At 43.8% G+C, this 144,179-nt stretch overlaps 2 protein-coding genes, 11 non-coding genes and 10 pseudogenes across 13 annotated transcripts; 3 read left to right on the top strand and 20 right to left on the bottom strand.

Moving 5' to 3' along the window:
• Positions 1-11,548: 11,548 nt before the first annotated feature.
• On the bottom strand, positions 11,549-11,630 carry trnal-aag (transfer RNA leucine (anticodon AAG)). Its single transcript has one exon. It is a non-coding gene; the product is annotated as a tRNA-Leu (tRNA).
• A 26,684-nt stretch (positions 11,631-38,314) lies between these two features.
• Positions 38,315-38,433, bottom strand: LOC148671478 (5S ribosomal RNA; annotated as a pseudogene).
• Positions 38,434-38,970: 537 nt separating this feature from the next.
• LOC148671477 (5S ribosomal RNA) lies at positions 38,971-39,089 on the bottom strand (annotated as a pseudogene).
• Positions 39,090-39,545: 456 nt separating this feature from the next.
• LOC148671476 (5S ribosomal RNA) lies at positions 39,546-39,664 on the bottom strand. Its single transcript, XR_015937955.1, has one exon. It is a non-coding gene; the product is annotated as a 5S ribosomal RNA (ribosomal RNA).
• A 452-nt stretch (positions 39,665-40,116) lies between these two features.
• LOC148671475 (5S ribosomal RNA) lies at positions 40,117-40,235 on the bottom strand. The gene has a single exon (XR_015938409.1). It is a non-coding gene; the product is annotated as a 5S ribosomal RNA (ribosomal RNA).
• Positions 40,236-40,691: 456 nt separating this feature from the next.
• On the bottom strand, positions 40,692-40,810 carry LOC148671474 (5S ribosomal RNA). The gene has a single exon (XR_015938124.1). It is a non-coding gene; the product is annotated as a 5S ribosomal RNA (ribosomal RNA).
• Positions 40,811-41,266: 456 nt separating this feature from the next.
• On the bottom strand, positions 41,267-41,385 carry LOC148671473 (5S ribosomal RNA; annotated as a pseudogene).
• A 456-nt stretch (positions 41,386-41,841) lies between these two features.
• Positions 41,842-41,950, bottom strand: LOC148671472 (5S ribosomal RNA; annotated as a pseudogene).
• Positions 41,951-42,406: 456 nt separating this feature from the next.
• LOC148671471 (5S ribosomal RNA) lies at positions 42,407-42,525 on the bottom strand (annotated as a pseudogene).
• Positions 42,526-42,981: 456 nt separating this feature from the next.
• On the bottom strand, positions 42,982-43,100 carry LOC148671470 (5S ribosomal RNA). Its single transcript, XR_015938341.1, has one exon. It is a non-coding gene; the product is annotated as a 5S ribosomal RNA (ribosomal RNA).
• A 537-nt stretch (positions 43,101-43,637) lies between these two features.
• On the bottom strand, positions 43,638-43,756 carry LOC148671469 (5S ribosomal RNA). The gene has a single exon (XR_015937954.1). It is a non-coding gene; the product is annotated as a 5S ribosomal RNA (ribosomal RNA).
• A 456-nt stretch (positions 43,757-44,212) lies between these two features.
• Positions 44,213-44,331, bottom strand: LOC148671468 (5S ribosomal RNA). Its single transcript, XR_015937953.1, has one exon. It is a non-coding gene; the product is annotated as a 5S ribosomal RNA (ribosomal RNA).
• Positions 44,332-44,787: 456 nt separating this feature from the next.
• On the bottom strand, positions 44,788-44,906 carry LOC148671467 (5S ribosomal RNA; annotated as a pseudogene).
• A 456-nt stretch (positions 44,907-45,362) lies between these two features.
• Positions 45,363-45,481, bottom strand: LOC148671466 (5S ribosomal RNA; annotated as a pseudogene).
• Positions 45,482-45,937: 456 nt separating this feature from the next.
• LOC148671465 (5S ribosomal RNA) lies at positions 45,938-46,056 on the bottom strand. The gene has a single exon (XR_015938532.1). It is a non-coding gene; the product is annotated as a 5S ribosomal RNA (ribosomal RNA).
• A 456-nt stretch (positions 46,057-46,512) lies between these two features.
• Positions 46,513-46,621, bottom strand: LOC148671464 (5S ribosomal RNA; annotated as a pseudogene).
• Positions 46,622-51,064: 4,443 nt separating this feature from the next.
• trnal-aag (transfer RNA leucine (anticodon AAG)) lies at positions 51,065-51,146 on the top strand. The gene has a single exon. It is a non-coding gene; the product is annotated as a tRNA-Leu (tRNA).
• Positions 51,147-56,775: 5,629 nt separating this feature from the next.
• Positions 56,776-61,080, bottom strand: LOC148671462 (uncharacterized). The gene has a single exon (XM_088631769.1). It carries the CDS (start codon positions 61,000-61,002, stop codon positions 59,335-59,337), a length of 1,668 nt encoding a protein of 555 aa, XP_088487895.1. The 5' UTR covers positions 61,003-61,080; the 3' UTR covers positions 56,776-59,334.
• Positions 61,081-76,232: 15,152 nt separating this feature from the next.
• Positions 76,233-76,305, bottom strand: trnak-uuu (transfer RNA lysine (anticodon UUU)). The gene has a single exon. It is a non-coding gene; the product is annotated as a tRNA-Lys (tRNA).
• Positions 76,306-89,715: 13,410 nt separating this feature from the next.
• LOC148671460 (U1 spliceosomal RNA) lies at positions 89,716-89,856 on the top strand (annotated as a pseudogene).
• A 622-nt stretch (positions 89,857-90,478) lies between these two features.
• On the bottom strand, positions 90,479-90,597 carry LOC148671459 (5S ribosomal RNA; annotated as a pseudogene).
• Positions 90,598-109,381: 18,784 nt separating this feature from the next.
• trnah-gug (transfer RNA histidin (anticodon GUG)) lies at positions 109,382-109,453 on the bottom strand. The gene has a single exon. It is a non-coding gene; the product is annotated as a tRNA-His (tRNA).
• An 18,893-nt stretch (positions 109,454-128,346) lies between these two features.
• Positions 128,347-132,376, top strand: LOC148671457 (T-cell surface glycoprotein CD1b3-like). The gene is made up of 3 exons (XM_088631051.1): positions 128,347-128,569; positions 129,892-130,182; positions 131,483-132,376. The coding sequence occupies exons 1-3, from the start codon at positions 128,347-128,349 to the stop codon at positions 131,524-131,526; spliced, it is 558 nt and encodes a 185-aa protein (XP_088487177.1). The 3' UTR covers positions 131,527-132,376.
• The last annotated feature ends 11,803 nt before the right edge of the window (positions 132,377-144,179 follow it).

Genomic DNA, 144,179 nt, shown 5'->3' with positions numbered 1-144,179 from the left:
GTCTGAGTGTCTGCTGCAAATAGTGCGACAAGCCATTTCTCTCCAATATTTTCTGGTGCGGTTATTTATTGCATACAAAATATTATTCTCATTAAGAATATTTTACCTGCAAAGTCACAGTGAAACTGCTACGGCAAATGAACTTTTTATGAGTGGAAAACATTCAGAAGACTTAATGGCTCCAGGGGAGGCTTGAACTTATAACCTCAGCATGACTCCACTGTGCGCAGCTATATAAGTAACACAGACTGACTGATTGTACCACTAGACCTGTGTAAGGCAGGCTTTTACACAGATTGTAAAACTGGCACAAATGTAGGGTGAAACATGGGGTTTTGGATGTGGATACATCTCCACATGGGGGAAAGGGATAGTAAAATATCAAGGAAAATATAAGAGAAGAAAATGAAATATATGTGCTCACTGCAAAGTAGGATGAGGTGGTTAGACAAGCAAAACAGCTTTGCAAATAATGTGAAGCGACATTGTTTTGTGTTTATCTGCTCACGAATTTCGCTTCATGTGCCTTAAGCTGTGCAATTTGTATGGTTGTTGAATGAGATTGGTTTCTTCAAAAGCCCAGTCAATTGCCAGTGGAGAGCTTGCCATGCACACCTTCATGAAGACTCCTTTAATTGTCAAGGTGCCTCCTTTGCATAGAATAGTAGCACCAACACTAAGAGAAAGGATGAGAAGTGTCTTTTATCAAGCTATTGCAGTGTTTGTTTGACTGAGGATCCTTGTGTGCTGAACTGGCCTCTGGAGAAGTGTAGTGCAGTAAAAGAGAAGGTTTGTGTCACTCAAGACTGTCACAGAACAGAACAATACAATTACAATCTTTTATGAGAGTAAATATTACTGGTGAAACACAGTTTTTATAATGGTGAAAACAGGAGCACCTTCTCTACATTTTTGACTGAAATATTTAAACGATAAGAAATACTATCACTATGCAATTCATTAATGCAATTTAGCTCCTCTAAATGTTCTAGTCTGGTGAAGCAATGCATAGAATTAGGTGACAATATCGGAATTAATTCAAAAGCACAAGATAAAGTTTCAGCAACAAAAATGTGCTCGAAAATATTTTACAAGAAAGAAACCTTACATTCACCTTAAACAACATTCACCCTCTACGTTAGCAGAGAACAGTAGGACAGATAGTGTCACTGGACACTGCGTCACAGAGGCCGATCTCTTCTCCCTCATTATGCAGGCTTACCCACTCATGATGAACTGTCCTCCAGTCATAGTCAGCTGCCATCAACGACTCAGACTTCAGACTCAGTTCATGTACATATTATACCTTAATTGTACCTGCCACTGCATTACAATAATTTGATCAAAACAACTGCTAAACAAACAATTATCAAATATTTCTTTCCTTCTTTTAGCAGATAAAAAAGAAGTATTTATTCCTTTCCTCTCCTACCAGTCTTTGCAAGCCACCCAGTTTTCTCTGAGCCAGTGTGAGGTATGAGGCAGTCAAGGCTAACGCAGCCGAGCACTCTAAAGAGGTGGATTAAAGCTCCAGACTCTTTGGGGACATAAGTTGGAATCCCACTGCTGCCAAATATCTCCAACTATCTCTGTGTTAAGAAGCACTTAATTTTTTGTTGTTACATCCCTTGATTTAAACCAATTTCATACCAATACATTTAAATAACCACACTGTTCTTACGGCATTGCTTTGTCTGGCAAAAAAATAACATGACACCTCCTTTAAAACACACATTTTCTATGGAGGGAAAAGGAGAACTCGTGCCATTCAAGCGTGATGTCATTTTCTCACGCTCATTTTTAGATGCTTGTGATCGAATCTATGATCCTTATGAGTGCGCTCACCCTCCATAAAGGTACCACAGATATAATGTGCCACGTTTTCAGAGAATTGCTTTAAATACAGGTCAGAAGAAGGCGACAAAATGTCCGCTAGGCAGTTCAGCGATGTCAACGGTGTTCTCTGTTGTTTAGGTGTAGAGTGCCAGCCGTTACAACCAGGAACCACACAGTTTCAGGCATCAAAAAGACTTCCCCAAAACCCTGATCCTCTTCTTACTCCGATGATGGCATTCAGACATTTCCTGCAACAAAGCCATGATATGGTCTTCAACAACACACGTGAAAAGCTTGTTCCCTACCCCTGCAATCCTTCTCAAAGAAGGACCAAGTGTGCTCAGTGTTAAATGCACTGTTCATTATTAATAATAATAATAAACTTTACTTTATATAGCACCTTTAAAGGTGGCTTCTCAAAGCACTTTGCAGAATGAGAACAATACAATGAAAAAATACACAAGATAAGCAGGATGAGAATACACAGTTAAAGGAGACAGTAGATGGTGGTACTAAATACAGTAGGAGCAAAGGGGTAAAGAATAGTTAATTAAAGGCTCTTCTAAAGAAGGAGGCTCTGAGTCTGGATTTGAAGGAGTTTAGACAAGGTGACTCTCTGATATCCTTAGGGATAGAGATCCAGAGGTTGGGGGAATAACCGGAGAAGGCCCTGTCACCCATAGAGTGTAGACAGGCTTGGGGAACAGATAGGAGACCAGAATTAGAAGAGCCAAGCTTGCGAGGTGGGGAGTAGGGCAATAAGAGCTCAGACAGGTACTGAAATGCCAAGCCATGGAGAGGCTCATAGGTGAGCATGAGGATTTTGAAGTCGACATGAAACTTGACAGGAAACCAGTGCAAGGACTACAGGATAGGAATAATGTGATGACTGACCAGGTCCAGTGCTAATTTCTGTCTTGCGGCCGCTGGTTCATTTTCGACTGTCGACTCAGAAGAAGTCCTCTATTTGACTTGATCAACACCAATCCCTAGAGGATTTCGAAAGGCTGAATCAAAATAACATGTGACTCTGGGGGGACTCCAACCCACAACCTTTGAATGACTTCATTCTATTAACATCTAGAAGTCCAACACGCCCTCCATTGCGCCACAGAGCCAACACTTGTGCTAAAACGTAAAACACCTGCTGAAAGCTGTAACACATGCATATCCTTTCATCCTTATATTGAGCTCCATAAATATTGGCAGTGATTGGCCTGCTGTTTATGAATAGATACCACTGGGATTCACACCCAGGATCTCTTGTTTTTTAGTCAGGCACACTAACCAGCTAAGCCATGGCACCAAACATGCAAAATGTTATCTACAGCTTCAAACATCTGTGAGAAACAGGCAGCTTTGCAGTGTTACACCTGCTGGCTCAAAAGGTTAACCTTTTCAAAGATGAAGATCGGGAGAGGATTTCTTTGTCAATTCAATCAAACGTTTCAGAAATGCTGAAAGATTGGTGTGATTCATGCGCAGCGCGGGTTCTCGTTTGCTTACAAATAGAATTAATTTCTTACTCCAATCTACTCAACTTCAATTTTTGCTAATCATTTTGTTTAATTGCTTCCTACTGTATACTGTGCTGATTACTGCACTGTTCAATTTACCAGTTGATTTTCATTTCTTGTTTTGTAAGACAAAGAGGCTGTTCAAAATGTTACCTCACACTTCAGCCACTCTTTTATTTCCAAAGGCGCAGAGAGAGATACTACAACAGGTAACACCCCGTGAGAAATATCATGAGCATCTGTAAAACCTCTCTACCTGCCCACTCCCCACACCGACGTGTGTGAGGAGGGTTTTAAAGGGACATTTTGAAGTGTAGAAACATTTTATCGTTCCGTAATTTTCTGTGCAGTTTGTTCCCCTTCAACTCTGCCCAACAACAGAGGTAGTGTTTAATATGACAAGAGTAAAGGCACACTGCACATCTGCAAAAGACCACATCCGAGTTTAGTTACAGCAACATCAGAGATTGAAAGGTACAGTAGGTAGTTTTAGATCACTTATTTATTCAAGTTTCAAGCAACCCTGAATACCTTCTCAAGAAAAATTTGAGAATCCCAGCTAAATCCAGTACGATAGCTGCACTGATCTACAGTATACAGTTAGAACACTGTTTGTGCGTTAAAAGAAGACACACAGCTCAGGGCATTTCTAAAACAGGAATTACACATTTCGGAATGCACCCTCCTTTATAAATTAAATAAAAGGTCTGAAGTCTGCTCCAAAGAAGAACTATATTCAGAGCTGCCAAAGAAGTTGAGATTTCACCAAGTGACAGGAAATATCTCAGAAAACAAAGGTACAGTCGTTTCCATGTCGGATAAGAGCTAAAGCCCAGCGTTCTTTGATCGAGTAATGTGAGGAAGGAATGTGCTGTAGAAGGTAGTGTGGCTGAGCGGTCTAAGGTGCTGGATTTTAAGCTCCAGTCTTTTCGGAGGCATGGGTTCAAATTCCGCTGCTGCCAGGTTCTTCTATGTTAAGACCTTGCTTCCGATGAGAATTTAATCAGTTAAGAATTTATTCGACAGTCTGTCGAGAGATTGAGATATCTTTCAAGATAGTCTTTGTCAGCTCAACATCAAGGCAGAAAAAAGCTTTAATTTGTCTTCTCAACAGAAATGCTCATTGACTCTTTCAGCTTCATGCGGGGAACAACTTTTCAGTCAGTGCGAATCGTAGTGTGCTGTCAATTCCATTTAATATTGCTTTTGGCTTGCATTCAGCTTTTGTCAGTGAAACTCGAATGTTCTGCTTTTTCACACCGAATTGTCAGCAGGAGTACAGTTTATGAAATTTTTGCACACAGCGCTCCATCAGAAATACTTTGTCCAAGTTTAGAAGAAATTGTGTGATTCTCTGCATGCGTTCACAACGCCTACCTCAACAACAACACCATTCAATGGGAAATTGATTCTGCTTCTTGCTGTGTTTCCTGTGGTTGCGGTAGTTATAAAGTTGAACGCTCTTCCACCTTCTGCTATAGTATTCACTGGGTCGGCTTCATCAATTGGCTCACAAAGGTCAACTGTGATTCGGCTCCGGAAAAAATCAGCAGCAGTGTCGTTATTTTGTCAGTGGGTATGGCTGTCTTTTAAAACATGAAAAACACGCGTTTGTGGATTTCTCCAAATAGCAACGGCAAGTTTTAAACCTGCGATAAACATTCTTCCAGTTGAATAGTTTTCCTTCAAGGAAAAGGCAGCACAACAGGGAGAGTCAATATTTAAAGACTTCAGCATCTGTATTGGATTGCTTGTATGCGGACATCGCTCAGAATCCCTAATATTATTCTCCCGAATTCAGTTGTGCAGTGCTTTAGTGGTTTCAGAGTTTCTTTTATCGACACTGCTGTAGTAGAGAAGTGACATAATCACAAACGCAACCATTTGTGCTGGCTGTTTCACTATTAAGCTTTTTTAACTATCACATGATTTTAACTAATTTAACGTCATCTTCAGGAAGGCAAGAGAGCGCTGCGCACTGAGCTGAAAGCTGTGTGAGCTCCTAACTGGGTGTCCTGTGCTGTTACATGCGCTCTCATGTAGATTATCTACCTGCAGCCCAGTGACAATAACACCTTGAACTTGTTTCGCATTTGAAAGAAAATGCTAAAGAGCCTGAAAAGATTGAACATTTAAAATATCCATGGCACAAATTGAAAAATTGAAGGACAATACATCAACTGTTTTGGGCGTTCACAAAAGCCTCAGAAACACAGCTACCCAAACAGGTACTTAAAACCTGGACCTCCATATTGAAAGTCTGATGCTTTACCGACTAAGATAAAGACACGACCTGCTAAGCGCTCTTCATAGTTCATAGTTTCTAAAATATTTTTCTTACTTTCTTACTATTGATAGACGATGTATTTAATTTGATAAAAATAACGATTACAAACATTTTAAAATAAGCTGTTTATATGCATGCTCTAATGAAGAAAAAGTTAAGTGTCTTGTGATGTATGTGCACATTTCTCAAAAATTAAAAGACATCATCTGAACTGATTTTTTCTACTTTAAATGCTTTCCTACTCTTGAAATATTTCAGTTAAAACTTTTATTTTGAAGTACTTTCCATTGATATTAACACTAGTCCTGATGAATGATCGCTGGGATTTAGAACCAGGACCTCCTGTTAACTAGACAGGTGCTTTAACTTACTAAGCCACGGCACCAGCAGAAGGCTCCTCTTTTACAGCCATTTGGACACACCGCTCTGAGACATCTGCGTTCAGTAAGTGCTGAGTCTGCTGGCTGAGCAAGTTGCCTCCTTTACACACAATAGCAGACCCGACACTAAGAGAAACAAAGAGAAATGGCTTTTATTGGGCACTTTTCATGTCCAATGTGCTTGACATATCCTAAGGGCGACAGAGTTCTTTTACGACACTACCTTTTCTTTTTTTCTTCTTTCTGTTCTCTTTGATAAAAAAGAGATCACGTAAGGGAAAAACGTCTTTTTTTTCATGGAGAAAACGTGCACCAGTGTTTAGAAGAAGTGATTAAACATGATACGTGACCCAATACAACTACAAGAGAGAAGTAGAGTGAAAGATTTGATCATTTCACGGCGTTGTGAAACAGTCTTTTCTTTTAATTCTAAATCAATCAGAATTTCAGAGCGACACATAAACCCTTTGTCTGTTTTAAAGAGATGATATTTTAAAACTGATAAGAATTTAGAAAACACATGTTTCTCACTTAGAATTTCATTTTAGATGGGGTGATGTATTAAGCCTGTTAAACAAAAGTGGTGTGAAACTTCTTAACTTCCATTCTCGGATGAAACTCTCTTTAAAGTCAGACGTGATGTTTCCCAGATGTGCAGAGTGACTTTATTGTTTTCAAGAGTATTCACTGCATGAGCTCCTCACCGCATGTCCTGCACTGCTCTGTTATTTCATTAAGATTATCTATGTGGTGTACAGATAGAACTCAACTGCATGGTGAGAATTCCAGGTTCAGCACCAGCAGAACCTGAAAGATTATTGCCTGACCTCGACATGATTTGAACACAAAACCTTCTGATTGGGAGTCAGACGTGGTACCGTTGCACCACAAGGTCACAAACTGCACTCCTTTTAATTCCCCAAAGAAGAAAAATCTTGCATCCCTAAAAAGATTTTTTTTAATGTATATTCTCTCCTGTGAATAGTGCCGCTCTTCCGAAGAGAGTCCTTTCTTCCCAGACCACAGACTATACTTCCTGCACAGCACTCACACAGAGAGTAGATACACCATCTCCACTAATGTCCTCATGAAATTCACATCTTTACCTCTTCCAGGAGGAGCACAATTAACAGAGAATCATCTCTCCATTAAGCAAATAACACAAAACACTGTTTACCTGTCAAGACAGAAAACCAAGCTGCTCCAGGTGAGACTTAAACTCACAACCTCGGCATGACTCCATTGATTATGTCAGTTTACATGGCATGAACCAAGAAGTTAAGGTGGTGTTTTTGATAACAGATCCAGGGACACTGTTTGTTCTTCTTTTCAACTTGATGAAAATAGATGGAAATTCACCAAGTTTATCATTTTCAATGTTTGGTGTATGGATGTATGGAGGACATCGGAGGTAAGTGATACTGATCAGGTTCTGCTGCTGCTGCTGTCGAACCCGCAACCTGCAGCCCTCACCATACTGTCCAAGGCTGCGGACCTTATATGTCCATCCCTTCTCGTCAAAACTTGTGTTTTCACAGGGTTCCCTTCAGAAATCACAGAATGGAATGAAATAAACCTGCAAATCTCAGCCACTCTTGGTTCTTTTCCTTGAATCTCCAGAAATTCATCGAGTGTATCAATTTCACTGAGACCGAGAAGTGTAAAGGTCTACTTGAGTCTTTGTGGCTCAGCTGTTAACTGAAGGGGTGGTGGTTTGAGCCCTCCCAGGGTCTCTGTAAGCCTTTTAATGAACACACCCTTCTCACTTCATTTCCCCAAGACCGGTCCTGTACCACAATCAAATACAGAGTCCACGGGGGGCAATAGGTTAGCAAATATTGCTCACTGTGTATATAATGAAGAAGCAGAGGTAAATTTCTCATCTGAATGTGGCAGAGCCTAACGCAGCTCATAACAACAGCTGGGGTTTGATCCCTGCACGGGCTATTAGTTGAAAGGCCATTATAAATTATGTATAAGAGATTTATCCAGCTGGCTTTTATGTTTCACAATAAATTGAGATCTTGAAACCAAAATCATTAGAAATATGGAAAACAACCATGGTACATCGAGAAGGAAAGCTGTTTTACACTGACGTTACTCCTTTCATTTTAATCCACATTGTGAGGACAACTGCGCCCTATCAAGGGAAAATGTTGCACAAAAGTTGGAAAGCACACTCTGAATCCATCCATATATTTGATTTCTGCGATCCGTTCAAGGCAGCTTGGCGCCTCACAAGCAAAGCAGTTCAGGGAAGAAACGTAGTTTCGTGAACTACTGGTGCATTCAGCACACCATTTGTTTTCACTTGTCAGGATGTCTGAGTGGTCCTGACCAGGTCTAGTGCAAGTGTTCAGATTACTCCTATCCTGGAGTCCTTGCACTGGCTACTGGTCAAATTCCGTGTAGACTTTAAAATCCTCATGCTCACCTATAAGGCTCTGTATGGCTGGGCACCTCAGTACCTGTCTGAGCTTTTATCACCCTACTCCCCACCTCACAACCTTCGCTCTTCTAATTCTGTTCTCCTTACTGTCCCCCAACCACGTCTACATTGTATGGGTGACAGGGTCTTCTCCTGTTATGTCCCCAAGCTCTGGAACTCTCTCCCCAAGGATATCAGTGAGTCACCTTCTCTAAACTCCTTCAAATCCAGACTCAAAACCCTCTTCTTCAGAAAAGCTTTTACTTAACTGGTTCCATTCTTCACCCCTCTGCTTTTCTTAGTACCACCTTCCACTGTTTCCTCTATATATTCTAATTGTGTTTTATCTTGTGTATTCTTCTTATTTATTGTTGTTGTCATCCTGTAAAGCGCTTTGAGAAGCCACCTTTAAAGGCGCTATATAAAATAAAGTTATTTATTATTATTATTATTATTATTATATAACAAGCTCAACCCCTGCCAACGATTCGGTGTGAAGAAGCAGAACATTCAAGTTTCACAGACAGAAGCAGCACGCAAGCACAACCAACATTAAATGGAGGGAATTAAAACTGAGTTTCTCGAGAGACTGTGAAAAAGCAATTAATTCCCTTTCATTTGAAGTCAGTTGAAAACAACAAAACTACATACAATACAAACAAGAGCACATATACCATATCAATAACATCGGCAGGGGCACATGCTATAATATAATTACACTCTATGAAAAAGGATTACACAAGGTAAATAAAGATAAGGTTCGCACAGCTTGTTCTTACATTTCGAAAGAGTCCGTAAATACCCCTTTACGTCTATTTTGAACTGTTCAAATGTAGGACCCTTCCCAGACCATTTCACTTTATCTCAAATTCCTAAACGAGAATGCATCTCCTGTTTTAGAACTATTTTGGGAGGTGTGGCTTATACAACGCACCCACAGTATTCTAATCGTGGACTGCAGATCTGTGAATTCAAGGGATCCAGCAATCGTACTGGATTTCACTGGGATTCTGAAATGTCTCTTGCAAAGGTATTCGGGTTTGCTTGAACCTTTAAAAAAAAGTGATCTGAAACTACCCAGCTTACAATCTCTGAGGTAGTTGTCACTAAACTCGGACGTGATGTGGCACACATGTGCCGTGTGCCTTTACTTTTGTAAAAAACTGGTATCGGGAAAAGTTTCTTAATATTTCTTTTGATTAGCATGCAAGAAAATGTGATCATTACCTATGGAATTTCCCGCCAGCGTGGAGCTTGAATTCACAACCTTGAGATTCAGTGTTCAAGAGTCACAGAAGAGGTCGGCCTGGTCTTCAGTTTGCCAACGATAAGCTCCGGCAGTGCTCCTCTGTAAAGCAGATTGTTTGGATCGGTTATGTGGGACGGCACTTCGATACTAAGATGGTTTGCAGCACACGCATGGTTTCCCCCCTTCACGCAAAAAACATAGACGAAGGAAGCTCTCTTGTCTTGGGCTGCTGACTCCCGGATTTAAAGCGCTCTGGGTGCCAGCTAAGTCTCTAACAAGCACACTATAAAGACAGGAATTACACTTTGCTCACGTCACGCATGGAATGGCGAGGCTACTTGTTCCAATATTATCTAGTCACACCTCATATGGTGCTGATTCCTGGTTTTCATTTAAGAAAGAGCACTGCAAACACCGTAAACAGTGCAAAACGTGTGATGAAAGAAGTCTTTTCCCCCCTTTGTCTAAAGCAGAACACAGCGCAGTCATGCCGAGGGTTGTGAGATCAAGATTTCAGTGGAGCACTGTCGTCTGCGTCTTTAGCTACATGAGTTGGACATCCTCTTGTACACGGAAAGCAGATTGAGATCCTCTGACATGAAAAGTGCCAGATAAAAGCCATTTCACATCCTTTCTCTTAGTGGTGGAGCTATCGCATGTCAATGAGGCAACTTGCAAGGCGAGCAGGCTCGGTGCACACCGAACGCAGATGTCTCAGAGCAGTTGAGACATGTCCAAGTGGCTGTCAAAGGACGGCACTTTGCCGCCGCCGTGGCTTAGTTGACTAAAGCGCCAGTCTAGTAAACAGGAGATCCTGGGTCCGATTCCCAGCGGTGCCGTTCTTCCTGTCTTACTGTACAGAATTTATCCTTACGGGCAAATCCCATGCCTTTTAATTCAGGTGAATGCAAGTGTTCGTTTCCTTTCTGGAACAACATGTTTTGAAAGAAATCTATACAGCTTTCGAAAGATGAAACACAAATCTTGCTTATCAGTGAAGAAGAGGTACTCCCAGCAGGCCAGCTAATACCAGCAGTATTTTTTTTTCACCCTAACCCAGAGAATGGAGAAAAGCGAGGCGCCTGTGGCTCTGCAGTGTAATCAGTTCGCAAGTTCGGCGGTTAGCTGAAAGAGTGGTAAATGCAGCTCGCCCCAGCCCGTCCTTATTCTTTTAAAGAGGATAAAAAATTAACTTTGCCGCCATTACTACCAGCTTTAAAAGACTGCCATGGGCACGGAAAAAACACACTACAGATGACTTTTCTGGAACCGAAGCAGAGATTCCTTTACGAACCAACTGATAAAGCTCAGCCAGTGAATACTGTTAACAGAATGTGAAAGCACGATCAACTTTGTAACTGCAACCACAGGAAAAACAGCAAGAAGCAGGCTCCATTCCCCATTTAAATCTGTCGTGCGAGGCATGCTTCTTGAACGCATGAAGTAAATCCCACGATCGCTTTTGAACTTGGACAAAGTACTTCCAAAGGAGCGCTATGCGCAAAGATTTAACAAGCTCAACCCCCGCCAACGATTCGGTGTGAAGAAGCAGAACATTCAAGTTTCACAGACAGAAGCGGCACGCCAGCACAGCCAACATTAAAACGGAGGGCACACTACGATTTGCATTGACACAAAAGTGATCTGGGCAGACGTCGTTCCCTGCATAACGCAAAAAGTGGGAAAGCGCTTTTGGGTTAAGAGGACGCAAGAAGGTTTTTGTTTTGTGCCTTGATGTCAAGCTGAGGAAGTATCTTTAAACACTTTGCTTAGTTTCTTGAGAGACTGCCAAAAAGCAGTTCCCTCCCTTTCGTCTGAAGTCAGCTGAAAGGGGGACACAACAGAAGCACCTGGCAGCAGTGGGATTCGAACCCACGCCCCCAAAGAGACTAAAGCCTTAATCCAGCGCCTTAGACTGCTCGGCCACGCTACCCGCTGTGTGCTGTCTCTTTGTCTCATTACTTGCTCGGAGGAGGTCGGGTGGGTTTTGCTCTTGTTGCCCAACTTAGTGGCGTTATGACCGTGGAACCGACTGCACCTGCTTTTTCTGAGATGCTTCCCCTCTCATGGCGAGATCTCGACTTCTTTAACACCTCTGGATAAAGATCTTCTGTGGAGCAGGTTTCAGACCTCTGCGTACAGCACCCTTGATGTCATTTTATTTTTACAGCAGCCGCATCCGGAAAGTTGTGTCTTTTACGTTTTATTTGAACAACAAAACTACACACAGATGCAGCCATTCAAAATGCGCGGTAAAAACCCGCGGTACAGTAACCTACCCACAAGCCACCGCAGGGCACCGCGGTAAGTGGTTGGCTGGCCAAAATGACTGACAGGGGCACTCGTGGTGCATTGGTTGGTAGTGCAAAGATTTAATCATTTAATGTCTTTACTGTGCACATTTTAATCCACTTAGTTTTGAATATTTATATGGAATTTTACCACTAAAGGGAAATTTTAGTAGCTGAGCATAAAAAGAAGAGGAGCATAACGCATCTGAAGGTCATAAACGATATTAATTTAGGAACATAAACATTACTGTATGTATGTAAACTGTACTGTGTATGGCTGGTCTTGGTAGTTTAAAGAAAAAATACACACTTCCATTTCTCCCTAAACATTTTAAGCATGAAAGTTTTATGAAACGGTACCCAAATATGCGATTGCTGTATAGAATGAATTTTAATTTAAAAAAATTATTTAACACGAACATTAAGCTGTTTACATCTTCCGCCTGAGAACAGTCACCCGTTGCTACCCAATGCAGAAACACAGCCACTAAATAGCAAAGAGAGGACATTAGCTACCCAATATGATAAAGAAATAAATGATTATTTTGTTTATTTCTTTTGCACATTTATTTGAACATTTCCATCGATTGTACAAGCACTTGGAAACTGTCCAATCCCTAGTTCATCAGGCATTTTACCGGTCTGGCGCCAGTCTGTGTCTTCCAGGATATAATGCCAGTGAACTCTTGTTTTTATGTCCACTATAACAGACAATCTCCTTTGCTTTTAACCGAGCGTTTAATAATTTCCTAAAATGAAAATGATTTACTTTATTTCCCTCACGGGATCAATAAAAGTATCTATCATCTGTCTAAACTATGGGACAGAATTCTGGGGTCTCCCCATACCAGAGATTATGGTAGGGCTTCAGAATGGTGATTGGCTGACACCATCTGACACCCCTCTGATTGGAGAAAAAAGACGTGCTGGTTTGCTATACATACTGTACCAGGAAGAGGATTTCTTTCTATTCAAAACGTGTATTTTAAAAGTTTAAGAAGTAAAAACCTTACAGCGTACACAGATTTCTAAACTGATCAGGATCGTTATCTTTGTCTTATGCATAATAATGTTCACCGCTCTGTCCAGCAAATTAATAATAAACTTTATTTTATATAGCGTTTTAAACGAATAAGTAATTAGATTGCTCATAAACCTAATCACTTGCTTTTTCTTTTTATTTAGGCTCAGATTTCAACTATAGATCGCATTATTAATAACCATAATAACAACCAACCAACAAAAACAACCATATAAACATAATGGTTCAGGTGGGTAGCTGCGTCAGCATGCGTAGGCTGCAAAGGAACAAGTAATAGGTTTATTCCATGCTGAAAAAAAGAAGAAAGAGAACACAACGTTTCGGCCGTGGAGCCTTCTTCAGGTGTGAGAGAGACAGGGCAGTAGGCAAAGGTAAAGTAGCGGGAGAACAAAGGTTGGGAGGGAGGAGGAGTGAGAGGCGGGAGCAGGGGATAGAAAGAGAGGCCAATCAAGAGGTGTGAAGTCAGAATGGGTGCAGAGAGGTGTGAAATGAAACTTCCAATGAATGGAGAAAATTTAAAAGAACAGTAGTCTGTCGTTAAGGGAAGGGAGAAGGTGTGATCCTAGCTGCAGAATAATTTTAGTTTCGGTGGTCTTTCTGATGTATGAGTTTGGAAAACCGTCTTTGAGAACACAGACGGAGAGATTAGAGTGGTCGTGGCCGTCAGAGGTGAAATGAGCAACAATGGGCTTGGAGAGATCTTTAATCTTTACAGCCCTGACGTGTTCTCTGAAACGGTCTCCGAGTCTCCTTCCTGTTTCTCCAATGTAGATGGCTGGGCATTTACTGCAAGAGATACAGTAAATAAGGTTGCTGGAGGTACAAGATGCTGTCTGGGTGATCCGGAATTGTCCTGAGGGGCCTTGAATGAGTGTGGTGGTGGCTGTGTATTTGCAGGTGATACAGCGAGCTCTGTTGCAAGGGAAAGTGCCTGGTGTGGATGGTTGTTGAGGGCGGTCAAGGGAGCTGTGAACAAGGAGGTTACGCAGATTAGGTGGTCGGCGATATGAGATGATAGGGCGATCAGAAAAGAGGGCCCCAATGGAGGGATCATCCTGTAGGATGGAAAAGTTGTGGTTAATGGTCCTGGGGATAGGAAGTGTGTTAGGGTGGTAAGGAAGCACCAGAGGAATGCGGTTGTTACGGCGGGAGTTCCTGATCGGGTTGATGGTCCGGGGGGTGTTTTTGGCTCGGGCAAGGGCCCTGTCAATCACACTGCTGGGGTATCCTCTGTTGATGAAAAATGAGTACATTTCGAGGGCTTGGTTCTCGAAGTCGATGTCGTCGCTGCATAATCGTCGTAACCTAAGGAACTGTGAAAAAGGAAGAGAGTTTTTAGTGTGGTTGGGGTGAAATGAGCTGTACAGGAGGTAGCTGTGTGAATCCGTGGGTTTGTAATAAACTGAAGTGGACAGTCGGGGGTAGTTGATAGACAAGTGGATGTCTAGAAACGGAAGAGTAGTGGAAGATATGTTAATCGTATATTTGAGGGACGGGTGGAAGTTGGTGAAATGGTGCAGGAAGAACTCAAGCTGATCGTTGGAGCATGTGGCGGCACCGACGCAGTCATCAATATATCGTTTGTAGAGGTCAGGGACATAGCCAGTGTAGGAAGCGAAGAAGCGTTCTTCTACCCAGCCGACAAAAATGTTGGCATAGCTGGGTCCCATTCTGGTGCCCATGGCAACTCCACTGACCTGTTGGTAAAAAAGATTATTGAAAGAGAATGCGTTCAGTGTGAGGACCAATTCTGCAAGGCGTACCAGGGTGTGGGTGGGTGGATCAAGCACTGTGCGTTTGTCCAGCATGTGCTTGAGTGCTGTAAGGCCGTCATTATGGGGAATGACGGTGTACAGAGATGTGATGTCCATGGTAAAAATGTAGCATTCGGTACCCTGAAATTGGAAATCATTAAAAAGTTGGAGCGCGTGGTTGGTGTCTTTGATGTATGAGGGAAGATCTTCAAGCTGTGCTGGACAAACGCACAGTGCTTGATCCACCCACCCACACCCTGGTACGCCTTGCAGAATTGGTCCTCACACTGAACGCATTCTCTTTCAATAATCTTTTTTACCAACAGGTCAGTGGAGTTGCCATGGGCACCAGAATGGGACCCAGCTATGCCAACATTTTTGTCGGCTGGGTAGAAGAACGCTTCTTCGCTTCCTACACTGGCTATGTCCCTGACCTCTACAAACGATATATTGATGACTGCGTCGGTGCCGCCACATGCTCCAACGATCAGCTTGAGTTCTTCCTGCACCATTTCACCAACTTCCACCCGTCCCTCAAATATACGATTAACATATCTTCCACTACTCTTCCGTTTCTAGACATCCACTTGTCTATCAACTACCCCCGACTGTCCACTTCAGTTTATTACAAACCCACGGATTCACACAGCTACCTCCTGTACAGCTCATTTCACCCCAACCACACTAAAAACTCTCTTCCTTTTTCACAGTTCCTTAGGTTACGACGATTATGCAGCGACGACATCGACTTCGAGAACCAAGCCCTCGAAATGTACTCATTTTTCATCAACAGAGGATACCCCAGCAGTGTGATTGACAGGGCCCTTGCCCGAGCCAAAAACACCCCCCGGACCATCAACCCGATCAGGAACTCCCGCCGTAACAACCGCATTCCTCTGGTGCTTCCTTACCACCCTAACACACTTCCTATCCCCAGGACCATTAACCACAACTTTTCCATCCTACAGGATGATCCCTCCATTGGGGCCCTCTTTTCTGATCGCCCTATCATCTCATATCGCCGACCACCTAATCTGCGTAACCTCCTTGTTCACAGCTCCCTTGACCGCCCTCAACAACCATCCACACCAGGCACTTTCCCTTGCAACAGAGCTCGCTGTATCACCTGCAAATACACAGCCACCACCACACTCATTCAAGGCCCCTCAGGACAATTCCGGATCACCCAGACAGCATCTTGTACCTCCAGCAACCTTATTTACTGTATCTCTTGCAGTAAATGCCCAGCCATCTACATTGGAGAAACAGGAAGGAGACTCGGAGACCGTTTCAGAGAACACGTCAGGGCTGTAAAGATTAAAGATCTCTCCAAGCCCATTGTTTCTCATTTCACCTCTGACGGCCACGACCACTCTAATCTCTCCGTCTGTGTTCTCAAAGACGGTTTTCCAAACTCATACATCAGAAAGACCACCGAAACTAAAATTATTCTGCAGCTAGGATCACACCTTCTCCCTTCCCTTAACGACAGACTACTGTTCTTTTAAATTTTCTCCATTCATTGGAAGTTTCATTTCACACCTCTCTGCACCCATTCTGACTTCACACCTCTTGATTGGCCTCTCTTTCTATCCCCTGCTCCCGCCTCTCACTCCTCCTCCCTCCCAACCTTTGTTCTCCCGCTACTTTACCTTTGCCTACTGCCCTGTCTCTCTCACACCTGAAGAAGGCTCCACGGCCGAAACGTTGTGTTCTCTTTCTTCTTTTTTTCAGCATGGAATAAACCTATTACTTGTTCATATAAACATAATACCAACCAAAAACATAGATAACAACCACAATACAAAATCAAATAATCAAACCATTTTACTCTCGCAAAGTCCTCCAATTATCATAATCCCGCCCCTTATGCAAAACCAAACCTTCCTCCCATCCCAGTTTATCCTGTTTATCATAAACAAAATCCACCTCAATTTTCAACATAAAGCATTACACAAAATCAATACCTCAACACTCCATACTCAACAACGATAATTCACAAACAGCCAGAACATGTAACTACACATTCCCAACAGACCTAATTTCCATAGCCCTGCCCCTTATGCAAAACCAACATCCCTCCCTTGTTCTCTCTCTCCCCTGGCGGTTGTAATTGTTTTTATTTTCAAATAAATTTTAGCAAAGTCATGTATTTTAAAAATCTTAAGATTTTTATATTTATGTCTTTATTTAGTGGTTTCATTAGTGACAAAGGCTAAACTTTCTTGGAAAAATGTCTTTTATGTAAACCATGTTTGCTATTAATTCATTCAGGGCTAAAATATGTTCATTGTCTTCTAATGAAAGAAGGGTTCCTTTCGCCGTAGTCGGGAGCCTAGCCTTTAACTAGTAAGTACTGTACTTACTGGGTTTTTGAGGGGGGGGGGGGTGTCTTTTGCTGGAAATCTCGCCTCCTACTTTGAAAATACCCGTGAAACCGGTTCAATTCGTCACAGCCAGCACTCCTGCAGAGAGGGGGGTTGTACTTGCAGTGTATACAGTACACGCGTTATGCTCTTCGTTAATGTCTAAGCCGGAACATATCATTATATCTCATTTTGTATTTCTTAAAAAAAAATCGTTTTCCCAGCCTAACAGTATTGTTTTTAACCTGTAAAGCGCTTTGAGGAGCCACCTTTAAAGGCGCCATATACAATAAAGTTCATTATTATTACTATTGTAAATTTGCTGGACAGAGAGGTGAACATTATTACACAGAAGACAAAGATAGCGATTTACGTTGCATTGTGTATCGTGCTGCTTTAATACAGTTTTAAATAATTAAAAGTCTAAACAGTATCAGCTTTATTTATGGGTTTTAAATAAAGGTGATTTAAACGCGATTTAAATCAATATAAATGTTTATATTGTAACGCATAGGTGACTATTCATTGTTATTAAAATGACTTAAATTCGATCATGTTGTGATATTTAGAAATATACATTTGTTTGGTGCGAGTGAAGTTTTATTTAATCTCTGAGCCATACTGATTCTTCTGGAAGCCAGTTTCCGCCAGGGAGTAAAAAAAAAAAAACACACTATGGTATTCTCTCCAATGCAGTGCAGTTAAAAACATACCTCTGATGCTGCTCCTAAATGAATATCGTTTATGACCATCAGAAGCTTTATGCTCCTTTTCTTTTTTCCAGTGGATTGAACAGGGAGAGGCATTTCATGATGTACTTTTCACTGATGAAACAACAGTGGCTCTGGAACAGTTTTCAACCATGTCGTTTTATAAAAAGGGGAGATATGTACACGTTACTGAAGCTAAAAGTTTAGCCTTTGTCACTAATGTAACCACTAAATAAAGACATATAGAAATCCCTACGTTACAGACTGTATATGGCTGGTATTGGTAGTTTAAAGAAAAAATACACACCAGTATTCCACTTTCTCCCTAAACATTTTAAGCATCAGAGTCTTACATGTGGTTATTTCGGAAACGTTTGTACGTGCTCCTTCTGACCATGTTACTGTTTACTGTTACTGACCATATTAAGTTTAAGTGCCTGTGGGCACTTTTCCTGTCCGTGGGGGGTGGACCGTCTTTCATTAGAAGGTTAGTCTGTTCTACTCTAAGAATGTAGAGGGGGTGGAAAGTGCCCGCGGTCATTTAATTAGTATTAAAATTCGCACTGATTCCCTTGTGAAGATACGGACATAGGAATATTCGTGCGTGGTCAAAAAATGGCATAAAAACGACAAAGTGAAGGCTGTGAAAACATTCACAATGTACTTTATACACAAAGCAAATATACCCCCCCCCCCCTCTCTCAATTCAATTCAAGCTGCTTTATTAGCATGACAGATGGGTACAATCAGTGTTGGGTATTTACTTTGCTTTGAGATGCCACTTTTAAAGGTGATATATAAAATCAAGGCTTTAACTTGCTTTAACTCCGCAAGTCTGAGTTCTTGTGTCTGTCCTATCCGAACCCGAAAGTATTACAATATGTATCTTTATAGCAGGTGGTGTACAGCTTTTTAGTATAGATTACACTTTTCTAAAATGTATTTAAAAAATAAAAACGATTACAATCTAATCTTTCCACGTTTGATCCCAAAATAAATCTAAACGGGGAGAAAGCTATGCTGAAAGTTTATTAAGATACTTAGAAGACAAAGATATCAATTTATGTTGCATTTGTCTGATTGTGAATCAAAAAACACATATATTTAAACCTGCATTTGCGATTTAAATCAAAACGTTATTTAAATCAATATAAATGTTCATATTGTAACGCCTAGGTGACTATTCATTGTTATTAAAATGACTTAAATTCGATCATGTTGTGATATTTAGAAATATAAATTTGTTTGGTGCAAGTGAGGTTTTATTTAATCTCTGACTCAGTGATGGCCTGGCATGGTGAGGTGCGCTGGCAGCTATGTGGTGTTACGCAGTGGTGGCCTGACACGGTGAGGTGCCCTGGCAGCTGTATGATGCAGTGGTGGCCTGGCACGGTGAGGTGCGCTTGCAGCTATGTGACGCAGTGGTGGCCTGGCACGGTGAGGTGCGCTGGCAGCTGTGTGATGCAGTGGTGGTCGGGTATGTAGAGGTGCACTGGCAGCTGTGTGTTGTGACGCAGTGGTGGCCTGGCACGGTGAGGTGCGCTGGCATATAATGAATATATTCATGTGCATCCAACACACAGTTCAACGCTAGCAACTACACAAAATCTAAAATATGAGCTCTACTTGCCACTTACAATACCAACAGTACCAGCTAACTTTAGTAGTGACATTTTCATGGATTAACAATAAAATTTACAACATCAGACTTCAGACACAATTAAACAGGCCTCAAAAAAGTCTGGTACAAACATTTTCAGCATGGTGAAACATGGTGAACATTTCCACCACTGCGTCACACCACACAGCTGCCTCACCGTGCCAGGCCACCACTGCATCACCCAGCTGCCAGAGCACCTCACCGTGCCAGGCCACCACTGCATCACACAGCTGCCAGCGCACCTCACCGTGCCAGGCCACCACTGCGTCACACCACACAGCTGCCAGCGCACTTCACCGTGCCGGGCCACCACTGCGTCACACCACACAGCTGCCAGCGCACTTCACCGTGCCAGGCCACCACTGCGTCACACCACACAGCTGCCAGCGCACCTCACGGTGCCAGGCCACCACTGCATCACCCACCTGCCAGCGCACCTCACCGTGCCCGGCCACCACTGCATCACACAGCTGCCAGAGCACTTCACCGTGCCAGGCCATAACTGTGCCACACCACACAGCTGTCAGCGCACCTCACCGTGCCAGGCCACCACTGCATCACACAGCTGCCAGCGCACCTCACCGTGCCAGGCCACCACTGCGTCACATAGTTGCAAGCGCACCTCACCGTGCCAGGCCACCACTGCATCATACAGCTGCCAGGGCACCTCACCGTGTCAGGCCACCACTGCGTCACACATATTTCAGCGCCATATATTTCATGGATATTATGGAATATAATGGATGGATATCTTAGTTATCTTTCTAGTTCACAGGTTTGCATGCATAATTTAATTTTGAAAGCCACTGAGACATCAGGTACTACTGTTGTATTTATGAAAAAGAAACAAAACAAAAAACATACTAACAACTGTGCCATCCTACTCCTTAGTTAATACATTTTATTATTCATAAACAGTTAACATTGTTAGCAAAATATTTTGAATTATATTTAACCCTATTTTTTCTTTAGTTTTGTATTTAACTTATTATATGATAGTCAGACTTAATGTATATTTGAACAATGAAAATATATTTTTACAAGATTTTACATTAAGCACTTAAAATTAATATGGTTAATAATAGTAAACAGTAACATGCTGTAACAAGATCGGTTAAACTGCGAAGAAAATGCTTTCAGAGAAAATGTTTCAGGTGTGAAGAACATAGATCTCCAATGCAATTTCAACCAAACCTGTTCCCACACACCCTGCCCCCACTACCATTAGAATATACACAAAGCACTCAAATCTTTCGAGCTAATGATCAGGTGACCCGAGAGAGAGCGAGAGAAACACCAAGGGGTGCGGAACCAGGGAACTATTTACATGGAAAACGGGCGATCTCCCCAGACTGTCCGCCCGTTTCACTGTTACCTGGATACCTCTTTATTTAGAACTCACTAACACTGATTTTTAGTTTAGAAGGATTCAAGTAGGGTTTTAGATGAAAGGCAGCGACCTTAATCAAGCCCAAATCATAATTGAACCCATTCAGAGCCTACATTACATTTTAGCGTTTCATTCTGAGCAGAAGACCCTCACACCTGAAGAAGGGGGAGGTGTTTTTCGCTGGAAATCTCGCCTGCTTCTACTTTACAACCGGAGTGCTGGCTGTGACGAATTAAACCGGTATTACAGGTTTCAATCACAGACCATGTGACATGGGAGTCAGGAAACTAACACACAGCGCCACCGGATTTGATAACGCTATAAAAACGCTATAAAATAATGTGACTTGGCACAGAACAAGTTTACAGCACAGTACAATAATAAATGCTGACCATGACTTTAGAAGCATAAATTGCCTTACACTCAATTTAAACACAAGCTGTCTTTAGCCCTCTAAGCTGGTTCATACAGAAATGTAGAGATCCAGGCTCAGAACACACAGCTTCATTAGCGAATACATATGCAGGACAACTAGAGAAGACGTTTTACAGAGGATGGATTTTTAGAAACATCCCATCAGTGACATCACTGAAGTCAACTCCTAGGTACTGTAACTGTCGTGTGGATAGTTTCACAAGAATCAGACAAAGGTTTAAGCATCGCTTGTTCTAGAGAAAACTGCAAAAAAAAAAACAACAACCCATAATGTACTTCTTTGCGGCTCTGTTTGCCCAAATCATATATTCACAACGTGAAATCTAGAAAATAATATTACGTAACCAAAATCCGCAATATGGAAACAGAACCTGTGTAATTGTTGATAGATGATGTACTCGTAACATTTTTTCAAGACGAACTACAACATTTAAAAAATGACTTGTATGTACTTGATATCTCTAATCAATCCACAGGTCCCAGCACAAAACGAAACTAAAACGCATACCGTTTCGCGCTTCTTATTAGTTGCTCAAAAGTAATTTGACCGTATGAAATGCATAATATAAACCTAGAAACATATACGTGAGCAGTACTTAAGCACTGTAGTATCGGTGTTAAGACATACCTCTCAAATACTGTAAATCAAGTTAAAAATATCTCAAGACCGATTCTGGTCATAATGAAACCATGTTTCGTGTATGTTTTCTTTAAAGTACCGAGACCAGCCATATACTGTATGTTTATGTTTCAAAATTAATATCGTTTATGGCCTTCACACACGTTGCAGTATGCTCCTATTCTTTTTATGCTCAGCTACTAAGATTTCCCTTCAGTGGTAAAATTAGATATGAATATTCAATACTTAAACGGGCACAGTTAAGACATTAAATATACATATACATACTGTATACAGTACAGTTTGCATACGGTAATATGTTTATGTTCCTAAATCAATCTCTTTTATGAGCATGTGAAAGGCATGGTGAATCGATTCTCAAAAATTACTGTACTTTGCATGATTGGAAACAAATGCGTGATTGCGAAATGCTGTGGTGTTACTTTTACAAAGACGGTCAATGAAAAAAAGAATGTTGACCAGGGCAATACTTTGAGTTTACACTTACGGCTTGTCCAAGGTCATTCATTATTAATACTATTAGTAATATCTTCGTTAAAGACTTTGATGGCCACAGCTCAAACATGAGAGGTTGAGCTTTATTAGCTCCACCTTGCGGAAATTCCGGATACTATTATTTTGTTTGTCGTATTATAGGAGAATTTACGGTAACTCGCGGTATTTACCGGTAGCTTGCGGTAGACTGCGTACAGCGTACCGCAAAATAATGCGGTATCGCCCGCGCATTTTGAATGGCTGCATCTGTACAATACAAACAAGAGCACATATAACGTATCAAGAAAATCATCAGGGGCACATGCTATAATACAATTACACTTTATGAAAAACGATTATACAAGGTAAATAAAGATAAGGTCCGCACAGCTTGTTCTTACATTTCGAAAGAGTCCGTAAATACCCCTTTACGTCTATTTTGAACTGTTCAAACGTAGGACTCTTCCCAGACCATTTCACTTTATACCACATTCCTAAACGAGGATGCATCTCCTGTTTTAGAACTATTTTGGCCGTGTGGCTTATACAACACACCCACAGTATTCTAATGGTGGACTGCAGATCTGTGCTATAGTTCAGTCGAATTCGAAGGATCCAGCAATCGTACTGGATTTGACTGGGATTCTGAAATGTCTCTTGCAAAAGTATTCGGGTTTGCTTGAACCTTTGATAAAAAAAGTGATCTAATCTGAAACTACCCAGCTTACAATCTCTGAGGTAGTTGTCACTAAACTCGGACGTGATGTGGCACACATGTGCCGTGTGCCTTTACTTTTGTAAAAAACTGGTATCGGGAAAAGTTTCTTAATATTTCTTTTGATAAGCATGCAAGAAAATGTGATCATTACCTATGGAATTTCCCGCCAGCGTGGAGCTTGAATTCACAACCTTGAGATTCAGTGTTCAAGAGTCACAGAAGAGGTCGGCCTGGTCTTCAGTTTGCCAACGATAAGCTCCGGCAGTGCTCCTCTGTCAAGCAGATTGTTCGGATCGGTTATGTGGGACGGCACTTCGATACTAAGATGGTTTGCAGCACACGCATGGTTTCCCCCCTTCACGCAAAAAACATAGACGAAGGAAGTTCTCTTGTCTTGGGCTGCTGACTTCCGGATTTAAAGCGCTCTGGGTGCCAGCTAAGTCTCTAACAAGCACACTATAAAGACAGGAATTACACTTTGCTCACGTCACGCATGGAATGGCGAGGCTACTTGTTCCAATATTATCTAGTCACACCTCATATGGTGCCGATTCCTGGTTTTCATTTAAGAAAGAGCACTGCAAACACCGTAAACAGTGCAAAACGTGTGATGAAAGAAGTCTTTTCCCCCCTTTGTCTAAAGCAGAACACAGCGCAGTCATGCCGAGGGTTGTGAGATCAAGATTTCAGTGGAGCACTGTCGTCTACGTCTTTAGCTACATGAGTTGGACATCCTCTTGTACACGGAAAGCAGATTGAGATCCTCTGACATGAAAAGTGCCAGATAAAAGCCATTTCTCATCCTTTCTCTTAGTGGTGGAGCTATCGCATGTCAATGAGGCAACTTGCAAGGCGAGCAGGCTCGGTGCACACCGAACGCAGATGTCTCAGAGCAGTTGAGACGTGTCCAAGTGGCTGTCAAAGGACGGCACTTTGCCGGCGCCGTGGCTTAAGTTGGCTAAAGCGCCTGTCTAGTGAACAGGAGATCCTGGGTCCGATTCCCAGCGGTGCCTTTCTTCCTGTCTTACTGTACAGAATTTATCCTTACGGGCAAATCCCATCCCTTTTAATTCAGGTGAATGCAAGTGTTCGTTTCCTTTCTGGAACAACTTGTTTTGAAAGAAATCTATACAGCTTGCGAAAGATGAAACACAAATCTTGCTTATCAGTGAAGTGAATTGTACGAGAAACAGGAGGAATCTTTTCTCTCCTATGGAGCATGAGCTGAATCAGGAATGAGACATTTCGTGTGTTTGTGCATATGTCAACGCATGACCTACATCGTAAAACTAAAACTAAATTAAAAACTAACATTAAGTTTTCAGAGACATTCATTTATATACAAACAAGAGATAGACAAAGCAATAATTCTACATTAACTTGTCCTGCACTAATCAGACTAATTGAAATGGTCTGATTCAGAGCCTGTGCAGCTCGTGCTAATACAGCATTTTCCTTTGATTTCCTTTGAGGGTGGAGTTGTCTTTAAAAATTTAAATAAAAAGGAGTGACGTCAGTGTAAAACAGCTTTCCTTCTTGGGGAACAACGGTTGTGTTCCATATTTCTAATTATTTTGGTTTCAAGATAGCAATTTAGTATGTAACATAAAAGCCAACTGGATAAAGCTGTTACACGTCATTTACAATGGTCTTTCAACTAATAGCCCATGCAGGGATCAAACCCCAGCTGTTGGTACGAGTTGCGTAAGGCTCTGCAACATGCATATGAGAAACTAACCTCTGCTTCTTCATTATATACACAGTGATCTATACATGCGGGCTTACTGCCCCCTACGGGCTCTGTATTTGATTGCGGTACAAGACTGGCTGTGGAGAAATGAAGTGAAGAGGGTGTGTTCATTAAAAGGCTCATAGCATCCCTGGATGGTCTCAAACCACCACCCTTTTGGTTAACAACCGAGCCACAAAGACTCATGTACAGCTTAACACTTCTCGGTCTCGGTGTAAGTGATACACTCCGTAAAATTTCTGAAGAATCATTTGTTTTTAAAGGAAAATCGCCAACAGCGGCAGAGATCTATTGGAGTTTTTTCATTCTATACTGCAATTTCTGAAGGGTAACCTGTGAAAATACGAATTTTGACGAGAAGGGATGGACATATAAGGTCAGTAGGCTTGGGGAATTGGACCTTATGGTGAAGGCTGCGGGCTTGGCATCAGCAGAACCTGATCAATATCGGTTGACTCCGATATACTTTGACAACTTAACTTCTGGATTTAGAGACATTTACCTTAGTGTCGGTATAGTAAGATGTTTTGGTAACGAGGAAGGAGGGACAAAGCAAATTGGCAGAATGTGTGCTATTTTGTTGACTACAAGTCCTCACATGCCAGAGGGTCAATATTAAAAAAAACGTAACAGTATAATCTCTTGTACTTCACAATTTAATAGTGTCTGTTACATTGTGTCTCACACCTCAGTGTCAGAATTGTGAGACGAGTTTGTAATCAGGAGGGAGGGCCATAGCAATTCAGCAGAAATTGCATTCACCTTTTCCCAATGCATTCTCACATGCCATTTTCTCACATGCCATGCTCAGAGGGTCATATTTTTAAAATGGTATCATAAAATGTCCTGAAGTTCAGGATTTTGACAGTCTGTTGTATTGTGTCTCACACCTTGATGTCAGAAATATGAGACGATTTTAAAATCAGGAGGGAGGGCCCTAGCAATATAGCAAACATTGCATTTACCATTTGACAATGTATTCTCTCATGCCATGTTCAGAAGGTCGTATTTAAAAAACGGTACAGTAAAATGTCCTGAAGTTCAGGATTTTGATAGTCTTTTCCATTTTTACGTTTTGCCTTTGTCTTATTTACTCCTGGTATAACATGCCAGTTTGTTTTATTGTGAGTTGTGTTTCTGAAATGTGTTTCATACAAAAATGCAATTTGGACAGTCTCTACTTACATATTCCCCTTTACTGAGGAAATGTACAGTAATACATCCGGATAAGTATTTTTAAAAATGACTGTAGAGAGCCATCTACAGGCGAAAGACGACATAACATCACAGCAGCAGCATTTAAGATGGAACGAAAAACGCAAAGCAGCAGCTGGCGAATAAGAAGCCAACTTCAGCCTCGTTAATGCAATAGCATTAGGTGAGGTGTAAAAATATTTCTTGCTCTGAATCTTAACATTTTTATAGGAGGTGTTCTAGGACTTCTTGCCTCAGAAAAAAAAAACTGCCAGTACATCACTTATTTCTACTCCATCAATAGCAGCAGTGTTATCAGTACTGAGCCCTAAATGAAGGTCCTATCATCATATAAAAAGTCGAAAGTATCGACTGCATTCAACTGATAAAATGTATCTTCTATGAGAGTTATATCTTTATCCAAAATACATCGGAAACAAATTTGCACGTTTTTTGGGGGGGATCCTGAAGACTGAGACTCAAAACTTTTTTTTTCCTTCTTTCCAGGAGGAAGGATTATTCAGATGCAAACATTGTTCCAAAATCAATGTACTCTCCATTGATATTCAAATTCTCAAATTCTTCATCTGAACGTTGATATTGAAATATGATATCGTACAAATTGTGGTTTTCTTTTTAAAGCAAATTTTATGCTTTAAATTAAATAAATTGTATTTATTATGAATGTGCCGGAACAAACGTTGTTTATCTCGCGTTTATCTTAAAAATAATAAGTGTCATCTGGGGAGACAGGAGTGGTCCTCGGTGACCGCGATCCGGACTAAGTTAACAGGTGTGTAATTTAAAAAAAAACAAGTTAAAAATAAATGCTAAATGGGTTTAACATTCAGGAATGTAATTGGTCAGATGCTTACGATAAGTGATGCTGGTGTTTCGTGTGATTTAGCGAATTCAAAAAAATATTCATTTTAAAAACGGCAAGAGCTCCTATGGAAAAAAAAGTCCGCAAGTATCTTTGTTACAACAGCCGCGCCAGAACTATTCAGATACTGTGCATCAGAAAAGTACCTGAACTTGACTGGTTTATATTCAGTTATGTGCATTGGGAACGAAAGGGAGACTTAGATGGATTTTATTAGGGGTTTAGTAATCAGAAAATTTATTTTTACACGTTTATGCCTACGAGCAGAAATAACTTCCTGCTTTCAGCGCTTTTTTTGTTTCTGCTTGTAACCTCGAACAGAGAAACCCAGTACTGACTCACAGAAACACCCCGGAGTTTCTGTGTTTCTGGGATTTAAGAGGGATGTATGCAGCGGTGTTATGAGTCTGGAAGGAGGAGACGCGCATTCCGCACGGGGAGCGTAGAGCAATGAGCCGCACCTGCTGCGCGCTGAGTCCTGTCCTATATAACCGCTGAGCACGGACACACAGAGTCTCCAGCCAGTGTTGGAGATTTATGATTTCAATGTTTTTTTTTTCCTTTTGAGCAGAAGATGGATTTCTTCCTCTAGTTAAAGTTATTGGAGTTGTGGTTACTGTGCTAGACCGTCGGGAATAAAGATAAGAGTGCTTTCTTGATACTTCACAAGAGTATACATAATTCACGAGCTGTATTAAAAAAAATGAACTGGAAGAAAAGCAATAGGGCTGGAGTTTATAGACTGTGATGCAAATACGAGAGTAGGAGAGGAGGGGACTAGTTCAGGAGCACAACCGGCCCTCTCCTGCCCATTCTCCCACCAGGGTCTGTTGTAACCCAGTGTGAAATTCAGCTCCTTGCAGTTCAGCTTTTGATCACTCAGCTGCTTTGCCCTGGGAATATGGGGCAAATAATGGAGATACCAACCAGACTAGAGGGAGAGTTTTTATTCCCAAGGGATGACTTGTTTTACAACAGCAGACAACTTAAAGAAAAAAAAAACCTCTGTTCTGCTGCTCCAGGTTGGTTCCACTGGGAACAAGTGTGGCCAGGAGCACATGAACAGTAATTAGGGGTTGTTTCCACAAGGGGGGCTGGAGTAAGTTAGATGTCAAGGGCAATAAAACTCATTAGACCTAATTGACCAGTTAAAGTGAGTTGTTCTGCTTTCTGCACAGAAACCAGTGCTCTCTTCTCAATGTGTGGGTGAGTCTGTCAGTGATATAACAGCTAGGCAGGACTTCCAGTGTGGTCTATTTCATCACCTGTGACCCCATCTTCCAAAGACAACAGTCCAATCTAGCATAGAGTGTCCCGGACTGATAGTGACTGACAAATAGTGACCCCTTAATGGAGGAAACTTTAGCTTTTGTAGGTAATTATACCACTTGACAATGTTACAGGTGTTGGGGGGGGAACCCCTAGTGATCCCACAGTCTCACATAGACAATGGCCAGTCTACACAAACCTCCAGTCAACACAGCCCTGACCCCTGTTATGTCACCCAGGTCTACACTGTGAGACAATGATTATTTAGGAAAATTGTAAGGAATGCATTCCAAAGCAGTCAATGGAAGTATGGAATTAAAATAGTCAAGTCTTGATAAATAGAGTATATTATCTATTTATTATACCTTTACATTGTGACAAAAACAAATTTCAAGTCCATTATGAGCACACACAGCATATTAAAGATGGGTCTCTGCACTGTAAAGGAATCTCAGTAACTTTAGCTAATAAACCTGAAATGTCATTTCTTTTACTGCTTGTTCTTTAAGGTACTAACTCATTGACATTTTGTAGATTAAAATAAGACTATTCACAAAGAAAAAGCATTTATCACAAATGTATCATGCCAAATAAACTCTAGTAATCAAGAGCAATTAAGAAAAGGAAACAAAACCATCTTTTGAGGATGCCAGATAGAAATGTAAACACACACTCAAACGTGGGGCCAATCTTACCAGAAATCAATTAACCCACCAATGATCTTGGACTGATGTCTGAAAACCAGAGCAAACAGTACAATATTAAGGTACTAAAGCTATTAGTAGAACAGATCTAGCTTCTCAACATAATACTTATGTCTGAACTTCATTGAATAGTGACACTTCAATCTTTCATATTCAATATTTTTCACAAAATCAACAGCTGAGAACAGACCGCCATATACCTTTATCCAGTGGTTTTCAGAGCAGAGACATCCGTGTGGGCAAGAGTTCTTTCCCTGAGGTCCACTGCACGTCAGCTAGCCACGTTCTGGCTGGGTCGTGTGTACTCCTGGGAACGTCGCCTGTAATGAATATTGGGGACTTTGTACAAATTAATAACGTGAGCATATTAATATGATTTGTGTTGAACCCAAACATAGACAATCACTGTTAAAACTTGAATTCAACCTCCAGTGTCTGCTTTTGAAATGCTGATCATCACCCGTCTTCTGGCTTCTAGATGCACGTGTTAATGGATATTTCTTGTCTTCTTTTTTTTCCCCCCATATGCTCTTCTCTGTATCATTAAGTACTTCTGGGTCATTTCATGTACCTCGTGGCATCTTGGCTGGTGGTGAATGGCAGGCAGCTGCTCTAAAAATAACATGCCTTTTAATATGATGTTGAAGACAAAACCAAAACAATACAACTTTGTTTTGCACTTTACAATTTATCACAAGCTTGTCATATTTACAGTCATCAACTGATTTAGGCTGCTGTTCCTGTGAAAAATGTCCTTTGTTTAAGAAAGATTCAATTTAAAATCTTTAGGTTTTAATTATAAACCACTGGCAATATGGTGATCACTTTTACAACTTTTAAGAAGTTGCAAGATAGCTCTACAACTATGTTGTCCTTAACCTATTCAGAAACTACCACTAATATTGTAAGAAATTGTTCTCTAGACTCTAGATCTTGTGGGCTCTGTTCTCGATGAATTGGAAAGGTGTCGTTCATGAAGTCCAGTACTCTGTCGATCTCTCTCTTACCAAGAGACTACCCATCTAACGCTGCAGGAAACTCCAGTGCCTGGTTTGGGAATGCCGTGCTATTCAGATTCTGTCAATAAATTTCAAGAATGGTTCACCTTTTTGTTTACACTGTGGCATTTCTTTGCAGTAACAATTGAGTGGGATAGTTATCTGCCTTCTGTACTCTTCTGAAAATCATGTATCTTTTTAGCAGTCCCATATCCCTTCCTTATATCCTTGCTGATGAGAATAAGAAATGCTATTTTCAAGACATTAACACGAATATAATTTTTACATTAATTCCAAGGTACAAGAAAATGAATATCTTCAAAATATGCACTTTAATATACTTACTTAGTTTCTTTTTTGGAAATGGTCAGTGAACCAACCACTCCAGAGCTTGTCCTTCACCTTGAAATTATTTCCTGGAAATGCTGTAATCACAGAGGAGCTCTTCTCCCCTCAACAATGTCCCTTTTTGTCACAGACAGAATTATGACAGGCTGTTCGTTGATTATAAATGACTTTCTTACAGCCCTTACATTGTCTTTTCTCTTTGATGGATTTATCCATCTTCCGATTTGCCTCCTTATCCGGCAGGCTCAGTGTTTTTCACGAGCATCAATGCACAGTTTTTGTGACCTATTTTTAGTAATCTCTTGGCAACATTCTTACTGTTCTTCTTCTGAATACCCTTTAGGATACTTTGGAAGTTGATGAGGAGGTTAGCCAGGCTGGGATCCTCTACTTTCACACTGAGATCATTTAGGATGTAGCCCGGAAAATGGTTTATGTTCTTAATATAATTAGCAATGATTTGGTGAGACAGTCCAGTGGTCTTCATTTGGTTACAATAATTGTTGTTTTGGATAGGCCCTTTACAAAGTTTAAGGAAGATGCAGATGGATCCATAAAAACAGGAATCTGGAAACATTTTCTACCTGACAAATGTAGAGTCACTATGTTTATGGCTGAGATTTCACATGGGTGAATTTTAAGCTAAGGAGTAAAAACATGTGCTATGGAAATATCACTGCTCAATTTTAAATGCCTTTAAAAATAAATACCTCCTGAGAGCAATCTGCCACTCCAAGATCCTTGGTAAGGTCCTGTTTAAACCCAGCCAGGTGAGGAGCATCCAGGGAGTGCGTTCTGTCCAGTCCAGCCTGGGTCACCGTCTTCCTGAGAGCCTGCTGATGGCTTTTAAGAACTGGGGGGACAGTAGGAATACAAAATACACATTTAAACATTTTTACTTCTAAGACAAACTAGAATACAAGTATAAAACAAAAGATACATTTGGAAAAAATAGAAAGTTCTCCAGAACTCACATCTTCCCTTTCCTCTTCCACTTCAGTCTCTGGCATCCCTTCCTCCTGGACAGCAGCCTCTTGCTCAGGGCATCTGGACCACTGGTATATCATTTTAACATACCCTTACATAAAGGTAAAGGTTAGAAATGAAACAGAAGAAGCCTTATAAATTATAAATATCTTACCTTGCTGATGTGTCTTCAGGATTCCACATAAAACAGTCCATGGACTCCGCCAGTCTCACATTCTCACCACACATGAGCCCTATGCTCTTGCAATCCCCGACCTGCCCATTTCTCAGGTGATTCAACAAGTCCTTCCTGGCCTGGAGAAGGAACTTGCTGATCTCCTCTGCTGAGGCTCATTTCATACACACCCTCTTTAGGTGAAGAGGAAACTGGTCAAATGTCTTCAGGCAGGTCTTGCACACCAGAGGAATCCTCATGGGTCTCTTTTGAAAATAAATAACTTTTGTGTAAAGGAACAAGTCAAGACTGTTTCAGTTTCTTAACCGAGCCTTACTTTTCTCTCCAATAGCTTCACCATATTGTTTATTGTATTTTTATCAGAATTATACCTTGCTCTAAATTAATGACTTTATAAAACAACTTAACTCTTACTTGGTCTTGTTCGCAGTCTTTCCAGTAGAAGTCGTTGTAGAATTTAAAAACTGCTGTGATAATTTGATCTGCCCGAGTGTCCTTCCCTAACCCAGTATTGATAGCTTGTGTACTGTAGGGTCCAAAGGTGGTGTTCTGCAATTTCCTCCCATAATGTTTCTTTGATCAGTTGGAAGCAAGTGTGAAAGCTTCCTCCCAGTGGGGAAGCTCAAGATCCTCTAGTTGTATGACAGATTTTGCTCTTTGAGGATCTGCAGTGTGGTGTGAAGCCAATTTTTGGCATTGCTTACCAGCTTCAAATATGTGAGTTTGGGTGGCTTGGCAGGTTTTATGAGTTCCTCGGTCTTCCGTCGTAGGCTGGCGGGTGCTCGGTTCTCCCGTCCAATAAAACTGCTGTGTTTTGTAAATGGTGGACTGTTTGGATCATTTTGTAGATGATCCTGGTTCCTTGTTGGAAGGTATCCTGTCTGTTTGACATGTTTGTTGTGTAGGCAGTGTGGAGGGTGACCGTACGGTTGCGTGCGTTGTCAACTCTGGATTGATCCATACTTACCATTTAAATGCCTAAAGCTTCGTTGACACCGTTAGGTTTCCACTGTTAGGCAGCTTTACCTCTGTAGAATCTGTGGCTCCATAGGAAGACAATCTTGCCTTTCTCTGTGTCGCTATGTTTCTGCCTGGGTCTTCTTCAGGCATTGTTCTGGGACACTGTGTCCATGCTGGCCTGTTTCTATCCTGTTTTGTAAGGGGCAGTGTGTTGTAGTTCCTCCTAGGGGGCTAGTTTGTATCCTATGGTCTGTGTTCCTTCTGTACGTTTCTGTATGAGTAGGTGCAGTTTCAGTTGGTGAATGGGTTTCTGCTTTCCCTGGTGGGGATTATGCATGGACCATTAACATCTCAATAGGCAATCAGGGTCTTTTGTTTTCCTCCCTAGTAGGACTGTGCAAGCTGTGCGAGTTTCCATAGCTGATTGGTTTCAGTTATTCTTCTGTTTGTTGCGTGTTAGTATGGTGAAGAGTTCCAGTCCCTGTAGGATATGGCTAGTTAGGAGAGGGGAACAAAGCTCCTTCTCCCAGATTTTATCCGAGAGGGGACCATCTGGGAGAAGGAGAGCACTCTCCTTCCAACGACTAAAACCCTCCCGGTTTTTCTGATGTTCAGGTCTTGTGTAAAGATAGTATTAAGTCTTTTGATCCACTCCCTTTCCTTTTTCTTTCTTTCTATCTCTGTCCATTTGGGGTTGCTTTCCAGTCCCGTGGTTCCTGATGTACCTGGGTTCGGATGGAGTTACCCGTTCCCCCCACATAGGTCACCCCGCACTTTTTGCACTGGATGCTGTAGATGGCGTTATTGATGTTTTCTGAGAGTGCCCTTTGCAACTGGAGGATTTCTTTAGTTTCTTTGTTTTGGATCATTGTTTTCTGTTATGAAATGTTTGGCTCTTGGTGTATATGATCTGTTTTGTACAGGTTTTAGCTTGCTTTGGACTAATTAATGCTGAAGGTTTTTGTTTTTTTCTGTGTGCAGATATGATTTTGTGCTCCCTTAGTATGTTTGTGTTTTCTAATATCATGGTTTTTGGTTGGTTTTTATGCTGAGTTGAGAATATGATGTGTTGAGGGGTATTTTTCTGTCATCTGGAGTTTTTCTATTTAGAAATGTTTGTGCCACATTTTTGAGGAAACTTTGTGTGTATCTTCTCTGGCATAAAGCTGGGAAGAGTGTGTATTTGGCTTCCTCAAAGGCTTGTTGTTGTGTACAGATTTTGTGGAAGTGTAGGAGTTGTGATTTTACCAGTCTTTTTAAAGTATGTTTTGGGTGGAAGCTATCCTTGTGCAGTAAGCCGTGTGAATGTGTCTTTGAAAAATACCTTGATGTCCAGTTTGTCTGTGTTGTTGAAGGAAGAAACCTTGTATGTGGTGGTGTCTAGGAAGTCTATCAGGCTACCATGCTTGGTGTATTTGAGTTTAATGGACCTGTGGTGTGTGTTGAGGGTGTTAATGATTTCTTGTAAGGCTTGATATGTGCTGCCTATATGTTTATTTTTTATATCTTTGCCCTGGGATGGACTGGTGTCCTTTCCAGGGTGTAGCCTCCCATGTGTCTATTTCTTGCCACGTTTTAAAGTGGAGTTACAATCTTACTATTTTTACAGTTTTAAATTGACATTTACAAATGTATATTGAAGCAGCTACCCACCTGAACTAAACTATGTCAGCATGTGTAGTCTGCAAAGGAACAAGTAATAGGTTTATTCCATACTGAAAAGAGAAGAGAGAAAACTCAATATTTCGGCTGTGAAGCCTTCTTCAGGTGTGAGAAAGACAGGGCAGATTACAAAGATTAAATAGCACAGAAGAACAAAAGCTGGGAGAGGGGAGGAGGCAGGAGCAGCAGAGAGGCCACACAGGAAGTGCAAAATGGAGAGAGGTGAAGAAAGTCAAAACCTGCAAGAGAATAGAGAAGATTACATTAAAATAAGTCAGTCATTGAGAGATCCTGGCTATTTGAGGTGAAAAGAAAAACTATGGGCTTGGAGAAATCTTTAACCTTCCCAGCCCTAATATGTTCTCTGAAGCATTCTCCTAGTCTCCTTTCGGTTTCCCAAATGTAGATAGCTGGGCATTTTTTGCAAGAGATACAGTAAATGAGATACAGGATGTTGTCAGGGTTATCCGGAATTGTCCTGTGATGCCCTGAATGTCGTTAGATATGTATTTGCCAGTGATGCAGCGAGTGCTATTGCAGGGGAAGGTGCTGAGTGTGAGGTAGCTGTGAACAAGAAGCTTATGTGGTGGTCAGCGATAAGAGATGATTGGGCGGTCGGAAAAAAGAGTACCAATGGAGGGATCGTCCTGTAAAATGTAGTCATTGTTAATGATTGTCCTGGGGATAGAAATTGGGTTAGGGTGGTAGGGAAGCACCGAGGGAATGCAGTTGTGAGACTAGGAGTTCCTGATTGAGTTGATGATCCGAGGGCTGTTTTTGGCCCGGGAGTAGAATAAAGCGACACCTTTCATCAAACATTTTGACAGGTACCAAGCCCCCTTTTTCAGCCAATGGGAGGCCGCCATGGGCAGATGTCCTGCCCCCTTATCAGCCAATGGTGCAATGTTATGGGCGGATGTCCTGCCCCCTCGAGAGCCAATGGTGTGTCATAATGAGTGTTGTTGTCCCGCCTTCCACCCCTAGCAGCTCCAGGCCTCAGGGTCCAAATGCCCACCACCGCATCCCCTTCGATTTATAAATAAGTGTGTGAAAGAGCGTATTAGCAACGAGGGATGGAAGGTGATTATGTCTGCTGCAGGTTTGAATGCAATCTATTATAACCCTAGGGAATCGGAGGTGTGGGAAGTCTGGTGAGTGCCGCGAGTTTCTGGGATGTGAGCGCACGCACGCACGCACGCACGCACACTGACTGACTGACTGAGTAAAGTGTCACAGAAAGAACTCGCAGGACAAATAGCATGTGAAATGTGAACCACTTTATTTCATCAGTAGGTTTTAAATTACAGAAACATCCCAGTATACACTTTTAAACTTTTCACACACATTACAGACTACTGCTTGCAATCGCCAATTAAATGCTGGTGCAGAAAATTAGTTGTAGCTATCGCCCCAAGATTGTTGAGAAACTCAGCAGCATCTGAAAAAGCATTCATAACGCCCTTTCTCTCGCCATTTCTATAGCAGTGAACACCGAACTGGGCGACCCTAACAGAGCAAATAAATTAGCCTGAGTGATCAGAGGGACGGTGTTACCACAGGTTCTATGTAAAATACGTTGTAGTTTTGGAATACACACCGCTGAATCCGCCAGGCTTGTTTCTGATCTGAAAACATCAGAATCGCAGTAATTTCACTCATGTTCTTTACATGCACATCTATCTCTTTAACAAATTCAAGGACATTAGCATTCAGTTAATTGATTTTCATTTCAAGCTTTGCAGAAAGAAGAGTGTAAAGCACTTTTTGTAAGAATTCTTATATATACATTCAGAATTCTTCATTCTTCTCACGATGGCACACCTGTGTCTGTAAAATGGAGTGAAAGCTCTATTCACATTGCAAGTATTTCACAGCCCTGGTTTTACATAGATCTTTTTTCTTTTCTGTAAAAATATTTATAAATAAGTATAAAATAAGTTTTGCAATGCACCAAAAGTCACGTGTAGTATTTTTCCATCTACCTTTACAAGTTAGGAGCGTACATACTCATATGGCGAGCGGTCGTCAATTATTTTTCTCAGCAAGTGCTTTATACTCCGCTCAGTATCATCTGTAAAAGTATAGGCACCCAGGCCACTGGCGATGTACAGAACAGACGATAAAATTCGGGCTAAACTGAGACACTTATAAATTTCTAATGCGGCAAACAACACATCTTTGTACTGTAACATGACCAGTGGAAAGGGTCATTCATAACAGGTATTTTCGGAATGACCTACTTAAAATACTAGATATGGACCTTAGCAAAATGGCTGCCAAAAAGAATCAGCTGACCGGTACATGGAAAGGGTCTACCCTGAGAAACAATGAGACACAGCTGAGCCGCATCAGGAACCGAAATATAAGTGCCCCGGAGGCAGTGAACAGGGCGGAAGCTGATAAGGTGAATGCGGTTTGGAGGAAAAGAGAGGAAAGAGGTGTATGTTAAAGATCGGGCTAAAGAATAACGGACTGCTGAAAGGAGAAAAGGTTTATGGTTTTTGGATTACGGACACTGGATAAGGATACATCGCGGATTGGCTTTATTACGGACTTTTGGAACTCGGATCGGATCAGGATTAAGGGAACGGATTATGGACTGTATTTGGAAGATAGTTGGAGGAAGAAAAGCCACGAAACTCAGGAAAGAAAAGTGTGGTGTGAGTAATACTTTCATTTACATAAACTTTCCCCCGGAGACACCACAGTACTCATCCGCGCACCCGACAACCAGGCACGTGTGACCCCGTTGACCTGGATGATTAATCAAACAGGCCGCGCATTCATCAACCACAACCCCCTTTAAACAATGGTTGAAGGTGCAACATACCACCGACTTTACAATCTGATCCATAGCATCGGGCTCATTAGAGCCATCGTTAGCTAAACTAGGTTGAACATCATCATTAATCACATTTTGGCGAACACACATGAACAGACACGAAACATTCAAGCTTGATGGTAGTTTGAAGATTGATGCGTCGACCTCTTCGTTATTCTATTAAAGGAAAAAAGAAAAGGAAGGCTTAACAAAATAAATAGGCATGCTTTTTACCTAAAATATTTACAATTGTAATGCCTCTTTTGTGTTAGAGTTTTTCGTTTGCTTCGAACTTGCTGTGGTTTAATATTTACCATTTGTAGCAACTCTTCATCAGTTGTTGATGGACCCCCAACACCTGAATCACCGTCAGAGTTCACATGACAGCCACTGTCACACACCACTGAGTGCTGGGTCAGCTTTTGCTAAAAAGAAGACAAAGTGTTGAAAACGAAATACGCTAAACACAGATTGAAATGACAATTCCACTATCAGAAAAAATATTTTAGCAACCTACTTCTTCAGTTTGCATAGCAGAGGAATCCGATGATTCAGTACTCAAAGAAGCCATCTTCGCAGCAGTCAATATCGGGGCCTGACAGCTCAGGTGTCACACTTCAAAACCGGCAAGTCGGCTAATTTAAGCATAAACTCCAAATTTGTAACCATGCCTACATAGCTCAAGACATTTTTCAAATGGTTGTGATGTTTTAGAACGCCCCATCATATCCCCCCGCCCCAAACTCACACGTGTTTTATCGAGAGTGAAAAGTAATCACGTTGAATTAAAATATGTAAGCTTATTTCAATGACAAATTCTCAACAACTTTTCAAAAGTTTGAAATGATTTTCCACGTACCGTGAACGTAAAGTCTTTAAACCTTAAAAATATTAACATGCAACCCAAGCCTCAAATGATGTGTTTCTCTAGAAAAGAAATTACATTGAATCAAAAAATGTAAAACTTATTTTATCTTTTGAGAAGAGCGTTGTAGGGCAGGTCTTTATATTTTAGTGAATAGGTCATAAAAGTGTTAAAATAACTGAAAAAAGACACATTTAGCAGCGATAAATTATAAGCACGAGCAAAAATTGATATTTATAACGCTTATAGATTTTAACAATATAACAGACATTACTAAAATGTTTACTTTTAAATTAAATATTACATCAGAACATGTCCACACCCAGGCACCTGCCGTTAAAGGTTATGGGATGTAGAGATACAGTATATAAGGTTCATGATGAGAATAAAAAACGCTCATGCTAATACACAAGCACCTGTGTCTCACCAAAGCTGACAAATAAAAAGCCAAAAAAGCACACTGCACGTGTGAACAGGAGAATGAGCAAGTGAGCGAAGATAGGGTGCCTCCTGCAATTAAAGGCTTACAGCACCTGGTATTCCCAGGCGGTCTCCCATCCAAGTACTAACCAAGCCCATCTCTGCTAAGCTTCCGAGATCAGAGAAGATCAGGAGTGCTCAAGGGGGTGTGGCCGTAAGCAAGAGCAAGGCTCGCTGGCACCCTTCTTATAGAGAGGACAGCTCCGTGACCTCTTTTACGACGCTGCTTTTTTTCCCTTGCGTTTTTCTCTTCTTCCCACGTTCTCTCTCTTCACTGCCTTCGTCCCCGCTCTATTTCACTTCAGCCTTTCACTCTTGCTTCCTTCCAATGAGGACGGAGCAGTGGGAGAAAGGGCGCTATAGAGGATCGCTGTGGAGAGCTGCTGCTGTGCTTTGACATCTGAGCTCTGTGGAAAACGATCTCAATACAATTCTGAAAAACGCGACTCCCCGAACGCCAGCCGAACAAGTCTCCACAGCCGAAGCGCTGTGTCTCTTTTCAGCTGGCGATAAACCTTTCCTCGATCCTTTGCGGACTTGTAAAACTGTTCATGATCAGAATAAAAAACGCTCACGCTAATACACAAGCACCCGTGTCTCGCCAAAGCTGACAAATAAACAGACGGACAAGCCGCACTGCACGTGTGAACAGGGGAATGAGCGAGCGAGCGGGGATAGGGCGCCTCCTGCGCTTAAAAGCTTACAGCACCTGGTATTTCCAGGCGGTCTCCCATCCAGGTACTAACCAGGCCCATCCCTGTTTAGCTTCCGAGATCAGACGAGATCAGGCGTGCTCAAGGGGGTGTGGCCGTAAGCGAGAGCAAGGCTCGCTGGCACCCTTCTTATAGAGAGGACAGCTCCGTCACCTCTTTTACGACGCTGCTTTCTTCTTGCTTCCTTCCAATGAGGACGGAGCTGCGGCAGAAAGGGCGCTATAGAGGATCGCTGTGGAGAGCTGCTGCTGTGCTTTGACATCTGAGCTCTGTGGAAAATGATCTCAATACAATTCTGAAAAACGCGACTCCCCGAACGCCAGCCGAACAAGTCTCCACAGCCGAAGCGCTGTGTCTCTTTTCAGCTGGCGATAAACCTTTCCTCGATCCTTTGCGGACTTGTAAAACTGTTCATGATCAGAATAAAAAACGCTCACGCTAATACACAAGCACCCGTGTCTCGCCAAAGCTGACAAATAAACAGACGGACAAGCCGCACTGCACGTGTGAACAGGGGAATGAGCGAGCGAGCGGGGATAGGGCGCCTCCTGCGCTTAAAAGCTTACAGCACCTGGTATTCCCAGGCGGTCTCCCATCCAAGTACTAACCAGGCCCATCCCTGTTTAGCTTCCGAGATCAGACGAGATCAGGCGTGCTCAAGGGGGTGTGGCCGTAAGCGAGAGCAAGGCTCGCTGGCACCCTTCTTATAGAGAGGACAGCTCCGTCACCTCTTTTACGACGCTGCTTTTTTCTTGCTTCCTTCCAATGAGGACGGAGCTGCGGGAGAAAGGGCGCTATAGAGGATCGCTGTGGAGAGCTGCTGCTGTGCTTTGACATCTGAGCTCTGTGGAAAACGATCTCAATACAATTCTGAAAAACGCGACTCCCCGAACGCCAGCCGAACAAGTCTCCACAGCCGAAGCGCTGTGTCTCTTTTCAGCTGGCGATAAACCTTTCCTCGATCCTTTGCGGACTTGTAAAACTGTTCATGATCAGAATAAAAAACGCTCACGCTAATACACAAGCACCCGTGTCTCGCCAAAGCTGACAAATAAACAGACGGACAAGCCGCACTGCATGTGTGAACAGGGGAATGAGCGAGCGGGGATAGGGCGCCTCCTGCGCTTAAAAGCTTACAGCACCTGGTATTCCCAGGCGGTCTCCCATCCAAGTACTAACCAGGCCCATCCCTGTTTCGCTTCCGAGATCAGACGAGATCAGGCGTGCTCAAGGGGGTGTGGCCGTAAGCGAGAGCAAGGCTCGCTGGCACCCTTCTTATAGAGAGGACAGCTCCGTCACCTCTTTTACGACGCTGCTTTTTTCTTGCTTCCTTCCAATGAGGACGGAGCTGCGGGAGAAAGGGCGCTATAGAGGATCGCTGTGGAGAGCTGCTGCTGTGCTTTGACATCTGAGCTCTGTGGAAAACGATCTCAATACAATTCTGAAAAACGCGACTCCCCGAACGCCAGCCGAACAAGTCTCCACAGCCGAAGCGCTGTGTCTCTTTTCAGCTGGCGATAAACCTTTCCTCGATCCTTTGCGGACTTGTAAAACTGTTCATGATCAGAATAAAAAACGCTCACGCTAATACACAGGCACCCGTGTCTCGCCAAAGCTGACAAATAAACAGACGGACAAGCCGCACTGCACGTGTGAACAGGGGAATGAGCGAGCGAGCGGGGATAGGGCGCCTCCTGCGCTTAAAAGCTTACAGCACCTGGTATTCCCAGGCGGTCTCCCAACCAAGTACTAACCAGGCCCATCCCTGTTTAGCTTCCGAGATCAGACGAGATCAGGCGTGCTCAAGGGGGTGTGGCCGTAAGCGAGAGCAAGGCTCGCTGGCACCCTTCTTATAGAGAGGACAGCTCCGTCACCTCTTTTACGACGCTGCTTTTTTCTTGCTTCCTTCCAATGAGGACGGAGCTGCGGGAGAAAGGGCGCTATAGAGGATCGCTGTGGAGAGCTGCTGCTGTGCTTTGACATCTGAGCTCTGTGGAAAACGATCTCAATACAATTCTGAAAAACGCGACTCCCCGAACGCCAGCCGAACAAGTCTCCACAGCCGAAGCGCTGTGTCTCTTTTCAGCTGGCGATAAACCTTTCCTCGATCCTTTGCGGACTTGTAAAACTGTTCATGATCAGAATAAAAAACGCTCACGCTAATACACAAGCACCCGTGTCTCGCCAAAGCTGACAAATAAACAGACGGACAAGCCGCACTGCACGTGTGAACAGGGGAATGAGCGAGCGAGCGGGGATAGGGCGCCTCCTGCGCTTAAAAGCTTACAGCACCTGGTATTTCCAGGCGGTCTCCCATCCAAGTACTAACCAGGCCCATCCCTGTTTAGCTTCCGAGATCAGACGAGATCAGGCGTGCTCAAGGGGGTGTGGCCGTAAGCGAGAGCAAGGCTCGCTGGCACCCTTCTTATAGAGAGGACAGCTCCGTCACCTCTTTTACGACGCTGCTTTCTTCTTGCTTCCTTCCAATGAGGACGGAGCTGAGGGAGAAAGGGCGCTATAGAGGATCGCTGTGGAGAGCTGCTGCTGTGCTTTGACATCTGAGCTCTGTGGAAAATGATCTCAATACAATTCTGAAAAACGCGACTCCCCGAACGCCAGCCGAACAAGTCTCCACAGCCGAAGCGCTGTGTCTCTTTTCAGCTGGCGATAAACCTTTCCTCGATCCTTTGCAGACTTGTAAAACTGTTCATGATCAGAATAAAAAACGCTCACGCTAATACACAAGCACCCGTGTCTCGCCAAAGCTGACAAATAAACAGACGGACAAGCCGCACTGCACGTGTGAACAGGGGAATGAGCGAGCGAGCGGGGATAGGGCGCCTCCTGCGCTTAAAAGCTTACAGCACCTGGTATTCCCAGGCGGTCTCCCATCCAAGTACTAACCAGGCCCATCCCTGTTTAGCTTCCGAGATCAGGCGTGCTCAAGGGGGTGTGGCCATAAGCGAGAGCAAGGCTCGCTGGCACCCTTCTTATAGAGAGGACAGCTCCGTCACCTCTTTTACGACGCTGCTTTTTTCTTGCTTCCTTCCAATGAGGACGGAGCTGCGGGAGAAAGGGCGCTATAGAGGATCGCTGTGGAGAGCTGCTGCTGTGCTTTGACATCTGAGCTCTGTGGAAAACGATCTCAATACAATTCTGAAAAACGCGACTCCCCGAACGCCAGCCGAACAAGTCTCCACAGCCGAAGCGCTGTGTCTCTTTTCAGCTGGCGATAAACCTTTCCTCGATCCTTTGCGGACTTGTAAAACTGTTCATGATCAGAATAAAAAACGCTCACGCTAATACACAAGCACCCGTGTCTCGCCAAAGCTGACAAATAAACAGACGGACAAGCCGCACTGCACGTGTGAACAGGGGAATGAGCGAGCGAGCGGGGATAGGGCGCCTCCTGCGCTTAAAAGCTTACAGCACCTGGTATTTCCAGGCGGTCTCCCATCCAAGTACTAACCAGGCCCATCCCTGTTTAGCTTCCGAGATCAGACGAGATCAGGCGTGCTCAAGGGGGTGTGGCCGTAAGCGAGAGCAAGGCTCGCTGGCACCCTTCTTATAGAGAGGACAGCTCCGTCACCTCTTTTACGACGCTGCTTTCTTCTTGCTTCCTTCCAATGAGGACGGAGCTGCGGGAGAAAGGGCGCTATAGAGGATCGCTGTGGAGAGCTGCTGCTGTGCTTTGACATCTGAGCTCTGTGGAAAATGATCTCAATACAATTCTGAAAAACGCGACTCCCCGAACGCCAGCCGAACAAGTCTCCACAGCCGAAGCGCTGTGTCTCTTTTCAGCTGGCGATAAACCTTTCCTCGATCCTTTGCGGACTTGTAAAACTGTTCATGATCAGAATAAAAAACGCTCACGCTAATACACAAGCACCCGTGTCTCGCCAAAGCTGACAAATAAACAGACGGACAAGCCGCACTGCACGTGTGAACAGGGGAATGAGCGAGCGAGCGGGGATAGGGCGCCTCCTGCGCTTAAAAGCTTACAGCACCTGGTATTCCCAGGCGGTCTCCCATCCAAGTACTAACCAGGCCCATCCCTGTTTAGCTTCCGAGATCAGACGAGATCAGGGGTGCTCAAGGGGGTGTGGCCGTAAGCGAGAGCAAGGCTCGCTGGCACCCTTCTTATAGAGAGGACAGCTCCGTCACCTCTTTTACGACGCTGCTTTTTTTCCCTTGCGTTTTTCTCTTCTTCCCACGTTCTCTCTCTTCACTGCCTTCGTCCCCGCTCTATTTCACTTCAGCCTTTCACTCTTGCTTCCTTCCAATGAGGACGGAGCTGCGGGAGAAAGGGCGCTATAGAGGATCGCTGTGGAGAGCTGCTGCTGTGCTTTGACATCTGAGCTCTGTGGAAAACGATCTCAATACAATTCTGAAAAACGCGACTCCCCGAACGCCAGCCGAACAAGTCTCCACAGCCGAAGCGCTGTGTCTCTTTTCAGCTGGCGATAAACCTTTCCTCGATCCTTTGCGGACTTGTAAAACTGTTCATGATCAGAATAAAAAACGCTCACGCTAATACACAAGCACCCGTGTCTCGCCAAAGCTGACAAATAAACAGACGGACAAGCCGCACTGCACGTGTGAACAGGGGAATGAGCGAGCGAGCGGGGATAGGGCGCCTCCTGCGCTTAAAAGCTTACAGCACCTGGTATTCCCAGGCGGTCTCCCATCCAAGTACTAACCAGGCCCATCCCTGTTTAGCTTCCGAGATCAGACGAGATCAGGCGTGCTCAAGGGGGTGTGGCCGTAAGCGAGAGCAAGGTTCGCTGGCACCCTTCTTATAGAGAGGACAGCTCCGTCACCTCTTTTACGACGCTGCTTTTTTCTTGCTTCCTTCCAATGAGGACGGAGCTGCGGGAGAAAGGGCGCTATAGAGGATCGCTGTGGAGAGCTGCTGCTGTGCTTTGACATCTGAGCTCTGTGGAAAACGATCTCAATACAATTCTGAAAAACGCGACTCCCCGAACGCCAGCCGAACAAGTCTCCACAGCCGAAGCGCTGTGTCTCTTTTCAGCTGGCGATAAACCTTTCCTCGATCCTTTGCGGACTTGTAAAACTGTTCATGATCAGAATAAAAAACGCTCACGCTAATACACAAGCACCCGTGTCTCGCCAAAGCTGACAAATAAACAGACGGACAAGCCGCACTGCACGTGTGAACAGGGGAATGAGCGAGCGAGCGGGGATAGGGCGCCTCCTGCGCTTAAAAGCTTACAGCACCTGGTATTCCCAGGCGGTCTCCCATCCAAGTACTAACCAGGCCCATCCCTGTTTAGCTTCCGAGATCAGACGAGATCAGGCGTGCTCAAGGGGGTGTGGCCGTAAGCGAGAGCAAGGCTCGCTGGCACCCTTCTTATAGAGAGGACAGCTCCGTCACCTCTTTTACGACGCTGCTTTTTTCTTGCTTCCTTCCAATGAGGACGGAGCTGCGGGAAAAAGGGCGCTATAGAGGATCGCTGTGGAGAGCTGCTGCTGTGCTTTGACATCTGAGCTCTGTGGAAAACGATCTCAATACAATTCTGAAAAACGCGACTCCCCGAACGCCAGCCGAACAAGTCTCCACAGCCGAAGCGCTGTGTCTGTTTTCAGCTGGCGATAAACCTTTCCTCGATCCTTTGCGGACTTGTAAAACTGTTCATGATCAGAATAAAAAACGCTCACGCTAATACACAAGCACCCGTGTCTCGCCAAAGCTGACAAATAAACAGACGGACAAGCCGCACTGCACGTGTGAACAGGGGAATGAGCGAGCGAGCGGGGATAGGGCGCCTCCTGCGCTTAAAAGCTTACAGCACCTGGTATTTCCAGGCGGTCTCCCATCCAAGTACTAACCAGGCCTATCCCTGTTTAGCTTCCGAGATCAGACGAGATCAGGCGTGCTCAAGGGGGTGTGGCCGTAAGCGAGAGCAAGGCTCGCTGGCACCCTTCTTATAGAGAGGACAGCTCCGTCACCTCTTTTACGACGCTGCTTTCTTCTTGCTTCCTTCCAATGAGGACGGAGCTGCGGGAGAAAGGGCGCTATAGAGGATCGCTGTGGAGAGCTGCTGCTGTGCTTTGACATCTGAGCTCTGTGGAAAACGATCTCAATACAATTCTGAAAAACGCGACTCCCCGAACGCCAGCCGAACAAGTCTCCACAGCCGAAGCGCTGTGTCTCTTTTCAGCTGGCGATAAACCTTTCCTCGATCCTTTGCGGACTTGTAAAACTGTTCATGATCAGAATAAAAAACGCTCACGCTAATACACAAGCACCCGTGTCTCGCCAAAGCTGACAAATAAACAGACGGACAAGCCGCACTGCACGTGTGAACAGGGGAATGAGCGAGCGAGCGGGGATAGGGCGCCTCCTGCGCTTAAAAGCTTACAGCACCTGGTATTCCCAGGCGGTCTCCCATCCAAGTACTAACCAGGCCCATCTCTGTTTAGCTTCCGAGATCAGACGAGATCAGGCATGCTCAAGGGGGTGTGGCCGTAAGCGAGAGCAAGGCTCGCTGGCACCCTTCTTATAGAGAGGACAGCTCCGTCACCTCTTTTACGACGCTGCTTTTTTCTTGCTTCCTTCCAATGAGGACGGAGCTGCGGGAGAAAGGGCGCTATAGAGGATCGCTGTGGAGAGCTGCTGCTGTGCTTTGACATCTGAGCTCTGTGGAAAACGATCTCAATACAATTCTGAAAAACGCGACTCCCCGAACGCCAGCCGAACAAGTCTCCACAGCCGAAGCGCTGTGTCTCTTTTCAGCTGGCGATAAACCTTTCCTCGATCCTTTGCGGACTTGTAAAACTGTTCATGATCAGAATAAAAAACGCTCACGCTAATACACAAGCACCCGTGTCTCGCCAAAGCTGACAAATAAACAGACGGACAAGCCGCACTGCACGTGTGAACAGGGGAATGAGCGAGCGAGCGGGGATAGGGCGCCTCCTGCGCTTAAAAGCTTACAGCACCTGGTATTCCCAGGCGGTCTCCCATCCAAGTACTAACCAGGCCCATCCCTGTTTAGCTTCCGAGATCAGACGAGATCAGGCATGCTCAAGGGGGTGTGGCCGTAAGCGAGAGCAAGGCTCGCTGGCACCCTTCTTATAGAGAGGACAGCTCCGTCACCTCTTTTACGACGCTGCTTTTTTCTTGCTTCCTTCCAATGAGGACGGAGCTGCGGGAGAAAGGGCGCTATAGAGGATCGCTGTGGAGAGCTGCTGCTGTGCTTTGACATCTGAGCTCTGTGGAAAACGATCTCAATACAATTCTGAAAAACGCGACTCCCCGAACGCCAGCCGAACAAGTCTCCACAGCCGAAGCGCTGTGTCTCTTTTCAGCTGGCGATAAACCTTTCCTCGATCCTTTGCGGACTTGTAAAACTGTTCATGATCAGAATAAAAAACGCTCACGCTAATACACAAGCACCCGTGTCTCGCCAAAGCTGACAAATAAACAGACGGACAAGCCGCACTGCACGTGTGAACAGGGGAATGAGCGAGCGAGCGGGGATAGGGCGCCTCCTGCGCTTAAAAGCTTACAGCACCTGGTATTCCCAGGCGGTCTCCCATCCAAGTACTAACCAGGCCCATCCCTGTTTAGCTTCCGAGATCAGGCGTGCTCAAGGGGGTGTGGCCGTAAGCGAGAGCAAGGCTCGCTGGCACCCTTCTTATAGAGAGGACAGCTCCGTCACCTCTTTTACGACGCTGCTTTTTTTCCCTTGCGTTTTCCCTTGAGCACGCCTGATCTCGTCTGATCTTTGAAGCTAAACAGGGATGGGCCTGGTTACTACTTGGATGGGAGTCCGCCTGGAAATACCAGGTGCTGTAAGCCTTTAATTGCAGGAGGCACCCTATCTTCGCTCACTCGCTCATTCTCCTGTTCACACGTGCAGTGCGGGTTTTTGGCTTTTTATTTGTCAGCTTTGGTGAGACACAGGTGCTTGTGTATTAGCATGAGCGTTTTTAATTCTCATCATGAACCTTATATACTGTATTTCTACATCCCATAACCTTTAACGGCAGGTGCCTGGGTGTGGACATGTTCTGATGTAATATTTAATTTAAAAGTAAACATTTTATTAAAGTCTGTTATATTGTTAAAATCTATAAGCGTTATAAATATCAATTTTTGCTCGTGCTTATAATTTATCGCTGCTAAATGTGTCTTTTTTCAATTATTTTAACACTTTTATGACCTATCCACTAAAATATAAAGACCTGCCCTACAACGCTCTTCTCAAAAGATAAAATAAGTTTTACATTTTTTGATTCAATGTAATTTCTTTTCTAGAGAAACACATCATTTGAGGCTTGGGTTGCATGTTAATATTTTTAAGGTTTAAAGACTTTACGTTCACGGTACGTGGAAAATCATTTCAAACTTTTGAAAAGTTGTTGAGAATTTGTCATTGAAATAAGCTTACATATTTTAATTCAACGTGATTACTTTTCACTCTCGATAAAACACGTGTGATTTTGGGGCGGGGGAATATGGTGGGGCGTTCTAAAACATCACAACCATTTGAAAACTCTTGAACTATGTAGGCATGGTTACAAATTTGGAGTTTATGCTTAAATTAGCCGACTTGCCGGTTTTGAAGTGTGACACCTGAGCTGTCAGGCCCCGATATTGACTGCTGCGAAGATGGCTTCTTTGAGTAGTGAATCATCGGATTCCTCTGCTATGCAAACTGAAGAAGTAGGTTGCTAAAATATTTTTTCTGATAGTGGAATTGTCGTTTCAATCTGTGTTTAGCGTATTTCGTTTTCAACACTTTGTCTTCTTTTTAGCAAAAGCTGACCCAGCACTCAGTGGTGTGTGACAGTGGCTGTCATGTGAACTCTGACGGTGATTCAGGTGTTGGGGGTCCATCAACGACTGATGAAGAGTTGCTACAAATGGTAAATAATAAACCACAGCAAGTTCGAAGCAAACGAAAAACTCTAACACAAAAGAGTCATTACAATTGTAAATATTTTAGGTAAAAAGCATGCCTATTTATTTTGTTAAGCCTTCCTTTTCTTTTTTCCTTTAATAGAATAACGAAGAGGTCGACGCATCAATCTTCAAACTACCATCAAGCTTGAATGTTTCGTGTCTGTTCATGTGTGTTTGCCAAAATGTGATTAATGATGATGTTCAACCTAGTTTAGCTAACGATGGCTCTAATGAGCCCGATGCTATGGATCAGACTGTAAAGTCGGTGGTATGTTGCACCTTCAACCATTGTTTAAAGGGGGTTGTGGTTGATGAATGCGCGGCCTGTTTGATTAATCATCCAGGTCAATGGGGTCACACATGCCTGGTTGTCCGGTGCACGGATGAGTACTGTGGTGTTTCCGGGGGAAAGTTTGTGTAAATGAAAGTATTACTCACACCACACTTTTCTTTCCTGAGTTTCGTGGCTTTTCTTCCTCCAACTATCTTCCAAATACAGTCCGTAATCCGTTCCCTTAATCCTGATCCGATCCGAGTTCCAAAAGTCCGTAATAAAGCCAATCCGCGATGTATCCTTATCCAGTGTCCGTAATCCAAAAACCATAAACCTTTTCTCCTTTCAGTAGTCCGTTATTCCTTAGCCCGATCTTTAACATACACCTCTTTCCTCTCTTTTCCTCCAAACCGCATTCACCTTATCGGCTTCCGCCCTGTTCACTGCCTCCGGGGCACTTAAATTTCGGTTCCTGATGCGGCTCAGCTGTGTCTCATTGTTTCTCAGGGTAGACCCTTTCCATTTACTGGTCATCTGATTCTTTTTGGCAGCCATTTTGCTAAGGTCCATATCTAGTATTTTAAGTAGGTCATTCCGAAAATACCTGTTATGAATGACCCTTCCCCTAGTCATGTTACAGTACAAAGATGTGTTGTTTGCCGCATTAGAAATGTATAAGTGTCTCAGTTTAGCCTGAATTTTATCGGCTGTTCTGTACATCGCCAGAGGCCTGGGTGCCTATACTTTTACAGATGATACTGAGCGGAGTATAAAGCACTTGCTGAGAAAAATAATTGACGACCGCTCACCATATGAGTATGTACGCTCCTTACTTGTAAAGGTAGATGGAAAAATACTAGACGTGACTTTTGGTGCATTGCAAAACTTATTTTATACTTATTTATACAAAAAAAAAAGATCTATGTAAAACCAGGGCTGTGAAATACTCGCAATGTGAATAGAGCTTTCACTCTGTTTTACAGACACAGGTGTGCCATCGTGAGAAGAATGAAAAATTTCGAATGTATACGTACATACTTACGAACTTTCATACGAGCTCTTGCTCTTGAATATTTTTTTGAATTCGCTAAATCACACAAAAGCATCACTCATTGTAAGCATCTGACCAATTACATTCCTGAATTTTAAACGCATTTAGTATTTATTTCTAACTTGTTTTATTTATTTTTGTAAAAAAAAATACACACCTGTTTTAAGTATCCTTGCCATTTTTAGCATATTGTAAGTGGATATTTTTCAAACATTTTGTTTTTAAATCATATGAAACACAATCAACCCATTGTAACTTCCCATTGATAATTCCTGAGCTTTGTAGCTGTGTATTATTTCTTTTTACCTTGTTTTAATATTTTTTTATTATTATTGCATTTTACAGAGCTTTTTAATATATTGTGAGCATTTTAGTGTCATTTTAAAATAGGACTATCAATGCTCCTGACTTTTAAACCTGTATTTCTTCTGACATTAATCTCTCCACCTACAGATGAGGAGGGAGGTATTTGATTTTAAACTGGTTGATTTGGGGGGGGGGGCGGGAAATGTACATTCATTTCCTTGTGTGTATCACCAGTGGGAAACTTGGCATTTTTGGATGAATACAAGTACCCTCGCCATTCCATGCGTGACGTGAGCAAAGTGTAATTCCTGTCTTTATAGTGTGCTTGTTAGAGACAGCTTTAAATAGAGCGCTTTAAATCCGGGAGTCAGCAGCCCAAGACAAGAGAGCTTCCTTCGTCTATGTTTTTTTGCGTGAAGGGGGGAAACCATGCATGTGCTGCAAACGATCTTAGTATCGAAGTGCCGTCCCACATAACCGATCCGAACAATCTGCTTTACAGAGGAGCACTGCCGGAGCTTATCGTTGGCAAACTGAAGACCAGGCCGACCTCTTCTGTGACTCTTGAACACTGAATCTCAAGGTTGTGAATTCAAGCTCCACGCTGGCGGGAAATTCCATAGGTAATGATCACATTTTCTTGCATGCTAATCAAAAGAAATATTAAGAAACTTTTCCCGATACCAGTTTTTTACAAAAGTAAAGGCACATGGCACATGTGTGCCACATCACGTCCGAGTTTAGTGACAACTACCTCAGAGATTGTAAGCTGGGTAGTTTCAGATCAGATCACTTTTTTTATCAAAGGTTCAAGCAAACCCGAATACTTTTGCAAGAGACATTTCAGAATCCCAGTCAAATCCAGTACGATTGCTGGATCCTTCGAATTCGACTGAACTATAGCACAGATCTGCAGTCCACCATTAGAATACTGTGGGTGTGTTGTATAAGCCATACCGCCCAAAATAGTTCTAAAACAGGAGATGCATCCTCGTTTAGGAATGTGGTATAAAGTGAAATGGTCTGGGAAGAGTCCTACGTTTGAACAGTTCAAAATAGACGTAAAGGGGTATTTACGGACTCTTTCGAAATGTAAGAACAAGCTGTGCGGACCTTATCTTTATTTACCTTGTGTAATCGTTTTTCATAAAGTGTAATTGTATTATAGCATGTGCCCCTGACGATTTTCTTGATACGTTATGTGTGCTCTTGTTTGTATTTTATGTAGTTTTGTTGTTCAAATGAAACGTAAAAGACACAACTTTCCGGATGCGGCTGCTGTAAAAATAAAATGACATCAAGGGTGCTGTACGCAGAGGTCTGAAACCTGCTCCACAGAAGATCTTTATCCAGAGGTGTTAAAGAAGTCGAGATCTCGCCATGAGAGGGGAAGCATCTCAGAAAAAGCAGGTGCAGTCGGTTCCATGGTCATAACGCCACTAAGTCGGGTGACAAGAGCAAAACCCACCCGGCTTCCTCCGGGCAAGTAATGAGACAAAGAAACAGCACACAGTGGGTAGCGTGGCCGAGCGGTCTAAGGTGCTGGATTAAGGCTCCAGTCTCTTCGGGGGCGTGGGTTCAAATCCCACTGCTGCCAGGTACTTCTGTCGAGACCCCCTTTCAGCTGGCTTCAGACGAAAGGGAGGGAACTGCTTTTTGGCAGTCTCTCGAGAAACTAAGCAAAGTGTTTAAAGATACTTTCTCAGCTTGATATCAAGGCACAAAACAAAAACCTTCTTGCGTCCTCTCAACCCAAAAGCGCTTTGCCACTTTTTGCATTATGCAGGGAACGACGTCTGCCCAGATCACTTTTGTGTCAATGCAAATCGTAGTGTGCCCTCTGTTTTAATGTTGGCTGTGCTGGCGTGCTGATTCTGTCTGTGAAACTTGAATGTTCTGCTTCTTCACACCGAATCGTCGGCGGGGGTTGAGCTTGTTAAATCTTTGCGCATAGCGCTCCTTTGGAAGTACTTTGTCCAAGTTCAAAAGCGATCGTGGGATTTACTTCATGCATTCAAAAAGCATGCCTCGCACGACAGATTTAAATGGGGAATGGAGTCTGCTTCTTGCTGTTTTTCCTGTGGTTGCAGTTACAAAGTTGATCGTGCTTTCACATTCTGTTAACAGTATTCACTGGCTGAGCTTTATCAGTTGGTTCGTAAAGGAATCTCTGCTTCGGTTCCAGAAAAGTCATCTGTAGTGTGTTTTTTTCTATGCCCATGGCTGTCTTTTAAAGCTGGTAGTAATGGCGGCGAAGGTAATTTTTTATCCTGTTTAAAAGAATAAGGACGGGCTGGGGCGAGCTCCATTTACCACTCTTTAAGCTAACCGCCGAACTCACGAACTGATTACACTGCAGAGCCACAGGCGCCTTGCTTTTCTCCATTCTCTGGGTTAGGGTGAACAAAAAACTTTGCTGGTATTAGCTGGCCTGCTGGGAGTACCTCTTCTTCACTGATAAGCAAGATTTGTGTTTCATCTTTCGCAAGCTGTATAGATTTCTTTCAAAACAAGTTGTTCCAGAAAGGAAATGAACACTTGCATTCACCTGAATTAAAAGGCATGGGATTTGCCCGTAAGGATAAATTCTGTACAGTAAGACAGGCACAGCTGGGAACCGGACCCAGGATCTCCTGTTTACTAGACAGGCGCTTTAGCCAACTAAGCCACGGCGACGGCGAAGTGCTGCCCTTTGACAGCCACTTGGACACGTCTCAACTGCTCTGAGACATCTGCGTTCGGTGTGCACCGAGCCTGCTCACCTTGCAAGTTGCCTCATTTACATGCGATAGCTCCACCACTAAGAGAAAGGATGAGAAATGGCTTTTATCTGGCACTTTTCATGTCAGAGGATCTCAATCTGCTTTCCGTGTACAAGAGGATGTCCAACTCATGTAGCTAAAGATGTAGACGACAGTGCTCCACTGAAATCTTGATCTCACAACCCTCGGCATGATTCTGCTTTAGACAAATGGGGGAAAAGACTTCTTTCATCTCACGTGCTGCACTGTTTACGGTGTTTGCAGTGCTCTTTCCTAAATGAAAACCAGGAATCGGCACCATATGAGGTGAGACTAGATAATATTGGAACAAGTAGCCTCGCCATTCAATGCGTGACGTGAGCAAAGTGTAATTCCTGTCTTTATAGTGTGCTTGTTAGAGACTTAGCTGGCACCCAGAGTGCTTTAAATCCGGGAGACAGCAGCCCAAGACAAGAGAGCTTCCTTCGTCTATGTTTTTTGCATGAAGGGGGGAAACCATGCGTGTGCTGCAAACGATCTTAGTATCGAAGTGCCGTCCCACATAACCGATCCGAACAATCTGCTTTACAGAGGAGCACTGCCGGAGCTTATCGTTGGCAAACTGAAGACCAGGCCGACCTCTCCTGTGACTCTTAAACTCTAAATCTTAAGGTTGTGATTTCAAGCTCCACAGTTGCGGGAAATTCCATAGGTTATGATTAAATTTTCTTGTATGCTAATCAAAAGAAATATTAAGAAACTTTTCCCAAAACAAGTTTCACAGTGACTTTGCAGGTGACATTTTCCTGATGAGAATAAGGTTTCGTATGCGATCAATAACAGCACCAGAATAAAATACCAGAAAGAAATTACCTGTCACTAAGAGAATTCATTAAATGATGCCGAGACATAATCAGAAAATTCTTTAGCATTTTTATATATACACATTCTTATAGACGTTCAAGGTGTTCTAGTCGCTGTACTCTTCGTAGATAATCTAAACGAAATTACAGTACAGTACAGGACACGCAGTGTGGAGCTCACACAACGAATACTCTTGAACACAAAAAAGGTAAAGGCACACGGCACATCACATCTGAGTTTAGTGACAACTACCTCAGAGATTGTAAGCTGGGTAGTTTCAAATCACTTTTTTATTAAAGGTTCAAGCAAACCTGAATAACTTTGCAAGAGACATTTCAGAATCCTAGTCAAATCCAGTAAGACTGCTGTATTGATTGTACTGATTGCGGATGCTGTAAAAATAAAATGACATCAAGGGTGCTGTACGCAGAGGTCTGAAGCGTGCTCCACAGAAGAACATTATCCAGAGGTGTTAAAGAAGTCGAGATCTTGCCATGAGAGGGGAAGTGTTGCGCCCCTGAAGAGGGAAATGATAAAATAATCAGTCACTCAACTCGTTTCCTCATCAGTGGCTTTTAGTGTGATTCTATATAGGATAAACAATTTACAGTAATACAATATAACAAAGAATATAAGCTGAAAGTTACACAAATGCTTCTTAATATTTTTCTAATTATACATTAAGAAAATATTCTGCATTATGTCTTATTCAGTCTTCTCCTTAGTATATTCTACATTTCAGTAAAACACAATCTAAATCGGCGATATCACAAGACCACGTTAGTATTTCTTTAAAAACATAATGTTCACTAGCAATATAAATGTGGAGCACTTTGGTTATTATAAAAAACACCAATAAATAAAGAAAACCAGGAACAGTGAAATAATCTAAGGCTATTACCGAACATTAACTAAATTGCTAATCACTAAAACATTCACATTTCATTTAATATACCAAATACATGGCATTTATGCTAACCATGAGGATTGGCGCTACCAACTTTGTTCTAATAACTCGATATAATTTAACAAATACACTCAAATCTGACCGGAAAATACTTTTGTCATAATAAATCATTGACAAGTTTTCTGCAAATCACAATTGTGTTTTATACACTTTTTACCTGAAGAGGGAAATGATTTATAGTTACTCAACTCTTTCTTTCCTCATCAGTGGCTTTGATTAGTGTGAATGAGGAAAGGCAATGGGAGCTCCCTCTCACTGTGTTTCACAGACATAAGTAGTAAATTATCGATTAAAACTGTAGACTCTACGGGTAGATAACAGATAAAAAGATTGAACAAAATAACATTCCAGTGAAAACTATACGAAATGACAGCGTCCATTTTACTTTTACATGTATCTATTTTAACAGCTGTGTAACTTTTAATAAACACAGTATCACGTATTCCATTCAGTTTTTTTCCAACAAGCAATGTTTGTTACTTCCAATCAGATTGCAATCAATTTTTTTTTTGCTTATCGTACTTTTGAGCACACGTTCTCTACTGTTGTGTGCTGTATTATTCTTTCTTGCCTCACCAGGGTTATAAGGTGGAAGGCAGAAGGTTATTCTTTACATTTATACTCCAGTTCTTTCTTCTATCACCCATCCAGGCTTATACTTCTGTCCTCTCCACACCTCACATTCTTCTCCGTCATCACCACCTCTCGCAGCCCATCACTACCTGTTTTTTTTACCCTTTTTGCTTGTCGCACAACCCTTCTTTTAACTTTTTTTAAAAGTTTGTCTTCTTTTCTTGACTTAGCATTGCTAAACAACATTCGTATTAATTCCCTTCCCATATTCTCATAACTTAATAACAATACTATTGCCATTCATATAGCAGCAGCTGCAACTCACAACTGGCAACCCACTGAAGCTCAGCAGGTGTGAACCTGGTCAGTACCTGGATGGGAGACCTCCTGGGAAAAACTAAGGATGCTGCTGGAAGAGGTGTTTGTGGGGCCTGCAGGGGGTGCTCACCCTGAGGTCCATGTGGGTCCTAATGCCCCAGTATAGTGATGGGGACACTATACTGTAAACAGGCGCCGTCCTTCAGAGGAGATGTAAAACCGAGGTCCTGAATCTCTGTGGTCATTTAAAATCCCAGGGCGTTTCTCGAAAAAGAGTAGGGGTGTAACCCTGGCATCCTGGCCAAATTTCCCATTAGCCCTTACCAATCATGGCTTCCTAATAATCCCCATCTCTGCACTGGCTTCATTACTCTGCTCTCCTCCCCACTGAGAGCTGATGTGTGGTGAGCGTTCTGGCGCACTATGGCTGCCGTTGCATCATCCAGGTGGGGCTGCACATTGGTAGCGGTGGAGGAGAGTCCCCATTACCTGTAAAGTGCTTTGAGTGGAGTGTCCAGAAAAGCACTATCAAAGTGTAAGCAATTATTATTATTATGATGTTTTATTTCAATCTTAATACACAACTTTTGTTTCCATGTTCCCTTTACCTTTAGCCCTTATAATACTCCTCCTTAAGTGGTCTAGAACCGACCCTGTTTTATCTGGACTAGATACCATATCCAGATCTATCAGTGCTCCCAGTGGAGCTGCCAGCACACTTACAAGTACCCTTGTGAGGCAGTCAGTGAATATGAGTCTGGTGTTAGCATACAGGGCCAACTCCTCGCTTAACACTCAGCTCAGTAGTCACTGGTGATTAAAGTGCTAGCACAACTGGTCTATACTCATATTATTAATTATATTAACCTTAGCTTCCTTAGGGATGCCTGTCTGGACTCAGAGGGAATCTTGCTGGCACAAAACCATCGCTCAGCTCACCTTGTTCTGTTTAGGGATTTTGCCTCGCCCCAGGGGTTAAGCGCCCTGGTTTAGAGACCTGCCCCGAGCTCAGTGGAACCACCTCTTGTCTTGGTTTCGAAACCAAGCTCAGAGGAATCGTGTCTTGTCTCGGTCCTTACTCTTTTCCCTATAAATGATTCTTTATATTCTCTGTATGTTTCCTGTCCTTCCTTTTCGGCAACCTAATTGGGTGGTAACATCAAAAATATACTCACCCTGTGTGCCATCTGGGAATTACCGGAGACCTGGAGAATCCTGTCGACTATGCCAACTGTTGTGGGAAATTCTTCATCACAGGAGCAGGACACAGTCTTGTGCAGATTCAGTTTTATTGAGCTCAAACCGCCCCACAGAACAGACAAACTGCAATGGTTTCCCAGATCTTATATATACAGTCAGAAGAAAGTTTGTTCCACAATCTGAGTGCTTGTCCTGCTCTTTGACATGTAATTACTCCTTGTCCTACTCTGCCTTGCTCTAGGTTCTGTCCTTTGATATGCAGCAGACATTAGTCTGGTTTATCCTGTTTGTGGGTGTTGTTCCCATCTTTTATTATGTAGAGTTAAGCCACTGGGGCTGCTAAAGCAAGTCAGCTTTATGGCATCTTAGTTTAACTTTTGTTTGATGCTAAATTAACAGACCCCATCAATACCTCTCACAATGTGCTTAGGTGGTGATACTGTGAATCTGGATAAGCGAGATATATACAGTGGTGTGAAAAAGTGTTTGCCCCCTTCCTGATTTCTTATTTTTTTGCATGTTTGTCACACTGAAATGTTTCAGATCATCAAACAAATTGAAATATTCGACAAAGATAATACAAGTAAACACAAAATGTAGTTTTTAAATGAAGGTTTTTATTATTAAGGGAAAAAAAAAATCCAAACCTACATGGCCCTGTGTGAAAAAGTGATTGCCCCCTAAACCTAATAACTGGTTGGGCCACCCTTAGCAACAACTGCAATCAAGTGTTTGTGATAACTGGCAATGAGTCTTTTACAGCGCTGTGGAGGAATTTTGGCCCACTCATCTTTGCAGAACTGTTGTAATTCAGCCACATTGGAGGGTTTTTGAGCCTTAACCACTTTTTTAAGGTCATGCCACAACATCTCAATCGGATTCAGGTCAGGACTTTGACTAGGCCACTCCAAAGTCTTCATTTTTTTTTCTTAAGCAATTCAGAGGTGGACTTGCTGGTGTGTTTTGGATCATTGTCCTGCTGCAGAACCCAAGTGCGCTTCAGCTTGAAGTCACGAACAGATGGCCGGACATTCTCCTTCAGGATTTTTTGGTAGACAGCAGAATTCATGGTTCCATTTACCACAGCAAGTCTTCCAGGTCCTGAAGCAGCAAAACAGCCCCAGACCATCACACTACCACCACCATATTTTACTGTTGGTATGATGTTCCTTTTCTGAAATGCTGTGTTACTTTTACGCCAGATGTAATGGGACACACACCTTCCAAAAAGTTCAACTTTTATCTCTTCAGTCCACAGAGTATTTTCCCAAAAGTCTTGGGGATCATCAAGATGTTTTCTGGCAAAACTGAGACGAGCCTTTATATTCTTTTTGCTCAGCAGTGGTTTTCATCTTGGAACTCTGCCATGCAGGCTGTTTTTGCCCAGTCTCTTTCTTATGGTGGAGTCATGAACACTGACCTTAACTGAGGCAAGTGAAGCTCTCACTGTGGTTTGCTGGAGTCCCAAAGCTTTAGAAATGGCTTTATAACCTTTTCCAGACTGATAAATCTCAATTACTCTGTTTCTCATTTGTTCCTGAATTTCAGAATTATAAATACTTAATTTCATTTTAACATTATAGAGTATTGCTTCTATAGGAGTGGAAAAAAACCCATTTAAATATTATTTAATTTTACTTTGCAAAACAGCAGAATGAGAAATAAACAATGGGGCATGAATACTTTCTGAAGGCACTGTATATATTTCTTGTCCTGTCTTGTTTAAAAAAAATAGCTGCACTGAAATTAAAATTAAAATATGGAATTATTACTAATGGTGCCAAAATAGATTATCATATTAAAAGAGATTCATACAATATCTTATTCTTTATTATTTACCCTTTATTGCATAAATATTTATTGTATTTGATATATATCCTCTCTGGGGATAAATACACTTTAGATTGTGCAACAAAGACTTTGAGCTCTTTTTGTAGACTTTAATCAGATGTGACTTTTATTTCCTTAAGAGTGACAGTTAAGGACCCTAATCTGTTTTATACACATTCTTTGCTTAACATGGTAAGTTAAAAGCTGTTACACAATTACAAGTCTATCCAATGAGAACAGTATTAATTGTAAGCCAGCAGCCATATCAACCTGCAACTCACAACTGGCAACCCACTGAAGCTCAGCAGGTGTGAGCCTGGTCAGTACCTGAATGGAAGACCTCCTGGGAAAAACTAAGGTTGCTGCTGGAAGAGGTGTTAGTGGGGCCAGCAGGGGGTGCTCACCCTGCAGTCCATGTGGGTCCTAATGCCCCAGTATAGTGACAGGGAAACTATATTGTAAACAGGTGCCTTCCTTCGGATGAGACGTAAAACTGAGGTCCTGACTCTCTGTGGTCATTAAAAATCCCAGGGTGTTTCTCAAAAAGAGTAGGGGTGTAACCCCGGCGTCCTGGCCAAATTTCCCATTGGCCCTTACCAATCATGGCCTCCTAATAATCCCCCTCTATGAATTGGCTACATTACTCTGCTCTCCTCCCCACTGATATCTGATGTGTGGGGAGCGTTCTGGTACACTATGGCTGTCGTTGCATCATCCAGGTGGATGCTGGATAGTGGTGGTGGAGGGGAGTCCCCATTACCTGTAAAGCGCTCTGAGTGGATTGTCCAGAAAAGCGCTATATAAGTGTAAGCAATTATTATCATTATTATTAAATTAAACAGGACTATACTTAACATTCCAAGACTATAAGGAATTCAATGCAATTAAGAAATTAATTCAATGTAGACCTAATTCATTTTAAAATTGAATAAAACTAAAAACTTTATACATTATACACATAAATTAAACTCCATGACAAAACTATTTCAGTTTTAGTTAACTGTAAATAAGAGTATAGTCATAATTTAATTGACCAGACGAACTCAAAAGTGTCTGACTACAAAGTGACTAATAGACATCACTAATAGACATTTTGGGAACAAGTAAAGGTTTGTTTCATGCTGAAAAGAGAAGAAAATAAATGTTTCGGCTGTGGAGCCTTCTTCGGATGTCACATGCTGACGCATCTACCTACTTGAACTAAAAGACATTTTAGTTGACTTGACTGGTGACTGACCTGGTGACTAGATTGGGGTTTTTAAGTCACCTGACTGGAAAAAACTCTTCCCACACTAACTGCAGCTGAATGGTCTCTCTCCTGTGTTAATGCACTGGTGCCTTTTTAAGACAAGCGATTGACTAAAACTCTTCCTACACTGACTGCAGCTGAACGGTCTCTCTCCTGTGTGAATGTGCTGGTGGGTTATTAAGTTACTTGACCGACTAAAACTCTTCCCACACTGACTACAGCTGTATGGTCTCTCTCCTGTGTGGATGCGCTGGTGCATTTTTAGGTGATGTGATTTAATAAAACTCTTCCCACACTGACTGCAGCTGAATGGTCTCTCTCCTGTGTGAATAAGCAGGTGTGATTTTAAGTATCTTATCCGAATAAAACTCTTCCTACACTGACTGCAGCTGAACGGTCTCTCTCCTGTGTGGATGCGCTGGTGCATTTTTAAGTCATGTGATTTAATAAAACTCTTCCCACACTGACTGCAGCTGAACGGTCTCTCTCCTGTGTGAATGCGCTGGTGGATTTTTAAGTCATATGACTGAATAAAACTCTTCCCACACTGTCTGCAGCTGAATGGTCTCTCTCCTGTGTGGATACGCTGGTGCATTTTTAAGTTATGTGATTTAACAAAACTCTTCCCACACTGACTGCAGCTGAATGGTCTCTCTCCTGTGTGAATGCGCTGGTGGATTTTTAAGTCATATGACTGAATAAAACTCTTCCCACACTGACTGCAGCTGAATGGTCTCTCTCCTGTGTGAATGCGCTGGTGGGTTTTTAAGTCACCTGACCAACTAAAACTCTTCCCACAATGACTACAGCTGAAAGGTCTCTCTCCTGTGTGAAGGTGCTGGTAGGGTTGTGAAATGCTAGACTCACAGAAACGCTGCTCCTCCCTGTGCCATAATTGCAGTTTGTCCACTCCATCTGAGCAAGGCCTTGAGTGACTCTTCCTCATTCTCTGATCATGCTGGGGTCTCTTATTCTGCAAATGCTCCATGGAATGGTCTTGCTCTGTGTGCTGAAACTGAGATTTGTTTTCTCCACCGTGTCCTTCAGTGTGCTGTTCAGCAGTGTGAATCATCTGGGGCTCCTTCTCCAGCTCTTTGAGACTAAAACTGTCAAGTTCATTCAGTTCTTCCTCTCTTTGCCCAAGAACAAACATACTTTCCAGCTCATTAAAACTTTCAACAATGTTCTCAGTAATCAGATTATTAAACCTGGGTGTAAAGTGATCAGATACCAAGGGATCATATGATTGTTTTAGACTCTGCAATGACAGTCTCTCCACTTGAACAGAACAAGGCCTAATTATCATCATGCGCTGTAAGAGCTGCTGTTGCTCCTCCCTGTTCTGACTCTTCTCTGTGTGCTGTGAATCAGTACTGTTCTCTTCACCAAGTACATCAGTCTGCTGCTCTGCAGCATCAATCAACTTGGGCTCCATGTCCTGCTCTGTAAGATTTAAAACATCCAGTTCTTCACTGTGCTCTTGTACAGAGACACAGCCCAGTTCATTACAACCTTGTGTAATATTGTTTGTGTCCAGATTATTTCTCTTTTCTGTAAAATCATCACATACTAAGAGCCCAGGTGTCTCACTCTCAGGTTCTGTGTTCATCATGGGCACAGAGTACAGATCCTCGACAATCCGTCTGCTCACTGTGTGCTGCTCCCTGAGTGTCTCTTTCCCTTCTGCGGCAGTGAGCTCTGTCTCCTGCATTAGACTGGACCCCCACTCCTCCTCACTGTGTTGCTGTTCAAGAGGAGCCCTTTCCCCAGCATCAGAGAGAGCACTGGCTTCTGAGCCTGTAAACACAGGACAAAAAGACAATACCTTTATAATAATAATAATAATAATAATAATAATAATAATAAAATAATAATAATAATAATAATAAACTTTATTTTATATAGCACCTTTAAAGGTAGCTTCTCAAAGCTCTTTACAAAAGGCCAATAACAAAAAATATATATATCAATATAAGCACGATGAGAAAACACAGTTAGACGAGACAGTAGATGGTGGTACTAAGTCCAGTAGGAGCAGAGGGGTAAAGAACAGTTAAATAAAGGCTCTTCTGAAGAAGAAGGTTTTGAGTCTGGATTTGAAGGAGTTTAGAGAAGGTGACTCTCTGATATTCTTGGGGAGAGAGTTCCAGAGCTTGTGGTAAATCAGGAGAAGGCCATGTCACCCAAAGAGTGTAGACGGACTGGGGGACAAATATTTGAACACAATTAGAAGAGCGAAGGTTGTGAGGTGGGGAGTAGAGCGATAACTCAGACAGGTACTGAGGTGTCAAGCCATGGAGAGCCTTATAAGTGAGCAGGAGGATTGTTAAGTTGACATGAAACGTGACAGGAAGCCAGTGCAAGGACTCCAGGATAGGAGTAATCTGAACACTTGCACTAGACCTGGTCAGGATTCCGGCTGCCGAATTTTGGACATACTGGTGTTCGTTCAATGTGGATTTAGAAACCCCAGAGAGTAGCGCATTACAGTAGTCGATTCAAGATTAGACAACACTTTTCAGCCACAGTTAGTGATAACATAGAGCGTAGTCAGGCAATATTTCTGAAGTGAATGAAAGATGTTTTGACAACATGCCGCACATGTGGGTTGAACGTCATATATCATCTCCAAGTTTTTCCAATATAGACTGAAGCTCAAGTATAAGACAATCTACAGATAGAGTTATAGCATTGGTTTTACAAAGTTGATGGGTGGTGCCAATAAGCATGACTTCAGTCTTGTCACAGTTAAGATGAAGAACATTTTGAGTCATCCAATATTTTATATTGGAGATGCAACTAAATAGAATAGAGACAGCCCCATCAGCGTCAGGTTTGGTATGGATGTATATTTGAGTATCATCAGCATAGTAGTGTAGTGTCAAACAAATGACAAAGTTCAGGTGTCTGTGAAGCAGAAGTCCTTTTATTCATATGTCCGGCTTGCGACCACCAGACTTAAAAAATAAGTAGCTGAAGATGGTCCTTAATACCTTAAGACACAAAAAGTTACAATGACATATTCTAAACAAATGATGAAAAACCAACACCTGCCAATTAATTATATCTAAGTTGCAGACTAGACAACAGTTAGTTCTTTACATATTCTGGGCGTACAGCCTGCTTACCAAATGCATGCCCTAATCTTACTGACCAAGGACAGGCAGCATGTTTATATACATTTGAGCACAAAGCCTACGTCAAGCCACTAGACTGTATAGTTTGCAAAAAACATACAAAAACATGAAAATGATATTATTATCCAACTTCCTGGGCATCTCTCTTATCTCTTCATTCTTCAGTAGTGATAGCTGAGGCCATGTGTTTTAAAAAGCTTTACACTACACACACGCGTACTAGTACACTGATGATCAATTTGGGTTGTTTAAACATAGCGGAATAAGTGGGTATAAGGGGATGTTCTGATTTAGCTTTGGGAGAAACCTAACTACCATGTAAAAAGTAAGTCTACTGTAATAATATCACAATCACATTACATTTACATTAACACTGTACTGAGAGAGAGAGGGGTAAATACAGACACTGATTGGACATAACAGCACATTAACACTGCACTGAGAGAGAGGTTAATAGATACATACTGACTGGACACTGCAGCATATTAGCACTGCACTGAAAGGGGTTAATACAGACATGCTGACTGGACAGTACAGTACATTAACACTGCACTGAGAGAGAGGGGTGAATACAGACAGACTGCCTGGACACTACAGTACATTAACACTACACTGAGACAGAGGCATTTATACAGACACGGACAAACTTGAAATGACAGTACATTAACAATGCTCAGAGAGAGGGGGGTAAATACAGACAGACTGACTGGACACTACTGGACATTAACACTGCACTGAGAGAGAGAGGGGTTCATACAGGCACACTGAGTGGACACTACAGTACATTAACACTGCACTCAGAAAGGGGTTAATACAGACTGACTGGACACTACAGGACATTAACACTGCAATCAGAGAAAGGGGTTAATACAGACACGCTAACTGACTGGACACAACAGTACATCAACACTGCACGAAGAGAGAGGGGTGATGCTGGGCATGCTGGGAGTGGAACCCGGGGAGAGTCTGAGGGTCAGCACGATGACCAGCGGCTGACCCTACCTGTGTAAATAATGTCCTAGTAGTTCTAGTGCCCTGTGTAGTCCTGTAAAAGTATAGTGTGTTGTTTGGTAATTACCACCCTAAAGAAGTGTACGTGTTCCGTCAGTCTCCTCATGTGTGTGTATATCCTGTGTTTGGTTTTGTGTGGTTAACAAATAAAGCTAGTGTTTGGTTGGTTAATGACGTCACCCTGCTCCTCTCTGACAATGCCTCAATTAGCAGAGCTCTGCAGTGCTGTGATCGGTTCTCTTTGGCTTCCTCCGCAAAAATTAACACATCTAAGAGTGAGATTTTTTATCAGAACTGGAGGGAGCCAAAAGAAGGACATGATCTCAGGCTGCAAGAGAAGAGAATTAAGGTCCTGGGGGTGTATTTTGGAGAAGAGATGGGAACAGTAAATTGGCAGAACAAATTGCCAATCTTAAACAAAAAACTGATGCAATGGAAGGACCGAGACCTCACCATGACAGGGAAGGTGCTGGTCATCAAAGCCGAGCTCTTGCCTGTCTTGAATTTTCTGGCTTCTACCTTCCCAATCCCACACCGTGTTGCGGCGGTGCTGAGGAGATTGATGTTTCAATTTCTATGGGGTGGGAAGCAGGAAAGACTCAGAAGGGAAATAATGTACAGGCCGCTACCCTCAGGGGGGAAGTCTGTCCCAGATATTGCTACGAAGCTGCTGTGCATTTTCCTGGCCTCTGTGCTGAGAGGCTTTGCAACAGCACCTGCAGCGCGTACCTGGACTTATTTTTCCAGGCTCTGGGTAGGTAGGGAGGTGTTCAGAGTGTGGGGTGTCAGACCCAAGCTGGACGTCCCACTCTCTGACACATGCCCTGCAATTTATGGGACAGTTAAAAGTTTTCTAAGATCTCACCCAATTGGCCATATTCCCCTCCGAGATGTCAGCGTCCAAAAACTGGAAGATTTCGTAGCACCCCAGAACAATAGGCAGACCCCTGTGGGCATTTTAACATCAGCCCAAACAAGGAAGGTGTGGAAACACACATCCTCTAAATTTCTGTGCAACATTCACAGAGATTTAGCCTGGAGTGTCGTCCACCAGTGCTTACCGGTACGAACTTTCTTGTACCGTAGGGGCCTCACCCCCAGCCCTCGCTGCGTTAGGGTGGGCTGCGGCGAGGAGGAGACTGTGACCCATCTCCTGTGGTCCTGCTTTTTTGCTAAGGCCTTCTGGGCCCAGTTTGAAGATTGGTTGCAGGCTCTCTCGCCCCAATTTACCCTGACCGCTGCTTTCATCATATACGGCATCTCTCCTGTCAAACTTCCCCCTGACGTGTTTGACAGGATCTGGGCCGTGGTGAACAGTGGGAAAGACGCCCTGTGGAGAGTGAGGAACATGGGGCTGTTCAAAGGCATCGAGGTCCCAGTCAAGGCAGCAGGTAGCCTGGCCCTGTTCATCACCCGAGAGAACTATTACCTCAGAGATCTGTGGAGAGAAGGGAGGGAGGAAGCAGAAAATCTGTGGGAAATAGAGGGCATTGGACAGTACCTCAAGAAACTGTGAAAAACATTATCATGTTTAAATAAAGAATGTGATTTGCACCAGAAAAAAAGAAAATTGTTGCTATGTAACTGTTACCGTGTCAAAATGTAATGAGATGTGATCATATATACTGTTTTAAGTATGTATATTAATGTAAAGCTTTCTGATTTGTGATTTCCTGTAATTTTTTGTGAAAAGAAAATAAAGTTCTTAAAAATCGAAATCGGTTAATCGCGTCTCCACTGTTCTTTAGTTCTGAAAAGAACCTGCAAACGGTACAATACTAAGGAAACAGTGCGAAACCATGCCCAGTGGCCCAGCGCTGAGCTTTGGCAGTGATATTCGATGTGAATTCAATTCACCAATCCTATTCAGGGGCGGAAAAGGTCGGAGCTGTGTGTGTCTCTGTAACTCGCCGTGATCGTATAGGGGTCAGTATATACGACTGACGCGTCGTATATGACGCGTCGTCAGAAACAGAGGAGTACTGCCTGACTGGATCGTTGATGAACTACAGAGGCCACTCCGACCTCTTCTCTGTTTTCTTCCATGACTAACTAAGGACTGGGCTGCGTCTTCGAGAGCTGGGAAGTCGGCCTGGACCGCTAACTCCCGAGAGTCCCAGCCAGCCGGCCGGCTGAGATCAGTGCAGGGAGCCCGGCCCCTGCGCACAGGCACAGCACAAAGAGAAACAAGCGCATCGCCAAATTGACATCCCGCTAAACTGCTACAGGAGTAAGACAAGTAAACCACCAAACTGTGTTGAAGCAAGAGAGCATAAAGTGTGAGTGAGGTGACTAGGTTTTTATACTGGCAGGACCTCCTCCCACACACCTGGTCACATTGCCGCTCAATCAACACAATCAATTACACACAGAGACCCGGATTGTTCTCAGCGTCTAATTAGAACCTGCTTCCAGTCTGAGGCGGGACTCCGTGAAGCTGCCTGAACACTTTCCTGTGTGTATCCGACCTCAGCGGAGGAGTTCCACGCAATTTCGACAGAATTAAATCACCCACACGTGTAGATTTGGCTCAGATGAATTTATTGTTCAATTAGTTTCTAATTTCCAAGGACAGTGTTTTAAACTCGCTGTCAGACAGAGTACGGAACATGCGACAAGTCCGTCCACACTTTCCTTTATCGAGGGGGGTGTTCTATCGACGTACCGCAATGAAAATAATTTTACTATTTTTCACGTGTAATTGCATGTCACATTAAAATGTGTAATACAAGCATTTCTTTGCTTCCCAGTAAAGAAATACTGATCAGCTTTTGACATGATCTGATAATAATTGTCTGATTTTTCGGAGATTGGTTTTGCTTCGCAGCACTGAGAACCTATGGAAGCCCGTTTGCGCCAGGGAGTAAAAAAACGCGCTATGGTATCTCAGAATTGCGACTTAAAAACTCAGAATTCTGACTTTATATCTCACATTTGCGACTTCGAAATAGCCCATATTTAATTGTCTGTCCTTTTGTTATTGTAACGGATTCGGGTTCTAGGGCTTGTGCCTTCACCGCTCCCATCCTAGTTCACTGCATTGGCTCGAACCCAGGCCTTGCCAGCTGTCGGAATTCTGAGATACCGGAAAACGGGCTTCCATACATTTCAATTAGTCTGATCAGTGTAGGACTAATTGAAAGTAAATGTAGAATTATTACTTTGTCTGTCTCTTGTTTGTATATAAATGAATGTCTCTGACAACTTAATGTTAGTTTTTAATTTAGTTTTAGTTTTACGATGTAGGTCATGCGTTGACATATGCACGAGCATACGAAATGTCTCACTCCTGATTCAGCTCATGCTCCATAGGAGAGAAGCGATTCCTCCTGCTTCTCATACAATCATTTTTATTCTTAATCATAATTTTCTTTAGTTTTGATCAATATTGAACTTTTTCTAAATAAAATGACAATAATCAAACATGCAGGCAGACTTTTAAAAAGTATTAGGAGTTGACAGGGTGCACCTTAGGAATAGTCGTTAGAAAATGTGAGAAAAGGAAAGTTACGTAAGCTCTCACACACAGCATTAGAGATTGGCATCTGTAAAAAAAAACTACCCGTCTCCCCAGCATTTAACGGTGCTGTTGTTTTTATTTTATATATTTATATATTGTTAGCATTTTAATGAATTGTTAAAAGATTGATATACAAATCACGAAATACGAAACGTAGAAAACCCAACTTTAAGCAATTGACCATTCATATTCCTGAATTTTAAACCCCTATGTTTATCTGTGTCCAAGTGCCTAGTGCAGCTATTTTGAAAGCAGAGTCTATGATTTATTGCGGAAGTGCATTGTTGCCACCAAGGAAAAAAATCCAGAATTCTCCTAATTAAGAAATACAAAATTATCTCCTAATTGCGAGATAGCAACGATATCATGTGTGTGTATGAACAACCTGTTACATTTGCAATGGCAGTACCTACAGACTATCGAAAGGTTTGCTGGCACTTTGGGTTTAGTGTTCCTGACAATGTGCACGCTGAGAAATGCATACAGACTGACTTTCTTCTCGGAATGAAAAGGTTTCCGTTTGTACCTCATGTAAACACAGTTTTAACCATTAACACACTCATATATATGAATTAAGAATGAATGTGACCTGGAATCCATTGTACCGCTTCAAACTGAAAGTCGGATATTTAGTCTCAAAACTACATAACTCAAGATTTTTTTTTTCCTTGATGGCAGCATTGGCATCTGTAATTTAGATTCAACCACTGAAGAGGTTGGTTTTGTGTTTTTAGCTATTAAACATAACTGGTAAGTTTAAGTCAGTTCTTGTTACTCTTCTCACTCGAAAGAGCTGTATTAATACCGGCGCACCTGTCTCCACAGGAAAGTTATTGCTGTCCCCAAACCAATGTACTGCAGCTTGTGGCCACGTGTTCCTGCTGTCAGCCTGTGATACCATGTTCATCCACCGCTAGAAATATTACTGCTCCAGTACAAGAGTAGAAGAGGAAACAAATGCAAACACCGTTTAGAAAAAACACACAGGTCTCAGGCCTTAACCATGACAAGGATGGGATTTGAACCTAGACGAGCAGAGCACAATGGATTAGCAATCCAGAAAGTGACTCCTGTTTAATTTTCTTTTCGCTTGCTCGATTTGTAGTATGCTCCTCAATCCTTACAACCGATAAACAAAACGGCTTAATGTGCCACAGCATTCTGCTGCAGGTACGGTTTGCACCGTGTACTGGACGAACCCGAATGAAATATTTCAAATATGTGAAGAATTTCATGAAACCTGAAAAAAGAAGATCACAGCCAATGTCAACAGTTCAGAGCCTGTAGGTAGCTTCAACAGAACAAAACGATCTGAAGCCGCAATTCTTTCATAGAGTGTATTGTGTCACTCTAACCATGCCGTTGTTATTACTGCTACATCTGCTGCCGTTGCTTTAAACTCTACTCAGCGGTCAAGTAGAGTTGTACAAGGAATAGACTACTTTGAGCCTTCCAAATTCCATTATGTGAATTTAAGCTTTTTTTGTATTAATAACAGCATTAGTAATACAATGCGTGCTCAGAAACGTTACTTATTAGCTTATGAAGCAACAGTGTTTCGACAATTTGCGGTCTTCAAAAAGTAAACGCTGAAGTTTTTATACTTCCTTGTGAGCAGATCACCTTTGATTTAGAAAAGGAAAACTTACTCCCCTGTTGCTTTCATTGCAATATCTGAATCGAGACCCAAGCGCTAAGAAAGCTGAATAACGCAAAAGTCATAAACCCGATTTTAATTTAGATACACATTTTCTAATGCAGCCTTCATTACAAGACAGTCTATTTCTCGAAAGCGTGTAATGTGAAAAAGAGAAAAACGAAAATATATGGATGACAATATTTAAAAGATGAAGATTTTACTTTTGAGAAAACCGCTGGTTTTAGAACTTTGCTGTGCTTCCTGCATCATTGTCAGTGTTATAAACTGGGTGTGGAGGTAGCGATCACTTTGTAGAGCAGTTCATAGGCCGGAGCTGTTCAGACTACTCTTCTTATTTCTCAAATGCTTCCATCATTTTTTTCACGCTAGGACGCGAGTGTGTACATGTGCTTGGTTTTCGTTTCACTGATTCTCATTGAAGATTTGGGAATTAACGACGAAAGAATCAGTTGCCTCGGAAAGCAGAAGGTTTGGTTCACAACGATCTTGGAGACACGCCCATGTAGAGCACAGTGTGATATTTGTACTATTAAAGACCAAGTGCTCAAAGTGACGTCTGCGTTTACCGTTGAAACTTGCTTCAAAGTAAATCAAGACGTATGTCTCTCTCGCTGTGTGTGCTCTTATCTGTCCGTCTCTCTCTCCTCTTCTCTCACTCTGGCAGTCTGTGCAGAGTATCTGAAGGGGATGTAACACCACTTGGCAAAGAAGAAAAATTCTCAGAGGCATAATAAAAAATCATTATTCTCTTCTCAGTCAGATTCACAGCTCAGACTCACACTCAGACAGAAGCTCAATGCTGTACTGCTCTCTATCCTCACAATCCAGAACCAGAAGATATTCAGACAATCAGTGCTACATGAACAATATCAGACAGAACAGCCTGGACTCAAGTCACATTTCCCCCTTTTCCCCTTTCTCCCAGCCCTCTTAGAGACATAAAAGAGCTCCTGATTCTCCTCTCTGTGAACTGGGCTCAGGGGTCACTGATCTGGCAGCTGTGGGCTCTGTTCCAGGGCAGAAGCAAGAAACTTCAATAAACCCTTTCCAGGACTTCCAGCCCTTCAGTATTACTTTCTTTAATGTATATCAGCCTCCAAACATGTTTTTTAAGTGTTTTATAACACAAATGAGTGTGGAATTATTTTTGTATTTATGTAATAAACACCAGTATTGACACTCTGATCAGTATATTGATTATTAGTAGCCAAAGACCGATGGTTATGACTACAATAGTGACCAGTTGACCAGTCTTTAGCTCTGAGCAGTGGGACTCAGATCACACAGAAGAAGATCTGTCTGTGTGTGATTCCACACCAGCCCTGGGATTCAGCTGCTCTCACAAGTGTCTCACAGTCTTATAAATGTACAATTAGATGAAGTCTTGTTACAGTTATAAAGTGAAATGATCAGACTACCTATAGAAGTGAGAGCTTGGTGGAAATAAAACCAGTATACACCTCCAGGATCAGGAGTCTGATCCTCCTGGCTCTTTTACTCTGAAGATTCGTGTAAAACCCTTAAAAGCGCTTATTTCAGGGACTTGTGCTCGTTCTCTACTGCTCCACACGGGTACGCTTTGTAACGCATTAATCTGTGAAGTAAACTATTTTTTTTCTGTTTAATGATTTTCTTTCCTCGGTTTGTCGCTCTCCTTCTCCAACTGTTATAAATCGCCTCTCTTCACAGCCCGGTTTAGTTTTTTGGAGATGTTATATTTGTATGAAAACCAGGAGTCTCCTCCAGCAGAGATGCGCTATTTTTTAAAACTTTTTTATTAAACGTATAGAATTTACAAATTTAACTACAACCAGAAGATTAAGAAACATGTACAAGAGAAAAAAACACAACAGAAAAAAAACATATAACCACCAGAGGTAATGAAGTAAATTATGTGATCAAATTGTATTTTTACATATATCATGTTTTCCTTGCTTTATTATTTCTCAGTTATTTATAGAATTTAAATAGTGTTTCAACATGCATGCGTTTCCTGTATAAAATAAAAATCAGCACTCACTTTTTTACAAAACAAAAAAAAAACGCTTGTCTTTTTGCAACATTTCGAGTACCTCTGGCATTCATGAAAAAGACACACAAAAGCAGCAGAGACGCGCTCTGCTCTATCAGAATAAGGGCTGTGACGTCACAGACACCAGCCAGAGCGCCGGGATCAGAGAGAGAGAGCGCGGGAGGCGCACGGAGCTCACGGAGAAGAGTTATTGATCACTTATCTATCGACAACCAATTATTTCAACTGAAGAACCCTAGAAAAATCGATTAACTTCACCGATTGGTGAGTACTGATTCTTTTCTTGACCCTGTTTAAGTATCTAGAAAACAGTTAATAAAGACTGTATCGACCAATTACCATAGTGCATTTAGGGTTAATAATATTCAATCCGAAATTAAACAATGATTATTCATATTATTATTTAGGTAACTGTATCCTAGAGCTAGAAAATGATATTTCAAGTTCATAAATGTATGTAAGTAACAGTTTAAATGCATTTTTCCAGTGTTTATAAATCATAAGAATGGTAACCACGGCGACAGGCGCCTCGTCACTGCACGCGTCTAAGTGTCTCGCATTTGTCACAGAGAGCGGTGTGACGTCACGAGCAACGAGCAGCAACTAATACTAATATCAGTGTCTTCATGTTAATATTAGTGAGATTACAACTGGTAGTTTTAATGCTAGTGTTCATGTGAGTATTAATGACAGTGGCACTACTGATTGTTTTAGTTTTAATGTTCATATTAATGTTAATATTAATTATAATTATAGTGTTACTGTTGTAGTATTAGTAGTATTTATATTTGTGTTATAGTGTATCTGTAGGTAAGTGAGTTTGTGGTATCTGTGCGTGTGTGGGTGCGTTTCTGGAAGTGTGTGGTGTCTGTGTGTGTGGGCTGTGTGTCTGTGAGTGTGTAGGTATGTGTCTGTGAGCTTGTTGTGTCTGTTAATGTGTGAGCGTGTGGGGTCTCTGAGTGTTTGGTGTCTATAAGTGTGTGTCTATGAGTATGCATAGTGTCTATTTGTTTCTGTGAATGCATGCCTGAGAATGTGTGTGTATGGTTTGTGTCCGTGAGTGTGTGGTGTCTGTCAGTGTGTAGTTTTATATTTGTAAGTGTATGTGTGGGCATGTCTGTCAGTGTGTGTAGTGTCTATGTGAGTATTAATGATGATAGCATTACTGATAGTTTTAGTTTTAATGCTAGTATTTATGTAATATTAGTGATACTTATAGTGTTAGTGTCAGAGTATTAACACTCATCATCATCATGTTAGTTTTCATGAGAGTATTACTATTATTATAAGTATTATTAGTCTAGTAGTAGTTTTTGTCAGTTGGTCAGTGTGTGGTATGCATGTAGCTGTGCACAGTGGAGTTATAATGAGGTTGTGTGTTCAGACCTTCCCTGGAGCATTAAGTCTTTTGAACGTTTTCGTGGTTTTGGCTGTGGATACATCTCCACATGGTTGAAAGGGACAGTAAAATAGTAAGGTAAATAAAAGATACTGAAATATACAGTATGTGCTCACTGTAATGTAGGAAGAGGTGGTCAACAAGCAAAACAGCTTTGTGGATAATGTGAAGTGACATTGTTTTGTGTCAATTAGCCCACGAATTGTGCTTCATGTGCTCACTTAAGCTGTGCAATTTGTATGGTTGTTGAATGAGATTGGTTTCTTCACAAGCCCGGTCAATTGCCAGAGGAGAGCTTGCTGACACACACCTTCATGAAGACTCTCTTTAAGATGATTACACCTTTCATTGTCAAGTCGCCTCCTTTGCATACAATAGTAGCACCAACACTAAGAGAAAGGATGAGAAATGGCATTTATCAAATGATTGCAGTGTTTGTTTGACTGAGGATCCTTGTGTGCTGAACTGGCCTCTGGAGAAGTGTAGTGCAGTAAAGGAGAAGATTTGTGTCACTCAAGGCTGTAACGGAACAGAACAATACAATTACAATACTTTTATGAGAGTAAATAATACTGGTGCATCACAGTTCTTATAATGGTGAAAACAGGAGCAACTTCTCTACAGGTTTGACTGAAGTATTTAAACGGCAAGAAATAATATCACTATGCAATTAATTAATGCAATTGAGCTCCTCTAAATGTTCTAGTCTGATGAAACAATGTATAGAATTAGGTGACAATATCAGAATTCATTCAAATACACAAGATTAATTTTCAGCAGCAAAAATACGCTCGAAAATATTTTACAAGAAAGAAACCTTACATTCACCTAAATCAACATTCACCCTCTACATTAGCAGAGAACAGTAGGACAGTTAGTTAGTGTCACTGGACACTCTGTCACAGAGGCTGATCTCTTCAGACTTCAATGAGTCTTCCAACTTGTCATAGCTGTTGAAGAAGCACCTGTTGAATCTCAACCGAAATTTCCTGAGAAATCGTTCAGCGAGCGATTCCTCCCTCTGGACTCTGCACTGAGCTGAAAGCTGCGCGAATTCCTCACTGTATGTCCTTTACTGTTACATGCGCTCTTGTGTAGATTATCTACTTGGAGAAATGTGACAAGAACACATCAAACTTTTTCCATATGTGAAGGAAAATGCTAAAGAGCCTGAAAACTTTGAACATTTAGGTTTGCGTGCTTTATATACTGTATATTCTTTACTATACTTTACTTTCCATATTTAGGGTGGAGCAGTGGCTCTGTGGCTAAGGATCTGCGCCTGTGGTTGTAAGGTTGCTCGTTCAAATCCCTCTGCCAGCAGAGGAATCCTACTCCACTGGGCTCCTGAGCAAGGCCCTTAACCCCAACTGCTCCAGGGCACCATACAATGGCAGATCCTGTGCTCTGACCCCAGGCTCTCTCCTTATCTGTGTGTCTCATGGAGAGCAAGCTGGGGTATGCAAAAAGATCATTCCTAATGCAATAAATTGTAAAGGGTTAATAAAGTGATGTTATTATTACTATTCCTTACAGCAGAGCAAACAAATTGTTACAAAAAACACCAGCTAATGTCCACCAGCGGAATTAACATTAATATACTGTAAAGTGCTGTAACTTGGGAGTGTTAATCTACAGATAAATTAAACAAATGGCATTTATAGCTCTAAAGAGGTTGACATAGACATCTGTAACAGATCTTTTCAGTTCATTGCTGTTCCTCTGACTTGGTGAGCCTTTGGAATTTTAAAAGCGTTTTGCTTGCCTCTCATGTGGTCTGTGTACCGGTCCATTAAGAGCTGCACTATCACTGTGTCGTGTGTGGTCCTACAGAACTACACAGCTATCTACTGGAGTCATCTTCTGTCCATTGCAGTTGAGAACAGATTTAATACAGAGCTGCGCAGAAATTTCTGCGACAAATATCGCTGCAGAACTAGCCCGTGCACAACAACGAAGAGAAAAAGAAATACCACAGGGTCGCCCATAAGAGGGAAAAATAGAAATCAATTGTTCAAACAATTACAACACTCGTCCTCTTACAGTGGTCTCATGTTATTTTTCTTGCCATAAGAACAGTGGGATTGTTCAACTGTATTGTTCCCCAAATGGTTGAATAATAATAATAATGATAATAATAGTGGTGGTAGCTGATCATTCTTGTCCGTGGCCGAGTGACCTGTGTGAATACAGTATGTTGATTTATTCTCCTCAAGGCATCGCTTTAGCAATTCAAAGAGCGTGGGTTTTAACCCATTCAGTGCTTATTTCAACTAACGCCATGTTCCTTTTTCTAGGTCTTCAAATAGTTTACAATGTAGAGGTATCTTTAGTAATAAGAAAAAAGCTGCACCTCGGAGATCCATCTCACAAAAGCAGACTTCTTAAAGTGCACTTATGAGCTGTAGAACCTGAAGGAGTTCTCTCTCCTGGATATTAAACATGCAGATAATGAAATCAGTGATTTATGATTTCTGCAACCTTCCAATAAATACATCTAAGACATGTAACAAACCCATTGTGCAGCTCCAGTGGCACAGTTGGTCAGTGCATCGTACTTATATAGCAGTACATAGTGAAGTCATGCTGAGGTTGTGAGTTCAAGCTTGCGGCAGTTTTGCCTGTGATTTCAGCTGCAGAAACTTTCTGTTGGATTTAGGTTGGTTCTTCTGTTACTTTTTCCGCTCGATGGAGCTTTATTAATGCAGGCACATCTGCTTCCTCGGCATTTTATTTTATCGCTGCTCACAATCCAACATACTGCAGACACCTCTGATACTGTCACTGCTTTTGGCCACGTGTTCCTGCTGTCAGCCTGCTATACCATGCTCATGCGTGTCTAGAAACATTACTGCTCTAGTACAAGAGCGAAAGACTAAACGAAATCGCACCCACTTTGAAAAAATCACGTTTGACAAACCATAGGATGACAAGAATGGGATTCTTTGGTTGTTTGAGTACATAAATCAAAGACACTGCGTTCAGCATATTCACATCAGGCACTCGGACAGAGATAAACCCAGAGAAAATCTTCACATTTTAATCTGTAACTGCAGGATTCAACAAATTGTTAATTATCTCAACTTCACTTACAATTTTTAAACAATTTACAAAGCCCACAGTGGATGACATTTGGTTCCGGCACACATCAGTTGCTTGGAATATCATTGTAATATTTAATTTGCTTTTCCGTCACACCACTTTTACTAATAATGAAGTTTATCAATACACGTTTGTTTAAAACATGTCATTTATTATTGATACAGTTTCATTCTGTCTTTATTAGGAGCTGTATCACAGCTAATGCATGTAAAGCCTTAAGTATGTGATAGTGAGAGTTCAGTTATCCCAGGGAGTGAAGAGAACTGAAATTTAGTAAATACATATTTTAATAGAGTGTAAATCTTCAAAGTGTTCTGTCACTTCAAAAGCGAATTACAGGAGCAGGGATTAAACCCACATAGACATTTGCTTATTGGGCTTAAGTCCAACACCTTAACCACTCAGCCATCCCAAAAAACAGTTTCAGCTTTGTGTTACACAGTTCATTGAATATATTTGTTCATTGAATATCTTAATTTAATATATTTGTTATATTTTTGAATGGAATGGGACTGTACACTGGTGGTTCCCAGGGGAAAACAGGGTTATTGAGCCATTGGGTATTCTGAGAATAAATTGGGTGGGTGAATGTAACCGTGTGGTAAAGTAAAACAGTCTTCTTAGATGAAGCGCTACAGATGCAGCCCCTGAAAGTGTATAAGACTTACATTTATAGTACTGCTGACACAAATGGAGCCTCTACATCAGACCGAAATAGCGATGTGTTCGCTTAGTTGTGCGTAGGATCTCCTCATGAATCTGTCTCATTCATCAGTGGAAATAGAAGCCGTCACTGTAAACTCGGACGTGATGTTCCGCAGATGTACAGTGTGCCTTTCCTCTTGTTGTATTCAAGAGTACTCACTGTGTGAGCTCCTCACTGCGTTTCCTTTTCTTTTCCTGTGATTATCTACGTGGAGTGTGGTGACAAAATAGTCTTGAACATTTTCGGTTTGTGAAAGGAAACACTAAAGAAAATACAAGTGATTAACTTTTAAAATATCGATAGTACAGCTAGAAGAGTGAAAGATAAAATACGATTTATAATTAAATTCACAATACACTTAAGGAAAACACAAACGCCCGAACAGGGACTTGAACCCTGGACCCTCAGATTAAAAGTCTGATGCTCTACCGACTGAGCTATCCGGGCTCTGGATGGTGAATGACACTATCGTGATCCTCGCAAGTCACATGTCTCTTCTTGTGCCGAAGCGCAGTCATACAGTACCTGACCCTTCTGGAATGTCTACTGACAGACTTTATCCAGAAGCGACAGCACCACTCCCAGTAGAATGAGTGAGAAATACAGCATGACATGGGGAGGTAAGGGGCTCCCACAATTCATCTTTCCTCACATTACTGATTTTTTCAATAGCATTTTGACCTTTTTTCACATTCAGATTTTTTCGCATTTAATAAGATCTTTTAATCAACAACATTAAGAACGAAAACAAATGGAACATTTTTTGGAACAACAATTAAAAAAAACTTTCAATGCCTTGGTTCTATAAGTGTGCACACTTTTTTGTTAAAAATTAAAAAACATTTTGTTAAAATTCAATAAATAGTCTATCAGCAGCAAGAAATTATTCTGAAAGTAAGATTTTTTATATCATAAACTGTAAGACACAAAGAGAGTTTACAGGTCGTATCCTTCGCTTTGTCTTTTAAATTAAGCGTTCGGGATTCAAACCTGTGTTCGGACTGTTGTGTTTCTTGAATTTCTTGTAATCATCAAATGTCGTTGTTTGGTCCATCAGTTTTTTTCTCGGTTGTACAATTGAATTCGTGCAGTTTTCAGCTCAGTGTGGAGTCCAGAGGGAGGACTCGCTCACTGAATGATCTCTCAAGAAATCCCGGGTGAGATTCAAAAGGTGTCTTCTTCAACAGCCACGACACGTCTGAAGACCTCTGGATTCCCTGAATATGACATAAAATTAGTTCAAATCATTTGGTAGTTAACAGAACTAAATGCTTTAGAGGTACATTTAAAACAGCAGAGCAACACTGTACCACTTCGAGTGTGCCTGAGTTTAATTGTGTGAACTTGGCTCTCTATGAACATGAGCAAAGAGTTCACATTCAACAGAAGATTGCAATGTGAGCACAGAAATATAAAGCACCTGGAGATGCCGGGACCTCATACATGCGAAGCATGCGCTCTACCACTGAGGTATATCCCCAACAGACTTATTAACGGAACTGAGATGTGCTGATGCTCTCTGAACACAATCCACCACTAACGAAGGATGCCTGCAGTTTCCCACTTTTGCGTTTCCTCTACTACAGAGTAAATTCATAGGAATGAAGAAATAAGGAAGGAAAAATAACCGCATCGAAGCTTCCAGAAATTGGTTAAAATGAATCCGTTATGTTTATATCCAGTCACATGGGCGACGATGATTGATTTATCGACGGGGAGTGCTTTTTTACCTCCTCACTCAACTACCTTGATTAAACTACGCATAGAACAACAGCAGTACTGATGATTTTCATGGACCGACTTGTTTTGTACAGCTCGAGTGATAAAGTCCTGTCTGCAAATATTGTAGAAGAACGAAAAAGGGCGAAACAACGCTCCAACCACAGGAATGGTAACAGGAAGGATCATGTTATTTAATATGTCCTTTGGAGATGCCTTGTTGACACACACAGGTGTTAGAGCTGAACAAATAATTGATAGTGGTGTTTGTAAACAATCATGGAACATTATTTCTAAACCAGGAAGAAAGGAGCAGACTTAAACTTTAAGAGACAGAAACGACACATTATCACAGCTAACATTAATTAAAATGACATAACAACAAAAGAGCGGAGCCTTGAGTGAATCAAATTAGTTTTCATTGGACGTCTGTCTCTTCATAACTTTGTAGGTGAGAGGGAGGATTGCGGAAATGTGCCGGTGTTTCTCAGAAGTGCGTTGGTGGTATAAGTGCCTTCTAAATAATTGAGCCGGGTTTGAATCCCTGTAAGCGCATCCCCAAATCTTTTCAAGAAAATCTGTGATCCGGTAACATCTTTTGAAACTAGCATTCAAGGTAGGATATGTGTTCTTAAACACCAAAACACTCTATAAGGAAAAAGCAGATCTCTGTACACAAGACGGCAGTGCGATCTTAGAATTCCTGTGTTGTTGACGGATTCAGACTCCTTCTCAGAGTTATTTGGCGAGCAAAGAACTTTGCAGCTGAGGAAGAGCACCATGGAAAATACCAAACACAACCAACGAGCGTGTTGGTTGCTCTTGCTCTTAATGCAAGAGCTGTTTTTTTGAATCATTATTAACCAAAAACAGCAGCACAGGTAGGTCGCATTTGTGATTATGTCACTTCTCTGCTTCAGCAAGGTCAATAAAAGACTCTGAAAGTAGTAAAGCAAAACTGAACTCAAAATCATATTAGGAATTCTGAGCGATATATCCATACAGGTAATCTAATAAGAATGTTGAAATATTTGAATATCATCTCTCTATATATTTCGCTGCTTTTTACCAGGAGTAAAACTATTGGATTGAAGGAATGATAACCGCTGGGTTAAAATGTATAGTTGTTATTTGGAGAAATCTGTAAACGCGTGATCTTATATGTTTTAAAAGACAGCACAGGAAAACACGACAGTGCTGATTATTTTCCGGAGATGGAGCACTGATGACCTATCCGAGCTGATTGATAAAGCCCACCCAGTGGATACTCTAGCAGAATGTCAAAGAACATTCACCTTTGTATCCAAAGAAACCACAGGAACAACATCAGGAAGCACAATCAATTCCCCTTTTAAATCTTTCCTTTAAGGTATGCTATGTGAATTCATGAAGTTAATCCTCTGATCTCTTTTGACCATGAACAAAGTATTTCTGATGGAGCGCTATGTTCAAAGATTTAATAAGCTTTACCCCTGCCAACGATTCGGCGTGAAAAATTAAAAGTTTCACAGACAAAAGCAGCTCACCACCACAGCCAATATTAAATGTACTTGCCGGTACACTATCATGTGCACTGCCTCAAAAGTGATCTCGGCAGATGTTGTTCCCTACATAAAGCTGAACATGCCAAAGAGAATTTATGTTGAGAAAAAAAAATATTTTTTCTGCCTTGATGTTAAGCTGACAGCCTGTCTTTTAGAAAGTCTATCACTAAACACCTCCCGCAGCCTAACAAAAAGCGCTTTTACTGATCGTATTGCTTGGCAGCAGTGGGATTCAAACCCACACCCCCAGAGAGACTGGAGCCTAAAATCCAGCACCTTAGACCGCTCAGCCACGCTACCTTCCTCCATGCCCAACTTCCTCACATTGCTGGCTTGGAAATGTCGGGGGCTTCAGCTCTTGTCGTCGGATCTAATGATATCATGACATGTGGAAGTGACTGCACCTTCATCTTCTGAGATGCTTTCAATAGCACAAATGCTACTTTCACCGGCACAAACAGCAATAACGAAAGAGGTGGGTTTCATCCGTTGTGCTGTTTGTAGGGGCGCAACTCTACGTCTATCTACTGACTTGAAGAGCAAAAATCAAAATCCTCTGCTATTACTGTTGCTTTTTTCATAGTTTCTTTAAATCCTTCATTTGAACATAGATTTTGAAGGATATTGATGATAATACCACATAAACTGTGGTTTTCTTGTGATCGCCAATTTTTTTCAAATACCAGCCTTTTTTACAGTTCCTTGCGTGTTTCACAAGGTATAATAGCCCCCCTTGCATCCTCAGCTAACATATTTTAAAATTACAATAGATTATACAGCATGCATGTTTACATTTATATTAAAATTAAAGTAAATATACCAGAATACATACAGTGCTAACCCAATAATTCTTGTCAGGTTCTCCAACAAATCTGCGTTGTTATTTTAACATGTTTCAGCTGAGGGTGCAACAGGAGTATAAATGAATTTTCCCGCCAGCCGTTCAAAGACCAAATTCCATGAGTGAACATTATTTTCTCAGAAGTTGCCGGCATTGGACTTTGCCGGTGGTAATGAATTATGTCCACAACTGTTGTAGTAGTTCCTTCTTGAAATTCGACACGTGCAACGCACTCGTAATATCATAGGTGTTAAAGTTCGCTGAGTCTATTCGAGTCATGGTGTGTATCCCTGCCTATCATTGGGAGACGGGTAGCTTTTTTACACTCAGATTCCAATCTTCAATGCTTTGTGTGAGAGCTTACATAACTTTCATTTTCTCACATTTCCTGACGACTGTTCCAAAGGGGCACCCTGTCAATTCCGAATACTTTTCAAAAATCTGCCTGCATGTTTGATTATTGTCATTTCATTTAGAAAAAGTTCAATATTGATCATAACTAAAGAAAATAATGATCACGAACAAAAAAGGATAAAGATGCGAGTCGATCTTGAATCACAGCTGGGTGACACGGGCTTCTGTTCTGATATGGTTGTACGAGAAACAGGAGGAATCGCCAATCTTCTATAGAACATGAGTTGAATCAGGAGTGGGACATTTCGTAAACTCTTGCATATGTCAACGCCTGACCTACATCGTAAAACTAAATTAAAAACTAACATTAAGTTGTCAGAGACATTCATTTATATACAAACAAGAGACAGACCAAGTAATAATTCTACATTAGTTCAGGTGGGTAAACCTGAACTAACTAACTAATAAACCTATTAATAATTCTACATTAACGTGTCCTACACTGATCAGACTAATTGACATGGTCTGATTCAGAGCCTGTGCAGTTCGGGCTAATTACAACAACGCCAGTTCTGAACCCTCATCACCGAACTGAGGACAAGTTCAGCTGTTCTCCAGTTTTGTTACGCATGGTTTTTCATTGCAATTGAGTTCAGAGCTGGAGCTGATCTCCAGACAGTACAGTGTTTTGGGTAAGTTGTCGAAATTCGCATGAGGCTGCAGACAACAATGGAAGTGGTATAAACTCAACAAGCCAGACGGCAGTCGAACCTATAATTTTCTGACGCAAGGCCTGACGCGTTATTCATTACGTCACTGACCCTGCTATTGTAGGACTAAAAAAACACGTTTTCTACATTTTTGTCTGTTTAAAAATCACTCTAAAAAAGACAAAGGGTTTGTGTCGCGCTAAAATTCTGCTTCATTTCGAACGCAAATAAAAACCGTTTTGTTCCAAGAAATCATACATTTGTCACATCCTTCATACTATACTTCTCTCTTGTATTAGTAAAGCATTTTGATTTAAACTGAACAATATATGAAAGGTTTCATCTATACACTTACACATAATAAGTATACGAATAAATACTCGGAAGAAGCCGCAGCTCAGGTATTAGAGAGATTTAAAATCAGATCGGAGGATTTAGAGTCCAGAGTGCAAACCAACAGCTGACACAGGTCTTTTATAGAACCGTTTTGATTTCCTCTACTTTGTCCCCGTGACGTCATTGTCCTGCCCGCAGCCGAGCCCGACACACGTCTGGTTTTTGTCGCTGGGCGCACACCCTGCGGTCCATGCGGGTCCTAATACCCCAGTACAATGACGGGGACACTAAACTGTAAACAGGTGCCGTCCTTCGGCTGAGACTTAAAACCGAGGTCCTGACTCTCTGTGATCATTCAGGAGAATGGTGGTGGTGGAGGGGAGTCCCCATTACCTGTAAAGCGCATTGAGTGGAGTATCCAGAACAGCGCTATATAAGTGTAAGCAATAATGATTATTATAATTATAATGTAAAATGCAATAAAAAAATCAAACTTTGATTCAAAATAGGTTAATGTAAAAACTGATAAAGCTAATGCTTTTTTCAGGGCTATATCTACTTTTTTTTTAAAAAGCGATGTCTGTCGCGATTGTGAGAGTTAGAGAATGTGTGCCAGCGGGTGCCTTCATATCATGAGCGTCAGTCTCGCCCGTAGCTGCGAGAAGGTTAAAAGCGCACAAGTGATCTGTAGACAATGTTCGGGGAAGAAATAATTCTGTTTTCAGCACAGGGAGTGAGAATGAGCTCAGCCCGGCTCCCAGCAGAATCCATTCTGGTTTGGTTACTGTTAGACTGTGCGTCTGAGGCTCTTTGGATCGCAACGTAAAAAAAACAATTGCTCACATTGTGTGACTTCCACGACAGGAAGGAAAGATATCACTTTAAAAAATCAGAACTGAAGATTTGGATCCTGGGCCTCAACTTAAAAATAACGACAGGAAATTGATTCCAGTTGTCAGATCACGTATACGGATACCTTAGCTTTGTGCAACAACCTGAAACTTTCAGGTACCATAAATAATATTATTGCTAAACATATGCCATTCTAATCTGCAAGCGACCAGAATATAGAATACAAATTTTTGTATAAAAATGCATTAAGTCCTGTTCTACACCTGCATGCTTTGGAAGCACTGGCCTACCTGTATCAAAATATCAGATTGTGTTTCTGCAACATTTCGCGCATAGTATGCCATTTTATCTAAAACAGTCACAACGAGGGCTTTACATGCAGTCTGGGGTATTTTCCCCTTTTATATTTTTGCCACTTTATATTGAACCTGTTATACTCCCAGAAATGCACAGTAGCTTATACTTAATTAAAATGTACAATTCACCGCTGGTATAAACAGATGTGTGCCGTGTTTGCCTTTGTAAGCATTTGTTTAAAAAATAAGTTCACAATACGATAAAAACACAGAAAGCACAAACTTTATAATACAACGATACAAAATCAATACCAAATCATTATGCCAATTAAGTAACTATCCTTTGAAAACAGAGAACACCTTTATATCTACAAAAAACTTGACATTTGTATGTATTTTTTAATTACAAAGCAGACAGTGTAGTCCCTTAATTCAAAGATCAGATCTTGGCCAAAACAAGACAATCAGACGTGGGCTGAATTCGGAACAGGAGCCTTTGCTTCGTCGATTATTGAGCTTTTGATCAATGTCTAAATAAAACAGATTCGCTTTTTTAACTCTTTGATTAAAGTACACGAAAAGCACCTTCCTTCGAGCTGGAATCAAACCAGCGATCTAAGGATTCCCTGCTGACCCCCCTACAGTCCCCCACTCTACCAACTGAGCTATTGAAGGGATACTGCAGGATTGCTCTCTGGCACATACTGCCCAATGAAGTAAAATGTGAAATGGGTGATTTAAATCCCACTTCGACATTAAGTTTCCAACTTGTTTCCTTAGTCTCATTTACCTTGAATTTAAGCCACGAACCAGAATTCTACTGTATAAACTTCCAGGGATATTACAAAATGTTTGATGGGGCATCAATCATTCCAGGCGGAAATTGATTCCTTTTTTTTCTCGAGGGATCATATTAAACATTTCATTAGTATCGAGAGGAGGATCACCAGTAGGCACAAAACAAACAGTTTCTTTCTGTCTTTATTAGAAAGTAGCGTTTATGCTACATTAATAATATTTTCGTGGAAATAAAGAAGTTGTAAATTTTAAAAATTTATATTTGAATCGAAATGTGGTTTTGAGTTAAATATTAGAGTGTTCATGTAATTAGTTTGTGTTTGTCATTACTATATATATTGCCATGTTACTAGAATTTGTAACTGAAGTTTACTAGTTGTGTTTTTTATGATGATTAGACATTTGAATACAATTCAAATGAATACAATATTGTATATAATGTATAATTTGAACTACATATTGTTCAGGTGTGAATAATTGTATATTTTATGAATACATTTCTAAAACAAATCATTGGCTTTATTTACTAGTTTCTACACCTATAAAAATCTTTCTTTGATGTATAATAGACATCAAAGAAAGATGTCTATTATACATCAAAGATGAGCAGTGTGTGTCGTGTTCACAGCTGATAACTAGAAGATGTCTGGAAGAGGCAAAGGCGGAACCAGCGGTGTTAGCGTCGCTCCCCTTCTCCCGGTCGACGTTGAAGTCCCCGCCGAGCACCACCTGTCTGTTGGTGGTGCAGCAGCTGGCCAGGTCAGCAAACACTTCCTTCAGGATAGAGGGTTCTGTTGGAGCATAGACGTTAATTGCTCTCAACTTCTGCCCCCTCCAGTCGATGTCTGCGACCAGGATCCGGCCCTGCACCACCGAGAAGGAGGAAACCAGCGTCATCTCTGGGTTTCCGAGGAGGACTCCCACTCTGGAAGAGTGGACCCCTCCTACGCTCCAGCATGATTCTCCCTTCGTCCATTCCCTGGTGAATGTCAGCTTGTCGCTTTCATCCTTCAGGTGGACCTCCTGTAAGAAACAAACTGAGAGACTTTGAGGCCAGATCATGAAAGACTCCCCGTCTTTTCAACGGGTCTATAAGCCCTCTCACGTTAGTTGTTAGAAAGGTAAGTTTCACAATCATGATTAAACAAGTGAAAGTTGAACCTCCTCTCTTTGTGCTTACAGTGGAAAATTTGGGAGTCTGCATCTGGGCACTGTTTAGCCTAGAGGTAACTCCTCTCGTTCGGGTCCTGGGGGGAATATGCTGGGCTCCCTCCAGGTCTCGCTGGGGACTGAAAGGTAAACATGCTGGACAGGTCCAGCCCTACCATCAGTCCCGGCTCCAGGGTGGCTTCAAAGTAATCCTTGTCTTCCTTGAGGATACTCTCCACCACCGCTTCGGGAAGGCTTTTTTCTTCCCTTTCTCCAGGAGTTTCGGGGACCTCCAGTTGCTCCTGGGCCTTGGGAGAGGGGGGCTCCACTTCCTGGGCTGCCTCTTCGTGTTGTTCATGGGCCTTGGGGGAGGGGGTTCCGACTTCCTGGGCTGCCTCTTCCTGTTGTCCCTGGGCCTCGGGGAAGGGGGTTACCTCTTCCTGGGCTGCCTCCTCCTGTTGTCCTTGGGACTCGGGGGAGGGGGGTTTTGTTTCCTGGGCTGTCACTTCCTGTCGTCTTTGGGCCTCAGGGGGGAGGGTTTCCATTTCCTGGGCTGCCTCCTCCAATTGTTCCTGGGCCTCGGGGGAAGAAAGTTCAGTTTCCTCTAGGACGAGGAAACGGTTCTCCCTTACCACTCTTTTCTTTTGTCCTTCCGAAGGTGGATCCGCCCTGCATCTCTTCTCCCGCTTTCTCTTTCCCTTCTTGCTGGGAGTTATTAGGGCCCTTTCTCCGGTCAGCCATTTTGTCCGTCGTCCTGGCAGCCATCTTGTGGCACTGGTGCGGCTGGGGGTGTGGCCTCGGCAGTTTCGGTTCTCTGCGGGGGAGGTGCGGGTTCTTTGTTCTCACCTCTCTCCCTTTGTCTTGAGACCGGTTTCTGCCAGCCGGCTTCCACCACCTGGGCAAACGAAGGTTTGCTTACCTTGCATTGGTGAAGGAGGTGTCCCTCGGCGCCGCATCCGTTGCACTTTTTGGCTGCCCTGCAGGTTTTTGCCAGGTGCCCCTCTTTGTTACAGTTGTGACATCTGACGATGTCACACGTGTTCTCCTTGTGGCGTCCTGGGGTAGTAAAGGTACCCCCTGTCGGCTCCGATGTTGAAGCGGGCCGGGGGGTGCTGGAAACCGTCGACGCCCTCTGGGTCCTCTTTTAGGAGGACTTGGTACTGGCGTTTGCCGTACCAGACGCCGCAACTGTCCCTGATCTCCGTCGGTTTGCCCACCACAGTTACATACCTCCCTAGGTACGCTGTTACCAGTTCCATTGGTACGTAGGGGTTGTATGTGAGGACTGTGATGGTCCTCTGGTTTGTCTTCCTCATAGGCTCCGGCCTGAATTCAGAGTAACCGGGGTGCTTACCTTTTTCTCTGATCATTTTTGTTGCCTTTTCATATGAGGCGTCCGTGGCCATGTAGGCCTCCATGTATCTCTCTGCCTTGTTGTCTTGCAGGCAGTAGAGATCTCCGGCCACCAACTGCAGGATCCCTCTCAGGAAGGTAATGAAAAAGGATTTTGCAGTTGGCATCGTCTCTGTTTTCTTGGTCCAGTGGAACCGGATCAGTGTCTTCTTGTCTGCCATCTGGAAAGGAGAAAAAAGAAAAAAGGAGAGAAAGAGAGAGAGCAAGGTCCTGTGGAGAGGAGGGTTTAGCTGCTAAAGGAGCAGCGTCCTTGTGTCCTTGTGGGCAAAGCCCAGCTAGGTGCAGGCGCAGGAGGAGAGAGAGAGAGGGAGCGGATAGTGCTTCCGAGTCTCGAGGAAGAAAACAAGCACTGCGGGCAGGCCACGAGAACCTACTCCCTGCCAAGAGGCCAAGGAGGCAGAGAGAGAGAGAGAGGGAGCGGATAGCGCTTCCGAGTCTCGAGGAAGAAAACAAGCACTGCGGGCAGGCCATGAGTACCTACTCCCAGCCAAGAGGCCAAGGAGGCAGAGCAAGAGAAAGAGGGAGGGGAGAGGAGAGAGCAGAGAGAGAGAACGTTGCTGCCGGATTCCACCCAGCTCAGCTGCTGCTTGGCCTTAACCCCCTAGGCTCAACCTAGGGCGATACCAGCTCAAGCACTCTTCAGGATCTTCGATCACCTTCTCGAACTTTGGAAAGACAGGAACTGCGGGCATGCCACTTGAACTTGATCTTAGCCAAAAGGCCGATAAAATTGGATTCCAGCTCACTGGCCCTGCAAAACTTAGTTCAAGACTTTAAACTCTCAGACACATATAGATGTATATATCCCACAACAGCAGGATATACATGGTCAGGGAGGAATAGCAGCTCCAGAATTGACTATTGCTTTGTCTCAGAGAGAGTGAAAGTTGTTGGGGTCACTCTTCAGCCTGTCTTCTTCTCAGATCAAGAAAGCTTTAGGATGAAGAGTGGAACTCCAGGGCGGGACTGTCTTTGGCCCAGGCCTCTGGAAACTCAACACAAAGCTGCTAGAGAACGAGGGGGTAGTATCCCGCTACAAGGAGAAACTATCACAGTGGCTGTCCTTGCAGTGTCTGTATGGGTCAGTAGGAGGAGGTGAAGGTGAGGACAAAGGCCTTTTTCATGGCTGAGGGAAGGAAGGCTGCCAGACGGAGAGGAGTGCTAGCCAGGAAACAGAGGCAGCTGCAGCGTCTCTACACGATGCTGCACAGTGGCTTCAATGAGCTCGAGGATATCACCCTTTTAAAAAAGGACATCCGGAGCATAGCAGAAGAAAGTAGTCGAGGAGTGCTGTTAAGAAGCAGAGTGCAGTTCTTGGAAGAAAATGAGAAGTGTACTCGCTTCTTTTTCAGGAAAGTGGTAGGCTCCAAGTCTGTCATGGAAAGTGTAGTTGATGAGGAGGGAAGAGAGAGAACAGAGCCGAGTGCTATCCTCTCCTGCATCGAGGCCTTCTACTTAAGACTGTAGAGAGGTAAAGGATGAAGAAATTCATTTTTTTACCTCAAAGCTAGAAAACGATTTGAGTGAAGAAGATAGGGAAGTACTTGAGAGGGATTTGACAGTAGAAGAGCTGAGACAGGCTATGGAGAGCTTACAGAAGGGGAAAACTCCGGGTGCTGACGGGCTCCCTAAGGAATTTTATTGCACCTTTTGGGATCTGCTTCAGGATCTGCTAATGCTCCTTTTCGAGGAAAGCTATAAGACAGAATTGCTGCCTGACTCCTTAAGAGAAGGCACTATCTCTCTCTTGTTTAAGAAAGGAGCAAAGAATGACATAAAGAACTGGAGACCCCTCAGCCTGTTAGGCGTGGACACTAAGATCCTGTCCAAAGCCCTTTTCCTGTACCTACAAAATGTAGTGACCTCACTGGTAGAAAAAGAACAGACTTGTGGGATAGCAGGACGCCTGATGAGCGACAACCTGGCCTTGTTGAGGGATGTCTGCCTGTACTCAGAGGATCGCTCCCTCCCTCTGTGCATTTTAGGTGTAGACCTAGAAAAGGCCTTTGACCGCCTAAACCGGCAGTACTTAACATCGGTACTTGAGCACATGAAGTTTGGCCCCATCATGAGAAAGTGGATTAACCTGCTGTACACAGATAGCAACAGCAGAGTAATGGTTAATGGCAATAGATCACGCCCCTTTGAAGTCTATTCAAGGGTGAGGCAAGGCTGCCCATTATCCCCCTTTTTATTTGTTTTGGCTATGGAGCCCTTAGCCTGTGCCTTGCGCCAGGATCAGGCCATTAATGGGATACCAATGCCTGGAAGTGGGGGGGGAGAGGTAAAGACATCTCTATAAATGGATGACGTCACCCTGCTCCTCTCTGACAATGTCTCAATTAGCAGAGCTCTGAAGTGCTGTGATCGTTTCTCTTTGGCTTCCTCTGGAAAAACTAACAAATCTAAGAGTGAGATTTTTTATCAGAACTGGAGGGAGCCAAAAGAAGGGCATGATCTCAGGCTGCAAGAGAAGAGAATTAAGGTCCTGGGGGTGTATTTTGGAGAAGAGATGGGAACAGTAAATTGACAGAACAAATTGCCAATCTTAAACAAAAAACTGATGCAATGGAAGGACCGAGACCTCACCATGACAGGGAAGGTACTGGTCATCAAAGCCGAGCTCTTGCCTGTCTTGAATTTTCTGCCTTCTACCTTCCCAATACCACACCGTGTTGCAGTGGTGCTGAGGAGATGGATGTTTCATTTTCTATGGGGTGGGAAGCAGGAAAGACTCAGAAGGGAAATAATGTACAGGCTGCTACTCTTAGGGGGGAAGTCTGTCCCAGATATTGCCATGAAGCTGCTGTGCATTTTCCTGGCCTCTGTGCTGAGAGGCTTTGCAACAGCGCCTGCAGCACGTACCTGGAAATGTTTTGCCAGGCTCTGGGTAGGTAGGAAGGTGTTCAGAGTGTGGGGTGTCAGACCCAAGCTGGATGTCCCACTCTCTGACACATGCCCTGCAATTTATGGGACAGTTAAAAGTTTTCTAAGATCTCACCCAATTGGCCATATTCCCCTCCGAGATGTCAGCGTCCAAAAACTGGAAGATTTCGTTGCACCGCAGAAGAATAGGCAGACCCCTGTGGGCATTTTAACATCAGCCCAAACAAGGAAGGTGTGGAAACACACATTCTCTAAGTTTCTGTGCAACATTCACAGAAATTTAGCCTGGAGTGTCGTCCACCAGTGCTTACCGGTACGAACTTTCTTGTACCGTAGGGGCCTCACCCCCAGCCCTCGCTGCGTTAGGGTTGGGCTGTGGCGAGGAGGAGACTGTGACCCATCTCCTGTGGTCCTGCTTTTTTGCTAAGGCCTTCTGGGCACAGTTTGAAGATTGGTTGCAAGCTCTCTCGCCCCAATTTACCCTGACCGCTGCTTTCGTCATATACGGCATCTCTCCTGTCAAACTTCCTCCTGACGTGTTTGACAGGATCTTGGCCGTGGTGAACAGTGGGAAAGACGCCCTGTGGAGAGTGAGGAACATGGGGCTGTTCAAAGACATCGAGGTCCCAGTCAAGGCAGCAGGTAGCCTGGCCCTGTTCATCACCCGAGAGAACTATTACCTCAGAGATCTGTGGAGAGAAGGGAGGGAGGAAGCAGAAAATCTGTGAGAAATAGAGAGCATAGGTCAATATCTCAAGAGACTGTGAAAAACATTATCATGTTTAAGTAAAGAATGTGATTTGCACCAGAAAAAAAGAAATTGTTGCTATGTAACTGGTACCGTGTCAAAATGTAATGAGATGTGATCATTTATACTGTTTTAAGTATGTATATTAATGTAAAGCTTTCTAATTTGTGATGTCCTGTATTTTTTTGTGAAAAGAAAATAAAGTTCTTAAAAATCGAAATTGAATCGGTTCACCCAGAGCGAGGCTCGGCCATTGCACTCCGGCTGTGCTGACCCCTGCGAATTCCCCAAATGTGGGAATCTCGACTGCATAATTTCTGGTAGTGGGGGACTGCGTTCGCGCTCTCCCCTGATGTGCTTGGTCCAATATCAGATACGGAAGAGTTATGACCCCACGAGCTGCGATAGGATCCCAGTTTGAAAGGAGTCGATGCCACTGCTGGTTCCCGGTTTCTTTTAGTTAGAGGTCCGGAGAAGCATTTCAAGCTGGTTACGCTACTCCTTCCGGACATTCATTCCCTTTTCAAAGTCAGTCATTTTGCTGTAGTCTGCATTATTTAGGCTGATTATCGAGGTTAGCCTTTATTTGGTCATGGGGGCCTCGGTACTGTATGCTAATTCTCAAGACAGTTTCACCCGTTTTCTGATTGCTAGGTTCTGTACCAGTGCAGACATGTCAAACAGTGAATGGCTGTACCTCTATTGTATCCATGCTCAATGAATGAAATCAGTAATAAATGAATATATGTATAGTTATACGAAAAACAAGTGGTTTATCAGCTCTACTTCATTTGCAGATTTAGAGGCAGCTTCGATATTTGTTTTACAAACGGGTTTTTTTAATATGGGTCACACACATGCCATAGCAACAAAACATCTCTAGAGATGAGGCTATAGATCATCTTTCCATCCTCCAGGTTTTCCTCCCAAAGCCTACGGTACCAACGGCGACCCCTGCTGGCCGAGAGAGCAAAAGCTTTCAGCACCTGGTATTCCCAGGCGGAATCCCATCCAAGTACTAACCAGGCCCAAACCTGCTTAGCTTCTGAAATCAGACAAGATCGGGAACATTCAGGGTGGTGTGGCCGCAAGCACAAGCCATGCCGTTTGACTCGCTACTTGAAGCTGTGTGTGGCTGGGGCTCCGTGCCCCCCGAGTGGGACTGAAGGATCGTTCGTGTGCAACTCTTTGGAAAGGAGCTTCTTTCCAAATCGCATTGCTTACCTGGATGTTGGCGAATGTGCTCCCTTGTGTTGGCTTGTCCCGCACTGGAGGAGAACAAACAAACTGCTCGGAGGAGCACAAGGCAAGTCTTCACAAGACAAAAACCTCCAGTGCACAGCACTCAAAACATTTCTGGGCTGTCGCGTGCTTATTTCAGCACATAAAGCGCACCAGTCCAACACGTCGGCCGGGCGCGCGGCGCCTCCGCCCTCTTGTGGCCTTGCGGCGTCAGAGCAAGAAGGCTCCTTCTCGCTGACTTTCCGCTGTGTTGCAGAGCCCCGAGAGGGAACCTGGAGCGCACACTTTGTGGGGGCGGGGGACCGCGTTCGCGCTCTGCCCCTGGTCTCTTGCGTGAGTACTAAATCTCACGGCACCAGCCAGCGGCCAGGAGACAAGTACAATATCGCGGGACAGGGGGGCCTCGTCATTGATTGTTACATATGAGACGGGGATTAGGAGGAGACCCCGACTGATTGGTAAAGGGGAACACTAACACCAGAGTGACACCCCCGGCGTGTCTTTTTGAGAGACGCCCTGGGATTTCTTAATGGCCAAGGAGGGTCGGGACCTCGGTTTTACGCCTCCCCCGAAGGACGGCGCCTGTTTGTGCAGCAGAGTGTCGCCATCAGGATGCTGGGGCATAAGAAAGCCACACAGACAGCAGGGTGAGCGCTCCCTACTGGTCCCAGTCACACCTCTTGCAGGAGCAGCAGCAACCTGAGCTTTTCCGGGGGGAATCTCCCATCCGGGTGCCGGCTAGGCTCACACCTGCTGGGCTGCCGTGGGTGAGCCCAGTCGAGAGTCGCAGGGTGAGATCTAGTCACCGGGGAGAAACGATACAAGCGAAGGATTACTCGGCTCCCAGCACTTGAAAAGACCGACAAATGACTCGTTCCCGCCGGAGCTGAATGTACCTGCATGTGTCGTGTCGTCTACTTCCCCCGCCTCGCTGTGTTTGCTGTATTGTCTTTGAAGCCGGCCCCCGAGACGAGACGGGCTGTTCCTGTGCCCCAATTAACACTTTACAGGTGCCATTCCCCGGCATTGTGGCCATTGTCGGTGGTCACATGCGATAAGATAAGGTGGAGGAGAGCGGGGCATGCCCAGCGCCAGACATTCAAGGAGGGGGCTGTGCGAGGTGAGGTGAGGTGCGACATGCCGGATCCCCGACGCTGCTAATGCGGAGCACTTGTTGAACTGGCATTGAAAGGACGTGTGCACACGGAGCGAGCCTTCCCTGCGGCGGAGCGTGGAAACTTTCTCCCCGCGCTGCAGGAGTTGTGTGCGCTGCAGCGGTGCCGAGAGAACAGCACAGAAGGCTGCAGGCTCTGGAGAGCGGGTAAGAGACGGAGCCTTGTGGGCAGGCGAGCAGGCCCGTTTTTTGGAAATTGCTGAAAAGGCTCCGGTGTTTGTTCGGTGTGTGGCAGGCGCATGACGCGAGCTTGCATAGCGATCTGCCGGTCTGGTGTTATGGAAATGAGGCCGAATTGCGTCCCGGGACATGCTGCGAATGCGCATTGGCGACTGCAGATGTGTAGGAAACGGCGCGCTCGTTTTCTCGTTTTGCCCACCCTTTTGAGTGTTAGTGTGGCGTGTGAGTGTGCGAAAGAGTGGGCCCAGCAGGAGGCGGTGGTGTGCGGGGCGAGGAGCTGGCCTAGGCTGCGAGCTTTGTGCTGCAGGTGCGGGCCGCTTGCAGGGGCTTGTACAGCTCATACTTACCTGGCAGGGGAGATACCTTGATCAGCCTGTAGGTGGAGTTGTTGGATTGTTTTCTTATTTTGTGGAAGCAGTGTTTGTTTTGCAGTTTACAAAATGGCAACTTTTGGATCCCGCAAGAATGCTGTGCGTTTTGAGCTTTTGGATGACCTCTTCATGGATCGTATGCAGTTCAGCAGAAAAGTGTTGCAGAAGGAACTTGGCTTTGAACCTCGGCACTTGGATTTCATCTTCGCTCTCCGAGGTCAGAAAGCATTTGAGGTTGTATTTGCTACCTATCCTCTGTTTGAACAATGTGTGGATGTGTTTGAGGCAAAAAGAGGGAAAGTTCCTGCTATTGAGAAGATCAACTTGCAGCCTTTGACACAGAGAGAGAGGAAAACCGTGCATGTTGTTATGTTCTCGGAACTGGCAAAGACGGAGGACATTCACACCTGGCTTAACCAGTACTGCACCGTCCACCATGGAACTGAGGTTAGAGATGTTGACGGTATAAAAACAGGAGCAAGGAAATTCGAGGTTCGCTTGCTACCGGACAATGTAAATGGAGGCTTAAGGCACCTGCCCTCTACAATCCGGCTGGGCGCCTGCAATGGCTATGTTTTTTATGTGGGACAACCAAAGGTGTGTCGGCGCTGTGGTGCTGTGGGACACCTGGCATCGTCCTGCACTGTGAAATGCTGCAAGACCTGTAGCAAACAGGGACATTTAGCCTCTGACTGTTCAATGCTGCCAAAGTGCAATTTATGTGGCTCGGAAGGACACGTTTTTAAGAACTGCCCTCACGCCTACGCCAATAAACTCAGAATGAGAAAGGATGAGGCAGTGCTTGTTTCAGCCAAACCGGCCCGAAAAGCCAAAGCAAACAACAAGTCAAACAAAGAACCCTTGTTGGACAAAGACTCTCAGCCTCCAGCCAGGATCAGTCCTGCTGTGGCTCCGGGGCTGGTGGAAGAGAAATCCACTATGCCCCCACAACCCCAGACTACACCAGACAAGCACGAGGGTTTGAAAACCCCCGAGAACAGCGAGGACCCCTCCCCCACTCCTGCTCCTCAGAACGAGGGCCAGTGTGGGGCCCCCCGGTGGAGCGGGTCCAGCGAGGATACCCAGGATTCAGCGGAGCTGCATTTCTCAGACTCTGCAAGTGCTACAGATGCCCTCCTCTCCTCCATCCAGTCCATCACGGAGGATCTGCAGCAGCTGGTGGGTGAGGGGGAAGAGGAGACTGGTGCATCGGCTGCACCCCTTTCCCCTCAGTGCTCCCAGGAGCTGGACGTGAGGAAAAGGAAAAATGACTCTGTTTTCTCCCCGAGCGAGGAGGAAGGAGAGCATGGCGATGGGGACAGCTGGAACCCCTCCACCCCTCCCTCTACCCCCTTCCTTGAAATGGACTCCGTGAACGCTTTTACTGCTGCCACCCTGATGAAGGCTCATTCAGAGGATGGCTGGCAGGAAATTGGTAAGAAGAAAAAGAAAAAGAAGAAGGTAACAGGTGAGACAGAAGAGAAATGTGTTTTGTAAAGACTGGATCCACTTTCTTATGTAATATGGCTCTAAACATTATTTCTCTTAACACCAGAGGTATCAATGACAGAGTTAAATGTCAGTCTGTCTTTGATTACCTCCAGCAGAGAGAGGGAGATGTGTTGATGTTGCAGGAGTGTGCTTTAGCCTATCAAGAGAGGTATAAAAGCTTTGAAGATAGGTGGGATAAAGGGCCTTCTGTTTGGTCAGGGGACAATAACAACAGAGCCTCTGGCGTGGCCATTCTTTTCAAAGGATGGGCTTTCAAATTGAAAAGTATTCAGAGGGTCATAGATGGCAGGTTGCTGTGTGTGGATGTGGAATGGGGGACCGTTGACCTGCGGCTAATCAATGTGTATTGTCCTACTGACGTGGGAGGAAGGGTGGAGCTACTCAAGGCACTCTCTCCCCTATTGTTATGTAGCACAGACGTGATAGTGGGAGGGGATTTTAATTGTATCTTAGAGCACACAGACAGGCAGTCTAGCTCCCCGATAAAATTGGATTCCAGCTCACTGGCCCTGCAAAACTTAGTTTAAGACTTTAAACTCTCAGACACATATAGATGTATATATCCCACAACAGCAGGATATACATGGTCATGGGAGGAATAGCAGCTCCAGAATTGACTATTGCTTTGTCTAAGCGAGAGTGAAAGTTGTTGGGGTCACTCTTCAGCCTGTCTTCTTCTCAGATCATCAGGCTTTAGGGTGTAGAGTGGAACTCCAGGGCGGGACTGTATTTGGCCCAGGCCTCTGGAAACTCAACACAAAGCTGCTAGAGAACGAGGGGGTAGTATCCCGCTACAAGGAGAAACTATCACAGTGGCTGTCCTTGCAGTGTCTGTACGGGTCAGTAGGAGAGTGGTGGGAGGAGGTGAAGGTGAGGACAAAGGCCTTTTTCATGGCTGAGGGAAGGAAGGCTGCTGCCAGACGGAGAGGAGTGCTAGCCAGGAAACAGAGGCAGCTGCAGCGTCTCTACACGATGCTGCACAGTGGTTTCGATGTGCTCGAGGATATCACCCTTTTAAAAAAGGATATCCGGAGCATAGCCGAAGAAAGTAGTCGAGGAGTGCTGTTAAGAAGCAGAATGCAGTTCTTAGAAGAAAATGAGAAGTGTACTCGCTTCTTTTTCAGGAAAGTGGTAGGCTCCAAGTCTGTCATGGAAAGTGTAGTTGATGAGGAGGGACGAGAGAGAACAGAGCCGAGTGCTATCCTCTCCTGCACCGAGGCCTTCTACTCAAGACTGTACAGCTCTACAGAGGTAAAGGATGAAGAAATTCATTTTTTCACCTCAAAGCTAGAAAACGTTTTGAGTGAAGAAGATAGGGAAGTACTTGAGAGGGATTTGACAGTAGAAGAGCTGAGACAGGCTATGGAGAGCTTACAGAAGGGGAAAACTCCGGGTGCTGACGGGCTCCCTAAAGAATTTTATTGCACCTTTTGGGATCTGCTTCAGGATCCGCTACTGCTCCTATTCGAGGAAAGCTATAAGACAGAATTGCTGCCTGACTCCTTAAGAGAAGGCACTATCTCTCTCTTGTTTAAGAAAGGAGCAAAGAATGACATAAAGAACTGGAGACCCCTCAGCCTGTTAGGCGTGGACACTAAGATCCTGTCCATAGCCCTTTTCCTGCGCCTACAAAATGTAGTGGCCTCACTGGTAGGGAAAGAACAGACTTGTGGGATAGCAGGACGCCTGATGAGCGACAACCTGGCCTTGTTGAGGGATGTCTGTCTGTACTTGGAGGATCGCTCCCTCCCTCTGTGCATTTTAGGTGTAGACCTAGAAAAGGCCTTTGACCACCTAAACCGGCAGTACTTAACATCGGTACTTGAGCACATGAAGTTTGGCCCCATCATGAGAAAGTGGATTAACCTGCTGTACACAGGTAGCAACAGCAGAGTAATGGTTAATGGCAATAGATCACGCCCCTTTGAAGTCTTTTCAGGGGTGAGGCAGGGCTGCCCATTATCCCCCTTGTTATTCGTTTTGGCTATGGAGCCCTTAGCCTGTGCCTTGCGCCAGGATCAGGCCATTAATGGGATACCAGTGCCTGGAAGTGGGGGAGGAGAGGTAAAGACATCTCTATACATGGATGACGTCACCCTGCTCCTCTCTGACAATGTCTCAATTAGCAGAGCTCTGAAGTGCTGTGATCGTTTCTCTTTGGCTTCCTCTGCAAAAATTAACAAATCTAAGAGTGAGATTTGTTATCAGAACTGTAGGGAGCCAAAAGAAGGACATGATCTCAGGCTGCAAGAGAAGAGAATTAAGGTCCTGGGGGTGTATTTTGGAGAAGAGATGGGAACAGTCAATTGGCAGAACAAATTGCCAATCTTAAACAAAAAACTGATGCAATGGAAGGACCGAGACCTCACCATGACAGGGAAGGTGCTGGTCATCAAAGCCGAGCTCTTGCCTGTCTTGAATTTTCTGGCTTCTACCTTCCCAATCCCACACCGTGTTGCGGCAGTGCTGAGGAGATTGATGTTTCATTTTCTATGGGGTGGGAAGCAGGAAAGACTCAGAAGGGAAATAATGTACAGGCCGCTACCCTAAGGGGGGAAGTCTGTCCCAGATATTGCTACGAAGCTGCTGTGCATTTTCCTGGCCTCTGTGCTGAGAGGCTTTGCAACAGCACCTGCAGCGCGTACCTGGACTTATTTTGCCAGGCTCTGGATAGGTAGGGAGGTGTTCAGAGTGTGGGGTGTCAGACCCAAGCTGGATGTCCCACTCTCTGACACATGCCCTGCAATTTATGGGACAGTTAAAAGTTTTCTAAGATCTCACCCAATTGGCCATATTCCCCTCCGAGATGTCAGCATCCAAAAACTGGAAGATTTCGTTGCACCCCAGAACAATAGGCAGACCCCTGTGGGCATTTTAACATCAGCCCAAACAAGGAAGGTGTGGAAACACACATCCTCTAAGTTTCTGTGCAACATTCACAGAGATTTAGCCTGGAGTGTCGTCCACCAGTGCTTACCGGTACGAACTTTCTTGTACCGTAGGGGCCTCACCCCCAGCCCTCGCTGCGTTAGGGTGGGCTGCGGCGAGGAGGAGACTGTGACCCATCTCCTGTGGTCCTGCTTTTTTGCTAAGGCCTTCTGGGCACAGTTTGAAGATTGCTTGCAAGCTCTCTCGCCCCAATTTACCCTGACTGCTGCTTTCGTCATATACGGCATCTCTCCTGTCAAACTTCCTCCTGACGTGTTTGACAGGATCTGGACCGTGGTGAACAGTGGGAAAGACGCCCTGTGAAGAGTGAGGAACATGGGGCTGTTCAAAGGCATCGAGGTCCCAGTCAAGGCAGCAGGTAGCAGCAGGTAGAAGCATTTCAAGCTGGTTACACTTCTCCTTCCGGACATTCATTTCAAAGTCAGTCGTTTTGCTGTAGTCTGCATTATTTAGGCTGATTATCGAGGTTAGCCTTTATTTGGTCATGGGGGCCTCGGTACTGTATGCTAATTCTCAAGACAGTTTCACCCGTTTTCTGATTGCTAGGTTCTGTACCAGTGCAGACATGTCAAACAGTGAATGGCTGTACCTCTATTGTATCCGTGCTCAATGAATGAAATCAGTAATAAATGAATATATGTATTGTTATACGAAAAACAAGTGGTTTATCGACTCATCTTCATTTGCAGATTTAGAGGCAGCTCCGATATTCGGGGGAGGCGTAAATCCGAGGTCCCGACCCTCCTTGGCCATTAAGAAATCCCAGGGCGTCTCTCAAAAAGAGACGCCGGGGGTGTCACTCTGGTGTTAGTGTTCCCCTTTACCAATCAGTCGGGGTCTCCTCCTAATCCCCGTCTCATATGTAACCATCAATGACAAGGCCTCCCTGTCCCGCAAAACGAGAAAACGAGCGCGCCGTTTCCTACACATCTGCAGTCGCCAATGCGCATTCGCAGCATGTCCCGGGACGCAATTCGGCCTCATTTGCATAACACCAGTCCGGCAGATCGCTACGCAAGCTCGCGTCGTGAGCGATGCCACACACCGAACAAACACCGGAGCCTTTTCAGCAATTTCCAAAAAACGGGCCTGCTCGCCTGCCCACAAGGTTTGTCTCTTACCCGCTCTCCAGAGCCTGCTGCCTTCTGTGCTGTTCTCTCGGCACTGCTGCAGCGCACACAACTCCTGCAGCGCGGGGAGAAAGTTTCCACGCTCCGCCACAGGGAAGGCTCGCTCTGTGTGCACACGTCCTTTCAATGCCAGTTAACAAGTGCTCCGCATTAGCAGCGTCGGGGCTCCGGCGTGTCGCACCTCACCTCACCTCGACATACGACATACGACACTTCTTTACGCAGAGAGTGGCGGGAGTGGGATGTCAGGGCCTGACGATACTACTTTACGCAGTTAGTGGTGGGGGTGGGATGTCAGGACCATACGACACTTCTTTACGTAGAGAGTGGCGGGGGTGGGATGTCAGGGCTTGACGACACTGCTTTATGCAAAGAATGGAGGGGTGGGTGTCAGGGCTATATGACAGTGCTTTCCGCAGAGAGTGGTGGGGGTGTGATGTCAGGGCGATACAACAGTGCTTTACATAGAGAGTGGTGGGGGTGGGATGTCAGGGCCATATGACACTGCTTTACACAGAGAGTGGTGGGGGTGTGATGTCAGGGCCATACGACAGTGCTTTACGCAGGGAGTGGCAGGGGTGGGATGTCAGGGCCTGACGATACTGCTTTACGCAGATAGTGGCGGGGGTTGAATGTCAGGGCCATATGACAGTACTTTACGCAGAGAGTGGAGGGGCTGGAATGTCAGGGCTTGACGTCACTGCTTTAAGCACAGAGTGGACGGGTGGGTGTCAGGGCCATACGACACTTCTTTACGCAGAGAGTGGCGGGGGTGGGATGTCAGGGCTTGACGACACTGCTTTATGCAAAGAGTGGAGGGGTGGGTGTCAGGGCTATATGACAGTGCTTTCCTCAGAGAGTGGTGGGGGTGTGATGTCAGGGCGATACAACAGTGCTTTACATAGAGAGTGGTGGGGGTGGGATGTCAGGGCTATACGACAGTGCTTTACACAGAGAGTGGCGGGGGAGGGATGTCAGAAGCATACGACACTTCTTTACGCAGGTAGTGGCAGGGGTGGGATGTCAGGGCCTGACGATACTGCTTTACGCAGATAGTGGCGGGGTTGGGATGTCAGGGCCATACGACAGTGCTTTACGCAGAGAGAGGAGGGTTTGGAATGTCAGGGCTTGACGTCACTGCTTTAAGTACAGAGTGGACGGGTGGGTGTCAGGGCCATACGACACTTCATTGCGTAGAGAGTGGCGGGGGTGGGATGTCAGGGCTTGACGACACTGCTTTATTCAAAGAGTGGAGGGGTGGGTGTCAGGGCTATACAACAGTGTTTGACGTAGAGAGTGGTGGGGGTGTGATGTCTGGGCCTGACGATACTACTTTACGCAGTTAGTGGTGGGGGTGGGATGTCAGGGCCATACGACACTTCATTGCGTAGAGAGTGGCGGGGGTGGGATGTCAGGGCTTGACGACACTGCTTTATGCAAAGAGTGGTGGGGGTGGGATGTCAGGGCCATATGACACTGTTTACACAGAGAATGGCGGAGGTGGGATGTCAGGGCTTGACGTCACTGCTTTATGCAGAGAGTGGAGGGGTGGGTGACAGGGCTATACAACAGTGCTTGACGTAGAGAGTGGTGGGGGTGGGATGTCAGGGCCATACGACATTTCTTTACGCAGGGAGTGGCAGGGGTGGGATGTCAGGGCCATATGACACTGCTTTATTCAATGAGTGGAGGAGTGGGTGTCAAGGCTATACGACAGTGCTTTCCGCAGAGAGTGGTGGGGGTGTGATGTCAGGGCCATACGACAGTGCTTTACACAGAGAGTGGTGGCGGTGGGATGTCAGGGCTTGACGACACTGCTTTATGCAGAGAGTGGAGGGGTGGGTGACAGGGCTATACAACAGTGCTTGACGTAGAGAGTGGTGGGGGTGGGATGTCAGGGCCATACGACATTTCTTTATGCAGGGAGTGGCAGGGGTGGGATGTCAGGGCCATATGACACTGCTTTACACAGAGAGTGGCGGGGTTGGGATGTCAGGGCCATATGACACTGCTTTATTTAATGAGTGGAGGGGTGGGTGTCAAGGCTATACGACAGTGCTTTCCGCAGAGAGTGGTGGGGGTGTGATGTCAGGGCCATACGACAGTGCTTTACGCAGAGAGTGGTGGCGGTTGGATGTCAGGGCCATATGACACTGCTTTACACAGAGAGTGGCGGGGTTGGGATGTCAGGGCCATATGACACTGCTTTATACAGAGAGTGGCGAGGGTGGGATGTCAGGGCCTGACAACACAGCTTAACACAGAGAGTGGATGGGTGGGTGTCAGGGCCATACGACACTTCTTTAGGCAGAGAGGGGCAGTGTTGGGATGTCAGGGCCTGACGATACTGCTTTACGTAGAGAGTGGCGAGGGTGGGATGTCAGGGCTTGACGACACTGCTTTATTCAATGAGTGGAGGGGTGGGTGTCAGGGCTATACGACAGTACTTTCCACAGAGAGTGGTGGGGGTGTGATGTCAGGGCCATACGACAGTGCTTTACACAGAGAGTGGCGGGGTTGGAATGTCAGGGCCATATGACACTGCTTTATACGGAGAGTGGCAGGGGTGGGATGTCAGAGCCTGACAACACAGCTTAACGCAGAGAGTGGAGGGGTGGGTGTCAGGGCCATACGACACTTCTTTAGGCAGAGAGTGGCAGGGGTGGGATGTCAGGGCCTGACGATACTGCTTTACACAGAGAGTGGAGGGGGTGGGATGTCAGGGCTTGACGATACTTCTTTACGCAGAGAATGGCGGGGGTGGGATGGCAGGGCCTGAAGATACTGCTTTTCGCAGAGAGCGGTGGAGGTGGGATGTCATGGGTATACCACAGTGCTTTCCACTGAGAAAGGTGGGGGTGGGATGTCATGGCCATAAGACACTGCTTTATGCAGAGAGTTGAGGGATTGATGTCAGGGCCATATGACAGTGCTCCACTCAGGCCTCTGCTTGAATTTGTACTCCTCCTCTCTCTCCCTACCTCTACCTCTCCCTCTCCCTACCTCTCTCCCTACCTCTCCCTTTTCCCCTCCCTACCTCTCTCCCTACCTCTACCTCTCCCTCTCTGTGGGGCCAGCAGGGGGTGCTCACCCTGCGGTCTGTGTGGGTCCTATTGCCCCAGTATAGTGATGGCGGACACGATCTGGCCCACCAGCGACGAGCAGTTTACCAGATCTAGACAAAGGGGGCAACTCTTAGTCATATGAGCTTAGTCACACATCGCAGCGATTAAAAAAACAAAACAAACATATTATGTCCGTTACTAACGACTTTTTTTTCCTACATTGAAAGTCTCTTTCCCGGGTGATTTTCTAGCGCGACTGGGGCTCTTCATTTCTCCTCGGTGTCTCAGCGCGGGCGGATTTGAAACAGACCACAGAACCTGCCGCTGCAGTGCTCTCGGTTAGGGGCTCTCATCCTGCATCACCAATCTACCACAGGAGGGACGGAGCTGGATTTCTGTCTGGAAAATAAACTCCAGAGTGAGAGAGAGAGAGCAGAGAGGGGTAGGGAGAGGTAGAGAGAGGTAGAGCGGTAGAGAGGTAGAGAGAGGGAGAGAGGTGGAGGGCGAGGGAGAGGGAGAGAGGTGGAGAGAGAGGGGGTTAGGGAGAGAGGGAGAGGTAGAGAGAGGGAGAGGTAGAGCTAGGGAGAGAGGTAGGGAGGGGAAAAGGGAGAGGTAGAGAGAAGGAGAGGTAGAGGTAGGGAGAGAAAGGGAGGAGGAATACAAATTCAAGAAGGAGAAAATCCACAACACAACACAGGCGTCGGCATGCATGGGCTACAAAAGGAACAAGTAAAATGTTTCTTCCGGGCTGAAAAGAGAAGGAAGTAAAACACACCGTTGCGGCGCTACGACACGAAGACGCCGAGCCAGTTGAGCACAGCAAACCCAACCTGTTCTCACAAGTTCCCTGCGCTTCATGCGAAATAAAAGCTGCTGAGTTAAATCAGGAAAGCGGTAACTATTAGGACTGCTCACTGTTCCTCAGGCTGGGGCAGGAGAGCACACACTGTATTATTATTATTGAGAGACAGGCTCACTGTCTGTTCCTCAGGCTGGGACAGTGGATCACACACTGTATTATTATTGAGAGACAAACTCACTGTCTATTCCTCAGGCTGGGACAGTAGATCACACACTGTATTATTATTATTGAGAGACAGGCTCTCTGTTCCCGAGGCTGGGACAGGAGATCCCACACTGTATCATTATTATTTAGAGACAGACTCATGGTCTTTTCCTCAGTCTGGGACAGGAGGTCACACACTATATTATTATTATTGAGAGACAGGCTCACTTTCTGTTCCTCAGGCTGGGACAGGAGATCACACACTGTATTATTATTATTGAGAGACAGGCTCACTGTCTGTTCCTCAGAGTTGGACAGGAGATCCCACACTGAATTATTATTATAGAGAGACAAACTCACTGTCTGTTCCTCAGGCTGGGACAGTAGATCACACTGTATTATTATTATTATTGAGAGTCTGGCTCACTGCTCCCCAGGCTGGGACAGGAGATCACACACTGTATTATTATTATTGAGAGACAGGCTCACTTTCTGTTCCTCAGGCTGGGACAGGAGATCACACACTGTATTATTATTACTGAGAGACAGGCTCACTGTCTGTTCCTCAGAGTTGGACAGGAGATCCCACACTGAATTATTATTATAGAGAGACAAACTCACTATCTGTTCCTCAGGCTGGGACAGTAGATCACACTGTATTATTATTATTATTGAGAGTCTGGCTCACTGCTCCCCAGGCTGGGACAGGAGATCCCACACTGTATTATTATTATTTAGAGACAGACTCACTGTCTTTTCCTCAGGCTGGGACAGTAGATCACATTGTATTATTATTATTAATATTATTGAGAGTCTGGCACACTGTTCCCCAGGCTGGGACAGGAGATCCCACACTGTATTATTATTATTTTGAGACAGGCTCACTGTTTGTTCCTCAGGCTGGGACAGTAGATCACACTGTATTATTATTATTGAGAGACAGGCTTACTCTCTGTTCCTCAGGCTGAGACAGGACATCACATACTGTATTATTATTGATTGACAGGCTCATTGTTCCTCAGGCTGGGACAGGAGATCACACACTGTATTATTATTATTGAGAGACGGGCTCACTGTCTGTTCCTCTGGCTGGGACAGGGGATCACACAGTGTATTATTATTATTGAGAGACAGGCTCACTGTCTGTTCCTCAGACTGGGACAGGAGATCAGACACTGTTTTATTATTATTGAGAGACAGGCTCACTGTATGTTCCCCTGGCTGGGACAGGAGGTCATACATTATATTATTATTATAGAGAGACAGGCTCACTGTATGTTCCACAGGCTGGGACAGGAAATCACACTGTATTATTATTATTGAGAGACAGACTCACTGTCTTTTCCTCAGTCTAGGACAGTTGGTCACATACTGTATTATTATTATTATTGAGAGACAGGCTTACTCTCTGTTCCACAGGCTGAGACAGGACATCACATATTGTATTATTATTATTGATTGACAGGCTCACTGTTCCTCAGGCTGGGACAGGAGATAACACACAGTATTATTATTATTGAGAGACGGGCTCACTGTCTGTTCTTCTGGCTGGGACAGGGGATCACACACTGTATTATTTTTATTGAGAGACAGGCTCACTATCTGTTCCTCAGGCTGGGACAGAGGATCACACACTGTTTTATTATTGAGAGACAGGCTCACTCTCTGTTCCTCAGGCTGGGACAGGAGATCACACACTGTATTATTATTATTGACAGATAGGCTCACTGTGTCTTCGCTTGGGCTTGAACAGGAGATCACACACTGGATTATTATTATTGAGAGACAGGCTCACTGTCTGTTCCTCAGGCTGGGACAGGAGGACATACACTATATTATTATTATAGAGAGACAGGCTCACTGTATGTTCCCCAGGCTGAGACATGAGATCACACTGTGTTATTATTATTGAGAGACAGTCTCACTGTCTGTTCCTCAGGCTGGAGCAGGAGATCACACACGGTATTATTATTACTGAGAGACAGGCTCACTGTCTGTTCCTAAGAGTTGGACATGAGATCCCACACTGAATTATTATCATAGAGAGACTGGCTCACTGTATGTTCCCCAGGCTGGGTCAGGAGATCACACTGTATTATTATTATTATTGAGAGACAGGCTCACTGTCTGTTCCTCAGGCTGGAGCAGGAGATCACATACTGTATTATTATTATTGATTGACAGGCACACTGTTCCTCAGGCTGGGACAGGAGATCGCACCCTGTATTATTATTATTGACAGATAGGCACACTGTGTCGTCATTTGGGCTGGGACAGGAGATCACACACTGTATTATTATTATTGAGAGACAGGCTCACTGTCTGTTCCTCAGGCTGGGACAGGAGATCACACACTGTATTATTATTATTGTGAGACAGGCTCACGGTCTTTTCCTCAGGCTGGGAGAGAAGATCACACTGTATTATTATTATTGAGAGTCTGGCTCACTGTTCCCCAGGCTGGGAAAGGAGATCACACACTGTATTATTATTATTGAGAGACAGGCTCACTGTCTGTTCCTCAGGCTGGGACAGGAGATCACACACTGTATTATTATTATTGAGAGACAGGCTCACTGTTCCCCAGGCTGGGACAGGAGATCACACACTGTATTTTTATTATTGAGAGACAGGCTCACTGTTCCACAGGCTGGGACAGGAGATCACACTATATTATTATTTTTGAGAGACAAGCTCACTGTTCCTCAGGCTTGGACAGGAGATCACAAACTGTATTATTATTATAGAGAGACCTGCTCTTTCCTGACTGTTCCTTAGGCTGGGACAGCAGATCATAATCTGCTTTATTATTATTGAGAGACTGGCTCACTCCTGTCTGTTCCTCAGGTTGGGACAGGAGGTCACACACTGTATTATTATTATCGAGCGACAGGCTCACTGTCTGTTCCTCAGGCTGGGACAGGAAGTCAAACACTGTATTATTATTATTGAGAGACAGGCTCACTGTCTGTTCCTCAGGCTGGGACAGGAGATCACACAGTTTTTTTCATATTATTGTTGAGAGACTGTCACGATATTAGTTCCCCCTCCTTAAGGGTGCTCCAGCCCTTTCACTTAAGACTTCATTCTCTGCACCTGTTTCCCATTCCCAGCCCACCTTAAAAGCCAGGCGCTGACGCTCATCCAGGCTCTGCATCTGATTTCCATATCGTGCGAGTCCGGGACCTGGAAGCGCCTGGTCCCGTTAAGGTTTTAACCTCTGTTCCCGTTCCTGTTCCCCGTCCGCCGGTTCCGACCCGGCCTTCGTGGTTTTTAACTTGTTCTGATGGATCTCCTGGTTTTGGACTTACCCTTGCGTTTTGGATTATCCCTAAGGACTACTCTCTCGGATTGTTCGCCTCGGCCACACCTTCCCCGTGCACCAGCGCACCTTGGACACGCCCCCTTGTCTTCAGCCCCGTTTTCCTGCATGACGTTTCCCCAGTGTTTCCCCACTCCGTCGGACTGTGTCGTCCGCATAGGGTCCGGAAAGAACTGTTCGTGACAGAGACATGCTCACTGTCTGTTCCTCTGGCTGGGGCAGGAAATGACACACCGTATTATTATTACTGAGATACAAGCTCACTGTCTGTTCCTCTGGCTGGGACTGGAGATCACATACTGTTCTATTATTACTGAGAGACATGCTCACGGTTTGTTCCTCAGACTGGGACAGGACATTCCACACTAGGTTATTATTATTGAGAGACAGGCTCACTGTTCCTCAGGCTGGGACAGGAGGTCACACACTGTATTATTATTATTGAGAGACAGGCTTACTGTCTGTTCCTCAGGCAGGGACAGGAGATCACACACTGTATTATTATTATTGAGAGACATGCTCACTGTTCCTCAGGCTGGGACAGGAGATCATACTATTATTATTGCTTAGAGTCTGGCTTACTGTTCCCCAAGCTTGGACAGGAGGTCACACACTGTATTATTATTATTGAGAGACAGGCTCGCTGTCTGTTCCTCAGGTTAGGACAGTAGATCACATTGTATTATTATTATTGAGAGTCTGGCTCACTGTTCCCCAGGCTGGGACAGGAAATCAAAAACTGTATTATTATTATTGAGAGACAGGCTCACTGTCTGTTCCTCAGGCTGGGACAGGAGATCACACACTGTATTATTATTATTGAGAGACAGGCTCACTGTTCCTCAGGCTGGGACAGGAGATCACACACTGTATTATTATTATTGAGAGACAGGCTCACTGTCTGTTCCTCAGGCTAGTACAGGAGATCACGCACTGTATTATTATTATTGAGATACTGGCTCACTGTCTGTTCCTCAGGGTGGGACAGTAGATCACACTGTATTATTATTATTGACAGATAAACTCACTGTTTCCCAGGCTGGGACTGGAGATCACACACTGTATTATTATTATTGAGAATCTGGCTCACTGTTCCCCAGGCTGGGACAGGAAATCACACACTGTATTATTATTATTGAGAGACAGGCTCACTGTCTGTTCCTCAGGCTGGGGCAGGATATCACACACTGTATTATTATTATTGAGAGACAGGCTCACTGTTCCTCAGGCTGGGACAGGAGATCACACACTGTATTATTATTATTGAGAGACAGGCTCACTGTCTGTTCCTCAGGCTGGGACAGGAGATCACACACTGTATTATTAGTATTGAGATACAGACTCACTGTATGTTCCTCTTGCTGGGACTGGAGATCACACACTGTTCTATTATTATTGAGGGACATGCTCACTGTTTGTTCTTCAGACTGGGACAGGACATTCCACAAGACAGGAGATCACACACTGTATTATTATTATTCAGAGACAGGCTCACTGTTCCTCAGACTGGGACAGGAGATCACAGTGTATTATTATTATTATTGAGAGAGAGGCTCACTGTCTGTTCCTCAGGCTAGGACAGGAAGTCACACACTGTATTATTATTATTATTGAGAGACAGGTTCACTGTCTGTTCCTCAGGCTGGGACAGGAGATCAGACGGTATTATTATTATTGAGAGACAAGCTCACTGTTCCTCATGCTGGGACAGGAGATCACACTGTATTATTATTATTGAGAGTCTGGCTCACTGTTCCCCAAGCTGGGACAGGAGGTCACACACTGTATTATTATTATTGAGAGACAGGCTCGCAGTCTGTTCCTCAGGCTAGTACAGGAGATCACGCACTGTATTATTATTATTGAGATACTGGCTCACTGTCTGTTCCTCAGGGTGGGACAGTAGATCACACTGTATTATTATTATTGACAGATAAACTCACTGTTTCCCAGGCTGGGACTGGAGATCACACACTGTATTATTATTATTGAGAATCTGGCTCACTGTTCCCCAGGCTGGGACAGGAAATCACACACTGTATTATTATTATTGAGAGACAGGCTCACTGTCTGTTCCTCAGGCTGGGGCAGGATATCACACACTGTATTATTATTATTGAGAGACAGGCTCACTGTTCCTCAGGCTGGGACAGGAGATCACACACTGTATTATTATTATTGAGAGACAGGCTCACTGTCTGTTCCTCAGGCTGGGACAGGAGATCACACACTGTATTATTAGTATTGAGATACAGACTCACTGTATGTTCCTCTTGCTGGGACTGGAGATCACACACTGTTCTATTATTATTGAGGGACATGCTCACTGTTTGTTCTTCAGGCTAGGACAGGACATTCCACAAGACAGGAGATCACACACTGTATTATTATTATTCAGAGACAGGCTCACTGTTCCTCAGACTGGGACAGGAGATCACAGTGTATTATTATTATTATTGAGAGAGAGGCTCACTGTCTGTTCCTCAGGCTAGGACAGGAAGTCACACACTGTATTATTATTATTATTGAGAGACAGGTTCACTGTCTGTTCCTCAGGCTGGGACAGGAGATCATACTGTATTATTATTATTGAGAGACAAGCTCACTGTTCCTCAGGCTGGGACAGTAGATCACACTGTATTATAATTATTGAGAGGCTGACTCACTGTTTCCCAGGCTGGGACAGGAGATCACACACTGTATTATTATTGACAGGCTCACTGTCTGTTCCTCTGGCTGGGGCAGGGAATCACACACTGTATTATTAGTATTATTGAGAGACAGGCTCGCTGTCTGCTCCTCAGGCTGGGACAGGAGATCACACACTGTTGTAGTGTGCTCTCACGAGGCACCAGTTCTGTAGGGGTTTGGGAATTTACTGGGACAATTATTTTTGTGGCAGTAAATCACAAAATTGATTCTTTTAATGGTCTTACAATCCAACCATGCGATATAAATCAAGCAACGCACACACAGGTACTAATACACGAGGATACATTTATTAATATATAGAATATGCATGTAAACCTAACAGATCTTATCGTAAGGGTTATCAGAATACAAAAGATATAAATTCATTCAGTTACAAAGAGTTACACATATCAAGAGGACATAAGTTCGGTATATCATTCATTTAGACCATTTCGTAATTGAACTTGTTTACAACTTCTACATTAGATACTCAAAACAAGTACATAACCCTTAGGAATTAAATTGATATCAACTGGTTGGGAGCAGTAATGCAATGAAGTTGAATATTCACTGCCGGTGGGCCCCTTTTCTTACTGTTTCAGTAGTGCAACGGTTATCACGTATCGCGAAAAAGTCCCCGGTTTGAGACCGGACGGAAACTGCCTCTTTTTGCACGCTCCTGTACTTCACAGAGGTCTTAAGCGACCGGTCATTTGTTCCCAATGTATTTCCGGTGCCTTCATGCACTCTTGTACCAAACGCACTTTCCTTCTGTACGCGGAGCCGATCATTTGCAATTGGGCTGTGCCGACAGACCAGGACGAGCTCTGTCGGCTCAAAAGCAGCGCAGGACCTGCAAGAACAACAGAAAGATTAGCATCCAGCGGGGGCCTCTTAGTGATCCCAAGATCTCATCAAGAATCGGCTCCAGCAACAGGGCTGGGCGCATTGTTCCATTCTCCGACCACTCTCGGTGTAAACAAGTCCCTCCTGGTCTCTGCTTGAAATGCACTTTCCTGCGTTTGCTTTGGTGTAACTGGCTTCCCCTGCATGGGCGAATGTGAAGAAGATCCTTAGTAAGTCATTGAAGAAAACCGAGAAGAGGTCGGAGTGGCCTCTGTCGTTCATCAACGATCCAGTCAGGCAGTACTCCTCTGTAAAGCGCCGTTCGTTCACATCGATTGGCTTTTTTTTGCCTTCATTCGTGCAAGTAGTAAAAGCAGACGCCCCTATTCTGCCGTGACCCGGATTCGAACCGGGGTTGTTGCGGCCACAGCGCAAAGTACTGACCACTATACGATCACGGCAAGTTACTGATACACATGCAGCAGGGTGGAAAAGGCTGTGCTCTCTTCGTGTGACATAATTCGGAAAAGTCCTGACGTTGCATTTCAACTGAGCCCCAGTATACATCGACCCTTCGACACTCTGAGTGACAATTCTCTTGCGTGTTTTCTCATATTTATGTAGTTTGCTGGCATGATGCCGGGAACAGCGGGGGTGTGTGCTCCCATATGGTCTAGCGGTTAGGATTCCTGGTTTTCACCCACGCGGCCTGGGTTCGACTCCCGGTATGAGAACGTGTTGGTTTTGCCTCCTGCTTTCCAAAAGATCAGCACCGTGTAAGAAGGAGCCGCATTAAAACTACTCGAACGTGCAAAACGTGAGAGAAGAGGGGGTGCTTGTTTCCAACCGAAACTTTTCGTGTGTAAGACGAGCTGATCGTCGCTGCAGGAGGTGGGAGGGTTACTCTGGTAGACAGAGCTGACCTTTGGCAATAGGATTTATACTCTCCAAGATGATATTTGCACTTTCTGGAGAGGCGATTTTCTCCACTTCAGTAGCCCGATTTCGTCGATTGCGTGGAGAGGGCCGTAGAATGTGGCGCCACCTTTCCTGCTCCGTCCATGACAGGCATGCTGGTCTCTGGAGAGAGAGCACGGTCCACCAGCGCACTCCAATAAAGGCACTGGAAGCAGCTGAATTGCATTGGCGAAGCTCAGCACTGGGCCGCTGGGCACGTCTTACCACCATTTCCGTAGTGTAGTGGTTATCACGTTCGCCTCCCACGCGAAAGGTCCCCGGGCGGAAACAGCCTTCTTTTGTCGCCACGCACAAAAGGGGATTGGGGATTCGCCTAGCGCTGTGATCGAACAGACCCACTCACCTCTTAGTGTGGCGGGATCTGCACAGTGCATGTCGCAGCGCATCCTGCTTTCACTTCAATGCGCGTCCTGATGTACCCCGGTCTCCCGCGTGACAGGGGGGGACAGGTGACAGGTCCTATACTAACGAGGAAGACATCGCTCTCTCCGACCCCCGGCATCGTGTCCCGACCCACCGTGGTGGAAGCCGACGCGTGCTGTGCTTCCTTTATGGAGCAGAAATGACAACCGAGGAGCCGAGATCATTTCAGCATTTCGCGTCTGAACGGAAAACACAAACGACCAACTTGGAATGACTTGCCTTTGACGCTTTTCAAAGCGTTCTTTGTGCACGACGACTGCGCCGCCTAGCAGATACAAATGGGTTGTACAACTTTGAACTAGCAAATGGAAGAGGGCTAAGCCCCCTCTCTTTTAGCCCAGGTTCGATCTGTCTCCCAGAATCACCAGGGCGCACGCACACACACACACCCGTGCTAAGGGCAACTCAACATTCACTCCTACCCCGAGAACAGAAAAGACAGCGTCCGCAGCAACAACAGCTCAGGTCTCTGCACAGGAGCTAAGCTGCCCCCATCTCCTCTGCTCTGCGGCTCCTGCGGAGCAGAGTCCTGCCTGGAGCCGTGTTTGCAGGCGGCGGCTCCCCGCGCCCTGTCTGTGCGTCGTGTCCAAGAGCTCCTGGGAGGAAGAGAGAGCCCTCCCACTCGGGGGCTTTTCCACGGTCTGTGTGAGGAGGGGCGGGTGTGTCCAGTAGCTTATCGAGCGGAAGCCTGGGGCGGCGGAGAGCTGTGATCGTGCAGACCTTGAGGTGTCACCTCTTTGTCTGCTTTCCCGCCCCCCCTCCGCCCAAGCTCTGCTCCAAAGTAGCCCGGCAACCCCTCACACCTGCAGGTGTCACAACCTAAGGTGTGGTCATGAGACACCCATGGGGTGTCATTCTGTTCTTGCTAATTGTCCATGCGAGGAAGATGCGCTGGACAGAGCTCAGAGGGCGCACCTGGGTGGCTTTCCTTCTGAGTGACGTTACTGCAACACTCTCCCGCTACTCCTGGTGTGCTCATGCCGCAACACAGGAAGGCTGGAGCAGGTGGCTGTGGGCTCTGCGCACCGCCGAAATAGCTCAGTTGGGAGAGCGTTAGACTGAAGATCTAAAGGTCCCTGGTTTGATCCTGGGTTTCGGCATTTTGTTTCATCGCGCCCTTTGTTCCTCTCTCCAGCGCCCCCTTCCTAAAGTGACGCGTCCCTTTCTTAGCCCGAAACGCAAGCGAGACACCAGCAGCAGTCCCTGCAGGTTTCTGTAGTGTAGCGGCTATCACGTTCGCCTAACACGCGAAAGGTCCCTGGTTCGAGACTGGGTGGAAACAGCCTTGTTTTGCACGCTCCTGTACTTCACAGAGGTCTTGAGCGACCGGTCATTTGTTCCCAATGTATTTCCGGTGCCTTCATGCACTCTTGTACCAAACGCACGTTTGACGAAATGACAACCAAGGAGCCTAGAGGTTATTTCAGCATTTCGCAGCAATTCACCAGGGCCTAGCAGATACAAATGGGTTGTACAACTTTGAAGTAGCAAATGGAAGAGGGCTAAGCCCCCTCTCTTTTAGCCCAGATTCGATCTGTCTCCCAGAATTACCTGGGCACACACACACACTGTCTTGTTTCTCCTACACGTATAGTGTAAAAATTAAGAACCCAGGACGAAGATGTGACACTCGAACAAACTCTTTATTATTTAACCTGTAACTCCGAACCAGTTAGCTCCTAAATTCACTATGACCTGTGACCCTGAGCAACCGTTATTCCCCGCTCAGCCCTCCATCAATCAACATGCAGTTTCACTGCTGACGCACACAAATATTACACTTTCTCCAGCTCTTATGAATTGCCTCTCTTCAAAGCCCGGTGTGTTTATTTTTTGGAGATGTTATACAGATGCAGCCATTCAAAGTGCCGGAGGTAATTGACGCAAAACACCGCGGTACGTGATTGGTTGACCGACAGGGGCACTCGTGGTCCGTTGGTCGGTCGTAGAAAGATTTACAGTAAATGTCTTTACTGTGCCCGTTGTAGTATTGAATATTTATATGGAATTTTACCACTACCACTAGGTGACTATTAATTGTTATTAAAATGACTTAAATTCGATCATGTTGTGATATTTTGAAATATTTATATTTAGAAATATAAATTTGTTTGGTGCGAGTGAGGTTTTATTTAATCTCTGACCAAGGGAAACGTTTCATTTTTTCAAAGAAATGTTTGTTATAAAGGAAGAGTCATGGCTTCAGTGGGATTTGATCACAGACATTGCAACAGGGAAGTCAGGAGCCTAACCCACAGCACCACCAGCAAGGTCACACCCAGAATTCTGAAAAGGCACTACAGAAACATTATCAACAGACAATGTACAGCGTGTACTATTCTTGTGTTGCGGTACATGAATATAATTATATCGTTACTAATTTCTTTAGATACGCGATTCCATATTATATTCCCTTTTAATCAAATTCTAAAAGTATGCCTGTTGACTCCGGTATCGCGTTAGTTAAAGACTTCGATGCTTAAAATGTTTAGGGAGAAATGGAATACTGGTGTGTATGTTTTCTTTAAAGTACCGAGACCAGCCATATACTGTATGTTTAAGTTCCAAAATTAATATCGTTTATGGCCTTCACACGCGTTACAGTATGCTCCTATTCTTTTTATGTTCAGGTACTAAGATTTCCCTTCAGTGGTAAAATTCCATATAAATATTCAATACTTAAACGGGCACAGTTAAGACATTAAATATACATATACATACTGTATACAGTACAGTTTGCATACAGTAATATGTTATGTTCCTAAATCAATCTCTTTTATGAGCATGTGAAAGGCGTGGTGAATCAATTCTCAAAAATTACTGTACTTTGCATGATTGGAAACAAATGTGTGATTGCGAAATGCTGTGGTGTTACTTTTACAAAATCGGTCAATGAAAAAAAGAATGTGGACCAGGGCAATACTTTGAGTTTACAGCTTGTCCAAGGTCATTCATTATTAATACTATTAGTAATATCTTCGTTAAAGACTTTGATGGCTACAGCTCAAACATGAGAGGTTGAGCTTTGTAGTGGTTTGATGGGTTTACTGAGACAATTATCAATTGTAGCAGTAATCACAAGGTTGTTCGTTGGGGCTTTTAGAAAATCAATCGTCAGAACAACTAACAACGCACACACACGGGTTCAATACACGAGAAACATTTATTAATATAAACTGTGCACCAAACATATACTAGTCTGCCTGGATACAAGCGGCAGACCTTACTGTGAGGGTTATCAATATACAAGGTATATAATCTCGAAGAGATGCAAACACAAAGAGATACACAACAGAGAATATATGTCAGTATACATCGTTCGGTTACCAAATCGCCAATCAGTGTTATTACCCACTGTTACTCTAAACTCGGAAGTAAATACATTACTCATGAATTAAATTGATAACAACTTGTGTTGAGGTACAATTAAATTCTCGAGACGCAATGTAGAACATGGGGTTTACTTATCCACTGTGTTTGGATTTGGAATTTCCCGGCACGAACACCAAACCAGCTGACAGGCTCTGTTGCAGCCTCTGTTGCAGCGGTTGTCCAATGGGCGTTGTGTCGGCGTCCTCTGGCTACCGGCCAACCAGTCGAGGTGCAGCTCGGAGTAGGACGGGCAGAGGAATCTGACTGCGGCGCGCAGGGCAGTCGTTGCTCCGAGGGGATCTACCAGCAGTCCGGCTGGCTAGTAGAAAGCCTCTATGCACAGAGTGTGACCGCGAGTCCTCACAAGTCACTCTTTTGCCTGGGAAGAAACTGGTTCGTTCCCGGTCCAGCGCTGCTTCTGAATAAGCTATTCAGGTTGTCGACGAGGGTCCAACTGTAGGCTGCCATTGATCAAGCGGAGCATTCACGTTGGTAGAATTCTGAGTACGTACGGGATCCTCGGCCTCGCGCTTAGAACAAAGTCCAAGTCCTTTTGCAGACAACAGCAGTTGTCACGTGATTGTCTCTGAGGATGCGCGAAAATGGCCAAGGAGAGCCCAGAACTGAGCTTGCGCTTCCTTTTTGATCAAGACCCAGATGTGTGCTGATTGGTTGAGAGTTTGGCGGGCATTGGAGACCCACGTGGTATTACCAGTCCCTGATTGGTTGGTCAAGGTGAGATATAAGTCACTTGCTCTTGACACTTAGGAATGCAGTCCAGATGTCCATCCGGCACTCCCTAGACTGATAGGCGCCAATGGATGACCATTGATCATGAGAGCCAGCCTTAGCTACTTGCATCCCCGTCTGGGATCTTGCTTCTTATCAAAAGAAAAACATCTAAAATCAGCTTGCCTGAATTCTTTCTCTGTGGCTGCACCACAGAGATGGAGGGTGAGATGGGGCCTCCTTTAGGAGCATACCAACGCTTAATTCTGTCTTATTAACCAGCATTGCCGCTACAGCTTCATTAGCTCCACCTTGCGGAAATTCCGGATACTATTATTTTAAATGCGGTATTATAGGAGAATTTACGGTAACTCGCGGTAGACTGCATAAAGCCCACCGCAAAATAATGCGGTACCGCCCACTTGTTTTGAATGGCTGCATCTGTATATGTCAGAAAGAGCACTGTGACATCAGAGACACCAGCCAGAGCGCCGGGATCAGCGAGCGAGACCGCGGGAGGTGTGCGGAGCGCACTGCGGAGAGTAATTGATTACTTATCTATCGATAACCTATAAATTCAACTGAAGAACCGTAGAATAAATGATTAACTTCATCGACTGGTGAGTACTGATTCTTTTGCCGTTCTTGGCCCTGTTTTAAATATCTAGAAAACGGTCAATACCGCCTGGATCGATCAATTACAGTACCATAGTGCGTTTAGTGTTAATATTGTTCAATCCGAAATTAAAGAATGGTTATTCAAATTATTATTTAGGAATTTAATCCTAGAGCTAAAGAATTATATTCCAAGTTGATGAATTTGTTTAAGTAACAGTTAAAATGCATTTTCATTTGTTTACAAATCATAAGTATGGTAACCACGGCGACACGCGCCAAGTCACTGTGCCCGGCTAGGTGTCTCGCCTTCACCACAAAGAGCGGTGTGACGTCACGGACAGCTACTAATACTAATACTAGTGTATTCATGTTAATATTAGTGAGAGTACAACTGGTAGTTTTAATATTAATGCTAGTATTCATGTTAATATTAGTGCTTATTATGGATATACTGTTATACTATTTACACTAGTAGTCATGTTAGTTTTAGTGATATTATTACTGTTATGGAACAAGTAATAGGTTTTATTCCATGCTAAAAAAAGGAGAAAGAGAACACAACGTTTCAGCCGTGGAGCCTTCTTCAGGTGTCACACTCTCTCTTTCTCTCTTTCTTCTTTTTTTCAGCATGGAATAAAACCTATTACTTGTTCCTTTGCAGCCTACGCATGCTGACGCAGCTACCCACCTGAATTATTACTGTTATTATTAGTATTAGTAGTGTAGTAGTAACTTTGTGTTATAGTTAGTAATAATGATAGTGTTAGTCATAGTGATAGTGTTACTGTTGTAATATTAGTGGTATTTTTGTTAGTGTTTGTTATAGTGTAACTGTAGGTAAGAGTGTATGTGATGTCCATCAGTGTGTGAGTTTGTGTCTGTGAGTATGTGTACTGTCTATGTGTGATTCTGTAAAAGTGTGTGTATCAGTGTGTGGGTGTGTATCTCTGAGTGTAGTGTCTACAGTATGTGTGTGTCTGTGAATGTGTGCTAGTTTGTATTTGTGCATGTATGTGTCTGATTGTGTGTATAAATGTGTATGGTGTTAGTCAGTATGTGTAGTGTCTGTGTGTGTGAATGTGTGTGAGTGTGTAGGTGTATACTGTATCTCTCAGTGTGTGTGAATGTGTTTGTAGGTGGGCTTGGGCTCCAATGTTGTGTCTGATAGAAGTGACCCATCAACAGGTGTTGAGGTCCAGAGCTGCTTGCAAATGGAATCACTTTCTAGAGTCCAGACCAATGTCTACAGAGCTGTGAGTGCTCTGTTTTTATCACTATTAGTAGTAATGACAGCAGTAATAGAAGCAGGAGTATTAGTATCAGAATTAGTATTAGAATCTGAAGTCATGGTCGTAGTAGTAATGGTAGTAGTGGTATTAGCAGTTGTGTCAGTGGCAGCAGTATTAGTAGTAGTAACAGTACAACTAGTAGCTTTAGTAACATTAGTAGTAGCAGTAGGAGTAGCTGTAAAATTTTATTAGTTGCAGTTGTGTCAGTGGCAGCAGTAGTAGTAGCTGTAGTAGCAGTATTACACTAGAACCATGTGTTACGATCCCTGCCTCCCGGCAACGAAAGAGGCAGAAGAAGGCGTAGTCTTAGTTCATTAGTCTACCTATCAGTGTACGCTTTCACCACCACACCTCCGTCTCATCTTGTATTTAAGCACTAGTCTTTCCCTACCTCCTCGCTCAGTATTGGTTTTCCTTTCGAGCTACTTAGTTGTGCTACGCCTTCTACCTCTTCGTACTGTTCTGGTTCCGAATTTGGTTTCTCCACTTTTACTACATTTTTTGGATTACGGCTCGGCTTCGGTTGGTCTTTCTCAGTTTGGATCTCTGGCTTCCCCTGGACTCTCGGCTCTCTCCTTCGTCTCATCTATCCGCCAGGGCCACAGGTCTGCCCAGGATTATGCCATAAACTTTCGAGTAGCAGCAGCAGAGACTCACTGGGAGGATGAGGTCCTAATTTTTCTTTTTCTGCAAGGGTTATGTGAAGAAATAAAGGATCACCTGGTAACTATACCACAGTTGGGCAGAACTTTGGAGGAAGTAATTTCCCAGGTGTTGGAATTAGAGTTTAGAATTTGTCAGAGGAATAGAGAAAGATCTCAGACACAGATACTAGAGGTTCCTCGGCCACCACCTACCAACACTCTAGACTCGGAATAATCTATGGAAATTGCCCGCACCTGGTTAACTCCAGAAGAAAGAGAGAGACGCAGACGAGAGGGCCGCTGTATGTTCTGTGGAAAATTAGGACACTTTAAAGCTGACTGCCCTGCTTTACATTCGTCTTTGAGGCGCCTCCCTACTACTCAAGATCCTGTGGTGAGTGAGTTAACTCAATCCTCCAAGTTTTCCTCAGGATTTTCTATTATGTCTACACTGTTTTGGGGTAATAAACAGACGCCACTTCTTGCTTTTATTGACTCGGGGGCAGCAGGGAACTTCATCGACGCCTCCTTAGCTCAAGCTTGGAAATTACCCCTGACCCAGGTGACTCCTCCTCTTCGTGGACAATCTATTGATGCTTCCCCAGTGTCTCCAGGACTTATAAGATGGCAAACTGAATTAATAAGATTGCAAATTGGCGCCACACATGTGGAAGATATCTGGTTTTATCTCCTCGAGACCCCATCACATCCCCTTGCCCTAGGCTTTCCCTGGCTCCAACAGAATGACCCTAACATTTCATGGTCCCATAGAGAAATTTTAACTTGGGGACCCCAATGTATTGGTAGTTGCTGTCGTCTGCAAGGTTGTAAGAGTTGCACTCATGGAAACGCCCCCTTCTGGTGTTCCTACGATACCCCCCCCAATATTCTGATCTATAGGAAGCCTTCAATGAGCAAGAGGCCTTGGCTCTCCCAACCCACCGACATTATGACTGTGCCATCGACCTTTTGCCAGGAACTATTCCTCCTAAAGGTCGTATATTCCACTCTCCAATATGGAATCCGAGGCCCTGAAAATATATATACAAGATTCTCTGAAGGCTGGAATTATATGCCCATCCACTTCTCCTACTTGTGCCAGTTTTTTTTGTGGAAAAGAAGGATGGTGGGCTCCGTCCCTGTATTGATTATAGTGGCCTTAATGAGATCACTGTTAAGAACCGGTACCCTTTGCCCCTAATTCGCTTTGCAGCGCTTGAGTCCGTGCATGGGGCCAAGATCTTCATCAAACTGGATCTACGAGGGACTTATAATTTAATCCGTATTTGGGAAGGGGACGAGTGGAAGACGGCATTCATGACAACCCATGGATATTATGAATATTTGGTCATGCCTTTTGGTTTGGTAAATGCCCCAGCAGTGTTTCAAACCTTTATTAATGATATTTTTTGTGATCTGCTACAAAGGTTTGTCTTGGTATACCTTGATGACATTCTAATTTTCTCTAATACCTTATCTAATACCCAGGATCATGTTCTCCATGTCAGAGAAGTACTCTCCCGGCTCATAAAGAATAAACTTTATGTCAAACTGGAGAAGTGCACTTTTAATGCTTCTAGGATTCACTTTTTAGGTTACATCATCTCTCCAGAAGGGGTGGAAATGGACTCAAGTAAAGTCTCCGCAATTACTGATTGGCCCACACCCAGGAACCTTAAACACATACAACGGTTTCTTGGTTTTGCCAACTTCTATAGGAGGTTTATTTGAAACTTTAGCTCGGTGGTTGCTCCCATAACCTGTTTAACTCGCAAAGGACCCAGACAAGGTAAATGGACCCCTCAAGCAGAAGAGGCATTTCAGCACCTGAAACACCTTTTCACTACTGCCCTCATCCTGAAACACCCTGATCCTTCTTTGCCTTTTGTTGTTGAGGTGGACGCTTCTGGCCATGGTGTGGGCGCTGTTCTCTCTCAACGTCATGGAGAAGAACAGATTCTTCACCCCTGCGCCTTCTTTTCTAAGAAGGTATCTCCTGCACAGATGAACTATGATGTTGGTTTTCGTGAGCTTCTGGCTAATAAGTTAGCATTGGATGGAGGAATGGAATGGAGGCACTGGCTGGAGGGAGCTCTTCATCCATTCTTGATATACACAGATCACAAAAACTTGGAGTATTTACAATCGGCCAAACGTCTATTTCCTCGCCAGGCCAGATGGTCCCTCTTTTCTCCAGATTTAATTTCCTTATCACCTACACTCCAGGCTCTAAGAACATCAAAGCTGATGCTCTCTCACGGATCCACGACCCCCCTGAGGCTGAACTGCTTCCTGAACCCATCATCCCTTCTGGTAGATTCCTGGCAGCTGTCAGATGGGACATAGAAGTCATAGTTAGACGCGCCTTGGCTGGACAAACTGTACCTCCTCAGTGCCCTCAGGACAAGTTATTTGTCTCAACCCCAGTCAGATCTTCTGTCTTACAATGGGGATATGATTCCCGCTTCGCCGGACACCCTGGATTCCGACGTACCTTGGATTTCATCTCTAGAGATTTCTGGTGGCCAATCATGGTTAAGGATGTCAAGGAGTATGTCCAAGCCTGCTCTATATGTTCCCGAATTAAGTCTTCTCGGATGAGGGCGGCAGGCCCTCTTCAACCCTTACCTATCCCCGACTGTCCTTGGACCCACCTCTCAGTTGATTTCATTACTGACCTTCCACCAAGCCAAGGATACATGACAGTCATGGTAGTAGTAGATCGTTTCTCTAAATCCACCCATTTTATTCCCCTACCTTCCTTGCCTTCAGCTAGGGAACTAGCAGACCTGTTCGTACTGCATATCTTCCGTCTTCATGGCATCCCTAAAGACATTGTTTCCGATAGGGACCCCCAGTTTATTTCACGATTTTGGAAGGCCTTCTGTAAGTCACTGGGAGCCTCAGTTTCGCTTACTTCAGCTTACCACCCGCAGGCCAATGGTCAAACTGAGCGTATGAATCAAGAACTGCTAACCTACTTACGGGAATATATCTCATCGACCCAAGATAACTGGGTGTCTTTGCTTCCATGGGCAGAATATGCTCATAATTCTTTGTATACTTCTTCGACCGGCATGTCACCATTCAAGTGTGCCTTAGGTTATCAGCCTCCTCTTTTCCCAGACTCCCCACCGGACACAGAAGTTCCTTCTGTTCAGGAGTATATCACTAACCTGCAGGACTTCTGGAAGAAGGCTAAAGCCGCCCTTCTTCACACTGCAGCTCGGCAGAAGACCGTGGCGGATCGGCACCGTCGAACCTTACCCAGATTTCGACGTGGACAATTTGTCTGGTTGTCTACCCACAACCTTCCTCTAGAGCAACCTTCTGGCAAGCTTGCTCCCAGGTTCATCGGTCCTTTTCATGTCCTCACCCAGGTTACCCCTGTAACTTATCGGCTGGCCTTGCCTCCTACCCTCAGGATTCACCCTACATTCCATGTTTCCCTCCTTAAGCCCTTTCGCAGATCCACTCTGTCTAAACCGCAACAAAAACCCCCACCACCTCGAGTAATTGACGGACTTCCTGCCTACACCGTAAATAAGATCTTAGATTCCCGATGGTCTCGTGGATCCCTGCAATACCTAGTGGATTGGGAAGGCTACGGTCCAGAGGAGCGGTCGTGGGTAGCGGAAAGAGATATACTGGATTCAAACCTGATCCGGGATTTCCATCAGAGTTTCCCTAATCGTCCAGCTAGGGCGTCGGGAGCCGCCCGTAGAGAGGGGGGTAATGTTACGATCCCTGCCTCTCAGCAACGAAAGAGGCAGAAGAAGGCGTAGCCTTAGTTCATAAGTCCACCTATCAGTGTACGCTTTCACCACCACACCTCCGTCTCATCTGGTATTTAAGCATTAGTCTTTCCCTACCCCCTCGCTCAGTATTGTTTCCCTTTCGAGCTACTTAGTTGCGCTACGCCTTCTACCTCCTCGTACTGTTCTGGTTCCGACTTTGGTTTATCCACTTTTACTACGTCTTTTGGATTACGGCTCGGCTTCGGTTGCTTTCTCCTAGTTTGGTTCTCTGGCTTCCCCTGGACTCTCGGCTCTCTCCTTCGTCTACGGTTTTGGATTACGGTCTGGCTTTGGCTACTCTCTCCCTGTTTGGATCACTGGCTTCCCCTGGACTCTCGGCTCTCTCCTTCGGCTACGGTATTTGGATCACGACTTGTCTCTGTCGGCTCCCGCAAGTGGGTTCACTACTTGGTTTCGGTTTCACTGGCCGAATCCGTAACATTACAAGGAGGACAAACTGGAGTTTTCATTTCAAGACCAAGAATAAATTTGTTTATACGGATCTATCGGTCACATACTGTAAATGTATTTGTAGATTTACAGCCTTATGATCAAACACTGTCCTTTGGCCTCTTTATTGGTCAATTGTAAAACCTAACAGGAATCATACAGGTGGGGTTGGGAGTTTCAGACAGTTTTCAATATGTTTTCTACACACTGCAGGAAATACAATCCAGAAGGAGAAAAGACACACAGTGACAGGGAGGAGTGATGTCACAGCTCTCAGCAGGACAGGAGCAGCAGCAATGGGAGGATGGACAAATGACGAATGACTCTAGATTGGTGCAGGAGTTTTAATTCTCCTCAGTGCTGGAGACTGGAGACTGAAAAATTCAATTTGTTCAACTCAGATCCATTGGTGACATAGTTATATTACCTTATATATTAATGTATATTATACATAACTGGAAGGTCGAGTGTAAAACTGACAGACAGCAGACAGGAGGGGTTTGTCCTGCAGTTGCTCTCAGACAGTGTCTCCTGTCTGTGTTTCTACATCTGGTCTCCACACATTTAGAAAGACATAGTGACAGTAAGGAGTCTTGACGGGGCTCTCGATCAATGGAGGAGTTTCAATTCTCCTCAGTGCTGGAGACTGGAGAGAGTCTGTTTCTCTTACCTGAACACCTCACTCCAGCATCATAGACATGAGGAATGCTATACTGTTTCACTACAGTTTTACCACAGTACCTCAGCGCAGACTCTGACCCGCTGCAGGAAACAGCACCCAACAGGACTGATCCAGACCCTGGTCCAAAGTGAGCTCCTCCTGGTGCTGAAACAGCAGATCCACAGCCCAGCTGTCTGCACACCACTGCAGCATCATCCAGATCCCAGCCAGAGTGATGTACTGTCCCCCACTCTCCACCATGATACACCTCCACTGTCCCCTCACAGGGACTGGCTCCATTCACCAGCCTCACATCAGAACTGCCTGGAGAGAGAGAGATAAATACGCATGACTATGACTACAGAGGACTGAGACTTTTTCTTCCTGGGTATTGGGAGCTATAGTCCCTATAGTGGACAGGGGACATAAAAACCGTAGTGACTATGGCTCTCAGAACACAGACATTAACCACTGTGCTCTGAGAGCTGTGATCAGTACATTGGACAGGGATGTGTGATGTCAGAGTTCTAGGACTTGTGTTCCTGGGTTTCTGGAAGCTGTGGTCACTGCAGTGGACAGTGACTGTGGAGTCAGAAGCCTACATCACTGACACATGGTCTGTTGTATCTGTGTCTCAGGTCCTATATGTAAAAACTGTATGATACCACTGGCTGCTGCCTGTTTGTCCATATAAGGTAAGAGATTTAAAGTGAGATTTAATGATGTGTCTCTTTACTCAGTGTGTTGTTTTTGAAAGTGAGACCTTAGAAAACACAAAATAGAAACAGTACAAAAATGTTCACAAACAGATAAGTGCTTTATAGATTGTGCTTAAATATACCATTAATGAACCATTATCTAGTTAAAATATAACTAGATATTTTTTAGATTAAACATTCATTCACTTTCAGTTTGCAGTATGTAATGTTGTTCCCTTATATAGTACAAATCATTTTTAATACTGATTTTTTACATTCAGATTTTTTTTCACTTAACAAAGTCTTTTCAGCTTATAAATGTCAAGATCTATGTTAATATATGACTCACAGAATGAATTCCATTTAAAACACAGCATATTCCAAATGTATAAGATAAGTTTATTGTATGTTTAACTAAAATATGTTTACCAACCATGTTCTTGTGTTTTTGTCCTGAGACATTCTGGTCCTGATTCTCAACTGATGGTGACAGGCAAATTAAATATTTCACTTGTATAATATTAATTAAATATTCAATTTTCATTTTCCGGCTTTAATACTTGCATTTGAGTATGCATTTTAAATGCAGACTCCACAGATTAACTGTTTTATCTGCGTCTTAGGTCCCAAACGTAATGACTGCATGGTAACACTTTGTATGTATGTGGTAAGAGATGAATCACTCTGCTCTGAGTGTCCCATTTGAAAATGAAAATGCAATCAGTACAAAACCTTTATAATAAACAGATGATTTACATACTATACTAAAATATACATTAGCATGTACAGTACCTACTCAATTTCCAGTGAATATTTAACTAGATTTGTTTTTAAACCTTCACATTCAGGAATATTTGGAATATATATTGTTTCCATTATATATGACAATTCATTTGTAGTATCAATTTTGCTTTACATTCATACATTTCTTTTGCTCTGGAGACATGTTAATGTGTGCCTATTGTATTTTTAGCATTTACCTGTTAACTAAGTATACTTAATTTTCATTATCCAAACTTGCATTTTCATTATGAAAGCTTAAAAAACTGCATTATTTATACATTATACACTCCAAATGCACACCACAAAGAAAAAAAAAACACTTATCACACACATCGCAATATAATAAAAAATAATACCCAGCATAAAATAACCTCAAAACACAAAATTATTTAGCTATCAGTGAATTATCAGTCAGATACTGTATACACATTAGTTTCTACACATTATCCTTTACCTTTACTACAGTACAGCCTCTACGTGTTAAATTATTGTTGTAACACCTCAGTGACTAATAAGACTCCACTTTCTAAAAATAATTGATATTCTGCTTTTTCTGAAGGAGTAAAGAATGCCACCTTTACTATAGTACAGCCTGTCCCTTTTAATGTCTAAACACAGCAAACCTGGTGTAAATGGTGTACATCAGACGTTGCGTTTCTTTTCTTTAAACCACATGAGACAAAACCACACAAGACAATTTTCCTGTGAGTCTGGTGTTGAGAGGAAATGGGGCTCCTCTGTGTAACCTCTGTGTAAGCTCCTCAGGGCTATAAACCGGCAACCATTAACACATTTCAGAAGAGACAGACGACCCCAGTGATAGAGCTGCAGAACGAGGCTGTCCTGACGTCTGCTGTCTCTAACACACTAGAGATGAGGAGGTCAGAGCCCCCAGATACACCAGGAGACTGCTGCAGTGGTGGGGGTGTTAGTGTAAGGAACTGGGACTTGTCCTCCTTCTGAACGTTCATCAGACTCCATTAACTTTCCGGTCCCCCTGTCTCTCTTAATCAGCTACTGTCTTAAAGTGTTAATGTTCAAAATAAGCAGCTGTACTGTATCTCTTTCATATCCCTCGATCACAAACAATTGTCTTCCTATGTATTATAGCTTCCTCTAAAAAAATACTCCAGGCTGAACAAATCCCATAATCCCAAAGGAAATACCTGCAATTAAATCTCACACAGACACAAGACAGGAACCCCAGACTGTCTGAACACACAAAGAGGAATAATGGCAGCAAAATAAATGGTTCTGAAAAACAAGAAGCTGTAAGACCAAACTAGGGGCTCCTGTTTCAGAAATTACTGTATATAACTAAAACTACAATGGTGCTGACTGTGTTTCACTGACAAGACTTTCACTAACAATCTACTTCTCTAGGAGAGTCAGTGCTGTGTAGCAGGACTTGCGTTCTGTACTGGACAGTATTATCACTCTGCCCTGGTGGTATCTGTGTCCAGTAACACCCCATAATACAGACAGGCTTCCTCAGTAATTAATTTGACAAGTTTCTGTGATAAAACTATCCCAGTCTCTAGAAATGCTGCAACAATTATCGAAATATGTCAAATAACCCCTGGCACAAACACACTACTTAATAAAAAAGGTAATTAATAGTCTTCTTATTAACACTGTATGCACAGAAAAGTTCCTACAATTAAATTACTCCACTCTACAAAATGACATAACTACTGTATTATCCAACCTTAAAATGTCCTTGGTTCAAAATACTCCAGTCTTTTACAACACATTTACCTCCAGTAATGTCCCAGTCTCTGATAATTCTCTATTTAACAAACATGATATCAATGATACTACACCTGTCTGACATAATTATTCAGGCTAAAGATCTCACCTTCAGTAGAAATACTTTTCTCTTTCATAAGAGTTCTATCTCTAATTAAGGAACAAGTTATAGGTTTATTCCATGCTGAAAAAAAGAAGAAAGAGAACACAACGTTTCGGCCGTGGAGACTTCTTCAGGTGTGAGAGAGACAGGGCAGTAGGCAAAGGTAAAGTAACGGAAGAACAAAGGTTGGGAGGGATTAGGAGTGAGAGGCGGGAGCAGGGGACAGAAAGAGAGGTCAATCAAGAGATGTGAAGTCAGAATGGGTGCAGAGAGGTGTGAAATGAAACTTCCAATGAATGGAGAAAATTTAAAAGAACAGTAGTCTGTCGTTAAGGGAAGGGAGAATGTGTGATCCTAGCTGTAGAATAATTTTAGTTTCGGTGGTCTTTCTGATGTATGAGTTTGGAAAACCGTCTTTGAGAACACAGACGGAGAGATTAGAGTGGTCGTGGCCGTCAGAGGTGAAATGAGAAACAATGGGCTTGGAGAGATCTTTAATCTTCACAGCCCTGACGTGTTCTCTGAAGCGGTCTCCAAGTCTCCTTCCTGTTTCTCCAATGTAGATGGCTGGGCATTTACTGCAAGAGATCCAGTAAATAAGGTTGCTGGAGGTACAAGATGCTGTCTGGGTGATCCGGAACTGTCCTGAGGGGCCTTGAATGAGTGGTGGTGGCTGTGTACTTGCAGGTGATACAGCGAGTATACAGCGAGCTCTGTTGCAAGGGAAAGAGGGAAAGGGAAAGAGAAGAAAAGAAACGGTGACACCTCTCTCCTTCTGTTTTCAGCCTGGAATAAACCTCTACTGTGTTCCTTTGCAGCTACACATGCTGACGCAGCTGCCCTACTTGAATTAAATGTCGTCGTGACCGGCATTGTGACGTCACACGGGGACGATACCGTTAAACGAAGTGACTCTGGATTCTTGCTATCAAGCTGTTTACAGCTCAGCGTTACTTCTTAAATGTGACTTCTTTAATATTAGATTCACATGTGAATCTTCAGTCTTAGCTGTGTGCATTATCTAACTGCCCCTCCCAAAATTGCGTTCTTTGTTCCACGTTATCCCAAATGATTTCCGCTGTTTGGTTTAATTTAAGTGAAAAAAAAAAGTTTTCCTCTGTGTTTCGCTTCGCAAAGAAAAGACCAGCTTCGCTGGCTGGAACATACGGGTGACGTACATGTGCCGTCTGTGTTATTGTGACACAAGTGTTAACCCGCTTGGTAACAGCTGACACGTTGAATGCTATTGGCTGCACATATATGAGTGAGCTGTGAGGACAAGGCTCTTATGACACATTTGTTTTTGCAGTTACTGGTAACTGACACATGTTTTTTTTTTTACAGTACCTAGCGACTCCAGACTCCGAGCGCCAGATGTTTCCGCATAACCGATAAACTAACCCCTATGCCCTCAGCCTTAACTGGCTCAGGCTGTGTTCCCATTAGTCAGTTGCTGCGGAAAAAGCCATGTAGGTCTTTGCGCTGATGTTTCTCTGCTGCAGGGATTTTGTCCGTGCGGGTGAGTGCCAAATGTTTTGCTCTTCAAGAAAAGCAGCGAGTTTCAACACCAGCGGCACTTTGGGGGAAATTTGAAAAATTCCCGGTCTGAGTGTGTGTGTCTGTGTCTAAATAATAGACACATAATTTGTGAATAAATTATTTATTTACTATTATGTGTCTATTTATTTGTGGAATAAATAGACTTGCAGGCGCCCCGTCTCGCACCCGCTGCTTGCTGGGATAGGCTCCTTCTCGCCCGCGACCCTGTACAGGATACCGTGGTTAGAAAATGGATTGGACGGAGTTTCAGAACCTCTTCTGAGTTCTGTTGGACTTGCAGCGCTCGTCTCTGTGTGCAAAGGGAGAATGGTAGTGTGAATTTTGGTAAAACGCCAGGAAATTAACACATTGCAGGTCTTTTTGTCTGTTTCCATAATAGTAACACCAGCTGTCAGTGGGGATGATAGCAGAGGGAGGAAGCCATGGGGATAGTTTGGCCAGTTTGGGTTACAGCCCTACTCTTTTTGAGTAACACCCTGTGGTTTTTGATCATCTCATCCGAAGCACTTTTTACAGTGTAGTATCCCCGTCACTATACTGGGGCATTAGGTCCCACACAAGATCGCAGGGTGAACTCCCCCTGCTGGCCCCACTAACACCTCTTCCAGCAGCAACTTCAGCTTTCCCAGGAAGTCTCTCACCCAGTTACTGCCCAAACTCATACCTGCTGAGCTTTTGTGGGTTGCTAGTTGTGAGTTGCAGGGTGATATGGCTGCTGGCGTTTTATAACACTGTAAACACCAGGTTGTTTTGTAGAGCGATGAGCAGGGGGCATGGCTTCTCAATCAGTTAAAATGTTCTTGTGTCCTGGAAAAAAAAACATTAAGTCACCAATGACTGGTTAACATCCAGTGGTCCAGTTATCAAAATAGGTCGTAAAATCATGGAAGCGCCAATTTGCTTAATGACCACTTGATGGCGTGTGTAAAAACCGGTTAACAGCGCTAGTCTTTTTTTTCAATGTAACACCAGTCTAAAAATTGCTGCTGTACATAGGTGCTGTGTAGCTTGCGCCCTTGATTTTCTGTTTTAAAAATAAAAAAAAATCCCTTTTCCTCTTCATTCCGATAGTTACAATTCTGACAGGCACAGCAGTGTTGGGGTCTGAGAGTTGGAAGTGAAACTCATCAGTTGGGCTAGCAGCTCAGTTAAACAGTTCATATTAAAATGACCATTAACCGAGTTGAGCTGAAATCTACAGTGACTATATTCTGTTTCTCTATAGATTCTATATACGCCACTATCAGATACACTCTTGCACTGTGCTGGGAATCGGTTCAATTACAAAGAACAGCATAGTGTCCAGCTGGATTTTCAGACATGTTGCAGATCAGGTTGGAACGATCTCTCACTCATATTCCCTCTGGTTAATCTGGACTCTCCAGATGGGCCAGACCCAGAGTTAGTGGTCAGGGGGATGGTGGGCACTGTCCAGTTCATTCTCCTGTCCTTGTCCTGTTTCCAGACTCGCACTCCCTGTGGTATTTCTTCACTCTCACAATGGGACAGACCCAGATGTCGGAGTTTGTGGCTGTGGGAATGGTGGACGATATCCAGGTGGAATACTACAACAGCAAGATTGGGAAGATCATCTCTCGACGACACTGGCACCCAGGCTCTGAGGTCGAGGAAGCCACGAACAAGGTTCAAGCAGGCCATGATTTTTATCTCAGCATGAAAAAAAAGCTGCAGCTCCTGATGTCTCACCTGAACCACACGGGAGGTGAGTTGATGACACACACATTCCAAAAGTCTCCATTCCTCCTCCCTGCTGAAAGAGCGCTTGGCTCCACAGAGGTATCCTCAAGGCTCCTGTAACAAATTACTATATATGGATGTTAACAGTACTGTCTCACACTAGGCGGGAATGCATTCTATGTGGAGTTTGCATGTTCTCCCAGGGACTGCATAGGATTTTTCGGTCTAGTCCAGTTTCGTCCCCATCCTGGTAGCCTGGTTATATTATCACACTGACTTTCCCTCAGATGCCACAGGCTCACAAGCCACAGTTTGGAAAGGGATATTTGCAGAGGTGCCTGATCTGTGCATTGCAGGTCAACGGACCTACCAGGCAGTGGCTGGCTGTGAGTTGGGCGATGACGGTACGGCCTGAAACGAGAGCTGGGACACTTACGATGACCAGGATGTGGTGGTCTACAACATGAAGAGCCACAGCTGGACTCTGCTCATCCCACAAGTAGTCATTGATATGGTGCGGCTGCAGGCCACTAAGTTCTTGACAGAGAATTTCTACCAGCCACTGTGTGGCCAGATCCTGAAGAGCTACCTGCTGCAGGAGAGGAACAGGCTGATGAGGAGAGGTCAGCTCTTTAGTCTATGTGTATTTCCTCTACAAGTGGCCAGAAACATCCGAGCTGTTTCCACACTGTAGCACTCTCCCAATGTTGGTGTACTGTCCATTAATTCCCTAATGGAGTGATGATGTTGCTACATTTTTTTTCCGGTTTCTTTGCTGGAATGTGTTATTCTGGTGGGCACTGTGCTTTATTCCCAGAATGCTTGGAATTCTAATTGAATGGTTGGCAATGTTTACACATTTCTGTGCTTGGATGGGGAATAGTTAATATCATAATTATTGCTACTGTGGTTTGGGTCAGTGAGAAACAGACAGCAGAATGACCCAGATAGTGGGCACCCCTTTATTTGCATGGCTGTGGCCACACATAGAGGTCAGTGGTATCAGGACATTAGGGATGTGTAAAAGACCAGTAACAGCTGCCAGTGCGTTTGCTGTAATCAGTGTCCTGTATTTTTCTCTCTTTTCTTTACAACTCAGCATCAGGGCTTAAAGGCAATGTGAAATATAATTGGTAACTGATACAGGGAAGCCAAGGTAGGAGTCATATGATGACAAAACTAGTTACAGTTCATGCATTAAAATAATGCAAGTTTTTTTTTTCTGTACAGCAGAAAGGACAGTTAAAGAAACCTGCAAGCAAGACATTGTGGTAGTCACTGCCTGATGACATAAAAGATCGACTTTCTACGTAAAATACTGTTACTCTTTATTCCCACATGTTGCAGTGAAGCCCAAGGTCAGGGTCTTTCAGAAGAAATCTGGGGTCTCTGGCGGGACAGAAGTGGTCTGCCTGGCCACTGGCTTCTACCCCCGGGCCGTGGAGGTGACCGTGCTGAGAGACGGGCATCCCATCCCAGAGCAGGAGCTGAGAGGGGGGGAGGTGTTGCCCAACGGAGACGGGACCTACCAGCTGAGGAAGAGCCTGAGAGTCAGTGAGGAGGAGCAGAGCGAGAGACGCAACTATCCCTGCAGGGTCCAGCACAGCGGTCTGGACAACAAGCTGGAGGTGAACTGGGGTGAGTGAGAGAGAGATCTATCCCGGTCTGGTGATCAGTGCACTCCTGCACTGTCTGTCTGCTGGATGACTGGGACTCTGGCACAAACTCTCAAGACCTGCACTGCCAGGCCTGACCAGCAGGATGTCCTGAGAGACGCACTGGTGTGCGGACTGTGATCAAACCTTCAGCACAGAGCTATGTGAACAAGTAACACAGGAGAGTGAACTACTGGAGCTGAGAATCAGCCAGGAATCAATCTGTTTCGGTGTCGATGTGCAGTAAAAAATGCACGACACTTCTCACAGAAATAGAAGACGATGTGTGAGAGAGATTCTCCGCAGTTGGATCTCTGTCCCTAAAGACAGAACAGACATTCAGCTGTTGGGCTCAGCTCTGCAGGTTCTTGTTTGACATTGTGACAACCCGGGTGTATATACCAATTCAGCCTCATTCTAGAATGAGCACAGAAAACACTGGATACTAAATCACACACAACGAAACAGACACATACTGTATTCTCATCAAGAGCTCATTCGTCCCTCTACAGTGTTGACAGATCCAGAGCCCGACGTGAACACTGGGCTCATCGCTGGGGTGGTGATCGGGGTTCTGACTGTGGCTCTGCTGCTGCCCGTTTCTGCCTTTGTCCTCTGGAGGATGAAACGACAAGGAGAGAGAGAGAGGTGAGAAGATCAATATGGACAGCAGACATAAGAGATAGGAGACAGGGTGAGACAGGAGAAAATGAAAAAAAAATATTTTTTGGGAATTTCTGTTGGATCTGCAATTAAGTTGTTGCAATGTATCTGAGTTGCTTATTATTATACGCAGGTGGGGTTTCATCTGACAGTCCATTAGCTACAGCACAGCTCAGATTAGAGCAATTCACTGCTGTCTCACTAACACTGATCTGTGATTTGACATCCTAGGAGCCCGGAGTCCCAGCTGTATGAGCACTGAGGTCAGATACACTGCAGCCCAGGATGACTGTGATGAGTCCTGACAGTGGGAGGCCTCTCTGACTGTAGGAATGTTATGACATATAATGTAACTGATGTGCAATTGCCCGGCAACACAGCTGTCAGCTTGTTGCTGTAAGATAAACACAATAAGTTGTGGGAATGGGGAACAAGCTGCCCAGCCATGTGGTGCAAGACCATAGCCTGGCTTCTGTCAAGACACAACTGGAGGAGGTCCTCTAATCAGGATAGAAGGCTCTTCTCTACACAAAGGGTGGTGGAAGTGTGGAACAAGCTGCCCAGCTAGTTCTCTCTGGGCTTCTGTGTGACCTTCTGACCTCTCCTGTTGTGTCTTGCAGGAAAAGAACAGAGCGACACTTTTTCCAACAGCTCTGGTCCCTGAAGAAGCTGTACAGACCGGGCGAAAAACTCTACATTGTATGGGCAGAGATGTCACAAGGCCTACATTATTTTTTAAAGGATATTTTTTAAATATTAGATATTTTTCATAAGTAAAATGCATCTGACCGGACTGTATTTCCCTATGGAACAGGACATAGAGCACAGGCAGGACAGCGGCAGGAAACCCACTGGAGAATGAAGGTCTGCGTGTTGTACAAGGTGTACTGACACTGTTTGGTCACCGGGAGGCACTGCAGGGGATGCCAATTCAACACCACCGGCCCTGAGCCCCATGATCCATGTGTCGCTGGTTCGAGCCCGGGTCTTGTTATGAGCCCCTTAAAAGCAAAGGCTTTAGGGGGTAAAGAGCTATGAATCTGATCACCTAAATTCCTTATTACTGATAATAGGATAATTATCAGTAATAATTAGGCATTTTTACCCACCTGGTAAGGTCTATGACCAGTAGATGAGACTGCAGGAAAAATCCTGCAGGATTGTATCTGTGACACCGTGGTTAGCTAACCTCTTTTATACTCTTTTAAACTTAATACTCTTTTATATCTTAAGCTAATCTGTATTCTGCTATACATGGGTGTATTCTATAGATGGCTATATCCTATTGATGTACTGGATTGTATGCATGTACTGTATTTCAAAGTGCTTGAAAGAAGACCTCCTGTTACAGCCCAGGTACTATTGGAACTGAGGTGCTATAGGACTTGATTCTCATTGGGCCACCGCTCAACTCTACAGGTTTTTAAACCATGAAGCCTTGATTAAAGTATTATAGGAACAAGTAATAGGTTTATTCCATGCTGAAAAGAGAAGAAAGAAAACACATCGTTTGGGCCGTGGAGCCTTCTGACATGTGAAGAAGGCTCCACGGCCCAAACGATGTGTTTTCTTTCTTCTCTTTTCAGCATGGAATAGACCTATTACTTGTTCCTTTGCAGCCTACACATGCTGATGCTGACCCACCTGAACTACTGCAGTATTATAGGGTCTGTTTTCAACTTGTAACCTAATTAGAGTCTTAGTTTAAGCTAATTAGACTCTAAGTCTCAGTATTATATTTAAGAAAGTCAATAAAAGCTCTGATTCTCTGCATCACTGGCTTGGTGCGTTGTCATTATTGAAAAGACCAGAGTTCTGGGGAAGCCCAGGGTTCGACCCAATGAGCTGATCAATACAGCTGATCAGAAGAAAGTGTCAAGATGGGTCCTTTGTCTTCACAAAGACCAGTAGCTCTGTAACGCAGCCAAAACTAGCAGCCATTTCACTCTTGAACTTGAACTTGAACTTTATTGCCATATGTAACCGGTACTGGTACAATGGAATTCTTACTCACAGAAAGTCTCTCGATTGTAAAACAAGTGTAAAAAACAAGACAAAGTGCAAACAGTGCATCAAGACAATGTACAAACAAACAATAGACAATGTGCAAGTAAACATGCAGACAGTTTGAATGTAAACAATACAGACATGTAAACTATGACTGGAGACGTACAATAAATAAATTACAATGAGGTGATGGTCCGAGGGGGATGGCTAAATGTGTTCGCCAGTCTCACTGCTTGTGGATAGAAGCTATTGAAGAATCTAGTGATAAGTGTCCGTATGCTCTTATATCTCTTGCCTGAGGGCAGTGGGGTGAAGAGCTCATGCCCGGGGTGGTGACTGTCCTCTGTGATGGCCAGAATTCTACCACGGCAGCGGTCCTCATAGAGCTGTTTAATCTCGGTGAGACCGCAGCCGATGATCTTCTGGGCCATATTGACCATTCTCTGCAGTGCCTTTCTTTCTCGCGAAGAGGTGTTGCCATACCACACGGTGATTCCGTTGGTGAGGACGCTCTCGATAGTGCAGCGGTAGAAGTTCTGCAACTCACAACTGGCAACCCACTGAAGCTCAGCAGGTGTGAGTCTGGTCAGTGCCTAGATGGGAGACCTCTTGGGAAAAACTAAGGCTGCTGCTGGAAGAGGTGTTAGTGGGGCCAGCAGAGGATGCTCACCCTGCGGCCCATGTGGGTCCTAATGCCCCAGTAAAGTGATGGGGACAATATACTGTAAACAGGCACTGTCCTTCAGATGAGATGTAAAACCGAGGTCCTGACTCTCTGTGGTCATTAAAGATTCCAGGGTGTTTCTTGAAAGGAGCAGGGGTGTAACACTGGCATCCTGGCCAAATTTCCCATTGGCGCTTACCAATCATGGCCTCCTATTAATCACCATCTATGACCTGGCTTCATCACTCTGCTCTCCTCCCCACTGATAGCTGGTGTGGGGGGAGCATTCTGACGCAGTATGGCTGCCTGTCGCATCATTCAGGTGGGGCTGTACACTGGTGGTGGTGGGATTCCCCATTACCTGTGAGCGCTTTAAGTGGAGTGTCCAGAAAAGCAATTCTTATTATTATTACTGAACTTGAAGATACTAATATGTACTTATGTGCCTGCAGGCCTTGTGGGTTTAATGAGAAATTGGTCCCGCTGAATAAAAAGAGGCTGTTTTGAGAAACAGGATGCAGAGCTGTTGCTAAACAAGGTGAGGATGCAGCTGTTGAGCTGTTGAGCCAGTTACATCAGAAACACGCATTGCTGGGCAGGGAGCCTGCTCTCGGCTCCACAGCGACCCCCAGTGGACAGAGAGGTAAGGTGAAACCCCGGTCCGGCTTGAAGAGGATGACGGGACGCTCAGGAAGACACCTTGCGTGACGAGAGTTTTTCCTCAGGTTTTAACAGAACGTCAAATAATACAAAGGAGAAAAGTGATCCAAAAAGGCAAGTGAAAATAAAAACACACAAAACACTATTCTGCCAGAGGTAATGAAAAATCTGAATACAATAACTTAAGACTTTTACATATATCAGATGTGTTATTTTTACCATTTATAAAGGAGTTCAAGTAATATTTTGCATTTCTGTCTTACACGCCTTAAAGCATGGAGAAGTTTTAGACCATTTTGTATTGCGAATGTGATATTTACCTGTTATTAATAACACATTAATTGGAAAAAAACATTTTCTTTTCCATATTACAGCTCACAAACTAACATATAAGAACTATGTTGTTATAAGAACTAATAACTATAACAACTAATAACATATCAATATCCTTACATCTGGCATTCACATTTAAATGCTTAAAGATAAAGCTTTACTAAATCTATCTAAACAACTTTGTATATATATAAACAGCTCAAAATAAATGTCAGAGTTCTTTTCCTTGCCTTACATAAATCATCTTATTCATAAAACCTGGGAAGAGTTTTAAATGTGATTTATTTTACCTTGTTTGTAAGGCAGTATAAGTCAGAAGTTGTCCAAACTAATTCCCAGATGATGTTTTAAACAGTGTTCCCAGAAGATACACAGGGAGGATTGAAGGAGTGTTGACATGGATTCTTTATGTGGTTATTGTTGTCGTTTTGTCTTCTTTTCCATACCTTCCAAAAATAGATTAATTGTAAAATCTGGAATACTGACAGTTAAAAATTTACTTTGAAGAAACTCCCAGCTTTCTCGGGGATCAAAGACTGGAACCTGACCAAAAATTCAGTGGGTTGAAATTGGGAATCACTTTGCATAGATAATTATTGTTTTGAATATATTGTAATGGAAAGTTACTGAAGAAAAGTTTTATCCTAAAAATGTCATGCACGGGCAGAGCTGTGTTGTAAAAGCAGTTGGATTCTATGAACAAAGTGAGATTGTACCTCAGCAAGTCAAGGGCACAGGATGTTCTAAGAATATGTTTATCTCTGCCCCAGCAAAATAGGCAGGTAAAAAACTGCACGTACAGTAGCTGTCTTCTCTGTCCTTCAAGGCTGCCTGTCTTTGTATTACAAACCAACTATCATGAAGTAAGAAAGTTGAGGTGTTGCATCAGCTAAGTGTATAAAATAAGGGACCTTTCTCTATTTTACTTTGAAATCAGCTCCCACTTGCTGCACAGACTAGTGGTTGCTGTCTTTCCCTATTGCGCAATATGAATAAATGCCTTACTGAGTGAATGAGAACACCTCTCCTGGCTCTTCTTTGATAAAGATTCCACTACAATATAGTTTCTAATTTCAGTTGATTTTGAAAGTTATATTTTAGTTACAAAATTCTAAAATGTTCAAATTCAGTTCTCGTCCTCCTTTACTACAGAGAATCAAGAAGGTCTTTGCGCTGATACTCTGCTTTGGCGATCTGGTCAATGCGGTTAGCACAACGTTTTGTTTTTCAATGTCTTTCGATTACGGTTTGACTTTCAGCTTTCGTCTCTGTGTGTGCAACGAAGCCTCGGCGTGTTCGCGTGAGTCTTGGTGAAGGAAACGCGCATTGTGAAATTCACACATCACAGCTCTTTTGGAGATCGGAAGTTCTCAGTATAAGAGCAGCCAGAACTCGCTTGGAATATTTTCCCTGTATCATTGGCCGGGGGTATTTTTTTAAACAGACCTGTGGGCCCCATTGGTCCATAAAAATGTTGAATAGTTTGTGAACCAATGATTGGTTAGATGCAATGGTTTCGCAGTTCAAATTTATTTTAGCGGATGCATTGAGTGATCTCGGGTGCAAGTTTATGGTAGCCAGCCTCAAAATGTGCGGTAGAAAATATGATAGCGGGGCACAAGAACGAAAAGCACAGCGGTAAAAAGAGCAGTGTGAGCAGGATCGACATAAAAAGATCCCCAGATTGACTGGTTATTTCAAGTTTGCTGAGCCCGACCCCCATCCTGGGTTTGCGGCTAACATTGCAGCCAGTGCTACAACAACCGCGGTTGAGAAGTTAGCTGCAGTGAGCTCTGGCCGAGGCGCAGTCTACATCCACGCCGCTCATGAGGACGAGCAGCTCCCGCAACGGAGTCACAGGAACACGAGTCAGAGGCAGAGCCGTCCGAAACGCCACCATCTCCACAAGACCCACGAGCCGTGTCTGGGCCGCCGCCATGGTTGTTGCACCTGCTGCCGTGGAGCTAACAGAGGCCGAAACACCCGCTCCCGCTTCCTAAAGCTCGGACCCAGCATGCTGGGGTAAAATAGATTTAGGCCATACGTGGCTAAATTGGGTCCAAAATCGTGTCAAAACCTATTTTTTGCGGCTTTGCAGCATCAGAAAGACAACATAAGAGGTATTTCTCTAAAACCCTCTTCAAAAGAAAACTCAGAAATGACGAGTAAATTATCTGGGGACAGTGATAAGGTCAGTCCGGACTGACCATAGGCTATAGAGACTGGAAAAGAGCAGTTGCACGCTTGGCTGAACACGAAGTGTCGGAGAGCCCTAGGAAGGCTATGGTTGTATACGTTATGCACTGGGCTGATAATGGTCTAATAGATTCAGAACTAAAGACAGTTTGACAACGAATATGAGTATTGGACTAAAATCTTGAAAAGGGTGGTTACAGTGGTGAAGTTTTTAGCAGAGCAAGGGCTGCCTTTACAAATAATTGCTACAATACATACAATACAGTGTATACAATACATTGGTAATCGTTAAATAATTCCTAGAATCCATTTTGTGAGATAATGCAAAACGATTTCAAATTTACAAAAAATATATCTAACATGTTAAATGTAATGATTGAGGGGTATTTCCTAGTGCACTAATAAAAAAAAAATAATGCTCAGATGTAAGCTATTTTACATTTATTTTAGAGGAGTTAGAACTCATTTTCTGTAACCAAATGTTTTTCACTTTAACAATGATTAGTAGCTTATGTTGATCGAGGAAAGCCTGGAATCGCAGTGCGAAAGATGACATAACTTGATCTCTTTGTAACCAGAGCACAGGGCAGACCTGGCAGATCTGGCCATGTACAGAACATTTCTTCACTCATAGATACAAAACAATTTGGGTGCCATATCAGCCAACTAGTCAAGTAATTCGTTCAGTAAAATTAACTGATTATTTTCCATCTTATAGGTTTTTACACAGTCAGTGAACAGAACTTTTGCTAGTCCTATATATATATAATATTTTTAAGTGATGACTCGAAACACCCCAACATGTTCCTTATCAAATTACTGAAATAAAAACATCAAACACTTCCATTAGAAGTCATTTTCAGTGATGCATAATAACACAGGTACTTATGAATGAGAATGGAATATGAAATGGAATTGTTGGATATAATTGTTGGATAACAAAACACCATTACAGGTTAGGGTGTGTGTTTAAACCATGTAGTCTTCATTCATATAGGAAGAAACAGTTTTCAGGTTAATATTTGTCTTTTAAGAGCAACTAATATGAATTATAGGAATTAATATCAAGTCTTGCTATTTCACAATGTTTCAAAGGTGAATCACCTAAATAGATTTACTGTATATAGATATAAAACCCATATATATACAGTATAGGCTACTATAATATATACAGAATTTTAACTGAACAAAATGTTACAATCTTTTTGCATTCAGCTATAAATTTATTTACCTTTTAAACCTACAAAACTGTGTGCATTATTCTCAAATTAATTCCAAATAGAACGTGAATATAGTTTGAAGATGTTACATAACAGTGCCCACCTATGACCAGACAAAACTACAGCAAGTGATTGTAAGAAACATGCCAGACACCGGAAGCAGTTTTTTAATAATCCATTTCCAATAAAATATTTGTACCATAACATTTCAGTCCCTTTCTTTCGACGTGATTACAAAAACTGCAGACCCTTAAAAACATAAAAATGACCTCTCCACAGAAATGATCTTTGCAGTAAAAAAAGTGATACCCTATTATGTTACTAAAGGAAAATCACTTTACAATAAATAAGCATAACCTGTCTGTTCCCCCGGTTTAAAAGAGTGATGCAAACATGATCATCCAACTGTGTATACCTGCAAGACATTGTACTTTGTGAAATGTTAAGCTGTGAACCTGAAATCAGTGAACACCTATTCCTTCAGAAATCAAAGCACTTTTCCAAAACACACAGCCAAGTGAGTCTTCATTTATTAATTGCACCTTAATTAACCCAGGCGATTTGTTTTACTGTTGAAATTACCAGTCTTCTTTCGGAGATTTGAGAGCCAGTGTCCTACAGATTTCCGTGGTCATAATTGTGTTTAAATCTGAGCTCAGACTTGTGACTCTGAAAGGATGTCCCTGGAGTCGAGAGCAGTACTGTTGGACACGCACACCCACCCAGCGTGGGCTGAAGATGGTCTTTATTCTTCTGTCGTCACCACAGGCTAGTATGGCCCAAATCACAAGGTGGACGCCTTTATGCACTTCTTACCCTACTTAACTCTGAAAAGGGATGCTTCTTTTTCCGCAATGATTTAAAAGGCACTACAGAGCCTTGCTCTGCAGAAGCACCGCCCTGCTGCTTCGACAGCTGACCTCCGTGAGATCCGTGCTCTGTTCATCTCAGCTCAGTACAAGTTGGAGTTGGACTGCTTCTCCAGAAAGCGCCACTTGAGCATTGTCAGCGCTCCCGGCAGTGACAGCGGTCATGACAGCACACGTGGACTTGCGATTCACCAGCACAGAGGGCGAGAAACGCGTGTCCCGAACAAAGAAAAGAGTCTGAAGTGAAAAGGGAAAGCCTGGGGCACCTCCTGCTGATAGCTCCAGAAAGAACTGACAGCAGCAGAGCGTTTACGCTCCAAGCACTAACCAGGCAGGAGCTTGCTTACCTGAAACAACTGCTCCGCTACTGCCATGCACAAGCCCCATGTAAGTGATGTGAATGAATAGCGCTTTACAATGCGCACTGCATTTCAATCAGAGAACAGGAGAGACTTGTTTACGCCGAGAGTGGTCAAAGTATGGAACAGTTTGCCAGGCCCATTGCTGGAGTAGATATCCTGGCCTCGTGATGAGATCCTGGGCTCACTAAGAAGCTCCCGGTGGTTTGCAATCTTTATGTTATTTTGAGCTGCTTTGGAGTTGACGAAAAGCTCGTCTTTGTCTCTCTGCACAGCCAAATTGCAAATTATCAGCAATTTGGTACGAGATGCCATGAAGGCACCAGAAATACATTGGAAACAAATGGCCTCTCTCTAGGGACCTTTAAGCAGTAGAGATACATGCAAAAAGAGGTGGCTTTTTTCCTCCCGGTTTTGAACCAGGGAAGTGATAACCAGTACACTATGGAAAGCTGCGGGCACTGCTTTTGCTGCTGGCTCTTGTTGTGAATGCAAGGAGCTGTGTTGTTTTAATCTCACGCCATGCATCATTTACCAAAAGTGCCAGTGCATTTTTCATTATGTCACTTGAGCAGTGTGGGGGCTCCAGAGGGACTTAGAGACACGAAGGGTCTAGTTTGCGTATCGGGCAGAGAAAAGGACGCATTACTTTAAGCAGGGGACACTGGAGAGAGGAACAAAGGGCACAATGAGCTGAAGTGCAGAAACCCAGGATTGAACGAGGGCCCCTTAGATCTTCAGTCTAACGCTTTCCCAACTGAGGTGTTTCAGCTGCGCATGCAGGAGCTCTCCCACCGCCAGCTCTGGCCTTCGAGTGTTTCAGCATGAGCACACCCACCAAGAGGAGCGGTAGAGTGGTACAGGAATGCATGCGACGTCCAGGAAAGGATTAGCAACAGCACCCCACTGGGTGTCCAGGCATGAAAAAATGGCCACAATTTAGGTTCTGACATGTGGAGGTGTGAGGGGTTGCTGAGCCAGTTTGGACCAGACGTTGGGTGGAGGAGGGAGCAGGGAAGCAAACACCTGAAGTTCTGCACAATCACAGCTCTCTAACACCCCTAACATCTGCTCAATAATCTACTGAACATACCTGCCCCTCACAGAGTCAGTGGAAAAGCCCCCAAGTGGGAGTAATGGAAGGCACAAGAGCACAGCTCTCTAACGCCCCTAATCCCTAGTGGCTGACGGGAGGCACAAGAGATAGGGGTCTTCTCTTCCTCTCACGAGCTGCAGGACACAGTGGACACACGGAAGGCTCTGCAGCGCCATTTTTGTAAAAATGCAGTTGTGTCGTATGACATAGTCCAGCTCCTTGCACCCCTGGGGCAGAAACGTCAGCCTCAGACGTGCCCACAGCCATGCCGGCTCGAAGTGGGGGGAGATTTTTCCCCAAACCACCTCAGAGACTGGCGCCCTGAACTGTTCTGCCATAATCAGCCTGTGGAACACGCTGGTTGGGGCACCCCATTAGGTCCCCAGACTTAACCATCAACCACCGGCCACAGCCTCTCCAGCCAGCTGTCCGGGAGGCTGAGCTTGAGCTGCTCAAATTCCTGGCAGATCTTACTGCCAGACAGCTCATCGTCAACCTCCCGCACAGTGTCGACAATAGCCTGAGCAGGCAGAAAGCCGTCCTTTATTTTTTAAAAAAAGATCCATGTACTTAGACAATCCAACATCATAACAAAGTCTATTCCATCGATACCCAATCAGGGTGGTTGAGGAAAAGAGGCTGCTACAGCAGCTGGGCCCTCGTCTTCAGCATGTAGGAGACAGGCTGCAAGACGAACTCCCCCATGCCAGCAAGACTTCCCTGTGAAAAGGGGGCAGATGTTTCACCAGCCCTGGACTCATCAGGAGAGCCTTCCACCCCACGCCCCCACAGGTCTTGAGGTGACGCCCCATACAGATCTTCCAGACGCTATGATTATCCGTGTCAAGGAACCTCTTCAGCTTCAGGCTGACATCAGACAGCCCCAGCCCACCCCTGGAGACTTCTCCAATAACGGTGTTGTAGGCAACCCATGGAGGTTCCCCCCCGACACGAAGCATTTGCATTTGCATTTGAGGACTTTGCATTTGTGAAGGAGAAAAGAGCAGATTGAAGTCTTCTATGTGATATTGTACGAGAGACTCAGACTTGTAACTTCTTCACTGGACCATGTGAGTCAAAACTGCTTAATATTGTATATGCTAATAGTCTGGATATGCATGCAAGGGAGAAATTCCTCTCTGTAAAAGAGTTGCACAGAAAAGTAGTGTGTCTCCCATATTGTGCTGGTTATGTCCTTTTCCCTCTTCTACATGGAATAGAACATAATCCTGTTCCATGAAGTAGTTGCAACTTTGCTTCTGTCTGCTCTTTTCTCATGGTTAAGTTTAAATTTTAAAGTTTGTGAGGAATTGCTTGTAGTGAATACCATCTAACACCAAATGTATACATAAAGCAGAATGTTTATTTTTGAATTATGTGTTTCATTGAGTATAATCATTATAAGCGAACACAAGTGTAGTAATCAGCACCACAATCTGAATTAAGACTCAAAATTAAAATGTGTATGTCTGTTTCAGGTGATGTGGACACGCACTGTTTGGATAGAGCAGGAGGGGGAGGTTGAGGTCCTGCCCTCAAACTGGGTGGAAGCCCAAAGAGAGTATGTGTGGTGGCTGAATGATCCAAAGCAGGCCACAAAACTATACAAAGAGAAGGCCAACCCTAATAAAGATACAGATGCAGCCATTCAAAGTGCACGGTACAGACACGTACCGGAGGTAATTAGCTACGGCGTCGGGCATCGTGACGCAAGATGACGCGGGGTACCGCAGTACGTGATTGGTTGACCGACAGGGGCACTCGTGGTCCATTGGTCTGTCGTAGAAAGACTTACAGTATAAACGTCTTTGCTGTGCCCGTTGTAGATATTGAATTTTACCACTGAAGGGAAATCTTAGTAGCTGAGCATAAAAAGAATAGGAGCATACTGCAACACGTGTGAAGGCCATAAACGATATTAATTTTGGAACATAAACATACAGTATATAGCTGGTCTCGGTACTTTAAAGAAAACATAAACGAAACATGGTTTCATTATGAACAGTATCGGTCTTGAGATATTTTTAACTTGATTTACAGTATTTGAGAGGTATGTCTTGACACTGATACTACGTAAATACTGCTCACGTATATGTTTCTAGGTTTATATTATGCATTTCATACGGTCAAATTACTTTTGAGCAACTGATAAGAAGTGCGAAACGGTATGCCCAGGGTGTTTTAGTTTTCGTTTTGTTTTAATGCAGTGCAGTGGATTGATTAGAGATATCAAGTACATACAAGTCATTTTTTAAATGTTGTAGTTCGTCTTGTAAAAATGTTACGAGTACATGATCTGTCAACAATTACACAGGTTCTGTTTCCATATTGTGGATTTTGGTTACGTAATATTATTTTCTAATTTCACGTTGTGAATATATGATTTGGGCAAACAGAGCCGCAAAGAAGTACATTATGGGTTGTTGTTTTTTTTTTGCAGTTTTATCTAGAACAAGCGATGCTTAAACCTTTGTCTGATTCTTGTGAAACTATCCACACGACAGTTACCTAGGAGTTGACTTCAGTGATGTCACTGATGGGATGTTTCTAAAAATCCATCCACTGTAAAACGTCTTCTCCACTTGTCCTGCATATGTATTCCCTAATGAAGCTGTGTGTTCTGAGCCTAGTTCTCTACATTTCTGTATGAACCAGCTTAGAGGGCTAAAGACAGCTTGTGTTTAAATTGAGTATAAGGTAATTTATGCTTCTAAAGTCATGGTCAGCATTTATTATTGTACTGTGCTGTAAACTTCTTCTGTGCCTAATTACATTATTTTATAGCTTTATCAAATCTGTACATTGTCTGTCGATAATGTTTCTGTAGTGCTTTTTCAGCCCTCAGCATGTGACTGCGCTGTGGGTTAGGTTCCTGACTTCTATTTCACATGGTCTGTGATCGAATCCCGTGGAACTATGACTATTTTTTAACAAACATTTCTTTGAAAAAATGAAACGTTTCCCTTGGTCAGAGATTAAATAAAACCTCACTCGCACCAAACAAATTTATATTTCGAAATATCACAACATGATCGAATTTAAGTCTTTTTAATAACAATGAATAGTCACCTATGCATTACAAAATAAACATTTATATTGATCTGAATCGCGTTTTGATTTAAATCGTAAACGTGTGTTTAAATATATGTGTTTAAAGGTGATATACTGTATAAAAGCACTGATTCTTATGGAATGTGTTCTGCCGGGGATTCAAAAAAATTATTTTTTTTTAATCACGTATCTAAAGAAAATTGCAGTATAACTTTGTTCATGCACATCATTATACAGTATCTCATTTTGTATTTCTATTAAAAAAAACCGTTTGCCCAGCCACTATTGTTGTTATTGTTTTTATCCTGTAAAGCGCTTTGAGGAGCACAGCTTTCTCACCACTTAGATTACTTTTTGACACCATCCTTACACAAAGCAGAAACTGATTGTATTTTCCGATGACATACAAGTGCAAAGATTACAGATTTTAATCGTCTTTTTTCTGAACCAGGGAAAATCTGATCATGTTTCTCTATAACAATAATAAAAAAACTTTATTTTACATATCACCTTTAAAAGTGGCATCTCAAAACATCTCAATACAGTAGATTTAAACCACAGATTACAAAGTAAATACCCAGACAAACGCAAATGCGTTTTTAATAAAATGCTTTCATTCATTCAACAGAGAGAGAGCGTAAAACCTGGGTCTCTGGATAAACGTCTCGCCTGTCCAGTTCTTTGTTTTCCAAATTTGCTGATTATGCCTGCTGTGATCCACTCCTACCCTCACACCTAAAGAAGACTATTTTAAATTTATTTGTGCATCCTTAAGGTGATATCACATAAAGGTGATATGTAAAATAAAGTTTTTTTATTGTTGTTATAGACAAACATGATCAGATTTTCTCCGGTTCAGAAA

The sequence above is a fragment of the Lepisosteus platostomus genome, chromosome 5 (genome assembly GCF_059453375.1).
Source record: "Lepisosteus platostomus isolate fLepPlt1 chromosome 5, fLepPlt1.hap1, whole genome shotgun sequence".
NCBI lineage: Eukaryota > Metazoa > Chordata > Actinopteri > Semionotiformes > Lepisosteidae > Lepisosteus > Lepisosteus platostomus.
Note: the sequence above shows the minus strand (reverse complement) of the source record. Positions and strands in the feature narration are given on the sequence as shown.

What these genes read in the sequence shown, in the direction of transcription:
- LOC148671462 (XM_088631769.1), bottom strand. Translation starts at nt 61,002, where the DNA reads ATGCAGGAGACAGAGCTCACTGCCGCAGAAGGGAAAGAGACACTCAGG.
- LOC148671457 (XM_088631051.1), top strand. Translation starts at nt 128,347, where the DNA reads ATGGGACAGACCCAGATGTCGGAGTTTGTGGCTGTGGGAATGGTGGAC. An exon ending in TCACCTGAACCACACGGGAG is followed by an intron (nt 128,570 to 129,891) that starts GTGAGTTGATGA and finishes CACATGTTGCAG; the next exon opens with TGAAGCCCAAGGTCAGGGTC. An exon ending in CAAGCTGGAGGTGAACTGGG is followed by an intron (nt 130,183 to 131,482) that starts GTGAGTGAGAGA and finishes TGTGTCTTGCAG; the next exon opens with GAAAAGAACAGAGCGACACT.